Genomic DNA, 119,203 nt, shown 5'->3' on the forward strand with positions numbered 1-119,203 from the left:
CTTAAGTCTTTTTTTGTGAGGCACCTTCAGGGGCAAGATTCTAGCCCCAGAAGGGAGAGCTTGGGTCAGAAAAACGCCAACTCCACTCCCAAGATCATAGTACAGACTTGAACTTGGGAACATTATTTTCAGGGTGATGAGGAGAGATCATCAAGCTCAATGACCCCTGGACTGATGGAGTGAGGCACTTGGTCCCAGAGAGGGGCAGGGAATTGTCCAAAGGCTCATAGCAAGGCAGCAGCAGCTCTTACTTCCCCAAGCCAGGGCTCATGAAGGAATTACAAGTGAGGTTAGCTTGGGCAGAGCTCCATAAGAGGGAACAAGAAACAATCTGATTATGGTGAAGGGCACAGCTTGGAGGAGAAGAAAACATTAGGGCTATTGTGAAGCCGAAACCACAAGGAGGAGCATGTTGGGAAACCGGCATGTCAAGTGTTAACATGGAGCCTTGGACAGAGGAGAAAGTGGAATGAACTTTGTGTTCTGCGCTCCAAGCCACAGAGTGGGTGAGGAGAAAGGGTGGTTGGAGGTGTGTTCCAGGAAGATCTCCCCCTCCGTGTGTGTGCAGTGGCTCTGAGCCGGCCTGGCGTGGAAGGGGCCTGGAGCCCGGGTGGGCAATCAGGAGGAGGAAGTCAGAGGGAGGACCAGCAGGGTGGATGTTGATGACGGCCTTAGAGGTGCTGCATACCTCCTCCTGCTAGAAGCACGACCCAGCACTCATGGTCTATTTGTCACACACCCTGCTGTCCACTCCCTGGCTGAAATCTGGCAGCCGTCCACACTTCTAGAGCCCAAGAGAGGTCACCATGTTGCCAGAATCAGAGACTGGACAGCAGTCAGTTCCCAAGCCCTACTCCTACCCGCTACCCCTCGGGTTACCTTGGCAGTGTGATTCTTGGAAGACAAAATGTGCCCCCGTGGAGCTCCCACTGGCTCTGTCCTCAAGAGCCCAGTAGAAAATGTCAACTGTAAAGAAAAGCTTGGAGATGACCCTCTATCCAATAGTATGTGTGTTAAGGGGATGGAGACATTGAGCCTCTGCCTTTATCCAAATGTTTTCCAATAGCTCTTCTCCTCCAGAAAGCCTTCCTCCACTTCAGAAACACAAATGAGAGCCAGTCTTCTAACTGAGTCTGCAGCTCTTCTTGGATTTGTTCCCTTTTTCCCTTGCAGCAGTTGTCTTGTTTTATCAAGAATGCTTGCCTTAGCCTCAGATCTACCCATTCTGCTGCAAGCCAGAGACTGAGCTAGTCTTTTCCCTGGTTTGCATGGCTGAGCAGAGGCAGACAGGACACAAGCGCTCAGTGAACCCACGCTCAGGTGGATGAGTGAAAGGACGGATACCCTGAAGGGTTCTGCAGGCGCCGAGTTTCGCTGGAGTTAGGAGAATGTGGGCAACGTGCACCCACCTCACCGCCCCACTCTTACCCATAGCTCTGTAAATCTTCAAGGGAGGCTCTGTATCAGGGTTCTCTCCTCTTCCCCAGCACCCAGCATACAGTAGGCACGTAATAAATAATTGTTTGTTGAATGGACTTTGAAGGGATTGGCTATTATTGTAGGGGATGTGGGGAAGAGAAAGGGGGAAAAGGTTGATTGACCAAAGGCAAAATACATTGGAAATGCCATACAGGTGCCCCTCTAGACAGTGAATTTGGCCCCTCTTGTGGCTGGGTCCCAGTGGCCGCTGCCTAGTGGGGAGCCCAGAGCTCACCCCATCCTCAGCCTGACACTTACCTCAGTTTTCCGAGGATGTCAGGCAAATAGAGTGAGTGGTAAGTGTGAATTCGTGATAGGGGAGAGGAGGGATCAGATTACGTTCATGGGAAGAAAAGTTGTCTCTAGAACCATAGTTCTCCATCTTGGCTGCACACTGGAATCACCGAGAAAGTTTCAGAAACATCTGATGTCCTCAACGCATCCTTTCCTCTGAGCTTGCCCACCTCTGTCTCCTGTTCACATGGCCTTCGTCATGGGGTGGTGGTAGGGTTCCTGAGAGCATGGCAATGCTCTGTGCACGTTGCCGGTTTTCACGGCTACTCACTTTGGGCTACAGTCAGTGCCCAAAGTGAGTTGGGGGACTCAGGGGAGATGGCTCCTCACCCTGGCATCCGGGGCTTCCTGATCTTTGTCAGCCCCGCTCCTTCCACCTGCGCTGTATTTGCTCACGGGCCATCCCATCCTGCTTTGGCTGAGTACCTTGGTCCTGAAAGTGTGAGAACTAGGGGAAGGAAGTATGGAGTGTGTAAATGGTGAGGCAGGGGAATGTGAAGGGGCTAGGCTGGACTGAAGCTGGTTATTCTGCAGGCTCTGACCAGAGAGAGGAGGGGTCTTCTTCCAAGGTGTTCTGATCCACCCTAAGGATGGCTTTGCCACAGGGACAGCTAAGGATGCAGCATAATGGAGGAGGACTTGTCTTAGAATCCCTGATCTTCCAAGGACGCCAGACCCCAGCCCTTCCACCTGGGATGGTGTGGTACTTTAGGTTCTGGGTAAAACAGCGAGCTGTGTAACACTCTGAAAGAAATGAGTAAGAGACGCATCCCTGGGAAATATGGGAATAGTCTTGGCAAATGGGAGGAGAAAAAGAGGTGAGGGAGCAGAACAGATAAAACCCAGCAGACCTAAGTTACATACAAAAAGTGAACAAAGATCTGTCAGTGCCTGAGAAGATAAACATCAAAGAGGAGATCTGTGTACAAGAGAAGAGGAGCCAGCAGTGGTGCCAATTTTCTCCTATCAGTCATCAAACCGATTCATTCATTCACCAACATGTATGTATTGAGCACCTACTATGTGCCAGATGTTTCACTGGGTACTTGAAATAAAATGATAAACAAGACAGACAAGGAGCTCACATTCTAACATTGTTCTGCCCCCCCACCAAAAAAAAGACTTCTCTCAGTATTCCCAGGAGCCTGGATCCAGAGCTCAGGCACCCCTGCCTACCAGGTGACCCTGTTCCTGGGAAGATCACCTCTGTGTAAGCCCAGTAGACTGAAGACCCTTGGGTGAGAGTCAGGAAATGTGGGTTCTGGTTTCAATTCTGTGGTTCACTCAGATGAAACCCTGCTGCCCTTGGTGCCTCCGTTTGTCCTCTGTCAGTGAATCAGATGGTGTCACGGGGCTTTGGTGAGGATCCTGAGATCATGGCAATGCTCTGTGCTCTCCAGGGGGCAAATGATGGTACCTCTGCTCCAGCAGCATTTATGCCCCATCTCACTGCCTCTCTGCTCGCCTTTGTGCTCTGACCGTTTCTACAGCAGCCAGTTGCACACAGGTGTAGCCTGTTGGCACCTCACCTCTCTCATATCTCTCAGTTTTCTGCCCTAGGACGTCCCTGCAGCTGCCATGTGGGGCACCCGGAGGGGTCTGCACAGCCATGCCAGCACAGGTGCACACACCTGGTTGGACCAGACAGTTGACACCTCTGAGGCAACATTTGACTGTCGGCGAAGGGGAATTTCCCCCCCTACCCATCTTGAGTTCTTGTGGCCAGACTAATAATAAAATTGATGCAAGACAGATTAACAAGAGAAAAAGAAACAAATATGATTCGTGCGTGCATACAGAGGTCTGATAGAAATAGGGCCTGGGAAGTGGCCAAAGCAAGACAAAGATTTTATGCTTTTTAGACAAAGAGACAGTGAATTTGAGAGGAATTGACAGGACAAAGAAACTTAGGTTTGGGTGCTCTATTAAAGCTCTATTAAAGCTCTATTAGGTTTGCTCCTTAAAGCAAAGGCTTTAAGCCAGGTTTGGGCTTGGGTAGCAAATCAGTAAAGAGGTGAACTCTCAGCCCTGAATTCCCTATCTCTGGGGAAAAGGGCATCCTTCTGCCTCCTCGTACAGGGAGGGCAAGTTTCACATGGGAGATTTATTTCCCGCTCTCAGGGAGACAGAGAGGAGAGACAAAGTGTCCTCCTTACATACGGACTGTTTCTTAAATAACTTCAATTCAAAATAATCAGTATGCCACTGAGGCATGTTCTGGGGTGGGCTGCCCTGGACCCCAACATGATCAATGAAGAAAAGGAGCTAGTGGATAAACAAATACCCTCCCCTCCCATGCCCCAGGCAAGCAATACTGTGGTGTAAACAGTCCCTCAGCGGTCCGGTGCGGCAGGGCTGAGCCCTTTGCCCCCAGGGGTAACCAGCTCCGATTGGCTTTGCCTCCTCCCCTGGTCACTCTTCCCAGCCACCCACCACTCCTATTTTCTGGGGTGAGTCATCTGCTCTGCATTCTGGGGAGACCCAAGCTAAGACCTAGGGCTCTGTGCCTCCTGGTTATGTAATTGAGTGCGTGGGCAGGGCTGAGATGACACGGGTCAGAAGGCAGGGGGTGGGGCCTACATGTTAATTCTACATCTCTGGTGGCGCAGTGGTTAAGAATCCGCCTGCCGGAGAGTGGTGGGGGCGTTCGTAGCCCTCCTTCCTCCACCTCCGCCAACCCCCGCCCCACAGAGAGAGTCGAGCTCACGCCATCTTGTCCCCCCCGGACGCGCCCAGCCACCACCCTTTCCCTTTAGACACGCTCAGCGCCTCCCCCCACCCCGCGCCGCTTTCCAAGCGTGTCCCCGGCCGCCGCCACCGCCGCCAAAACCGAACCATCTCTAACCCCACATTCTCCACGCGCGACGCGCAGCCGGGTCTACAAGCGTTCCTAGAACAGAGATGAGCTATCTGGAATAAGGCCAGCAAGTGACCTGTCCATTTAAGCCACAGACGAATAATACTGCAGCCAGCCCAATATCTACTGCCACTTCAAGTAGTGGAAGAACAGGGAAGTCTATCAGCTTTGCAGCAGAATTGCAGAGTATGATGCAAGACAGAGGCTGTCCATTGCCACTGCATTTGGATGAATCTAGCTGTGGTTGGAGAAAGTGCATCTTGCCAAAATATATGGGTTTTCTTTAGGTGATTCTAGGAGGCCTCTCCGTGAAACAGCAGTTTTGGTAGAAGATGTAGTACACACTCAGTTAATCAACCTGTTACAGCACTCTGCTGAAGTTTCTCAACTTCGGGGAGCAAGGGTAATCTCTGCTGAAGATCTTCTGTTTTTGATGCACAAAGATAAGAAAAAACTTAGAAGACTGCTAAAGGACATGTTTTTCCGAGACTACAAATCAAAGCTTGTCAAAGGCATCAACAAGAATGATCTTCTGGAAGACAAATTGAGTGGCAGTAATAATGTGAGCAAAAGATAAAAAGCTCAAGACTTTCTCAACTCTATTGACCAAACAGGAGAATTCTTGGCAATGTTTGAAGATGATGAAATTGATGAAGTTAAACAAGAAAGAATGGAGAGAGCAGAAAGACAAACTCGAATTATGGATTCAGCTCAATATGCAGAATTCTGTGAAAGTAGACAATTAAGTTTCTCCAGAAAAGCCTCCAAATTTCGAGACTGGTTGGACTGCAGCAGTATGGAGATAAAGCCCAATGTTGTCGCTATGGAAATTTTAGCATATTTAGCGTATGAAACTGTGGCACAGTTAGTGGACCTGGCTCTTCTCATGAGGCAGGACGTGGTAACCAAGGCAGGAGACCCATTCAGCCATGCCATTTCTGCCACCTTCATTCAGTATCACAGCTCTGCTGAGGGATCTTGCCTGAGGTCCTACCCAGACTCTCCTGAGAACACACCTCCTCCTACACCAAGCGCTCCATCATCTGGATCACAGCTCTCAGGGAGAACCACATCAGGATCCCTAGGGAATGGGAGTGCTAGACAAGACTCAGCTAAAACCAAACGAAGGAAAAGAAAAAAGAGCACCGCGGCCTGTGGTGTTGAGGCTCACATCAATGCCATCCAGCCCTGACACATCAGAGAGGCCGTTCAACGCTACGGCCACAAGACTGGCCCCCTTTCCACGTTCACAAGTGCCTACCGCAGGAATGGGATGGCTTTTCTGGCCTGCTGATGTGACTGTGACCGCGACAACAGGAAAGGCAATGTTATATTAAGGTGATTTCTGTTCCCCTCCTTGGGCAAAATAAAATACAAGTTTACCTTCTCTGCAAAAAAAAAAAAAAAGAATCTGCCTGCCAATGCAGGGGACATGGGTTCAAGCCCTGGTCAGGGAAGATCCCACATGCCGCGGAGCAACTAAGCCCGTGCACCACAAGTACTGAGCCTGCGCTCTAGGGCCTGCGAGCCACAACTACTGAAGCCCGTGTGCCATAGCTACTGAGGCCCACGTGCCTAGAGCCCATGCTCCACAGCAAGAGAAGCCACTGCAAGGAGAAGCCCATGCACAGCAAGGAAGAGTAGCCTCTGCTCGCTGCAACTAGAGAAAGCCCACGCACAGCAACGAAGACCCAACACAGCCAATAAATAAATAATAAATGTATGTGCTACTCCCATTTTATTGCCCTGATTAGTTCAGTGGACCCTGAGTCAATGGTCAGCTCTACCAGCCTGGTCCTGGGGAGTCAGAAAAATTGGGAATCCTGTGTAAATACCTAGTTTCCCAGGTACCAAGAAAAGAGATATGAGTATTTCTCAATTGCTTTAGAACACATAGTGGGGAGGGGTGTGTTTGGCACATCAGAGAAAACTCCTTCTGACATTCCAAAAAGACCAATTTACTTGTCTCTCACCCTCTCTCCTTCCTCTCTTCTTTCCTACTTTTCCCTTCCCTCTCCTACTAGGGATAATGACTCAGCGCTTTCCCTCAGCTAGACCCAATGGCAGTGTGACCTCAGGTAAACAGGGCTTCTGTTCCCCTCTGGAGGAACCCAGGTAGGAGGGCATGTTTCCGCATGAGGGTGGACTCTTATAGCCCTCCCCCCAGACCCTGTCCAGCTCCACCCCTCTTGGCATTTTCCAGATGTAAGTTCCCAATACTTTCTGCCCTCAGGGGTCTGGCTGAGAAGGGCAAGCCCTCACCTGGTGTTCAAGCCACACACCGACCAAGCCTTGCCTGGCCCCCACTACCTCCTCATCAGACATACTAGCTGCCTGGGGCAGCCAAAAACTCCAATTAAGAGCATCATCTTGGGGCTTCCCTGGTGGCGCAGTGGTTGAGAGTCCGCCTGCCGATGCAGGGGACACGGGTTCGTGCCCCGGTCCGGGAAGATCCCACGTGCCGCGGAGTGGCTGGGCCCATGAGCCATGGCTGCTGACTGAGCCTGCGCGTCCGGAGCCTGTGCTCCACAACAGGAGAGGCCACAACAGTGAGAGGCCCGCGTACCGCAAAAAAAAAAATCAGCATAGATGGATTGAAAAGTGAATCCCTCCACAAATAGTAGTTTGTCTAATAGTAAAGCAAATCAGAACTTATGTAATGCAAACATGGCTGTGAGTGGGAGAGGACAAGACAAGGGCAGAAAATGTGAATCAGGTTCTGCTAAAAAGCAGGCACCTGCTGGCTCCACGTGCCTCTGAGGACCTGCCCTCAGGGAAGATGTCGGGGTTCCTGTTATTAAATCATTCATCCCCTTCCCTGCAAAAAGTGCCAAAGAGGAGTTACTTCTCCTTGCCCCTTCACCGAGAAGATGGAAGCCCTAGAACATGAAGGTATGACTCACCCTCTCCACCTCCACTCTCTCCTATCTCCAACCCCACCTGCTCCCTCACCCTCTCTCCTGACCATTGACAACAGAGGGTGAGTAAAGCCAGGAGGCAACAGGGGATGCCAGGAGCTGCACATTTTATAGACTCTCGGCAGACTTTTGGAGAGGGAAGTGGTTGGGAGAGAAGGAAGGAGGGAATGTGCCTCAAGGCTTATGCCAAGGCAGAACTCCAAGGCAGGATCTCCCTCTGGCCATGGCGGGATATGGTGGGGGATGCTTACTCAATGTGGAAGGGTGTCCAGAGGCAGAGGGAGCCTGACCAGCAGGGACATTGAAGCCAGCTCTTTCTTCATACAACTTTGCCCAGTTTTCCCATAACTTCAGAGGAGATTGCAGCAGCTGGAGCCTGAAGCCGCAGGCCTGAGCAGTAAAGCCATCATGCTTTCAACAGACACCCACTAAGCTACTACCATGTGCTGGGCCCCGTACTGAGTGCTGGGGACACAGAACTATCTCAGACATGGAGGAACTCACAGAGGAGTGGGAGAGAAAAACACAGAACGAGTTAGGGCAGGGAAGTGCTTCCCATTACTGGAACCACAGGGAAGGGAGTGGAGGAGGAATTTGTTCCAGCTGGGGTGGAAAGAGAGGTCATGGAAGCATGCCCAGAAGAGAGTCACTAGAATTGAGTCTGGAACGATAAGCAAGCCTTCCCTAGCGGAGAAAATAATGTGGATGGCCACGGCCACAGAGGCAGGGGACAGCCAGCCAGTTGTTGAGTCATGCCGGGGCACTGGGCATGAGGATGGGGCAGACTGAGGGAAGAGGCTGGAGAGGAAGGCCAGACCCAGATCACACCAAGCCTTGCAGGCCAGGCTGAGGAGCTGGGGCTCTACCCTAGAGGCCATGGGGAGGGCTGAAAGATTTGAAGAGAACTGAGGCATTAGCCACTCTGGCTAATGTGGGGATTAGTGTGGAGAGGTGGAAAGGCCTAGAGGGTAGGAGAGCAGTGAGGAGGGCTGACAAGAGAAGGTAGAGGCTTATACTAGGGCAGTGGCCACTGAGGAGCACCTGGGTGTAAGACTAGTAGCAGCAAGACCAGAGGTCAGAGGTCAGCAGTCCATTCCAGTGTCCCAGACTCTAGCCCCAAGCTCCTGTTTCCTGTCCCAGCTTTGGATGGAAAAGAAGCATTGGAGGCAGCTTCAGAAAGGAAGAAGAAAAAGACATTATGGGAGACTTTGGGCAGTGACAGAATCAGGAGGTAGAAGGCAGGGAGCAGGGTGATTTCCTCCTCAAGCTGGAGATCTGCACTCAGCTCTGTGTGGTGTCAACCCCAAGAAGTAGGATGGCTTGGAGGACTAGCGTGTCTGGGAGGGAGGGGGACCCTGCCTTGACTCCATTCAACAAGTTTGTTCAACAGACATTTGTCCTGAACTTGCTAAGGGAGACACACCAATCCTTTGGAACCGGCAGACCTGGTTCACCTCCCAGGTATACCATTTACCAGTTCCACGGCCACAGAAAAGTGACTTAATTTCTGAGCCAGTTTCCCCATCCGGAAAATGAAGACTGTCTTCCCTTCCACGTGCAGTTGTTTTAAAGATTAAAAATAATACATATGGGCTTCCCTGGTGGCGCAGTGGTTGAGAGTCCGCCTGCCGATGCAGGGGACATGGGTTCGTGCCCCGGTCCGGGAGGATCCCACATGCCGCGGAGCAGCTGGGCCCGTGAGCCATGGCCACTGAGCCTGCGCGTCCGGAGCCTGTGCTCCGCAACGGGAGGGGCCACAACAGTGAGAGGCCCACGTACCACAAAAATAATAATAATAATAATATATATGATAATAATTGTGGCACATAGTAGGCGTTCAGTAAACGGCAGTCATTATTACTTGCCTAGAACTCTACCGAGGCTCTGACCGTGGAAAGGGAGGGTGAACCCAAAGCAGTACTGGGCTTTAGAAAGTTCTGCGTTTCAGTGCTTCCCTCTGCTGGCCAAAAGGAACAGACACCACCGGGGAAAGAATCACAGGAGGCTGAAACCAGACAGAGCTCCCTATCACCCCAACCACAGTAGGAATCTCCCTACATTGAGCATTCCCCAGTGGGAGGACACCAGCCTCCCTGCAGATGTGGATCCCTCCAGAGGCAGCAGATGTGAAGCAGCGTATAGACTGCCAGCCACTTAGCAGCAGTGTGAAACTGGATGTATCGCTTACCTCTCTGCACCTCTATTTACTTGGCTATAAAATGGGTGATGATCCCTACCATGTTTCAAAGAATTGTCGTGACTTTTGGGAAAAGAGATTATGCCTGGATAATGTCTGTGGACAGACATGATCTGAGCTACCCCACAAATGTTAATGATCAAGCATTTTCTGATGTCCCTTCCCCAACGTCCTGGGTGCTAGGGACCACAGGAAGATATAAGAAGTTGGCCCTGCCCTCGAGGAGCTCCAATCTGGTGGGAGAGGCAGCCATGCTTCAGGCAGGTATTGATGGGGTGGGATGAGGACTGTGCATGACTGGAGGAGTCAAAGAAAGACCTGCTGTTGTGCCAGCCTGTCCCAAGGACCCAGTTGTTCAGCCCTAAAACAACAGAGGATAGAGCCAAGCCCAGGATGACCTACAGGTCTCCAATCACAGCATCTCTTGGCATAATCCTTTCTGCTCCTCAATCCCCTTTCCCCCAAAGCAGTGAACAGGGAAAAGTGGTAGGAGGTCAACAGAGTCAACCAGCTAAAGCCACAGCTGTCTCTGAGCATAAGGTAAGACTCTCAAGACCTTGCCACACATTGTAATACCTTCTCACTGGAATTCCTGGACCAGCTCCTGAAGGAGTTGCCCTCACCTTCAAAGCTTTGTTTTAACTTCACCCCACTAATCTTGTTAGACTCCACAGGTGGGTTTCCACCAGAGAAATGTATCCTGGTTCCCACAACCTATAGAAATTTCTTAGGACATGGATATTGACAAAGACTCACAGGGACAGAAAGAAGTTAAGACAACAGACAGGGACCAACTGGCAGGGAAACACACATATTTGGTCCTTCCTTAGAATTTAGGTTCAGAAGAGAAAAATTTTTGCATGACACGGAAGCACTGGGGCTGAGAGCACAAAGGAGAAACTTCAACCCTAATAAATGAAAAAGACATTCAGGCATAAATGACTGGAAGGGGAGAAATAAAGCTGTCATTAAATACAGATAATATGATTGTCCACATAAAATGAAACAAAACAAAAAAATCCACAAATTATTAGAATTATTAGGAGAGCAAGGCAATTGGACATAAAGGCAATATACAAAGGTCATTGCATTTCTATACACCAGCAACCAACAATTGCCATAGAAAACAATATTTAAAAGGTTCTAACTATAATAGCAACAAAATTATAAAGTACTTAGGCATAATAGTAACTAAAAGTTGTGTAAGATCTACATGTAAATAATTACAATAAATTACTGAGAGATACTTCCTCAGCCAAATGATCAAATCTAACTTCACCAGTAATTACACAGATGACACTGTACCCTCAAATGTGATACACTGAGATGGACATCACGGTGTTATAGTATTCCTGCCACAAATGTTTAAGCTGAATCTAACCTTGAGGAATTCCTGCCAAAAATGTTTTACCTGAATCTAACCTTGAGGAAACAATCATACAACACTTCCTGGTGGGCGTGTATATTTGACAACCATTTGGAATCTAAATTGAAGGACATTTTTGCAAAACAACTGGCCTGTACTTTCAAAAATATCACAAAAGACAAAAATTCACACAGATTAATGACAGGTGGGGAACTGCTCTAGATTAAAGGAGAAAAAAGACAAAGCAATTAAATATGGTGTGAGGTCTTTGATTTGATCCTGATGCTTTTTAAATCAGCTATGAAGGACATTAAAGGAGCAATTAAAGACTTTTTGTTAAGAACTTTATATTAGAAAATAATAATGCATCAGTGTCAAATTTCCTGAATATGATCATTACACTGTGCTCATGCAGAAGAACATCTATGTACTTGGGAGTTATATGCAGAAATATTTGGGAGTACAATTTCATAGCTTGAGAGTAAGTTACCCTCAAATTGTTCAGAACAAAAGAATACATTAATACTTATATAAACATAGAGAGCTAAAGCAAACACTTCAAGGGTGCGCAGGTATTGATTTACTACTCTTGTGGATATATAGAGTCCTGATTATTGTTCCCAAATTAAAAGCTGGGGGGAAAACCTTACTGAAAGATATGAAAGATTTAAATAAATAGAGACATATCTATCCCATGTCTCCATATAGAAATATTTAATACGGTTAATTTTAGATTCAATTCAACCTCAATCAAAATCTCCATAGAGCTTTTTTAAAATTCAACCTAACAAACTGATTGTAAACTAATATGGAAGAGGAAAGGGCCAAGAATATCCTAGATATTTCTGAAGAAGAAAAGGGAGGAAAGACTTGCCCTGCCAGTTATCAGAATATATTATGAAATCACGGTAATTAAGACAGTATGATGATAGAAACTGGCCAATATGAATTAGAATAGACAATCCCCAAGCAGACCTATCATGTAATATGACAGAAATGAAAAATGTGAAACTGGATCCATATTTTGCCCTATACACAAAAAATCCATTCAAGATGAACTAAGGACCAAAATGGAAAATATAAGACTTGGAAGCATTCAGTACAAAATACAGGTTAATATTTTTATAACTTTGACGTGGGAAGTAATTTCTTAAACAATTTACAATAAAAGAGCTAATCATAAAACAAAAAGAATAATGAGCTATATTAAAATAATTACTTCTGTCCATTAAAAGACATTTTAAAGAAAGATAAGCAATAATTTTCAAACTGGAAAAAATACAATTGTAACAGAAAACCAACAAAGGACATATAAAGAATGTATAAAATGCCTCAAGTCATTCATAGAAGGAAAAACAATAGAAAAATGAACTAAAGTCACAATTAGGCATTTCACAGAAAAGGAAACCAAATCTTTAATAAACATTTGCTGAACCTCATTAGTAATCAGGTAAAGGAAAACAAAGGCTACAATGAAATCCCAATGACCCCATTCAATTTACAAAGATTAAGAAGTCTGAGAGCATAGCACAGGGAACTATATTCAATATCTTGTAATAACCTATAATGGAAAAGAATCTGAAAAAGAATATATTTATGTATATATGGAGAGAGATATAGATATATAGAGATAGAACTGAATCACTTTGCTGTACACCTGAAACTAACACAACATTGTAAATTAACTATACTTCAATTAAAATGGTTAAAAATAAAAAATAAATAAAGAAGTCTGACAATAGCAAATGTTATAAAGAATGTTGGTCAACTATTCTACTATACACTGTGCGTGGGAGTGTAAATTTACACAACCATTTTGATTAAAAATTTAGTATTATCTTATAAGTTTAAATTTTCAGATACTCTACAACCCAGAAATTCCACTTCAAGGTATGTATGTGTGTGTATGTAAGTGTGGGTGTGTATGAAGAGAGATGCACCAGGATACACGTGCAATAATATTTTTAGCAGTACTGTTTGTAATAGCAAAATAATAGAGACAACTCCATTACTATCCATTGACAGGAAATCGGTAAATTATGATATATTTTCAGAAAAGGATATTTTATATGCAGCAGCAAAATTGAATGAACTATAGCCCACATTACAATTTGGTTGAATATTGGTAATATTTATATTAAAAGAAAAAAGCAAGTCTCAGAAGATTGTATACAGCATGATATTCTTTTGTAAATTTCAAAAAAAAGCTAGAACTACAAAAAGTGTGTATGTGTGTTTGTTTTGAAAATCAAAGAAATGACAAATAGAAATTTCAGGATGGTGTTTACATGGGATGGGGAAAGGGGATGGACACTTAAATGTAATTATTGTTTTTGTTTTTGTATTTTGCTATTCTTTTGTGAATTTTATTTTATTATTTTTTATACAGCATGTTCTTATCAGTTATCCATTTTATACATATTAGTGTATACGTGTCAATCCCAATCACCCAATTTATCCCACCACCCCCACCCCCACCCCTGCTTTCCCCACTTGGTGTCCATACATTTGTTATCTACATCTGTGCCTCTAGTTCTGCCTTGCAAACTGGTTCATCTGTACCATTTTCTAGATTCCACATATATGTGTTAAAATACGATATTTATTTTTCTCTTTCTGACTTACTTCATTCTGTATGACAGTCTCTAGGTCCATCCATGTCTCTACAAATGATCCAATTTCATTCTTTTTTATGGCTGAGTAATATTCCATTTTATATATGTACCACATCTTCTTTATCCATTGGTCTATCATTGGGCATTTAGGTTGATTCCATGACCTGGCTATTGTAAACAGTGCTGCAATGAACATTGGGGTACATGTGTCTTTTTGAATTATGTTTTTCTCTGAGTATATGCCCAGTAGTGGGATTGCTGGGTCATATGGTAATTCCATTCTTAGTTTTTTAAGGAACCTCCATACTGTTCTCCATAGTGGCTGTATCAATTTACATTCCCACCAACAGTGCAAGAGGGTTCCCTTTTCTCCACACCCTCTCCAGCATTTGTTGTTTATCGATTTTCTGATGATGCCCATTCTGACCAGTGTGAGTTGTAGTTTTGATTTACATTTCTCTAATAATTAGTGATGTTGAGCAGCTTTTCATGTGCTTCTTGGTCATCTGTATATCTTCTTTGGAGAAATGTCTATTTAGGTCTTCTGCCCATTTTTGGATTGGGTTTTTTGTTTTTTTAATATTGAGCTACATGAGCTGTTTATATATTTTGGAGATTAATCCTTTGTCCATTGATTTGTTTGCAAATATTTTCTCCCATTCTGAGGGTTCTCTTTTATCTTTTTTATAGTTTGCTTGGCTGTGCAAAAGCTTTTAAGTTTCATTAGGTCCCATTTGTTTATTTTTATTTCTATTACTCTAGGAGGTGAGTCAAAAAAGATCTTGCTGTGATTTATGTCAAAGAGTGTTCTTCCTATGTTTTCCTCTAAGAGTTTTAGAGTGTCCAGTCTTACATTTAAGTCCTTAATCCATTTTGAGTTTATGTTCGTGTATGGTGTTAAGGAGTGTTCTAATTTCATTCTTTTACATGGAGCTGTCCAGTTTTCCCAGCACAACTTATTGAAGAGGCTGTCTTTTCTCCATTTTATATCCTTGCCTCCTTTGTCATAGATTAGGTGACCATAGGTACCTGTGTTTGTCTCTGGGCTTTTTATCCTGTTCCATTGATCTATATTTCTGTTTTTGCATCAGTACCATATTCTCTTGATTACTGTAGCTTTGTAGTATAGTCTGAAGTCAGGGAGTCTGATTCCTCCAGCTCTGTTTTTTTCCCTCAAGATTGCTTTTGCTATTCGGGGTCTTTTGTGTCTCCATAAAAATTTTAAATTTTGTTCTAGTTCTGTAAAAAATGCCATTGGTAATTTGATAGGGGTTGCATTGAATCTGTAGATTGCTTTGGGTAGTATAGTCATTTTCACAATATTGATTCTTCCAATCCAAGAACATGGTATATCTCTCCATCTGTTTGTGTCATCTTTGATTTCTTTCTTCAGTGTCTTATGGTTTTCTTAGTACAGGTCTTTTGCCTCCTTAGGTAGGTTTATTCCTAGGTATTTTATTCTTTTGGTTGCAATGGTGACTGAGATTATTTCCTTAATTTCTCCTTCTGATCTTTCATTGTTAGTGTATAGGAATGCAAGAGATTTCTGTTCATTCATTTTGTATCCTGCTACTTTACCAAATTCACTGATTAGCTCTAGTAGTTTTCTGCTGGCATCTTTAGGATTATCTATGTATAGTATCATGTAATTTGCAAACAGTGACAATTTTATTTCTTCTTTTCCAATTTGTATTCATTTTATTTTTTTTTCTTCTCTGATTGCCGTGGTTGAGACTTCCAGAATTATGTTGAAAAATAGTGACAAGAGTGGACATCCTTGTCTTGTTTCTGATCTTAGAGGAAATGCTTTCAGTTTTTCACCACTGAGAATGATGTTTGCTGTGGGTTTGTCATATATGGCCTTTATTATGTTGAGGTAGGTTTCCTCTATGCCCACTTTCTGGAGAATTTTTATCAAAATGGGTGTTGCATTTTGTCAAAAGCTTTTTCTGCATCTATTAAGAGGCTCATATGGTTTTTACTCTTCAATTTGTTAATATGGTGTATCACATTGATTGATTTGTGTATACTGAAGAATCCTTGCATCCCTGATAAATCCCACTTGATCATGGTGTATGATCCTTTTAATGTGTTGTTGGATTCTGTTTGCTAGTATTGTGTTGAGGTTTTTTGCATCTATATTCATCAGTGATATTGGTCTGTAATTTTCTTTTTTTGTAGTATCTTTATCTGGTTTTGGTATCAGGGTGATGGTGGCCTCGTAGAATGAATTTGGGGTGTTCCTTCCTCTGCAATTTTTGGGAGAGTTTGAGGAGGATGGGTGTTAGCTCTTCTCTAAATGCTTGATAGAATTCACCTGTGAAGCCATCTGGTCCTGGACTTTTGTTCGTTGGAAGATTTTTAATCACAGTTTCAATTTCATTACTTGTGATTGGTCTGTTCATATTTTCTATTTCTTCCTGGTTCAGTCTTGGAAGGTTATACCTTTCTAAGAATTTGTCCATTTCTTCCAGGTTGTCCATTTTATTGGCATAGAATTGCTTGTAGTAGTCTGTTATGATGCTTTGTATTTCTACAGTGTCCATTGTAACTTCTCCTTTTTCATTGCTAATTTTATTGATTTGAGTCCTCACCCTCTGTTTCTTGATGAGTCTGGCTAAAGGTTTTTCAATTTTGTTTATCTTCTCAAAGAATCAGCTTTTAGTTTTATTGATCTTTGCTGTTGTTTTCTTTGTTTCTGTTTCATTTATTTCTGCTCTGATCTTTATGATTTCTTTCCTTCTACTAACTTTGGGTTTTGTTTGTTCTTTCTCTAGTTGCTTTAGGTGTAAGGTTAGGTTGTTTATTTGAGACTTTTCTTGTTTCTTGAGGTAGGATTCTGCTGCTATAAACTTCCTTCTTAGAACTGCTTTTGCTGCATCCCACAGGTTTTGGATTGTCATGTTTTCATTGTCATTTGTCTCTAGGTATTTTTTGATTTCCTCTTTGATTTCTTCAGTGATATCTTGGTTATTTAGTAATGTATTGTTTAGCCTCCATGTGTTTGTGTTTTTTATGTTTTTTTCTTCGTAATTTATTTCTAATCTCATAGTGTTGTGGTCAGAAAAGATACTTGATATGATTTCAATTTTCTTAAATTTACCGAGGCTCATTTGTGACCCAAGATGTGATCTATCCTGGAGAATATTCCATGTGCACTTGCAAGAAAGTGTAATCTGCTGTTTACAGATAGAATGTCCTATAAATATCAATTAAGTCTGTCTGGTCTATTGTGTCATTTAAAGCTTGTGTTTCCTTATTAATTTTCTGTCTGGACGATCTGTCCATTGGTGTAAGTGAGGTGTTAAAGTCCCCCATTATTATTGTGTTACTGTCGATTTCCTCTTTTAGAGCTGTTAGCATTTGCCTTACATATTGAGGTGCTCCTATGTTGGGTGTATATACATTTATAATTGTTATATCTTCTTCTTGGATTGATCCCTTGATCATTATGTAGTGTCCTTCCTTGTTTCTTGTAACATTCCTTATTTCCTTATTTTAAAGTCTATTTTATCTGATATGAGTATTGCTACTCCAGCTTTCTTTTGATTTCCATTTGCATGGAATATCTTTTTCCATACCTGCAGTTTCAGTCCGTATGTGTCCCTAGGTCTGAAGTGGGTCTCTTGTAGACAACATATATGTGGGTCTTGTTTTTCCATTCAGCGAGCCTGTGTCTTTTGGTTGGAGCATTTAATCCATTCACATTTAAGGTAATTATCGATATGTATGTTCCTATTACCATTTTCTTAATTGTTTTGGGTTTGTTTTTGTAGGTCCTTTTCTCTTGTGTTTCCCACTTAGAGAAGTTCCTTTAACATTTGTTGTAGAGCTGGTTTGGTGGTGCTGAATTCTCTTAGCTTTTGCTTGTCTGTAACGCTTTTGATTTCTCTGCTGAATCTAAATGAGATCCTTGCTGGCTAGGGTAATCTTGGTTGTAGGTTCTTCCCTTTCATCACTTTAAATATATTGTGCCACTCCCTTCTGGCTTGTAGAGTTTCTGCTGAGAAATCTCCTGTTAACCTTATGGACGTTCACTTGTATGTTATTGGTCGTTTTTCCTCGTTGCTTTTAATAATTTTTCTTTGTCTTAAATTTTTGTCAGTTTGATTACTCTGTGTCTCAGTGTGTTTCTCCTTGGGTTTATCTTGCCTGGGACTCGCTGCACTTCCTGGACTTGGGTGGCTATTTCCTTTCCCATGTTAGGGAAGTTTTCAACAATTATCTCTTCAAATATTTTCTCAGGTCTTTTCGCTCTACCTACTCCTTCTGGGACCCCTATAATGTGAATGTTGGTGTGTTTAATGTTGTCCCAGAGGTCTCTTAGGCTGTTTTCATTTCTTTTCATTCTTTTTTCTTTTTTCTCTTCCACAGCCGTGAATTCCACCATTCTGTCTTCCAGGTCACTTATCCGTTCTTCTGCCTCAGTTATTCTGCTATTGATTCCTTCTAGTGTACTTTTCATTTCAGTTATTGTATTGTTCATCTCTGTTTGTTTGCTCTTTAATTCTTCTAGGTGTTTGTTGTTTAATTCTTCTAGGTCTTTGTTAAACATTTCTTGCATCTTCTCGATCTTTGCCTCCATTCTTTTTCCGAGGTCCCGGATCATCTTCACTATCATTATTCTGAATTCTTTTTCTGGAAAGTTGCCCATCTCTACTTCATTTAGTTGTTTCTCTGGGATTTTATCTTGTTCCTTCATCTGGTACATAGTCCTCTGCCTTTTCATTTTGCCTGTCTTTCTGTGAATGTAGTTTTCGTTCCACAAGCTGCAAGACTGTAGTTCTTCTCACTTCTGCTGTCTGCTCTCTGGTGGATGAGGCTATCTAAGAGACTTGTGCAAGTTTCCTGATGGGAGGGACTGGTGGTAGGTAGAGCTGGGTGTTGCTCTGGTGGGCAGGGCTCAGTAACTTTAATCCGCTTGTCTGCTGATGGGTGGGGCTGAGTTCCTTCCCTGTTGGTTGTTTGGCCTGCGGTGACCCAGCACTGGAGCCTAGAGGCTCTGTGGTGGAGCTAATGGTGGACTCCGGGAGGGCTCACACCAAGGAGTACTTCCCAGAACTCCTGCTGCCAGTGTCCTTGTCCCCTTGGTGAGCCATGGCCACTTCTCTGCTTCTACAGGAGACCTTCCAACACTAGCAGGTAGGTCTGGTTCAGTTTCCTATGGGGTCACTGCTCCTTCCTCCTGGGTCCTAATGCGCACACTACTTTGTATGTGCCCTCCAAGTGTGGAGTCTCTGTTTCCCCCAGTCCTGTCAAAGTCCTGCAATCAAATCCCAGTAGCCTTAAAAGTCTGATTCTCTGGGAATTCCTCCTCCCATTGCCGGACCCCCAGGTTGGGAAGCCTGACGTTGGGCTCAGAACCTTCACTCCAATGGGTGGACTTCTGTGGTATAATTGTTCTCCAGTTTGTGTCACCCACCCTTCTACTCCGCCATCTTGAACCAATCTCTATAATTATTGTTGATGTTACTTGTTGGGTTGGGTTGTGAGCTTCTGTATCTGTGTGTGTGTGTGTGTGTGTGTGTGTGTTTGTGTGTGTGTGTGTGTGTGTGTGTGAGAGAGAGAGAGAGAGAGAGGGAGAGGGAGGAATGGAGGGAGGAGGGAGAGGGAGAAAGAAAGGAAAGAGGGAGAAAGGGAGAAAGGAAGGAAGGAGGGAAGAGGAGGGAAGGAGGGAGGAAAATAGGTCTATGCAAAGACTAATAATGGCAGTGTCATGAGCCAAGATTACAGATAAGCCAATTTTGTGCAACCGGTGTCAATTAAGAAGAAGAGGAGGAGTAGGAGAAGAAAGAGACACCTAAGCAACCTGGATATCAGAGAAGGCTTTCTGGAATAAGGTACCCCTAATCTGAGCATTGAAGAGCACCTAGGATTGATTCCGATGAAGAAGGCATAAAAAGGCTTTTCAGGAAAAGTCAACATGCAAATATAAAAGGCCAGAAAGTTTGGGCTTGGATTGTTAAGGATAATTGCTGAGCAGAATGGGAAATAGGCTAAGGAACTGTCCCTATAAAAAAAAAGTCTAAGGAACTATGCAGGTCCAACAACCTCAAACACAGAGGTGGGGCGGGGTCTAGAAAAGTGACTGGGTCAGTGCCCTCCATTCCCTAGGTATGAGGCCTTTCTCAATCTGTCTGGCCAGCAAGACTCTATCAAAGCAACAATGCCCTGGGAGATCTGAAAAGGGGTGGAGCCAGACACACAAAAACATCTTTTACCACATCCCAAGGATCTGAGCCTCTGGCTGTATGCAGAGTGATGCTGGGCTGGTTGATTCTGTGCCAGTTCTGAAAGCTGAGATAGGAACACAGAAGTGTCTTCAAGAGGTGGAGAGAGGACCTTACAAATCAGCACCACGGACAGAGGCCCCGACTATTCATTTCTTCTCAGGGTTCAGGTCAAGCCAGGAACACCCAGCTGGAATCTTTGGCAGACAAATCCCTGGGCTCCAGGAGCTCAAGGACAGGGAAATCCCAGATCAGGAGATCATCAATCCTGATTTGGCCTGATTGGATGACCTCATGATTGCTTTTGCCTCTTCCCTGGTCTTCCTGCCTACAGCCTCACACCTTCCTAACCTCCATTCCAGCCCCACAGTGCTACCAGAACAATCTTTCTATGTCTTGAATCTGATCATGATTCTGTCTTTTTAGAAACCCTTCAATGATATCCCTATCCTGGCATTCAAGGCCCTTCATGACTTCCGCTGCCCATATGTCTATTATCAGTCTCTTCTCTTCCTAACATCTTTGCTCCTAGCAAAGCTTTCCCTTCTACTTCTCTGATGAACCCCTCTACCCCTCCAAGTGCTAAATATTGGAGGATCCACAAGTCTCAGTCTTTGGAACTTTTCTTCTATTTCCACTCATCCCATTAGTCATCCTATCCAATCCCATGGCTTTAAATCCATCTCTAACCTAGACTTCTACCCTAGACTTCAGATTCATATATCTATCTACTTGATAGCCCCATTCGGGTAACCAATAGATATCTCAGATTTACGTCTCTAATAAAATTGTTGGGAGGAGGGATATGGAATAATATCCTCTGAATTGAGAAGGAAATTTAAGATTGAAAAACACAGCAGGCAACTCCATAAAGTGCAATAATGAAGTTTACTGTGGGTAACTTACATACAGGCAAGACTGGGCAGACTATGATCCAGAGGCATTTGTAGCGGTGCTGCACACTGGACTGTGGAAGGGGTACAGGAGGATTTAAAGGGGCCAAAGCTAAATGTAGAACCTGACTACCAAGTGAGAAGCACATCAGCACCATATGGAACTGGGCGTTTTTCCTCTCCCCCAGGGGTCTCATGACCATTAACCATCTGTGTCAGGAAAAAGCATTCTTCCAGTTTTCATATGAATTGAGGCAAGGGTAAAAGTTGATAGAGAACTTGTCTGGCTTGGGCACATTCCTTGTGAGTAGATTAAAGCTCAGTCATGCAGAAAGGGGAGGGGGTAGGACTTCAGGTGTAAGATGAAGCTGACAAGATGGAGTCAGTGTGGTTCAGCCACACAAAACCCTTGGTCTCATCCTCCTACCAGCTTCCCCATCTCAGTAATCAGCAGTTCTGTTGTCCAGTTGCCCAGGCCTTAACTTCTCTTTTTCTTTCTTTCATATCCTATATCCATTTCATCAGGAAATTCAGTCAGCTCTGCCTTTGAAAATGTGTCCATAAACCAACCACTTCTTACCACTTGGTCTAAATCACCATCACCTCTGTATTATTGCAGTAGCCTCTAAACTGATTTTCTGCTTCTGCTCTTTTGCCTTTCATTCTGTTCTGAACATGGCAGCCAAAGTGATCCTATTAAAACATTAAGTGGGATCATATAATCCCTCTTATCAAAATCCTCTAATAGCTCCCTAACTCACTTAGAATGAAATCCATTATCTCTTTGCATCAATCATTCTGCTACAGCCATACCGGTATCCTCACTGTTCCTCAAACGTGCAAACATGCTCCCATCTTGGGGCTAGTCTTAGAATCAAATATTGTAAATCTTCCAACTTTGCTCTTCTTTCTCAAATTTTTTTTACTATTATAGGTTTTGGGCATTTTTATATATATTTTAGTATCAGCGTGTCAATTTTTATCCAAAAAAAAAAAAAACCTGCTGGTTTTTTGCTTAAGGCTGCATTGAATCTATAGATCAACTTAGGAATAACTGACATCATAACAATATTGTCTTCCAATCCATGAACATTGTATACATGTCTTCATTTATTTAGGTCTTACTTTAGTCTCTCAGCAATATTTTGTAGGTTTTTTTTTTTTTTTGCTGTACGCGGGCCTCTCACTGTTGTGGCCTCTCCCACTGCGGAGCACAGGCTCCCGGACGTGCAGGCTCGGTGGCCATGGCTCACGGGCCCAGCCGCTCCACGGCATGTGGGATCTTCCCGGACCGGGGCATGAACCCGTGTCCCCTGCATCAGTAGGTGGACTCTCAACCACTGCGCCACCGGGGAAGCCCCCTATTTTGTAGTTTTAGTGTACCGATTTTACACATAATTTGCTAAACTTATCCATAAATATTTCATGTTTTTAAGTCATTGTAAATGGTACTTTAAAAATTTTATTTTCCAGTTGTTCATTTCTAGTATATAAAAACACAATTAACTTTTGTACATTGACCTTTTATCTTGTGACTTTGCTAAACTAATATATTAGTTCTAATAGCTCTTTTGTAGATTCCTTAGGATTTTTTATTTACAGTATATGATCATATCATCTCATCTGTAAATAAAGACAGTTTACTTCTTCATATCTAACTATGTGTTTTTTTGTTTTTTGGGGTTTTTTTGGCTATGGCAATGAATAGGACCTCAGTACAATGTTGAACAGAAATAGTGAGAGCAGACATCCTTGTTTTGTTCCTAATCTAAGAGTAAGTAAGTAAGTATTCTCTTTCAGCACTACATATGATATTAGCTGTAGGATTTTCATAGATGCTTTTTATCGCATTCTACTCTTTATTTTCTTAGAGCTTTTCTTATAAATAGTTGGTGAATGTTATCAATGCTCTTTTTTTTTGCATGTATTGTGATAAATTTTGTTTTTCACCTTTATTTTATAACATGGTGATTTTCAAATGTTAAACTAATCCTGCATTTCTAAGATGAACCCAACTTAGTCATGATATATGCTTTGTATTTGTAGTTGGTTACAGTTTGGTAACAATTGTTAAATGTTTTTGTACCTATTTTCATAAGAGAAAATTAGTAATTTTCTTTGTAATATCTTTGTTTGGTTTTAATATCAGGATAATGTTCATCTCAAAAAATAAATTGGAGAAATTTCCCTCTTCCCATGTTTTTTAATGTGTTTGTGTTGAATTAGTATTATTTCTTCCTCAACTGTTTAATAAAACTTACCAGAGAAGCTATTTAGTCCTGGATTTTCTTCTCCTTTATTATTTTTGGGGGGAAGTGGGGAGAGATTTTAATTACAAATTTAATTTCTTTAATAGATATAGGGCTATTCCATACAGAATTTTTTTTTCTCTAGTAAGTTTTGGCAGTTTGTACTTTTCAAGGGATTTGTCCATTTCATCTAAGTTGTCAGATTTATTGGCATAAAGTTTTTCAAAATATTACCTTATCATCCTTTTCACATCTAAAGGATATGTAGTGATGTTCTCTCTTCTATTTCTGTTATTGATAATTCACAGCTTCTCTCTTTTCTCTTAATCAGTCTGACTAGAGATATACCAGTTTTATTGATATTTTCAAAGAACCCAGCTTTGGTTTAATTTTTTTCTCTTGTTTGTTTTCTACTTAATTGATTTCCACTCATATCTTCATTATTTCCTTCCTTCTGCAGTTGGCCCTTGAACAACGTTAGTTTGAACTGCATGGACCCACTTACAAGCGGATATTCTTTAATAATAAATACCACAGATCTACATCGTTGATTGAATCTGTGGATGCAGAGAAACCATGGGTCCAGAGGGCCACTCTAAGTTATACACAGATTAACCCTCACATTGTTCAAGGGTCAACCATATTTGTTTTTAACTTAATTTGCTCCTACTTTTTCCTATTACGTTTTTAAAAATTATTTCTTATGCTTTTTTTTTTAAGGAAAGCCTTTTATTTATTTATTTATTTTTGGCTGCGTTGGATCTTCATTGCTATGCTCAAGCTTCCTCTAGTTGCGGAGAGCGGGGACTGCTCTTTGTTGTGGTGCGCGGGCTTCTCATTGCGGTGGCTTCTCTTGTTGCGGAGCACAGGCTCTAGGCACAGGGACTTCAGTAGTTGTGGCACGTGGGCTCAGTAGTTGTGGCTAGCGGACTCCAGAGCGCAGGCTCAGTAGTTGTGGTGCAGGGGCTTAGTTGCTCCACAGTATGTGAGATCTTCCTGGACCAAGGCTCGAACCCATGTCCCCTGCATTGGCAGGCAGATTCTTAGCCACTGCGCCATCAGGGAAGTCCCTCTTATTATGTTAAGGTAAACTTTTATATAATTACTTTTCAACCTTTGTTTCTTTCTAATGCAAGAATTTAAAATTACAGATTTCATTTTAAGTAATTTTAGTCACTACCCTCAAATTTTGATGTACTTTTTTATTTTCCTGCCTTCTTTTGGATAGAGGGGTTTTTGTTTGTTTATTTGTTTGTTTTACTATTTTGTTTACACCATTGGCTTATCAGTCATGCATCTTTTATTTTCTCTAAGGTTTAAAATATGCATCTGTAACTTATCACACTCTACCTTCAAACAATATTATACCACTTCACACATATTGAAGGAAATAATAATATGCTTCCATTTCTCCTTCCTATCCTTTTTTGTCATACATTTTACTTCTACATATGTGAAAAACACCACAGTACCTTGTTATTATTTTGCATTAAATAGTTAATTTAAATTTTTTTAAACTGAGATGAAAGGACTCTGTATTTAACATTCCCTGTGCTTGTCATTTCTTTGTATAGATCCAAATTTTCATTTGGTATCACCTTACTTCAGCTTGTAGAATTTCCTTTAGCATTTCTTTTAGTGCAAAGTAGTTTCTGTAAATTCTCTCAGCTTTTGTTTGTCTAAAAATGTCTTTATTTTCACTTGATTTTGAAGAGCATTTTAACTGGTGTATAATTCTAGTTTGATCTCTCTCTCTTCTCTCTCCCTCTCTCTCTCCCTCTCTCTCTCTCTCATCTCTTTAAAGAGGTTATTCCATTGTGTTTTGCCTTGCATTGTTCCTAGTGAGAAATCAGTGATGCTTCTTTTTTTATTTCCCTGTATATAATACATATCTTCTTTTCAGTCTGCCTCTAATATTTCCTATTTATCACTAGTTTTTTAGTAAATTGGTTATGATGTGCTTTGGTGTTTTTTGTTTTTTTTTTTTTTGGTACGCGGGCCTCTCACTGTTGTGGCCTCTCCCGTTGCGGAGCACAGGTTCCAGACGCACAGGCTCAGCGGCCATGGCTCACGGTCCTAGCCGCTCCGTGGCATGTGGGATCTTCCCAGACCAGGGCACGAACCTGTGTCCCCTGCATCGGCAGGAAGGCTCTCAACTACTGCGCCACCAGGGAAGCCTGGTATGTTTTTTTTTATGTGTTTATCCTTTTAGGGTTTGTTGAGTTTCTTGGGTCTGTTGTTTATAGTCTTCAAGTTTGGAAAAATGGGGCTATTATTTCTTCAAATGTTTTTCACTCCTACCCTTCCTGGGACCCCAGTTACAAGTATGTTAGATTACTTGTAGTGCTCATAGGTACTGAGGCTCTATTCATTTTTTTAAGTCTGTTTTCTTTCTGTGCTACAGTTTGGATATTTTCTATTGCTGTGTTTTCAAATTCACTGATATTTTCTTCTTTAGTATCTAATCTGCTATAAAGACATACAATGTATTCTTTAGTTCAGATATCGTACTTTTAAACTCTTGAGGTTCCATTTGGTAACTTCAACTTCTTTACTCATTATGTTCATGTTTCCATTCAAATCTCTTAATGTATATTTAGAATTGTTGCTTCAAAGTCTATGTCTGCTAATCCCATCATCTCTGTCATTTCTGGATCTATTTCTATGAATTAAGATTTCTTCTGGTTATGGATCATATTTTCCTGCTTCTGTTCATGTCTAATCATTTTATTGGATGTTGGACATTGTAAATGTTTCATTGTTGAGAGTCTGAGTTTTGTTTCCTTTCTTTAAAGAATGTTGAAGTGTGTTTTGTTTGGGCAGGCAATTAAGTTACTTGTGGATCAGTTCCATCCTTTTTCAAGCTTTATTAAGGTATCTCTAGAGTAGTCTTTAAGGCTACTTTAGCCCTACTATTATGATTCTTTTGAAGTCTCTACTGAATGTCCCTGGTTCAACAAGTTCTCTCCACTCTATACAGATGGAACATGAATGTCTCCCAGTCCAGTCTGAATTCTGGAAAGTATAACTCCCCAGTAGTTTTTTACCCACACTTATGGAGTTTCATCCTGTGCATGCACAACTTAGCATTTAGACAAAAACTCAAGTGAGACCCCCTATATATATTTCTTGAGCTCATTTCTGAGTAGCTGCTTCCCCTCTGGTACTCTTACCCTGCAAATTCTAATGTGTCAGCCTTTCCAAACTCCAATATCCCTCTCATCAACACAAAAATACCCCTGTGGTCTACTTGGGTTTTCTCTCCCTGCTCTGCCAGAAAGTGCCTCAGGCATAAATATAGGGTGATCATCAGAATCATCTTATTTGTTTTCCTTCTCTCAAGGATCATAGTTCTGTGCTAACAGGTGTCCAATGACTGAAAAGTTTTTTCATATATTTGTCCAGTTTTCTAGTTATTTACGCAGGACAGAAAGTCCAGTACAACTTAATCATGTTCAGAAGCTAAAATCCCTCTCACTTGGGTCTTTTTATTCAAATTTCACTTCAAAAGTTGTAATCACTCCAACAATACTCTCTGTCCTCCTTTCTTGCTTCATTTTTCTCCTTAGTACTCATCATCCAACACTGTATATATTTACCATCTTATTTATGAATTCTTTCCTTTCATTAGAATGTAGGTTCCATGCAGGCAAGGATATCTGTATATTTTGTTATCTGTTATAGCTCTAGCACAAAGATTAGGGCTTAGAATACATTAAGTGCTCAATAAATATATGATGAATAGATGGATGGATGGATGAAAGCTTACCTCCTTTCAAAATCTTTCCCTAATGCCATCTCTACCCATTCTGCATCTTGTATCATGGTGCTGATCACATCTTTATTGTTCATGTGTCTGTTTCTCTCTGTTTCTGTCTCTGTCTCTGTCTCTCTCTCTCTCTCACACACACACACACACACACACACACACATGCACACACACACCCCAGAAGTTCTTACACAGGATCACAACAGGAGTGTGATCATGTCTATCTGTGTGTCCCCATCTCCCTACACAGGGCTGGACACAGGAGAGTTATCATTTGTGTTAAATGGAAATTGTCCCCATCCAAGAGGTGCAGTTGTGCAGGAAACCAGCAGAGGGCAGCACAAGGTCATGCATGTCTATTGTCTTCTAGTGCCAGTCTTCTCAGGTAAGTAGGGACTGGTCTCAGATGGAGCTGGACTGTAGTCTCAGGCTGACTTAGACACGCAGAGCCAGTGCTATTCCCTCAGTAAAGGACTCAGGAGGGCCCAGGTAGCTTCTCCTGGTTACCCCCACCCCTTGCTGATTCAGCATCTCCTGCCATTTACTCCTTCATCCACACCCAGCATTGATGGAGGGAGCGCGCACACACACACACACACACACACACACACACACACAGCCCTTCCTCAATTAGAAGAGCCTTCCCTTCACAATCCCACCACCTTCTCTCCCAGCCTGTGCTGTTTAAGTTCCCTGCTCCAAATAGGATTTCTCAGAGGTCTGTTTCCTGGCCTCCCTATCCACTCAATGCACTTAGCAATTCCCTTGAAGTCCTTTAATGCCCACCATTTAAATCTAATCCTACCACAGGCACTGCCAGGAGGTGTGCATTGTTAGTTCCAATTTACAGATGAGAAAACAGACTCAGAGAGGAAAAGGAACTCACCAAAGATCACACAGTTTAGTGGGTGAAGAGGCTGAGACTCAACACCAGACTGTACTGGTCCAGGGCTCCTTCTGGTCCACCTGCAACCCCCTCTCCAGCCCAAGCCCCCAGGGAAGAGGGCAGGAGCAGGTGGTCTGGAGGCCATAGTGTACATACTTTCCTTCCAGGATTATTGTTCTCATCCTAAAATAAACCCAGTCACTCCAGAATTTCTTTTTTTTCCTCCCAATATAAACCCTGGGGACCACTGCCTGCTTCCTGGGAACTCTTACAGAACAGAGCCTGGATATTACTGGTGTATTCCAGGGCCACACACAGGGCTTCGCACATGGTAGGGCCTTCCTTAAGGCAGGATTGTCGGATGGATGGATGGATGGAGTCACCAAGATGAAGGACAATGCCTGGAAACTCTTTAGAGTCTCCTCTGCTCTGCCAATAATTTAATTCAGCAAACAGTCCCTGAGGTCCCTCCAACACTGGACCTGTTCTGGGTGCTAAGGCACAGTCAGTATATGGGGAAACTGAGGCTTGCAGCAACAAAAGCTTGCAGCAACTCGAAGGAGACTGTGCCTGGAATAGAAGAAGAAACCCGGCGGGGGCAGCCCTCACCCCTGCCCACAATAATACTGGGAACCAGTGCTGCTTCCTGCTGCCTGGGACCCACTGGGAGAAAAACCATTGTTTAGCTTGGAGCTTGGCCCCTTTCCTACCACCCAATCCTTCCCCTTCCCATTGTCTTTAGCCCTCCCATCAGGGTACAGGAAGCAGCTGCCGACACAGCAGCAAAAAGAATGGGGAAGGGGCTGGGGGGAGCAGATGAGGCCATCCCAGGAGAGGTAAGACGCTTCAGCTGGTTGTCCCTTCCTAGATGAGCTGCAGACAAAGGCCCAGGCAGCAGACTCCGCCAGTATGGAGCTGGGCACCGGGTGCAGGACTCAGGCTTCAGAGGCTCAGATCCAGATTCAAGCCCCAGTATCTGCCACTGATGTGCTGTGTGTCCCTGAGCAAGCCTCTTACAATCTCTGAGCATCTATTTTCTTCTCAGTTAGAGCAAGGATAAGATGCTTGTCTAGTGAGGATTAGCTTATTGCAGTCACAATTAACACGAAAATGCCTAATACCTGCGTATTTTTAAATGTTCATTTCTGTTCCTTCCCCCGACTTTAACCATAGAAAAACACCAAGAAAGATGATGGCAAAGAGGGTTCTTGTAGCAGATGGAAGCAGCGTTTTCTATTAGGTAAATGAAGATGTATTACCACAACTGGGTCATCATCAAAATCACACTTAATAAATCTGTAATAAATCACATTTAATAAATTTAATAATCACATTAATGGAAGAGGTACATTTATTGAGCATTTACTATGAGTCAGGCACATTACTTCTGCACAGCTATTCTGTGAGTTAGGTATTGTCAGGGCCAGCTTCACGGGTATGTGACCAGTGCAGTTGCACAGAACCCATAACTCAGAAGTTGGCCCCACAATTGGGGTTTAATGCTCTGTGGTCGCCATCTTGAAATTCTTAATCATTTTATTTTTGAATTTGTTTTGGAAGTGAAGTCTGATGGAACATGGAGCATACACTGGGGACTTGGAAGCTTCACTCGTACATAGTCCTGCCTCTCCTAACCTCCCTCTCCCCCTCCCCAGGATGGGTTCTAAGCTGCCTGTCCCCCTGCCCCGCCTCATCCTAGACAGGGGCCTGCGTGCAGGCACAAAGAGGGCTGGGTTGGCGGTGCATGCCAAGTCATAAGGAAGGGCCCCCACCCCGCCCCGTGAGGGTCCCCATACCCAAGGGAACACGACGTTAACTAGTGAGCAATAAACAGCGTGGCGTGCTGAGCAAGAAATCATGAGAGAACAGTAAAAAGCTTTTTTCCTGATTTTTGAACAAGGGGCCTTGCATTTTCCTTTGCACTGGGCCCCACAAATTATGTGGCTGGTCCTGGTTACTCTTATTACCACCATTTCTCAAAAGTGGAGGCTCAGAGAGGCTCAGCCATTTGCCCAAGGTCACACAGCTGCCAAGTGGCAGGGTTCAGATGTGGACTTCGACCCCAGAGAGGAGAGGATTCTGAGATCTTAAAGAGCTTCAGCCCAGGAATCAGAAGTCCTGGATCCCATTTCTGATCATGGCCCTAGGCAAGTTTGCCCCCACTCTCTGCCTCAGTTTTCCCAAGTGAAAGTGCTCTGTGGAGTCTTCTAAGAGAGCACAGCATCTCAAGAGGCTTTGCCACTCACACAGGATGGAATTTTGAGCACAGAGAAGTCATCCTTGCTCGCTCTCCCCACAGAGCTGTTAGGAGGATTCAGCAGGCATCACCCACCCTACAGGACACTTCACAGCATATAAACACTTTCATGCTGCTCCCTCCCCCAAAGAGCACAGAGCAGAAGGCTGGGCAGGGAATATTCTTATTCTCATTTTACAGACAGGAAAATTGGAGTACCAGAGCTGCAAAGTGACTTACCCAAGATCACATTGTGTTTCAGGCAAGTTTTGAACGGGTAACAAGCCTCCCTAGACACAAGATCATAATATGAACCTCCCCAAATGAAAAGATGGGTTACAACCTTGAGGAGTCCTGGTGTAGGAGGGCAGTGCAGGAGCCCTCGCTCTGAGACGGTTGGATTAATCTAATCGTTGGCCTTGAAGGTCCCAGGTATGAGGGAGGAGGCTAGGGAGGTACCAAGAGCTCCTGAGATAAAAAAAAACATCTGGCCATCAGTTTTCAAAGGATAACTCAGCATCTCATGGGATGTTTACCCAACACAGAAGGGTGTGTTATCTATAGACCAATAGACGAACAGTCAGACAGAGGGACTGAATGGTAGATCCAGCAGAAGCATCCCATTAGCTCTCAAATACCCTCCTCCAGCCTCCCCACCCATGACCAGTCCATTGCATGAAAGGTCAGGGCCTGGCTGACCAGATGTCACTGTAACTAGGCGATACATCCTTGGCTCCGCCTTACTCCCTTGGGTTCCTCAGCCCCTGGTTCCCTTGGTGAACATGCAAGATCTACAGCACAGGAAGGCCATGGGAAGGGCCTGTGTCTTCTTATGAACATAGGGTTTGTTTGTGAAATGGTTCTTGAAGTCAAGACCTTTTCTTGTCCATCCCCAGACCTTCAGGGAAGTGCTACTGCAGAGTTGTCCAATAAAACTTTCTATAATGATGGAAATGTACTGTTCTGTGCTGCCCAATAGCCACTAGCCGCATATGGTTGTGGAGCACAGTGGCCAGTGAGACTGGGGAACTAATTTAAACTTTTAATTTAATTTTAATTAAGCTAAATGTAAATTTAAATTGCCACATGTGGCTAATGACTACTTACTATATTGGGCAGTGCAGCTCTAGAAACAAAATGAGACAAAAAAAAAGAAAACCCAAAGTAACTGTCCATGTTTGGGGGCTTCAAAAGCACTTTCACAAGCATCTTCTCATTGGTCTGTCCTGTGAAATAGATATTAATCCTCATTTTGCAGAGAGGAAAACTGAAGCTCAGAATTTATATGGCTTCCATGCTGACAGAGTTAGCAAATATTCAAAGCATGATTTCACTGCAGATCTCTTGATTCCAAAACTCCACTCATACCTCTGTATAACTCTGCCCACTCATGTAGGCATCACATATATATTGGATCATCTACCTCTGGTCTAGACACATAAAAATAAATAAGAGACAGACCCAGACTTTGGGTGGGTATCCCTAGACAAAGACAGTGTGATTGCCACAATAAGAATGTGGGTATAAAAATCACTTTAAGTGACTTTTTTCCAAGTAGTTCAAAGCACTTTGCTTTAAATACCATCTACATTTGATGACTTTCAGATTTACATTTCAGGCCCCAACCTCTGCCCAGAACTCCAAATAGATATACCAAATAGTCCATCTGAATACTGAATTGACTTCTCAAGTTTGCCCCGAATCTGTTCTTTCCCATCTCAGTAAACAGCAATTCCTTTCTTCCAGCTGTTCCACCCTAAGACCCTGGAGTCATCTATTACTCCTCTTTTTTTGCTCACCTTCTTTGTAAACCATCAGCAAATATTGTTAGCTCTGTGGTCAAGAAGCATCCAGAATGCTCACCATCTCCACAACTGCCATCATCTTTATTTGTCCCTCACTGGTCCCTGATTCTCTTTTCCACACAGTGGCTTAGATCTTTTAAAAATCTAAGCCAGAGCTTAAAGCACCAAGGGTTTTCCAAAGTCCTCACAGTGGCCCATAAGGCCTTGCAAGATCTGCCCCTGGGGCTTCCCTGGTGGCGCAGTGGTTGAGAATCTGCCTACCAATGCAGAGGACACGGGTTTGAGCCCCGGTCTGGGAAAATCCCACATGCCGCGGAGCAACTGGGCCCGTGAGCCACAATTACTGAGCCTGCGCATCTGGAGCCTGTGCTCCGCAACAAGAGAGGCCACAATAGTGAGAGGCCCACGCACAGCGATGAAGAGTGGCCCCCACTTGCCACAACTAGAGAAAGCCCTCGCACAGAAACGAAGACCCAACACAACCATAAATAAATAAAATTTAAAAAAAAAAAAAAAAGATCTGCCCCTGATGCTTGTCTGACCTCATTTTCTACCGCTCTCCTCTTGCTCTTCAGGTCCAGCCACAGCAGGTCTTCCAGGTCACTCCTTCCGCTTGGCCACTTGCACAGCTCACTCCCTCACTGCCTCCCAATCTCTAACCAAAGGTCCCCTTATCACAGAGGCACTCCCTGTCCCCTTATCATGTTTCAGTTTTCCTCATAATATTTATCATCTCCTGACATTTTATATGTTATTGTTGTCCTCCCACTCGAGTATAAGCTGCAGGAAAACAGTTGGCAGATAAAACACAGGACACCCAGTTAAAAGTAATTTCAGGTAAAATAGAATTAACTTTTAAAAGTATGAAGATGTCCCAGACGTTGCATGGGATATACTTATACCAAAAAGATATTCGTTGTTTACCTGAAATTCAAACGTTACTGAGTGTCCTGTATTTTTATTTGCTAAATTGGGCAACCCTATGCAGGAAGGCAGGGATAGTGGTTATCTTGTTTATCGCTCAATCCTCAGCGGTAGAACTGCTCCTGGCATATGGTAATTTCTCAGTAAATATTTACGGAATGAATGAATGAACGTGTTCAACCGGGTCATTAATCTGTAACAGGCCTAAACCTTTAATAAACAGCAGGAGAGTCAGAGGGTTGGAGCTTCTAGGCTGGGTTAGTCACAACTGGGGGGGCCCGGGCGGCTGATGAACTTCCCAAGCAGGTCGAGCAGCTGGATGCTTTGCCTGGCCCAACCCTGCTCCTCAAGAAACGAAACTCGCCCTTGTCAGGTGAGCTACAGGTCCCAGACCCTCCTGGGGGCGGGGCCTCCTCGACTGGCAGGTGGGACCTGCCCTCGCTTGAGCCTGCATCCTTTAACACCCCGCCTCCCCATCGCCCCCTCGCATGACGTTACCAGACGGGCGGCCAATGGGAGCGCGCCTTACTGGCAGGCGGTGTCGGCGGTCGCTGCCAAAGGGAAGTGAGTTGGGGCTGGAGCGATGGCCCGGGTCTGGAGCCCGCGGCCGCCGCCGCCGCCGCCGCCGCCACCAGCGAGTCGGGAGCAGGGGCGGCCGCAGCCGGAGCGGGGGCCGGAGTCGCGGCTGCAGTGGAGGCGGCGCGTGTGAGTTGCCGAGAGTCGCCCGTGCCGGAACACCTCGAACTCTGGGTGGGAGCGCTTCAGGTGGGCTGAGCCGCCGTCGCCCCTCCTCACCGCGCCCCCAGGCCCAGACAGCAGGGCTGGGGTCTCCCGAGGCGCGGGACTGGCTCCTCTCAGGCCAAGCCCTCCAGGCCGGGCTCTGGGTCTTCCTCGGCCTCTGGCTTCCTTCAGACTCAGGCCGGAGGCCGGAGGACGGTGATCATCTCAGACTCAGGCATTTTCTCTGTCGGGGTTGTAGCGGCTGGGAGCCCCCTCCTGCTGCCTTCTAGGGAGGGAACAGCGCCTTCCCAGCGTCTCGCTCTGCATCTCCCCCTCTCCTCCCATTGAAGAACAAGTTTCTTTTTTTTCTCTGCATTGGAAATTCTACCCCGGAAGTCCAAAACACCCATCTGTGTCCTTCCCCAGCTCCTGGAGCACCCTTAGAAATACTATATACTGACCAGGTCTGAAAGTCTCTTGACTTGACTTTTTATTCTCTTTGGGAGACAAAGGTTCCCCCCTCCTCCACGTCCAACACCCCCTTCGGTAACTGACAGTGCATGCCTAGGGCTTTATCCATTTGGATCACCAGCTCCCTGGCCATCTTTATGTGACTTCCCCCACCCATCTGAGTTACGGTTTCCTCTGGGCTCCAATCTCCAGCCCCCAGCGGATCTGGTCAGTCCCACTCCTGGGTGGGACTGACCAGAGGGGCTCTGGCCCAGGATTCCTCACCCTGGAAGGCGGCTCCAAGGCCTCGAGAGAACTGGGCGTCGGGTACGAACCTGGCAGCTCAGGAGTGGGTGCTCCACTTACCCCACACAAGAAGATGAAAAAGCGCAAAGAGCTCAATGCACTGATCGGCTTGGCTGGGGACAGCCGGAGAAAGAAGCCCAAGAAAGGCTCAGGCCACCGCCTGCTTCGCACCGAGCCTCCTGACTCAGACTCTGAGTCCAGCTCAGAGGAGGAAGAGGAATTTGGTGTAGCTGGAAATCGCTCTCGCTTTGTCAAGTGAGTAATGCAGTACTCAGGGGTGGGATGGGGAAAAGGCATCTCCTTGTACTACCAAGGAGGCAAATTAAAGGGAAGGAGAAGGGAGTTCTTAGGAAGAAAAAAGTGTGTAGACCTTGGAAGGCACAGAGGGAGGAAGAATGTTAGGGAGAAGGTGAGTTCAGTTTCTGAATGAAGGATAAATTAGAGATCTATCTCTGAGTATACAAAGAAGAGCTCTGAATCTAGGGTGGAAAGGGGGACTTGGGGAATGTGCTAAGAGCCCAGAGAGACCAAGGCGGGAGTAGCAAAGAAGCTAAGAATAGGGAACAAAGAACAGAGAAATTTGGGGGACTAGACCTTTTGTTAAGTATAGGAGAGACAGGGACCTTAGGACTGCAGGTTTTTTTGTTAGGTTGGTTGGATTTTTTTGGTTGTTGTTTTCGGAGGGGGGGTCGTTGTTGAGGGTTTTTTTGTTTCTGTTTTTTTTTGCACTCTTGATGGGTCTGAATCTTGATGATGGGGGAATATGGTGAGGGACATTCTGTAAAAAGCATGGGTCTTGAGAGAAATGACGGGTGGGAAGCAAAAAGAAGAAGCAGGTTTTCTCAAACCACTTTCAGATGGAGCAGTCACTAGACAAATCCAGTGGTGAGCGCAAAGACATTGCGAATTGGGGTACGGTAGGAAAGGGCTGAAGGGAACCTTGGAGGTGCCCTTGGGCTCTCTTAAGGAGCACGTTAAAAGAAGAGTGTGCTGCTGAGGTTGTGGAAGCAAGAGCTAGGCAGAAGGTTGGGATGCTAAAGAAAAGAGATTGAATCCTTTGAGGTTTGTTTAGAATGTCTGTGTCCTTTTATGTTAAAGGAAGAGATTAGTTTCTTTGCCAGGTGGGGTAGTTCAGGGTAATCCTGGGTTTGGGCTGTGAAGATCTGATGAAGTGGAATAGTTAACTGGAATAGTTACCCTGTTGGGTTAGTTTAGACCTTGAGTGCTGGTTGAAGTTTGGTGTGAAATCTGACCCCTTTCTGTTTCCCTTCTTTCTGAACCAATAAGCTGGAGTGTACCAGGTGTCCACTTAAACCTACTGTCTACTTTTTTTCTTTCCATTTGGAGTAAAACTCACTCAAAAGTTTATAAAGTTTCAGTAAACTGAAACGAGGTCCTCTGGAGTATGTATTTAAGAGAGAGAAATAGATAAGTGAATTACAGTACAGTGATGGAATGTCAGAGAAGCTCTGGTCTTTACGCTTCCCTAACCTGAGCCAGTTTCCAAAGAAACTGATGATGAACTGAAGATGGCAGTGAGCTGCAGTGCCCACAGGTGCTTCCTGTAGCTCACAGGAACTCCCTCTGTTTCATGTGAGGTTTGAAACCTTTGTCCCCTATAGATGAACTCTTTATACGTCATATTATTTAGACATATTCAACCTGCTGTTCAGATTAAGTGTGTTACCCCCGTGTTCCCTGGTGAATTAACTGGTATTCATTAGAGATGATAATTGCATGGCGAAACGTGCTATTTTGAGTAAAGCTGTATTCCAGTCTCTTCTGTACTCCTGGTTGAATTTGTTCTTACGTTCAGGGGAGACTATTTGCGATGCTGCAGGATCTGTTACCGCCTCTGCGCTTTCGTCATCCTTGCCGCCTGCGTCGTGGCCTGTGTTGGCTTGGTGTGGATGCAAGTTGCTCTGAAGGAGGATCTGGATGCCCTCAAGGAAAAATTTAGAACAAGTAAGTGGTCACCCTTTACAGAGTATAATTTTGGACTCTTTTTCCAGGTTCTAGGACAAAGTGAACCACACTGAATTAAGATTTTTGCTCACTCTGATGAAGCAATTATATGTTCCTGTCAGCATTTTTTTTTTTTTTTTTTTTTTTGCGGTACGCGGGCCTCTCACTGTCGCGGCCTCTCTTGTTGCGGAGCACAAGCTGCAGACGCACAGGCTCAGCGGCCGTGGCTCACAGGCCTATCCGCTCCGCGGCATGTGGGATCTTCGCAGACCAGGGGCACGAACCGGTGTCCCCTGCATCAGCAGGCAGACTCTCAACCACTGTGCCGCCAGGGAAGCCCCTGTCAGCATTTTTAAACTCTTTCTTAGCTGTCAGCGTGAAGGCAGTAACAGTTACTCATTTCTAAATCCACAAACAAAAAACAGTGCTTATGCACCACTAGGACAAATAGCATCTGAAATAATGGTATTGCAGTCAACACTTACAGTGCAGAAGGCAAGGGCTAAGATCCAGAAGTCTAGAATCTTGGTTAATCTCCACCTGTTGCCACTTCATATTCCCCAACTATAAAGTGGCAATAGCAACACTAGGCTGTTTCCTTCCTCCTCACAGGGACATTTGAGAAAGCATGTGGGAGTGTCTGTCAGACAGTTTCCTCCTTAATAAAAACCTATAGAAACATAGGACTGAGCAGTAATAATGATAGCCAGCACGTGTGGAGTGCTTACTGTATGCCAACTCAGAAATAAATATTTGTCTCATGAGTGTTTTAAAGTTTAAGAAACTTGAAGTTGAAGAGTTTTATGTATTCAAAATTATCAAGTTATATTTTGCACATCCAAAGTACTTTTTCTGAAAGGTGTGTTTGCATGGTAGCTTCAACCTGTTTTAACCTAAAGATCTTCCTTTAGCAACACTGAGATATTTAGTTCTAGGTTTCAAGGGTTAATTTTCTAAAACTAGTAAAAATTTTTAAAAAACAACAATAAAAACAATGTACAAAAAAAAAGAAAGTAAATTTATGCCCAAAAGATGCTTTACTCAGTCTTTGTTTTAACTAACAATTAGTGCATAGCTACAATTACAATTTGAATTTATTATAAATAATAAAATTAATTTTTAAAAAAAGTTTCTAAGCTAAGGAAGCAGTTTCAGGTTAATCAAAAATACCCTAACTTTAGCAGCTTTAACACACCAGGAAACTGACCACCAGGCTTTCTCAAAGCCATAAAGAAATCTGGCCCCAGAACTAGAATTAGAGTTGTTTCCTTACTTCCTCTCTTAAGCCATAGGAGATCACAACATCCTAGCTTTCCTTCACCCCAGCTTCTCTTTGCTGCCTGCAGTTAGTTAAGTTCCAAACCTGACCTAGGGACAGCTAATCCTTAGTGAGTATGTTAATGACGTTCCTAGTGATGTTGCTTGAAAAAAATATATTGAAATACTAACTTTGGTTTTCTTCTGAGCTTCTGATTCAGGGAATGGGATTGGGTAGGCCACAGTTCTCTACCAGGATCATCCTGACCTATATGTTTTATCAATTGGTGGGATCAGAGTACAGTGTAAGAATGAGATTTGTATTTGTATTCTCCTGAATGTTGTCCTTAGCAGTATTTACAAGGTGTTTTTAAGGCCAGTGTTTTCTTGGTAAGTAGTAATCATAACTTGGAAATGAGGTTCTGAGAAGCAGTGTTTTAACTGTAAATAACCACTGATGACACCTGTCTGTGCCATCATCTCTCCGTAACTAGTTGGGCCTCCTCCGTTTGTACTACAGCTTGTTTTGGTTACATATAGCAATTGTTTATTTATACATTTCAAAACATTGCTCAGTTCTGCCTTCCAGGGATTCATTTCTCTGATTGCTCTGTGCCTGTGTTTTTAGAACACCAGTGTAATTTGTACCTTAGCTGAGCTTTTCATTTCCAGGAAATTTCTTTGTTTAGAAATGCATATTTGGGCTTCCCTGGTGGCGCAGTGATTGAGAGTCCGCCTGCCGATGCAGGGGACACGGGTTCATGCCCCGGTCCAGGAGGATCCCACGTGCCGCGGAGCAGCTGGGCCCGTGGGCCATGGCCGCTGGGCCTGCGCGTCCGGAGCCTGTGCTCCGCAACAGGAGAGGCCGCGGCGGTGAGAGGCCCGCGTACCGAAAAAAAAAAAAATGCGTATTTGAAATGTATACATGTAATAGACCTGACAATCAATCAGGCAACAGATATTTATTGAGCACATGTTAATACAAATATTTATTGAGCACATGTTAATACCTGGAAATACTCTATTCAGGAGATGCCAGGAGTTGTACCCTGGACTGTGAGACCTACTTTCTATCACTGAGCAGCCTTCCCCTGGGACCCTGACTCCATTTGTCAGCCAGTTGAATGAAGCAGATTTGGAATTGTCAGTCCAGCTGCTATGTGGGCTTTGGTTTGCTGCAATAGATACACCAGCACCTATACAGTCTAAAGCAGGACTTCCTGAAGGAGGATGGGGTAGGGCCTGGGGCATAAATCAATCCGCAGGCTGAACCATTGTGGACTACTTGGCAAGAGTTTTTTTTGTGAAAACCATTTTCTTGGCTAAATGAGGTTAATCTTGTTAAACTTAAATAGTCTTCCTTTGAATTATGCTTCTACTTTCAATGTATTTCAATAAGTTTATTTTTATTTCTTGTTTTTCAAGAGGACAGTGGAAATAAGACCACCTGCTGACCTGGTTTAAATACCTTTTTGAAAAATTCAGAGCCCCTTGTCCTTTATCTCATTATCTTCCAAGACACTTGTGAGGAAAGGAGGCAGGATTGCTGAAATATCTGGAACAGAAAGCAAAGCAGATAGGCTTGGTATTTTTCCCTTGAGGCCAAGGAGTAACTTGATCCTTAAGCTTAAAGTGCTGGCTGGCCTGAAACTCTCAGCTTAGTATTCTTCTTCTAGAAGCAGGTACTCCAGAAGACCGCCACAGTTATTATAAAGAAGATCCTATTCCCAAGCAATCTTCCCTATCGCTCAAGGCTAAAGTGAGGGGAAAGAATTGGGAAGAAAAGGACAGTATTGATAAATCAGACATCTTCATTGCTGGTCATACAGGGAGAGTAGCACTTTGGTCATTCAGTGCAGAACTTAAAAATGGTCTTGTTAGGCTATAAGCATCTGTGACAGCTGAAGTATACTAGAAAGAGTATTGGTCTTAGAAGCACAAGGTTTGACTGTCGCATCCTGACTTGCTCATCACTAGCTATGAAACATAGGCAAGTCACTTATTCCTTCTGAGCCTCATTTTCCCATCCATAACATGTAAAGATGTATTTGTTTTACGAAAGCACTTTGGGCATTCCTCTGTCATAACAGCTGTCACACTGTGTAGTAATTCTGGGGCGACGCCTTGCTCCCCACTAGACTGAGAGCTTCAGGGTCTTTTGTGTGCACTAGTGGCAAGTACAGGGCCGGGCACATAGTAGGGGCTTGATCACAAGATGAGAAATTACATAAAAGTTTATTGCAAATTATAAAGATGTATAATTATAAAGTATTGTTGTTGGCATTATATGTTGTATCTAAAGGGTGTAGGCAAAAATCTCCATTTCCTGATCAGGAAAAGAGCTAAGTAAGTTCTTTTGAGTATGACTATACTAAATTTTAAATAAGTTGCTTTCCATGTTGAAAGACCATGAATTAGTAATCATAAGTTGTTTGTTTACTATACGTCATTCCATTGATGTAATCAGAGTGCCTTTACTTGTCTTATCTCTCCTAAAAAACCCCAAATCAGATCATGAATATAATCCCCTCTTAGCTCATACAATCCTCAGGATCCAGAGTGTTTTCAGTGCTTGTCAGACTCACATGTTTATTAGTTAATAATTTTAATCCAAGTTATTTATGTGTTTGTCCTACTTCCTCCTCTACTTAATTCATACAGACTGCAGGAAAAAAAGAGACTCTCCCCCAGCCTTAGGATGTTTTACCACCGGAGAATGGCAGACGTGCGTGGGATAAGTTTTTCTTTATAACCTAACTGGATATGTATACGAAATTCAGTTGGGTGCTATAAGTGCTACATTAATTTCGACTGGTAAAATATTCCTACCATATGAGATGAATGTATTCCTGCAAACTGTGTGTAAATCAAATGTTACATTAAAAGCACTTAGCCAAGTCTACTACTTTTAAAGAAATCCTTCACATATTTTTGAAAAGTGAATAAAAATATCTAATTTCTTTTAATAGTTCTGAATTTTCAGGTAGTGGGTTTGCTTACAGTGAGGATACCACCGCCACCCCCTGATTTTTGGGGGGATTTTTTTGTTGTCGAATTTATTTATTTGTTGAGTTTTCTTTGTTTAACTTAATAGGATAACATTAACTCCATTTCATACCATACAGTCATTTCACTGGATAGGCATTTGCATGCTTCTGCGTACGTGGGACTGTGCTGGGCCCTGGGAATACAGGACCCAATAAGACCTGTCCTCAGGCAGCTCTCTGTCAGTCTGATGGAGGGGACAGACAAGTAAATAAGTGTAGCACAGTGTGTTCAGTGCTCAGTAGAGTTTGGAGTGGTAAAGAGGTAACGGTGGTCCAAGGTGGGGGCCAGCTCTTTGTGCTGAATCTTGAAAGGAATTAACTAGGCTAAGGTGGCAGAAATGAAGAAGGGGCAAGCCAAGGGCATCTAGGCAGAGAGAATAGTGTGTGCAGTCACTGAGGCTTAAAGAGGTTGGTGTGTCAGGAAAATCAGCTTGGCTAGAAAGTAGATTGAAGTGGTAGCTAAAGTGATGAGAAATATGGTTGGGAGGTAAGCAAAGGCCAGATTTATTTAGTCTCTAATACTTACTGAGTGCCTGAAGTGTGCCAGGTATATTCTAAATGCCAACTATACAGAAATGAACAAAAAAAGTCTGGGAATTTACATTTTAGTAAATTATTTTTTATCTGTCCATTATGCCAATTTTTGGTTTTTAAGAATGCATATGACAACTAATCAGGCAGTCTGTGGCTTTAAAAGAAAGACATAGGTTTTATTCTAGAGGACCAACCACTATCAATCAGTATTTTATTTTCCATGAAAAGGAAAGGATACTCTAAAGAAAGAAGAGAAAGCACTCTTTCAGGCCTCTACCTGCAGGCTGGCAAATCTCTAAACCATCCATGAGATGTTGTTTCCCAAAAGAAAGGCCAGATAATACCCTATACTTCACCTAACATTTTCCTTTATCTTCTGTTTCACTTTGAGCTTTTGGGTTGATTTAAGAAAACACTATTTGCTGTTTATGAAAAAGATTTAAAATCTTCGCTCTCATAACAGTACTTGAAAGGTGGCAAGAATCTATCTTGCGTTTGACCAATTTGAGATAGAAAAAAAAATAGATTTAAACATTTAGAGATATAACTTAGGATGTCACCTTGAGCATTAATGGAGTAAGGTTTATAAATCTTCATTGACCAGTCAGAAAGCTTCTTAATTGAGCAGGTCAGTACTTAACATTTATTTATCACGTATTGTATGCCTGGCCAGCTGTGTGTAGTGCTTTGCAGCCATTCTTTCACTTAAAATATACTTCACAGGATGGTTAGAATTATCACTGTATTACAGGTGAAGAAACTAAGCTCAAAAACTTTGAGTAGTTTGCTCAAAATCCCAGTAAGTTACAGAGTTGAAATTCAAATCTAACTCTCTGCTGACGTTGTTGGTTATCATTTTTAGCCACCTGACTTTAAAAAGTTGTATTGCCAGTAGTGAAATAGCCCCAGTTAAATGGAGCTTTAGGGCTTCCCTGGTGGCGCAGTGCTTGAGAGTCCGCCTGCCGATGCAGGGGACACGGGTTCGTGCCCCGGTCCGGGAGGATTCCACGTGCCGCGGGGCGGCTGGGACCATGAGCCATGGCCGCTGAGCCTGCGCGTCCGGAGCCTGTGCTCTGCAACGGGAGAGGCCACGGCAGTGAGAGGCCTGCGTACCGCAAAAAAAAAAAAAAAAAAAAATGGAGCTTTAGTGTTAAAGATATACATTTACGTAAATAAAAGAATAGTGGAGTTGATAGATACGAATTGTCATTATCCTCCCAGAATTAACTTTCACTAATCTATCTTCTTTCCTGCTGTAGGATCATTTTTTCATCTTGGAGCCATGAGGGAACTTTATGGCTATTTATTATTGTTCTTATTTTTGCTTTCAGTGGAATCTAATCAGAAAAGCTCATTCCAAGAAATTCCCAAACTTAACGAAGAACTACTCAGCAAACAAAAACAACTTGAGAAGATTGAATCTGGAGAGCTGGGATTGAACAAAGTCTGGATAAACATCACAGAAATGAATAAGCAGGTAGCAAAAGTGTGATTCTATTTCTGTGTAAGCTATGAATATTTCATTTTGTCTGTTCAGTATGTATCTGTAAGTATAGGGAACTCACTTCAGATTGTTTTACTTTTTGAAATGGTGCTTTGCATAATGTGATCCCAACACATTAAAGTCAGGTAAAATAGGTAATAGTTATGCATTTACCCAATATTTAAAATGTTAACCCTTTCTGCAGAGGAACAGAGTTTTACCAAGTAGAACAGTTTAGAGGAAGTTAGAAATTCTTGAATCAACTTTTCCTAAGGAACAGTGTAGGTATTAAATTTAAGAACAGTGTCGTTGGGCTTCCCTGGTGGCGCAGTGCTTGAGAGTCCGCCTGCCGATGCAGGGGACACGGGTTCGTGCCCCAGTCCGGGAGGATCCCACATGCCGCGGAGCGGCTGGGCCCGTGAGCCATGGCTGCTGAGCCTGCATGTCCGGAGCCTGTGCTCTGCAACGGGAGAGGCCACGACAGTGAGAGGCCCGCGTACCGCAAAAAAAAAAAAAAAAAAAGAAAAAAAAAAACAGTGTTGTCTAACGCCCAAGAAAATTGTTTTTATTAGATAATGAGAGCTTATTTTGTTTAATATAGTTTACAAACTTACAGCCTTGGGGTGTAGTGCTATATGCTGTACTAAAAACTTAGCAGCAGCTAATGGTAAGTGTTATTCTAGAATAGCATTGGAGGAAATGGCAGAGTTGGTTAAATACCTTGACCAGGCAAGAAGGACTAGAGCCAAAACTTTTCCAGTCCCTAAATTGGCCAGATCTCACATTCATTCCGAAAGAGAGACTCTGCCAGAGGAAAAGAGCATATTCAGGAGATGTTGATGCAGCGTTGTCAGGATTCAACAGTCAAACCTTGTGCTTATACGAATAAGGTGCTGCAGTTGCCACTTGGTAACTATAGCCCCTGTTCTCAGTTTCTGTGGCTTAGTTAAGAAAGACGTGTGCGTCGAGAAGAAAACTCAAGTGCCAAGTGAATGGTACACCCACAAAGTGCTTAAAAATAGTTTTGTCATCCCTGTCGGGGCTAAGAGGATATTCTATTCTCAGAGTGGAGTCACAAAGTTCAGAGTCAGCCAGGGCAGAGAGCACCGCACTAGAATAAAGTGCTTGCCATTGTTTTTGAAGCTACCCCCTCCTTTCAGCAGTAGTTTGGGAGTGGGGCGGTTCAGCACTTGCGACCAGAGATCAGTGGCCTGGGGCAGAAGCTTTCAAACTTTTTCCTGGAACCCACAGTAAGAAATATTTTCCATCATTACCCGGTAAACACATGCATACATGTATATAACTGAAATAAAAGTTTCTGAAAACAGTCACTTGTCCTTAATATTATGCTGCCTTATGATATTTTATTATTTTTTATTCAGTTCTCTTTCATTTTTAAAAAGTATTCGTGAAATAATTGACGGGTTGCAGCACCTAGTATTTACTAGTTATCATTTAGCCTTGGACTCTGAGTTATAGGGAAAAGCAGGTATTCACTCCGTTTTTATAAGAAAAATAGGATAAACTGTGGTCTTGCTTGTATTCACAGAGCAAATGAGCAGTTTGTCCAGAGAGTACCTCAGGTGAAAGTAAACCATCATGAAGCACTGAGAGACAATTAGCATCTCTCTCTGGGGCAAACTGTGGGCTCTTTATAGTAGCCAGTCATGGAGTTTACCGTTCTGAGGCATCTAATTACACCAGAAGGTTGTATATTGTGTTCTGAGCTTTGAGCACAGTACTGATGATGATGGTAACTGCCACTCATTAAATGCCTTCTTTATGCAGGCCCCTATTAGATGTACTACATATGAGATCTCCTTTCTCCTTTTTCGCTTCTATAACTCTGTGAAGTAGGAGGTGCTATCTCCATTTTATAGATTAAAAAACTAAGGCTCAATGAGGTTAAGTAGTTTGCCCAAGGTCAACAGCTGTGTAGCAGTTCTAACAAAATATTCAAGTTGTAGGAACCTGTTTTCTTTCCAGTTTTCTACTCTGCCTTCCATCTTTATAACCTCTAAAGGACACAGTAGGTGCTTAGTAGATAAAGCTGAAAGGATGTGAAGTCGAGTCCCTGTCAGGGCTCATAATCATTCATCATTGATGATTGTCTGTTTTAGTAACTTTTTTACTTACTATTTAAAGAGCACTTAATTTTAACCCCAAAGCAGCATTTCAGGCTTTATAGTGTAAAATGGTCTAATAAAATGGTCTACAGTAGCTATTTTTAATTTCACTAATGAAAAGTCATGTAATATGCATGAAAGTCATGACTCATCTTTTGGCTGGAATGTGGGGAATTTTTCCTTAATGGTTTGTACCTAATTCAACTTTTTAGACTCTTTGAATTGCAATGTGTGACTTTAGAGATAAGTTCTATAACACTTGAATCCATTCTGACATGCTATGCTAGAATGTGTCTATCAGAGACCAAAGCAGTCCCAGATATCAATAATGGGAGAGTGCCCCTTGTCTCTCTATTCTAGTTAAACATGTAGCTTTGCTGTAGTTTTCCACAGATTTGGGCATTATTCCACCCAAGAGAGGAATGCTGAAAAATGGAATCCAGCTTTGCAGTTTCTGGGACTGTAGCTGGGTCCTGCTGACAGTGTGTGGTCCAGGTCTTATAAGTGAGTAAGAAGTCCTAAGTGTTGCCTGGTAATTGGAGCACTAGTGGTCAGCTCTCCAGAGCATACTCTTTCTGTGAGGCAGCTGATACCCTAGGCCTAGAGCGTTTGGGGCATGGGGAGAAGTGGAACAGCACCTCACCTTACATTGCCTCGGTTTTCAGGCTGCTCCTCTGGTTTTGGGTGAAATGATAGCTGTCAGCCACACTGGCCATTCGTGAAGCCATTACCATTCTTGAGGTACCTGTGACTAGCATCTGGCTCTGCCACAGCCTCAGGATAGAGCCGTACCTGGGAGAGTAGTTTCTACCCAGATTGTTCCACCTAGAACACAGCTTGTTGTCCCTGTAAGCTCTGGCCAGTTGTCAGTGAAAGGAGTTGTTCCCTCAGGTGAAAAAAAGGGAACCACACAATTGATAGGTCATTTGGAATAATCATATCCTTGCCCATCAAGTTGGTATAGAGCCAGTTGTGTACATGATTTGGGGCTGAGTAAAACACACATGGGGGAGACCCCTTCCAAGTACTTTATGATTGAGCATGTTAAGATAGTCTTCAAAGGCCCAGTGGAGGGCATGGGGAAAGGGCCAGCCAAGGAAATCTGTCACACCCCTTGTAAAGCTTTGTGATGTGTTTTCCTATGTGTATATTTCTTTCCCACCTTTTGTCTTTAAAATTTCATGAGTAATATGTGAATGTATTCTTATATAAGATTTAATAGTAAAATACACATAGAACTCTTAGGAAAACTCCCCTTCAACCCCATCTCTGTATGTACCCCCATCACACACAGATACACACACATAACACACATTCCCTGTCCCCATAGTTCTTCGCTGTCAATAGTCTGGGCTACATTCTTACAGTCCCCTTTATATGCATTTACAGAATTGTAATAGCTTTTAATGTGAATTAGCTTTTAGGTTAGCGTGTGCACATGCACACGCGTGTGTGTAACTAAATGGAGCCATTAGGTATATATTCTACGGCTTTCTCTGTTTACTCAATATATCTACACCCTTAGTGTTAGACATTTAGATGTTTCTAGAGTTTTGCTGTTACAAATAAGAAAGCAGTGAATAGTCTTAAGTGTACATCTCTATGCTGGTGAGCATAAAGTAATCTTTTTTTAATTTGTTTTCTTTCAGTTTTATTGAGATATAATTGATATACAGCACTGTATAAGTTTAAGGTGTATAGTATAATGATTTGACTTACATACATCATAAAATGATTATCACAGTACATTTACTGAACATCCATCATCTCATATAGATACAGAATTAAAGAAGTAGAAAATATATATATATTTGTCCTTGTGATGAGAACTCTTAGGATTTACTCTCTTAACTTTCATATATAACGTACAGCAGTGTTAATTAAGTTTATAATGTTGTACATCACATCCCTAGTACTTATTTATCTTATAACAAGAAGTCTGTACCTTTTGACCACCTTCCTCCCACTCCCCCTCCCCTCACAATTCCCCCCCACCCCACCTCTGGTAACCAATGACAAATTTGGTCTCTTTTTATGAGTCTGTTTGTTTTTGAACTATAATTGACCTATAATACTGTTAGTTTCTGTTATACAACATAGTGATTTGATATTTATATACATTTCAAAATGATCACCACAATAAGTCTGGTTACTTATGCTACCATATAAAGATAATACATAGTTATTAACTGCATTCCCAACACTGTGCATTTCATGCCTGTGACTCATTTATTTTTCACCTGGAAGTTTGTACCTCATAATCTCCCTCACTTAGTTCTTTCCTTCCCCCACGCCTCCTCCCCTCTGGCAAACACCTGTTTGTTCTCTGTATCTGTAACTGTTTCCGATTTGTTATGTTTGTTCATTTGTTTCTTAGATTCCACATATACGTGATATCATACAGTATTTGTCTTTCTCTGTCTGACTTATTTTACATAGCATAACATCTTTTGGGTCCATCCATGTTGTCACAGATGGCAAGATTTTATTCTTTTTTATGGCTGAGTAATATTCCATTGTGTGTGTGTGTGTGTGTGTGTGTGTGTGTGTGTGTGTGTGTGTCATACACACCACAACTTCTTTATCCATTTATCTATTGATGGGCACTCAGGTTGCTTCCATATCTTTTCTATAGTAAATAATGCTACAATGAACATAAAGGTGTATATATCTTTTCTAATTAGTGTTTTCATTTTCTTTGGATAAATACCCAGGAATGGAACTGCTGAATCATATGGTAGTTCTGTTCTTTATTTTTTTGAGAAATCTCCCTACTGTTTTCCATAGCGGCTGCACCAATTTACATTCCCAGTGCAAGAGGGTTCCCTTTTCTCTACATCCTTGCCAATACTTGTTATTTGTTGTCTTTTTGATAGTAGCCATTCTGACAGGTATGCGGCAATATCTCATTGTGGTTTTCATTTGCATTTCCCTGATGATTAGTGATGTTGAACATCTTTTTATGTGCCTGTCTTCTTTGGAAAAAAGTCTGTTCGGATCCTCTGCCCATTTTTTAATTGGGTTGTTTGTTTTTTAGATGTTGTTGTATGAGCTCTTTGTATATTTTTGAGTATTTACCCCTCGTCAGATATATCATTTGCAAATATCTTCTCCCATTCAGTGGGATCCCTTTTTGTTTGGTTGACAGTTTCCTTCACTGTGTAAAAGCACTTTAGTTTGATGAAATCCCATTTGTTTATTTTTGCTTTTGTTTCTCTTGCCTAAGGAGACATATTCAAAAAAGTATTAATAAGGCCAGTGTCAAAGAGCTTACTACCTGTGTTTTCTTGTAGAAGTCTTATGGTTTCAGGTCTTTACATTTGAGTCTTTAATCCATTTTGAATTTATTTTTGTTCATGGTATGAGAGAGTAGTCCAGTTCAATTCTTTTTCACGTAGCTGTCCAGTTTTCCCAGCTCCATTTATCAAAGAGGCTGTCTTTTCCCCATTGTATGGTCTTGCCTTATTTGTTGTAGATTAATTGCCCAGATAAGTGTGGGTTCATTTCTGGGCTCTCTATTCTGTTCCATTGATCTATATGTCTGTTTTTGTGCCAGTCCCATACTGTTTTGATTACTGTAGCTTTATAGTATAGTTTGAAATCAGGGCGCATGATACCTGTAGTTTTGTTCTTTCTCAAGATTGTTTTAGCCATTTAGAGTCTTCTGTGTTTCCATACAAATTTTAGAATTATTTGTTCTAGTTCTGTGAAAAATGCCATTGGTATTTTGATATGGATTGCATTGAATCTGTAGATTACCTTGGGCAGTATGGTCTCATTTTAAGAATAATTTTTCCAATCCATGAACACGATCTATCTTTCCATCTGTTTGTGTCGTCTTCAGTTTCTTTCATCAGGGTCTTACAGTTTTCCAAGTACAGGTCTTTTACCTCCTTAGTTAGATTTATTCCTAAGTATTTTATTCTTTTTGATTTAACAAGTAACCTTTAGGATAGATTTCTAGAAATGAAATTGCTGAATTAAAGGGTGTAAATGTTTCAAATTGTGACAGATAATCCTAGATAACCATCTAACAAGTCTTCTCCAATTTACATTTCCATTAACAGTGCATGAGAATACCTATTTCCGTATGTGCTTTTCAGACCTCAGTGTTATTCATATCTTTTTAAGGGCATGTGTTAAAACCTCCTTGATGTAGCTGCTCCTCTTAAGAGGTATATAGTTTGCTGAGAGTATCTCTCTGGAGCTGAAGTTTCTCACCCATTTTATTTTTAAATGGATAGAGTTGGAATGTTGAAGATTAGTCTGAGTATTTTGGAGCACTTATGGAGAATTGCATGTTTAAGTGCTTATTAAATTTCATTATTAAAGAGCTAACACTTACTTGGTATTTTGTTTGTATCAGGTACCGTGCTGAGAGCTCTAGATATGTATCTCATTTAAGCCTCATAGCCTGTATTAGTCATCTGTTGCTGTGTTACGTTTGTCCCAAAGCTTAATGACTTAAAACAACAAACATGTATTATCTCACAGGTTTTCTGGGTCAGAAATTTGGAAGCAGCTTAGTTGAGTTGTTCTGGCTAGGATCTCTCTAAGGTTGCAGCTAAGATATACGGCCAGGGCTGCATATCTGAAGGCTTGACTGGGACTGAAGCATCCTCACTCATATGGCTGTTGGCAGGAGGTCTCAGTTTGTCCCACCATGGCTTCTCCATGGGGCTGCTTGAGTGTTATCACAACATGGCAGCCGGCTTATCCAGAGTGAGTGATCCAAAAGAGAGCAAAAAGGAAGACAGTGCTTTTTTATGACCTAGTTTTCAAAGTTGCCCATTGTCACTTGCACTTTATTCTGTGGGCCAAAAGTGAGACACTCAGTGCAGGCCACGCTCAAAGGAAAGGGAGTTTGTGTCCACCTCTTGAAGGGAGGACTATCAAAGATTTTGTGGACATATTTTAAAACCATCACATGTCCCTATGAGATGGTTGTTGTTATACCATGCTACCAGTGAGGAAAATGAGTTCACACTTATGTAGCCTTATCTCCTGCTTCCTAGACTCTACCCTCTACTCTGCTTGGTCTACCCTTCTCAGCGTCCATCCCAGACACAGAGTGTTCATTCTTAGCCGTTCATTCATTTGGTAGATGCTTATTGAATGCCTGTCTTTGTGTCAGGCGTATTATGGAAAATAAAACAGACATGGTCCTTGATGACATGGAGCTTACAGTCTAGTAGTGGAGGAGAGAAACCTTAATTTAAAATCACACACATAAATAAATCATTGTCGCTCTGAGAAATGCTATGAAGGAAAAGTATTCCTGGGCCTATTCTTGCTACTGCTCCCTACCTCTTCCCTGATGCCACACTCACCCTTCTAACCTAGAAAGGATAGCTGATTTATTTCTATATATAAAACTCTTACTTCTCTCTCAGAGTCTGATTTGAGTCCTGCTTCAGTGAAGCCTGTCCCTTTCAACCTGCACTAATATTTTCTTAGACTGTATTCAGTATCACATTTAGTACTTGTTTCTTTAATGTTACCTATCTACTTCTACCTCTCCCTCTCCCTCCCTCCCTCTCCCTTCTCCTCTCTCTTCCCCTCCCCCTCTCCCTCTCCTTTTCTCACTCATATTTTGCTCCTGCCCCCCAGGCCTTCTTTCTATTCTTCAAATATGCCAAGCTCTTCCCCACACTGGGACCTTTGCCCTAGCAATTCCCTCTGCCCTGAAATGTACTTCTTTTTATCTCTCTCTCTGGTTAATTCCTATTATTTAGATCTCAGTTTAAATTTCATCTTCTAATAGAGGCCCTCTCTGGCAGTCCAATCTAAAGTAGCTACCCAGTCACTCATCGTCACCTTATTTTTTTTTCACATCTTTATTGGCGTATAAATGCTTTACAATGTTGTGTTAGTTTCTACTGTACAATAAAGTGAATCAGCTGTATGTATACTTATATCCCCATATCCCCTCCTTCTTGAGCCTCCCTCCCACCCCTGCATCCCATCCCTCTGGGTCGTCACAAAGCAGCAAGCTGATCTCCCTGTGCTGTGCAGCAGCTTCCCACTAACCATCCATTTTACATTTGGTAGGGTATGTATGTCAATGCTACTCTCTCACTTCATACCAGTTTCCCCTTCCTCCCCATGCCCTCAAGTCCGTTTTCTACCTCTGCGTCTTTATTCCTGCCCTGCCACTAGGTTCATCAGTACCGCTTTTTAAAATTCCTTATATATGCGTTAGCATACAGTATTTGTTTTTGTCTTTCTGACTTACTTCACTCTGTATGACAGTCTCTAGGTCCATCCACCTCACTACAAATAACTCAGTTTCGTTCCTTTTTATGGCTGAGTAATATTCCATTGTATATATGTGCCACATCTTCTTTATCCATTCATCTGTTGATGGACATTTAGGTTGCTTCCATGTCCTGGCTGTTGTAAACAGAAGTCACCTTATTTTCATTTTCCTCCAATGTATCCCGCTATCTAATTTTTCTTATATCAAATTGTCTGTCTCTTTGTACTAAAATGTAAACTCCAAAGATCACTGACATCTGTGTTGTTCACCACTGGAATAAAATAGGGCTTAATAGATATTTGTTGCAGGAATGAATGAATGAGTGGGTGAATGAAAGGAAAATGGTCTGACGCCCCTGAACACATCCCTCCTAAAAGGAAAGAGGGAGAAGAGTTCCAAGGCTCCTCACTGCACTCCGTTGTTCAGAACACACTGGGGCTCACTCCAGGAGCTCTCCTTAAATACTGTACACAGTACTTATTACTATCTAATACTTTGCTTCTTTGTTCTTCTGTCACCTGCTACCAGGATGTAAGCTCCATGAAAGCAAAACCTCACGGTCTTATTTGCCACTTTCTCCACAGTTCTGGGCACAGAGAAGGTGCCAGACATTTGTTGAAGAAAAGAATAAGGGGTCAGGTTTACTTTGTCTTGTATCCATCTGATGCCTACCACAGGGTTAGGCATGTCACAAGTGCCCGGAAACTTTCATGGTTACTCTGTGAGGCCATTCTGAATATAATTGCTATTGGTAGATCTGTGTCCTCATCCTAGAACTTGGGACAGGAAAGCAGTGTGGAACCAAGTTTTGAGCCACATTGCAAGGTTTTTAGAATATGATCTCTGCAACCTGAAACAGTATTACACAGGTTCCACCAGTCCTCATTCTAGAGAGAAGTCCAGCTATTTAGAATTTTACCCATAAATAGCAGAAGGGAAGATACTTTTTATTTTGATTCAATTCCTATTTTAATACATTCAGTCAACCAGCAGGTCAGTGGGTATTTATTGAGCCCCTTCAGGATACAAAGTAGTGCTTTGGTTGAGCTATTGAGTTTGAAATGTTAATCACATTGTTAAACCAAAACTAAATCCCCAGGCAGTTGAAAGTGCCATTCAAGTTGTCAGGGTTCAGTTGCTGTCAACTGTATATTGTGATGTTGGGCTTTTACTTTATATGTTCCCACTTGGGCAGAAACAAAAGTTCAGCAAATAACTGAGGTGGTATTTTTTACCAAAATAAAATCTTTCAGAGGTCCTTGATCATTAGCTTTCTTCCTGTCCAGTTGTTGAAGGATTGTGTTGTAATTACTACATCTTTTGGGTAATTTAAGATTTTTGCATCTTGTAGCTGCCAGGAGTGGGGTAAAGAATAATGCCTGCCTTTCCCTCCTTGGCGCTGGTATTTAAACTGGGCAGGGAGAGAAGGGGTGTTACTGCTTCCTCCCACATCTCAAGTCTATCCAAGGTACTCTGCAGAGTTCTTCTACTCCTGTGACCTGACCGGGCAGAACGTCTGGATCACAGAATCACATGATGCCCAAAGGTGCTTGACATCACCATCAGCTGTAGAGTGTGTGAAGGGAGCATTGTTCTACAAGTTCTGTTTTCATTGTTTATTACTTATTTCCTTTCAGATTTCTCTGCTGACTTCTGCAGTAAACCACCTCAAAGCCAATGTCAAGTCAGCTGCAGACTTAATTAGCCTGCCTGCCACTGTAGAGGGACTTCAGAAGGTAAGTGCTGTGTATGGGCACTGAAATTAACCTACTGTAATTCTGTCTTCTTACAAATTCTCTTTGAAAGGCTGGCGTTTGAAATCAGCTACTCCAAGGACAGTAATAGAGTTCAAGACATCTCTGCTTTGGTCTGGTTGGTTGGGCCTTTAATTTGCAGCAGGTGGTTTTAGCTATGGTTTATATAGATTCACACGTTTTTATTTGGCTTTCCAAGTCCCAGGATTGCTTTGCTGGGACTCTTGTGTTAACATGTGTGGGTTTGCTTTTCATTACTTGCCTGTTTCAGTTCATCATCCACAATGTCTTTATGAAAGCAGAGCAATTGTACATGAGAGTTGCTCTAAGTTGCTATTATTTTCCATGATTGAGAAAGAGAGGGGATTTTTTTTGTTTGTTTTCATTGGTTTTGTTTTTTAAAGATAATTTGGGGAAGTGCAAAATAAAAATTCAGGATGTGATAAATACTGGCAAGGATGTGGATAGAGGGAAACTTCCAAACACTCCTGCTGGGAGTATAAATTGGTAAGAAGCATTTTGGAAAACAATATATATTATTTTATAAAGGTAGAGAGACACACCCTCTAAGCAAACCACTCTTAGGTGTATGCCCTAGACTCTAGGGCCTAGGCAAACATTACTTTAGAATTTCTATTTACTTGATCCCTAGGATTCAGCCTAGAGCAGGAGGCAGTAACCAACCAGTTGAAGAATATGTTGGGATCTTTAGAGCTGGGTGGGGAGAGTGGGTAGGGAATGGAAGGAAAAGAGTGCTTAATGGGCACACAAGCAACATGAGGGTTAGGCATCTTGTAGCTGCCAGGAGTGGAAGCAGGATGTATGTATATATATGTAAAAACTTACCAAGTTATACATTTTAAATACGTGCAGTTTATTGTTTCTCAGTTATATCTTAATATATATTCCTGTAGCAGTAAGTGGAAGAAGGATTCTGGAGCAGGGAACCCCAAACAATGGGTATCAAATCTAGAATCTTTGGCTTTTAAAAGTCAGGGTGTGCTGAGTTTGATTTGATTATATACCAGGCTCTATAAACAAATTGTTTCCTCAAAGGAGTGAGAAATTCCTAAGCCAGAAACAAAACTTGTTATTTTATAGCCACACCACCTGTGTGTGCTCAGTCTCTGTAGTCTGCTGTTTGTCCAATATGGTCATCTGCTTACAACTTAAAAAAAAAAAGTAGGGACAACTTTGATGAGACCAGACTGTTTTTGCCATTATTCCCAAGGGTCAAGTGGGGAAAAAGGTAGGCCTCTGTAGCCTTTAATACAGAAGCAACTCTGGCAGTCTTGCATTCAAAAAGGAAATTGGTTTATTCTTGCATTCGTTAATTCAACAAACATTTGTGGGGCTTCCTCCAGTATGTGCCAGGCACTTTGCAGTTGGTGAGAATACTAGTTTCAGGGTTTTGCTCTAGAGTTCACATGGCTCTGTCAGCTGCTTCCTTAAAAAAAAAAATCTTAAACAAGAGCTTACTATCTTCTTGCGTCCTGATGGGCTCATGCATCCAGCCAGTGAAGATTCTCTAACAGTGGATGTCTTTGAATGCTTGTAGCTGCTGTAACAACAGACCTTACATAGACAAAATCCCAGCTTAGAGACTTCTACCCAGTATGTTGTCTCTTTGCAAATCTGTGCATTTATCATGTCAGGCACTACTTTTATTACAGGTGGCTCGGTTTTGAAGTGGTAGGTCATCTCAAAAAACCTAACTCCAGTGTATCTCATGTAATTTTTTTTTTTAATGTTGAAAATGTCATTTCTTTTTCTCTTGGATTCTTGGCTATCAGTATAATAAACACACTTGGTTAAAAATACTAATGGGACACTATAAAATTATCAGTATATCTTAATGAAAGACCAAAACCTATCAAATTAGTAACACTCTTTTAGATGTTCCTGTAGGACAAGGCTGTTTTAAAAGATCATTTCTGAATTATATTCCTAAGTCCGCAATCCACTTGGGCTCCTTGGACCTAATGAAAGCAAGTAAGCTACTAGCCGTATCTAACTCTACTCAGTAGTTACTGATGGGATTCTAAAGCAGAACACATGCTGCCAAATGGAATTTTCCCTTCATCTCTACAATGCTGGGTTTTCCAAGGCCAAAAATGGTTCCACCCATTTTCACTCAAAAGTCATCATTTGCTCCTGAGAGTGGCAATCTACAATGATAGCTCTGACCATCTGCCTGCAGGGCTTCATAGAGGCAGTTTGTGGGAGAACTTTACCTACAGATCCCAGATTTATAAGCTAGTTTTTTGGGGGGTTTTTTGTTCTGTTTGTTTTGTTTTGTTTTTAAGGAAAGATCTGGCTTTCGTCTATGAAAATTATGTGTGTGTGTATGTGTACTTTCTGGTTAATTGTGTCAGTATAAACTACATGGAGTTCATAGTTCGAAGGTATTTGAAATAATCCTCCATTAGGTCAGTGGTTAAGTAAAATCACAATGCTATACCACTACACTCCCACTAGAATGGCTAACATGGAACAGATTGAGGATACCAGTATTGATGAGGAGATGGAGTACAAAAGTTAAGCCTACGTCTACCATGTGATCAGCCACTCACCTCCTAGGAATTGTGATAACAAGAAAGCTTATGATGAAGAGAAATGAAAGCATATGCCCACATGAGGGCTTGTACGTTAATGTTCATAGCAGCTTTATTTGTAATAGTCAAATGTTGAAAACAACCTAAAATCTAAAACACCATCAACAGGTCAAGGTGATGTATCTGTAGAATGGAATGCTACTCCACAACATGCTGAGTAGCTACAACACGCATAAATCTCAGAATAATTATGCTGCATGAAAGAAGCCGTACCAAAAAAAAGTACATGCTCACTCACTGTTCTATTCATGTAAAATTCTAGGAAATGCAAACTGAGATATATAAGTGTATGGATAGATAGATAGATAGTGACACATATATATATAGTGATAGAAAGTGGATCAGTGGTTGCCTGGGAACAGGGAGGGAAGAATTACAAGGAGGCATGAGGGAACTTGGGGGTGATGGATGTTTATTATCTTGATTGTGGTAATGGTTTCACAGGTGTGTGTATATATATATATATATGTATGTATATATATGTAAAAACTTATCAAGTTATACATTTTAAATACGTGCAGTTTATTGTTTCTCAGTTATATCTTAATCAAGTTATTAAAAAATTTTAAAAAGGAAAAAACACTGACCCTACTACATGTTTCTGTTCAGAGTGTTGCTTCCATTGGCAATACTTTAAACAGCGTCCATCTTGCTGTGGAGGCAATACAGAAGACTGTGGACGAACACAAGAAAACCATGGAGTCACTGCAGAGTGATATGGTACGGAAATCTACAAATGCTACAGAAAGTTAGCATACTCCTGCCTACCCTTTTCTGTGTAATCTTGTGATACCAACTTTCCATTTACCTAAACAGGCTCCACAGGCACCTTTTTAAAAGATAAAATAAGCAGTGTTGATTGATTTTACTACAATCTATAAATTGAGGTAGATAGGATTAAAAGCTGAGTCTTTTGCAAACGTGGTAGAGGAGTTACAGCACTAAGACACTGTCCTTAGAGTTGAATGGGTAGGAAGGAAAACGGAAAAGAAGGAAAGGGGAGTGGGGAAGTGTCTTATTTATTGCTACATAACAAATCACCCTAAGACTTAGTGGCTTAAGACAACAGTTTATTATTTCTCACTGTTCTGTGGATCAGGAGTTTGGGCAGGGCTGTTAGACTGGGAATGATTAGAGGCAAAGCAAAGAGGAGCTCCAGAGGATGAAAGGCCATCTTGGGTGTTCCAGCTTCAGCCTGTCTCGCAGTCGAATACAGCCACATGTGTGACCTCATCCTATACCACGGGGAACAGGAAGCCACCCCACCCCCACTGAGCCCAGTCAACCCACAGAATCATGAGAAATAATAAACTTGTTTTAAGCCACAAAGTTTGGGGATGATTCTTTTTTTTTTTAAGATTTTTTTTTTTTGCTGTGGACTGTTTTAAAAGTCTTTATTGAATTTGTTACAGTATTGCTTCTGTTTTATGCCATGGTTTTTGGACGGCAAGGCATGTGGGATCCTAGCTCCCCAACCAGGGATCAAACCCTCACCCCCTACACTGGAAGGCGAAGTCTTAACCACTGGACTGCCAGGGAAGTCCCTGGGGATGATTTATTATACAGCAACAGATAACTGAGACAGAAGCAAACCCCTGCAGTGCTTGGGAATTGTTTTCAAACATTGCTTAATGCTGTGCAGATGTAAGCTGTCTGCAGTCATTCAGAGGCCTTAATTAATCTCCTAACGGATACTCAGCTCCATGAAAGATTTATGAAGGGTGAAAAAGGATGGCACAGCCCTCGCTGTCCTGCTGGAGAGATGAGTTATACATGTATGAAATCAGGACAGTTCGAGGCACACAAAAGTTCCCTAGCTTCTCCCCTAATTTCTAGATCTGCCCTACATGCTCTTTTCAAGCTTTGGAGTTTCAAGTTTAAACTGGGCAGTTTGTGCCAAGGGGACCTGGGCTGTATTAGAGCTCTAGAAAGGAGGGTTTTTCATTTTCTTCAGAACAAATACTCCTCACTTTTATTTAGTGGGGCTGACCCAGAGGAAAAAGCCTTGATCTAGGTATCCAGACACCCTGGATTCTAATTCCAACTCTGCCACTGAGTAACTGTGTGATCCATAATAATAAAGACTTCTCTAACTCAACAGTTCTTTTATTATTATTATTATTTTAATAGCTTGAGCATTTTCTCAAAGTAATTATTTTCTAAAATACTTTTTACTAACTCAAAAATTCATACTTTATAGAACCATGGGGTTTTTTCTTTTTTTTTCTCATCCTCTCCTCCTTTTCTCTTTGTTGTTACCATTTGTCTCCTGTAAAAGCAGAGTTGACAAATGTCTAGGATTTCAGATTTCAAGGAAAACAGTTTATTTTTACCAGTTGCATCCTGTTATCATTAAATATGTATCTTTTAAACTTCCATGGTTTCCAGTGGTAATCCTCCTACTGAATAAGCCATACAAAGTTTTTCCATTAGAGGGAAAAGTGTATATAAGCATGTTATACTTCAGTCGCCGCCAGGAGAGACTTGAGCAGTGGGAAGGGGATGAGAAAGGAAGGGTAACCCTCATAACTCTTGGCATGTGCTGTACAAACTGAGAAGCTAATAATGTGCACGGTTGGTTACTGTGCTCAGTGCCCAAAGCCAGTGGTTCCTTGACTGGCTGTTCTTTGAATGTATAAAGCTCTTTAGTCCTGGGGAAACAATGACACTAACCTGGTTCAGACTGAGTTGGTCCTGGGAGATACAGTGGTTGTATAGTTTCTCTGGGAGTACAGGTGACAGGGAGAGGAGGCCTGGTTTCTAGGGAGTTCATTCCATTCAGAGACTGAGAAACAGAGGACCTCAGTTCCCTGACGCAGTCTGGGTGCTGCTGATCCAGTCCAGGCTTTAGGCTGGGGATCCCAGAAGTACCTGGTGCCCTCAGGCCTAGCACAGGATTGGTCATACCAAGGCTCCTGGGAAATAGTTGTTGATTAATCTGTGGATGCCACCTGTGAGAAGCTGGAATGTTCCAGGACCGCCCCTGATGGATAAGCAAACTTAGTTATTACTTATTGCCTGTACCAACCTTCATTCCTGTTCACAGAATCAGCACGCCTTAAAGGAAACCAGTGGAAGCAACCAGATCATTCCATCACCGTCAGCTACATCTGAACTTGACAGTAAAACCCACAGTGAGAATTTGAAACAGGTACTTTTGTCTCTGGCTTAACTCCCTATGACCATTGAACTCTGGAGGCGGCCTGAGTAGCGTAGGCTCCATGTTGCGATCCCTGAGCAGGCATCTCGTGCCCACATTTGCCTGCCTGAGAGCTGAGCAGAGTTGGGGGGGGTGTGGCTCTGTCAGGGAGCCAGCGTGCTGCCTGTGTCTTCCTTGGCAGTCTGCTTTTTCTCCCTGCATGTCGATCAGTGGAGTAAATTCCTTTTCACATCTTGAAAGTCATAAAGTGACCAGATTATCCTGAAACTGTTTTTGAACAGTTTTTGAATAGCAATCTGGGCAAGTTAAAGATGGATGGATAGCAGATTAATTCAAAGTGATGGCTGTTTGGGGTCACAGTAAGTACTAAGAACATTAGAAAGCATATCCTGGAAAATCAAGATCTTCTAAAGACCAGAGGAGGGAAAAGGATGAGTTCAGAATCACACTAAAAAGAATAAAAGAAATCTTCACTGCGAAGAATTCCTGTCCTGAATTTAATGCCCTTTAAAGCCTATAATCATCATTCCTTTCTAAATAATCAGTACTGGAGAATGTCAAAAATAATTGAATCTTGTACTAAATAATGCACTACCTGTTATGGTTTTGCTACATGAGCCAATTCAGTAATTGGTATTGTTTCTACGGTAGTTTTGTTCTGACAAATTAGGTTACTGAGCGTTTCAGTCAATAACCCAGCAGGCTTTCTCGCCAGCAGGTGAGGTAAACATTGGGAAATCAATTCTCAAGCTCTCAGCTTTCTGGGACCAGAGAGTGAATCATGTTGGTAGTCTCTTCCCTCTTTCCCCCTCCTGTCTAACTGAGGTCAGACAATTCCAGAGGGAGTAAACTGGGAGCAGTTCAGAGTGGAGGGACAAAACAGAGACTGACAATCAATGGTCAAGAGCAGGAAAAGGAGTTTACTTCAATAAGTTGACATAATAATGGTTGTTCAGTGCTGCTGGCCTGCTTGTCTAGTACATGTCTTTAGCTGGATTCCACAACTTGATTTATTTCCACTCCAGGATATCCTGTACCTCCACAACTTTTTAGAGGAGGTAAACAGTGCCCTAGTGGGGTACCAGAGAGAGAATGATCTTAAACTCAAGGGGATGAATGAGACAGTCAGTAATCTTACCCAGAGAGTCAACTTGATAGAAAGAGATCTGATTGCTATGAGCAAGGTAGAAAAGCGAGCGAACCTGTCCTTCAGCATGGTAAGCCTCTTCACGTCTTTTGTGACATGTTCTGTGTTGCAGTGTGTTTTGTCTGTACATGGATGACATTCCACAACCTTTTCAGACCACGACTTCTAGGATACTTGAGAGGCTCCACGTTTGTGTTATGCTTAATCCTTGTCTCCTTTAATCCTTACACTAGCTGTGTGATGTGAATGGCACAGACAATGTCAGTCCTGATTTGGGAGGGAGATGTAGAGAGGTTCAGTTGCTTGCCAAGGCCTCACCACAAGTAGTTGGCAGAGACGACAAGCTTCCTTTTATGTTGCCAGTGACTCATCTGGTAGGGAAGCTCTGGCACATATTTCCAAGGGAGGTCTTCTTGATCTTTACTTTTTTAATTTATTAAGGATGGGAACAATGACAGTGACAATAACTAGAGAATCTTTTGTCATTTCCTTAAGCCCAGACTCGGCTTTCAGACTTGTCCTGTTTCATGGGCATATGAGGGGGATCCCCTTGCAGATAATGTCAGGAAAGCTATTTAAGACAAATCAGTCAGACCAGCTCCTCCCCTTAAGAGATCATTGAGTCTGCCCTCTCATTTTACATAAGAGGAACCTGAATGACGTACTAAGTCACTGATGCTGACAGACCGTATGGTTTACTGGTTTTCATGTTATTGCAAATAAGATGTGGTGGTTGTTTCTTTTAATCACCTTTCACATATGCATTGTTCTAGAATCCACGTGGGTCATTTTTTAATAGCTGCGAGCCCCACTCTTAAAGATTTCCCACAGCCAAGACATAGGCATATAGAAATGGAAACCAAATACAGGAGATTGTATAAATTGTATAAGTCAAGTAACTGTATAAATTGTGTAAATCAAGTAACTGCCAAAGCTAGAAGCAAGCAAGCCTACAAGTAAAGTCAAGCCCTGGCACATAGGAAGCAGCCTTTGAACTGGCTCTGCTACAGTGGAGCCCTGGCAAGTGGCCCGGCCTTGGCTTTGAGGGTAGAGTAGGAGGACCTGCTCCTCTTCCTCCTTTACAGGGGTGTGTGATTTACTACAAAGCTGTGAAGATCAAAGGAGCCTCCTCATTTTTAAAAGCCTTTTTGAACTTAGCTAAACTGAGTACAGTAGAGGCTAGGAATTTTGGATGATTTGATGAGTATTAGGTCTTGAAGGTTGGTTTTCAAGGCTTATAGTGAAAACTCACCAGCCCCAAAGCTCTCCATACTGTCCCTCCCCTCCTCACCCTATTTTTTTTCCAGAAGAGGAAATTGCTAATAGTGCCATCTGTCCTACTGTTTCTTCCAGCAGCATCATACCCAGCATGGTTTTGGGTAGAAGTCCTCTCGCCTTTTATACTTCAAAGTTTTAAAGTTTGTGACAGAAACTAGAAGCACCAGTTTCAGCTTTGTCTCTCTGAGGCCTTTCTCCCTCTCTCCTCTCATTCTCCTGCTGGTTTTCTGTTGAAAGTGTTCTGAGACCCTTCATTTATTTATTGTTTTAAAATTTTTATTGGAATATAGTTGATTTACAACGTTGTGTTAGTTTCAGGTGTACAGCATAGTGAATCAGTTGTATATCGAGACCCTTTAAATAAGTTTGGCCAGTTTGTTTTTCAAATGCTGGATGTTGTTTAAGTTTTAATGTTTTCCTTTAATCTTCTCTTGTTTTGTTCCTTTTACCCTTTAAGATGAATGATAGAGCTGCCACTCTGAAGAGAGAGTCTTTGCATCAAGTGACCAACAGAACAGAGTCAGTAAAATCCCAGAGCATAAAGGTAAATAATAGGAGGCTTTCTCTGCAGTAAGAATAAATGCATGAGCACCTGCTTCTTTCTCAAAGGGAGCACTTTGGTCTTTTTTTGAAACTTCAAGGCAAAGTAATTAGTAAATTAGTATATTGGTAAATAAGCAAGTACTTTATCAGGAACCTGCCCCTTGCCCAGCTCTTTGCTACGAGCTGGTGTGACCACAGTGAGCAGTGTAGACACGTGACACCTGTTCTGGTGGAGCTCGAAGTCCATCAGCCAGAAGATCATTAACACATAATTGAGCAGATAATCACGAGTATGATAAGTGCTACAAAGGAAAGGTATAGGGTATAACAGTGCTAACAGAGAACAGGAAGGCTTCCCTAAGGAAGTGACTTTTAAGCTAAGACAGTAAGTTATCTGTACTAATGATGAGAGGCATAGATAATCTAAAAATGGTGTCTAAACTAAAAATTATTTCTTATTTTTAAAATTACAGACTCTTGGGGGGTGGAAGGGGGAAAAGAAAGATTGCAGTCTCAGTACATACATAGTCCCTTTAAGCTTCAGCCTGTTCCCTTCACCTTGTACCTTCCCTTTTTTTGTTCTTCCCAGACATATTGTCAAGATAAGACAAGTAGTCTGTGATGTTGCTTTGTTATCCCAGGAAAGGAAGTTTGTTTTCAGCATTCTCTGTGATTAGAGTACTGTTTAATATTATAAGATCTTGGCTAAAATAAAGGAAAAGCCAGAAAGATTGTGACTGAGTGACTAAAATATCATTTCAGATGCACATTGCATTCAATGAGCTCAAGGATGGGGTTCACAGGAAATGAACTTGGAAATGAACCACATATGTCAGGCAGTTTTCAATGTAATGCTTTGCATCTAGACTTGTTCTTCCTTAACAGTTTTGTATTGTCTGGATAAAAATCACATATATTAAGATTTTAGTGCTTTATACGCTAGGCTTTTGTTGAGTTTTCTAACTGCTGCTACCCAAAAAAAATTTTATCTTCACCTAGAGAATGACAAGAAAAATTTAAGATCCAGATAAAAATGTTCAAGCACAAAAAAAGTAATGGGTGGTTACTATTGGAAAATAATAGTGATTTCAGGAACAGTTCAGATTTTGACAGTAAATATCAGAATAAAATAGAGCTAGTACACATTTTTGCCTGAATTTTTTGGCTTTACTTTCTGACACTTTGTGTTTTTAACTCTTACCCCAATGTATTAGTCCCTTTGTCCTACCTCATCTAAGTGTCCAAAAGAAATGTAATTTCTCCTTGCCATAAATTATTCAAGCATTTAGTACCTAGTTTTAGCTATATACATCCATATTTTAGCTCCCTAAATAAACTAAGTGTGATCTACTGTACAGTAACTGTTAGGGTAGAATAAGGATAGGAGAGAAATAAGTAAATAAATATTGAATAAAAGAAATGTGTAATGGTCGATATTCTAACTAAACATGGGCTCAGGACCTTTCACACTAGCCTACGCAGTTAGAAACTGACCTCACAGAAACCAGACTTCTCTCTTTTTATAATTAATTGTATTTTTTATATGCTACTATATCATCTGGGAATGAGGCAGGGTAGGGGAAAGAAAATTTTTTAAAGATACAAGTAAGGCCTCGAATTAGAAATATTATAGCTCCCTGATCAGCTTGGTGCTTTGTGACCACCTAGAGGGGTGGGATAGGGAGGGTGGGAAGGAGGGAGACACAAGAGGGAAAAGATATGGGGATATATGTATATGTATAACGGATTCCCTTTGTTATAAAGCAGAAACTAACACACCATTGTAAAGCACTTATACTCCAATAAAGATGTTAAAAAATAAACAAATAAATGAATGAAGAACAGGGAAAAAAATATTGTAGCTCCCTTATGTTCCTAACAGTTCCTGCCACCAGTTGAATCATTACCATGGTGGCAGAGAAGGAAGATCAGGGGGAATACTTGTGGTTTGGTTGCTTTTTTTTTTTTTTTTAAGATGGTAAGAGCATAAAACTGCCTAAACTGATCTAGTCACAAGGTGAAGTAAGCTATTCAGGAAAATTATTTAGTTAGTGTGAAATAGTACCTAGAAAACAATATCCTACCCATTTAGGAAATGGGTATCACAACAGCACCTGAGCAAGTATATGTTTCCTTTACTGCTGACACATGCTTGCCTTCCCCGTCCGCCAAATGCACACAGTGAATCAGATCATCTGTAGCATAATGTTCCCTTGATGGTCTAGGCTCAAATCCAGCCAGGCCCTAATCAACACTGAGTACTGAAGGTATCTCTAGTAATTGTTGATTCATTCCTTCATTGCCTTCAGAGGAAGCCTACTTGGGGTCAAGCACTACAGGCTAAATAGGCTTTGGGTATATCATGAAGAATCAGTTGAGGTCTTCCTTCCGCCTTAAACCTGTGATCTTTGTTTTGGACAGGAAGAAGATAGTTCAGATTCTCAGGTATCCAAGCTCAGAGAGAAACTGCAGCTGATCAGTGCTCTCACAAACAAACCTGAGAGCAGCAGGCCTCCAGAGACTGCCGATGAAGGTGAGATATTCAGGGTTGGCTTCTGAATATTTCACGCAGGCTTGGGCAGCTCGCCTCCCACACAGAGAGTGGGGAAAGGTGTTCCAGCAGGACTGATGGCACTGAGTGAATGATGCCTGAGCGCACTGAGATGAAGCTGCTACACTTTGCTTTCATTTAGAAAAAGCCCATTTTGCACATGATTTGTACTCCAGTCTATTAAGGGAAAAATGAGTAGTGTTTAGCTGGAAATAGACTTCTCCATGCTGTCTGCATCCAATTATAGGCAAAAACATTACTGCCGTAGCATGTATTAAACCAGCCCTAAATGTTGTTTACGGGAGTCTTCATTTCTGTAAATGCATAAAAATTTACTTAAAAGTAAATATTAGTCCTTGTAAAAAACCATTAACAAATAACAATGGGATCATTGGGTTGGAAGGGCCTTTGGCTTTAGTCAGGGACATAACCTAATCAGTATTAGCAGGTGCGTCAACCTCTGCTGGTACTGCTCTATGAAGATGTAACCACGGCATTATATTATGTTGGTTTTGACCCCTACCCTCCCACAAGTATTTTTCATTTTGGGGAAAGCAATACAACTTCTCTTATTCTCTTTTAAGTGAGAGACAAAGTACAGTGGGAGGCCTTGCCCTAACACTGTGCTACATAATCGTATGTTAGCACTCCTTCAGCACCAGCTGGTCTGGTGGCAGATACCCCCAGATCGGGCTCATAGCACAGCTCCTAGGATGTCAAATACCCAATGCTTTTCTCACGTGCGGCTTGAACTCTTAACCTCTAAACATGTGGAATGCTAACTTGTACTATAAGAGCAACCAGTGGGACCACGGCTTCAAGCCTTAATGTTACATAATATTGATTGATCTTCATTTATCCACAGAACATCTCAATTTGTATCTTTAACTCCATGTAGTCACTATGCTACTTAATTCTCAGCTGTTTCTCTTAAATTAAGTAATATGAATTTGCCCTGAAAGGTTAGGACCTTCAATACTGGTTTAATTTGGTGTCGCATTAGTAATCTAAAACTGTATTGTTTGTTACAGAGCAAGTTCAGAGTTTCACATCAAAGCCATCGGCATTGCCAAAATTCCCACGGTCTCTTGGAGGCCGGACTGAGAAAGCTGCCCAGCTAAGGCCTGTCTCCCTACCAGGAATTTCTAGCATCGAAGGTAAATTTTTATATTATGGAGTGATAGAGAAAATGCTCAAAGTTATAACTTTCTGACTTTTTAAACTTGTAAGATAAAGAATGATAGCTAACATTGATTGAGCACTTCCTATAGGCCAGATACTTGATATGCATTATATCATATCATCCTGATAACAATCCTGGGACCATCAATATTCATGTATTATACCCATTTTACTGATAGGGAAACTACCTAAGTCCACATAGCAAACGATTGAGGCAAAATTCACACCAAGGCAGTTTGACGCTGAAGTTTGCACTCTTAACCACATTGCACTATATTATCTCTCTGTGAATGTTTTTTAGAGTCTTCTTCATTCATTCGATGAGTGCCTGGTTAGACCCAGTGTAAGCAGTAAGAATACAGTGTAAGAATCATTCTCACTTTCTTCATGGATATAACAGTCTAGTGGAGAAGACAAGCAAGCAAACACAATACTGTGAGATTAGCAAAATAAAGTAAAAGTTGACCCTGTTTGTCAGAGCCCTCCAAAAATGAGGGGTCCTTTGGCTGAAAATCAGCAAGAAAAACTTTAGTAGGAAGGATATGATTCACAGAGAAATGTGCTTGCCTTGCTTCCAACAGTGTGTGTTCCATCCCTCTTCGTGGTGTTTGGTCTCCTGTTTTTGCACTTGCTAACTGCCTGAAAATTCACCCATTCCTGTCACCCTATCTCTGCCTGGCTCTTCACCTCAGTTTAGATACCTTTCCACCAGGAAACATTTTCTTACCTCCCAGGACTGGATTAGGCTTCTCCTGTGTATGCACTCATAATATCTTACATTTGCACGTGTCACTCCATTGTAATTTCCTGGGGACCTATAACATTTAACTTCAGTCCCAGCCCCTAGCCTAGTGCCTGGTACATGTGAATATTTGTTAAGTGAATGAGTTGTCTACAGGCTACAATTAATGCTTTTAAAGCATAGAGGCTTAAATTTATATTGTCATTTAAATGCAATTACTTTTTTCCCTGTCCCCAATTTTTCTTTTCTGTTTTCTGGAGAGACAAGAGAGTGTTAAGTTGTGTTTATTGGCAACATAAGTTGCCTCCTCCTACTCTTCATTATTACATCAAGAATTGATGAGAATAAAAAGAGGAAAGACTGTTAGAGCAGATTAAGAAATAGCCAATTTAACATTTGTACTTTAATCCCTAACGGAGACCTTACACACTTTTGAATGACTACATTTTATAAATGACCTGAGGCACCAATGAGATTTTTATTTGAATACTGCTATAGAGTACACAGCATGCTCTAAAACTCATGCCCCATGTACACACACACAAACATTTTCCAGCTAGCCACTTGGTGGCAGGCATTGGGAACAAGTGTCTCACTGCTTTTCTGGCTTTTCGGAGAGCTTTTGAGACTTCAGCTGCTTTGTTGGAGCTGTCTTAGGACTAAAAGTAGGGACTTACCCAAAAGCTTGTCTACAAAATTGCTTGACAGTACTGTCCTCTGGTATTAGAGACTGAATCCACTAAGTCATTCAGTGGGGACACATCCAAGCCCTCTTTAGACGTGTAAACAAGCAGCCCTCCTAGGTATTTATCATAGGGCCCTCTCTCGGGTCGGGGAGGGGGTCAGTCTCCAAGAGAGAACAGTTACACCCTGTTATCCCCCTGCCCCCACCCCTGGCAACCACTAATCTCTCAACCACTGTCTCTTTGGATTTGCCTGTTCTGGGTGTTTCATATAAGTGGAATCATAATACGTGGTCTTATGTACGCTTCTTTCTTTCAATATGCTCCTTTCACTTAGCATAATGTTTTCAAGGTTGGCATGCAGCAATATTTCATTCCTTTTTATGACTGAATAATATTCTATCCTACGGATATACTGCATTTTGTTAAGCCTTTCATTAGTTGATGGACATTTATTTGGGTTGTTTCCACTTTTTGACTATTAGGAACAATGAAGCTATGAACATACGTATACAACTTTTTGTGTAGACAACATGTTTTCATTTCTCTTGAGTATATACCCTAGGAATGGAATTGCTGGGTTATATAGTAACTGTTGAACTGACAATATGCCATACGTAGTCTGTTTTATAGGCTATCAGAGCTCCTATCAGTTAGCTCTTAAGGCTTCTACAGTCCTTTCCACCCCTTCAACGTAAGAATAAAATCTGGAAAATCTAAAAGAAAGGCCCTGAACAGAGAGAAAGCCAGTCCATTCACTTCTCCTGTGATTATCTGTCACTGATTCTATTTTGGGACGATAGTACCCTACAGTGTTCCTCTCATTCTTAAAGGATCAAGAATTAGTCTTTCAGATTTAGTGAGATCTTAAACTTTACCTTTTGGGAACAAAGTCTGCAAAGTAGCTTTTCTTTCAGTGCTTAAAATTCTGTTGAGACTACTTTTTAAACTGTTAACTAAATTTAGTTATATGTATAGACATATACATTTTTTTGTAATTCCTTTTTAACAGATCTTCAGGATTTATTCCATAAGACTGGGCAGGATGTGGATGGGAAGCTGACCTACCAGGAAATCTGGGACTCCTTACATTCTGCTGTGCCAGAACCAGAGCGTTTGAGGGAGTTTGATTCTGATGGAGACGGAAGATACTCATTCCTGGAGCTAAGAGCAGCTTTAGGTGTCTAGCCTCATCAGGCTTATTTTAAAAATGGATGTATGCCCTGGACTACCTAATATCTACTCAGCTAACAAAAACAACCCTTCTACCTACCCATCAATCCTCCAGTCCTCCAAACTACAGTAGCAGACACATTGCCACCTTTTAACTTGTTTGAAAAAGCTATGTAAAAGTTATTTTTTTAAAAAAGACCATTTTACTTATAATATGATATTCAGAAATCTATGATTTCCTTAAACCAGTAGGATCTTAATTTTAAAATTGCCAGAAGAAAAGTCAAGCCCTCTTTTTTTCTCTTTCCTTTTTTTTTGAGGGGAGGAGAGCTTATCTTTTAAAACTGGAAAATGTGTATATAGAGAGAATAAGCCACCTTTTATATTTCGCATAAATTTGCCTTAAATTAGCTGCACTTTATACAGACTCAGAAAATGTCTTTGCTTTAACAGACAGACCTTTTCTGTTTGTAAATATTTAAAATGAAAGAAAGAGTTGTGCATATTTTGTGGGAAGTAGGAAGAATGGTTTGAAACAGGACGTGAACAAATGACTTGCTGTTAAAAATTGCTAATCTGATCTGGTAGCAGCTTGAAGCTGTGTCCCCATCTCCTTAAGACATCCTCTTTGGGTGCTGCCATGGGGTTTGGCCTGGTGCTGGGGGAGTAGATTTAGGGAGTGGACACTGGGGACGGTGCTGCCTCCAGGCTCAGGATTCTGGCTCTTTGGTCTGTCCTCTCAGCTCCTCCCAACCTGTGAACCAGAGAAGTCTTGTTGGGGATTTTCTCTCTTTTAATCCTGTTTCAGGATTTATGAGCATAAAAAGTTATCCAGTGGGAGCTACATTTCCTCCCTGAGTGAACTAGATTATTTTCCCCCACGTACCCACTCAAGTCTACCTTTAAGCCGTAGCTGACTTTCACTTCTGATACTGTCTCCATTCTGAATGGCAGGGCTGCAGTCCTTCGGCCACTGTCTCAGCCTGGCTACTCAGGAACTATAGAGGAAAGCTCTGCCTCTAATTTTGATCCAGGAAACTTCTTGAGATTTTACCTGGGGCCTAACCAAGAACCTACTATGTTCTTCTGTGGGCTAAGGCCAAAAAGGTTGTGAAATGAAACACCTGAAATCATATTAGGTTTCCTGACAATTACAGCTCAGAAATAGCTAGAGGCTTTCTGTCCAGAGGATGCCAAACATGGCAGGCAGGCTTAGGGCGGGGGGCTTCACGTTATGGCAGCAAATCTAATACAAGCAAGTGCAGTACTTCTCCCATTAAATGCTTCTGTAGCCCTGCTACTAAAGGTCCCTGAACTGGAAGGAATTATTCCTCCATGTCACCTCTGTGTGTGCTGTGTTGATCTTAGAAGCAATCTTCAGGCAACACAAAAGGAAACCTGCAAAACTTAACTGTGCTGTAGGCCAAGTCAGGGAGAAACTGGAGAAGCTTTCAGACTTCTCTAGTAAAGCTTGTTTCCATTTTAACTTTGTCCAAGTTGCCCCGTTAGCCATGGATGCGGTGGAGCACCCTTAAATATTTAAGGGCTGTTTTTTTTCTTTATATGATGTTCAGGTCGGTGTTGGCTAACCTTGGGTTTTTTTTCTAGAAATATTAAAATTTAGTTGAAGTAGGATGAAGTCTTTTCCCATGAATGTGTCTGCTTACCTCATTATGGCTTACGCTTCTCGCTCTATTTCTCTCAAACAATTCCTTTGCCTACCTATGCTATTTTACTTTCTTGGAAAGGTTTAAATATAGTATAAAATTAGCCTGGCACTTTAGGTAACTTGAAGATAACTTACTCTTCTGGCTGCCTTTCATGCCCCCCCCCTTTTTAATATATATACCCTTGCAGATTTTGTAACAACCAAATAAAATTCTAGCAATAAATTGAATTATACTGCTATATTTATATGTACTGTACCATAAATAGTATGTCTGTACCTGGAAGGTATTTTTTTGAGAACTGATTTATATGAAGTATACTTGAGGGTAATGTAGCTTGTCCTTTTTAGTTTCAAATTCTTATTCATAGGCAAATACTTGGAGGACACCTTAACTCTTCGTATATACTTTTCTTTTGCATCAGCTGTGCTTTTTAGTTTAGCCTCCAGTCTTCCCACCTGAAGCTTGTCCGCCACCTACCATCATCCCTGAGCCAGCTGGATGGTTCCATCCTCTCCCCACCAGATTTGGCAGAGGTGTTCCTGCTGCACCCTCAGACCTGCGAGTACCCTTGCCACACCGCCTGGGAAGGTGCCATATCTCCCAGGCAGAACTAGGACATCTTGAACTCCTTTGTTCTAAGTTGAGCATATTCATTGGCTTAAAAAAAGAATTCTCATAAGCCTTTATCATTATTAATTTGGGATTTTTATTTGAAAGTTGTCTTAACTTATCCAGCCTATGATTTGTGTCGATCTCTAATCAAGCCTCACCTACCACACCTCAGCCCTGAGAGGAAGGCTAGGTAGTAGTAGTGAGTTTGGTTTTGGTTTTCGTTTCAAATGCTTTTACCTTTGCACTCCGGCAGCTCCTCCTGCTGCTTTCCTGAGTTACCCAAAGCATGTCTTCTTGGTCCTGTTTTTCTTTCGCCTTTTATCTGGTATAATGTTTACCTAGAGAGCCTCCCCCATAAATCAGAGAGGCAATGTATTATAGGAAGAGAAGAACCAAAAGAAGAGAGAACCTGGCTTAGGGATGACTGTAGTGTCGTCTTAAAGGCCGAAAAGGGCCTGGCTCTTAGGATTGTGTCTGATACAGCACAGCTGAAGAGTGGACACCCTTCACCTGCTGCTGGTTTCTTTCCCTTCCTTTGGCGTTCCCCCTCACGTTATATCTCTGTCCGTAACCACATCTGCACGCCCCCACGCCCCCCATGTTGGTCCTGCCGGTCACAGTTGAAGATTTTGACTGTGATGGGCTCATACTCATATGGCCTGCTGTTGAGTTGTTTTTAGTAACAGCTTTTGTTTGCTACACCTCATTGGCTTGCTTACCAACGCCAGTTTGATATGGTCCCCTCTTTCATATCCAAACCAGAAAACATTTGGGTATTCCTGAGACTTTATAGAGCGTGTACTGTTTGTTATACGAACCTAACCTACCTTGTTGTTTTCTCATATTAAGAAATGTAAATCTACTTTGCTTAAGTGGAGCTATTTTGGTAATGTTTAAGCAATTTTGGTTCTGTTTAGGGAGGGAATTCAAGATTTCCATCACTTGATTTGGGCTTTGCTAATTTAATATCAGTAATAAAACAATTTTAATTTAAATAAAACATTTCTTTTTTCTCTCACTGTGTCTATGATTAAAGGCTTGCCCCTCCATCCTCCCAATTACTAAGAAAAAAATCTGCTTTGATCCCTATTTTTTTGGACTCCTTCCTCCTTTTGAATGCAAAGCCTAACAGATGGTGGACAGAAAGTAACGTTGAAGAATCTGCCTGAAGAGCCGCCCAATTTGGCCTGAAGAAATGAAGGCTGTTTTGGCATGTGCAGGGTGGGAAGGGAGCAGGATGAGGGAAGAGTGAGCCCCTGCCTCTGTATCAACCAGAGAAGTTCCACTTACGCCTGTTTTCTATTTTGAGATTCAATATAAGAGCATGTTTACAAGAAATATTCCAATGTCTTTGGAAAAAAAGAAGGAAAAAGGCTTGAAATCCATTTCAAGATAAGGGGTCATATAGGGAGGAGCTGGGCATTTTTCACACACAGGAAAAAAAAATTTTTAATAGCTCTACATGACCGCTAGATTCTGGGATTGCACACACACACAATCTGGGTGGCCTTTCCTCTCAGGAGGAAAAAAGCTTAGCTCATTTACAAATATGGTAAGATGATTTTCTCATTTCCAAAGTGAAAGGGAAAATTTTATATCCTGGAGCAGAGCTGGGTCTTCTTATCTTTGAACTGGGACCAAATAGCCAGTATTATCTTTGTCTCTCCTTTTAGAATAGTTTCCAGAAGGTACAAAAATTAATATTTGTACACAGTGGATCTTAACTTTGGGAGAGGCCATGAATCCCCTTGAGAAAGATTTAAAAAAAAAAATACATTTTTTAGGAGGTTCATTGGCCAGCCCTTCCCCCAAGCCAATCCTTGAACCAAGTTAATTACACACACAATAAATCATTTTCCAAGTGGCTTCAAACAAGACTTCATTAGGGAATGGACACCACGGTATATGGTGGGAAGATCAGGAAATTTGATGCTAGACAGACATAAATTTGAGACCTTGCTCTGTAACATAAAAATGATACTGCAGGGCTTCCCTGGTGGCGCAGTGGTTGAGAGTCCGCCTCTCAATGCAGGGGACACGGGTTTGTGGCCCGGTCCGGGAGGATCCCACATGCCGCGGAGCGGCTGGGCCCGTGAGCCATGGCCGCTGAGCCTGCGCATCCGGAGCCTGTGCTCCGCAACAGGAGAGGCCACAACAGTGAGAGGCCCGCGTACCACAAAAAAAAAAAAAAAATGATACGGCAAATGCCCTTGGAAACTTCATCTGTAAGAAGAGGATTGTGATATCTGTTTGGCAGTGTTCTTGTATTAGAAATAATGTAGACAACCACACAAGAACGCAATACATCTTAGATGTTAACAAAGAATGCAATTCCAGCAGCAGTGCAGTGTGGCTCATGGGTTTCATACTGACTTGTTTTGGCCACTACCAATCACCATCGTTCATGCATCCTCAGTGGCTGCCACTCTTGTCGCAACTGTGCTTAATGTCCCACAGAATGTCATTCCCTTTGGGTACCTAGCCCAGGGTCTGACATATGGTTTTGTTCTTAAATACTGTCTAGAGGGATGTTGAGCCCATCACAACTACTGGTTCAGCGTGTCTCCCCGCAGCCAGCCCTCAGCTCCCATTGGTATTGGTGAGACTCTGACCTTCAGCTTGGTTTGTGAAGTGCCCCCCTCAGACATTTTCCCTCCTAACAGCAAATGAGACACAAGGGAGTCTTGGACTTTTTTAAATCTTTCATTATGTGACATCTAGATGGGCCCTGGCCTCTGTGTCAGTACCACCTCCCTGAGGTCAGCTCCATTTCCTGCACTGCCCCAATACCTCCAGCTCCCATCCTCAGTGAGAGGAGGCTACACTTCTGAAGCAGACAGCTTGGCATTTAAGCAGTGGTCCCCCTGGGCCAGTGTGGGGAGGGAATGGAAGTGGATGTTCCTTTCAGGACAGGTGGCCAAAGGGTAGGAGACTGAGTGGTTCAGCATCGGGGGTAGGTTACACAGCGAGAGGGCAAAGGGCACCTCCTGAAAAATGGGAATCGGGGGTCGGGAGCTGGCCTGGGGCCGCAGCACCGGGGAAGGTAGGGGCTGCTGTGGGATCAGCTGCACTGCAGGTTGCAGGGGGCTGGGGGCCTCCACCTTGGGGCTGCTGTCTTGAGTAGCATAGCTCCTGCTCTCGGGGACGTCCAACTCCCACGGGTGATCTGAATTCTGGGTGTCAGTCTCGGTCTTGGTGGCATCAGGGGGAGGGCCCAGGTTGATGGCTGCGTTCATGCCATAGCGCCGTCGCTTGTTAATCCAGTACAACAGCGGGCTGTAGGTAAATGCGGCTGCTCGCATCACCTCCATCCACTCCCGGGCACGCCTTTCCCGCCGCAGGTTCTTCCTCCAGTGCAGAAAGAGAATGCAGCCGCCGGTTATCACAGAACACAGCCCCAGGAATCCAAAGTACAGTGGCACCCACACTAAGGAAGGCAATAAGAAATAAAGCAAGCTGGCTGATAGCTGTAGCTTGGGGTCTCAGCTGTTTCTCATTCCTCTGCTTAGCCCTTTCACCAATCGTTCCCTCCACTTAACCACTCTCTCCATTCCTTCCTTTTCTCATTGACTGGCCTCATCATTCTTTTATTCAGTCAAAGCAGGATTTCCAGGGAGTTTAAGAGGCCACCTTTCGCTCTTCACAGATAAGAAAAGCTAGGTCAAGAGGGGCACGACCTGCCCAGGCTTACTCAAGCCTCTGGTTCCCAACCCTGGCCCCGTCTGATCCATCAGAATGAGAAGCCTCACTAAAGGCAAAGCCCATCAAGAAAGTAAAAGTTTACCAGTCGACGGGACACCAATGTCCCATCCCATTCCACCATACCGCTAACCATTCAGCTGTGATATCCTGGGGTATTTGTGGTACCCCCTCTGGGCTGTCAGAGAGACATGGTCTGTGCCCTCAAGAAATCCATAGTTTTCTAGAGGAAACCCTGTCCTAACTCTTAGCATGCTTCCACATAGGCAGCCATCACCCCCATCCATGCAAAAGGTCTTCCCTGAGTGCCCCCAAGCCTAGGGCATAAAGCAAGGGGCAGGGATTTGGGGAGGGAGCACACTTACCACCAGGGAGGCTGAGGTCCTCCCTTTGGGAATTCATAATGTCAAACCTTGGTACCTAGCTGGCCGATGGCTCTGGGGAGAGGGAGTTCACCTACCCATCTGTCTAGCCAATAGGAGTCCCCAGAATTCCCAGACCCCATTGTTCCCTAGAGGTGGTTCACAGAGTTCTGAACACTGAGCATCCAAGGGCGATGCTTGTGAAGTCTAATGGGAGGAACAGACTCCACCAGTGGGGTTTCCTAGGCCTAGTGCGTCTCTACTGCTTCTACCAGGGACTGACCCACCCTCTGAATTGTCGGCCCCCTACCTCTGATCTACAGAGCAGCCCCCAGGAAAGGGCCCTAGATTCCTCGGGGGCTTATTTTGTCCCTAGGCTTTAAGGAACAGTTGATGGATCCCTGGGCAGGGAGCACCCAGAGCAGTGGGCAGCCCTGCCGTCAAGTCTGCTATGACTGACTTGTCAGGAGACAACTCACTCAAGGGAGCTATGTGGTCAACACCTCCTTTCTTGGCTCTTACAATTTCTCTTTTGTTTCATTACCTTCCTTCAATGAGTATTGGCAAGTGCTTCCGGGGCATCAGGCCGTATGGGAGCTCCCCACCATCTGGCCCTACATCTCTTTTCAGCTTCACCTTCCTCCCCATCCTTCACACACCTTTCCCTTCTGACCAGACCCTGCTTAACAGACCCTGCTTATTCACATCTCTGGAGCATTGCTCACACTGCTCCTCCACCTAGGAGTGCCCCTCCCCACTCTCCCCACCACTGAACACCTGCTTATCCTTCAAGGCTCAGCTCAACACCCCCTACTCTGTGACAAAGTTCTTTCAGTTGGCTTCCCAGAATCACACCGTCTCCAGTTTGAAGACACTTTGAGAGTTGTGTAGTCCAACTCCCAGCACATGATTGAGCCCTAGAGGCAGATCTCCCCTACCCAGCACTAATACGTGGGGAATTGCTTGGGTCAGGGACTTGCCCACACCTCCTGAAGCAGCTTCATCCATTTATGGGCAGCTCAGTTAGAAAGCCCTCCCCTAACTAAACCCACGTCAGCCTGCCTGAAGGTTGCACCACTAGGCCTAGCTCAGCTTCTGGGCACCATCTAAGTACTTCCCTCTTTAAATCCCCAGCGTGGGACTTCGGGCACTAATGAGCACAGATTTCTCTCCAGGTTCCACTTACTCTGGGCTCTACCTCACTGGCTTCTGCTTTTCAGTCTCCTTTGCTAGTTTCTCCTCTTTTCCCTGATCTCTAAATGTCAGGTGCCCGAGGGCTCAGTCCTCAGCCCTCTGTCCACATTCATTCCCTCAGTGATCTCACCCAGACTCATGGCTTTAAATAGCATATCTACCATATATACACTGTCAACTCTCAACGTTGTACCTCCAGCCCAGACCATTCCTCAGGACTTGAGACTCATACTCCCAAAAGCCTGGCTGACATCCCTCCTTGCCAGTCTGTTATCTCAAACTACCATGTCCAAAACCAAACTCCTGATGGTCCATCTCCAAAACCTGCTCCAGCCTCCTCCTCTCTGTAAGTGGCAACTCTCTCCCTCCAGTTGTTCAGGCCAAAAACCTGACAGTCACCCCTGACGCCCTTCATTCTTTCACACCCACGTTCACTCCAGTAGCAAAATCTTTAGGCTTTGCCTTCAAAACATACCCAGAATCTGACCATTTTTCTATCATCATCACTTTAATACAAGTACTACCCTCTCTCACCTGGTCTCCCTTTAGGGTGATCAACCATCCCTGTTTGCCTGGGACTGAGGCAGTTTCCAGGACATAGGACTTTTGATGCTAAAATCAGGAAAATCCCAGGTAAACTAGGACAAACTAATCACCCTTGGGAGAGCTTGCATCCTTGTCCCCCACGCCCTATATTCCACCAGCAGTCAGAATGAGCCTTTTTAATTTTTTTTATTATAAATTATTTTTATTTCTTTATTTATTTTTGGCTGTGTTGGGTCTTCGTTGCTATGTGCAGGCTTTCTCTAGTTGCTGCAAGTGGGGGCTACTCTTCGTTGCAGTGCGTGGGCTTCTCATTGAAGTGGCTTCTCTTGTTGCGGAGCACGGGCTTTAGGCGCGGTCTTCAGTAGCTGTGGCTCATGGGCTCTAGACACAGGCTCAGTAGTTGTGGCACACAGGCTTAGTCACTCCACGACATGTGGGATCTTCCCGGACCAGGGATCGAACCCGTGTCCCCTGCATTGGCAGGCAGATTCTTAACCACTGCACTACCAAGGAGGACCCTCACTCAGATTTAAAACCAAAGTCCTTAACCAAAGCCTACAAAGCCCTGAACGATCAAACTACCCCTCCCCATGCCTCCTTCGCACAATAACCTTCTTGCTGTTCCACAAGCAGGGCAAGCGTGCTCCTGCATCAAGACCTTTGCACTTGCTATTCCATCTGGAAGGCTCTTCCCCCAGGTATCCACACAGACCATGCCTTCAGGTCTCTGCTCAGCTGGCCCCTTAGCTCTGTCTCTCCTAGCCTGCTTTGTTTCTTCATAACGTGTATTATCACCTAACATTATTTATGTACGTATGTAGGTATGTATACATATTGTGTCTCACCCCACTAGAATGTAAGCTCCATGAATTAATGTAAACAAGGAAATAAATACGTAAGAATTTCAGGTAGCCTTAACTGCTCTGAAGAAAATAAGGTAGTGGGATAAAGAATATAAAGTGATGGGGGTGCATCAAGAAAAGTCCCTTTGAGGTGCTGACTTGTGAAATGAGCCCTAGATGATGAGGAGATAGCCACGTGCAAAGGGAGCAGCCAGTGCAAGGATGCTAAGGCAGGTACAGGCTGGCGCACTTAAAGGACTTGCTAATCTCAGGGTTTACCACACTACTCCCAGCACAGGCCAGGGCCCAAGGCCCATCTCCGAAAGTGCAGGCTGGACTGAGCAGAGTTGAAGGCACTGTCCCTGACCCTAAGAGGTCCATCATTCAAGAGGGGTTTTTATCAGGTAAGACCCGACAGGAGGACTTTCATGAGGGCAGACTGATCAATGCCATCACAGGGGGCCTGCTCCAGGCCTGGCCCTGTGCTGGGCGCAGGTGAGACCAGGTGTTGATGTCACTGGTCTTGACCCCAGGAGTTCACTCACACCTGGTTCAGGGGGTGAAGAAGATGGTGGCATTGGGTGGAGAGACAGCATTCCAGGTATAAAGACTTGTCAAGGACAAATCCAGGTGTCTTTGGGGAGAAGCGTAGTTCAGTTTGGCTGGAGTTCAAGGTGGGTGTCAGGAAGCAGAGGAAGAAAAGGCTTCGGAGGCATCTTTAAAAGAATTCAGCCCTTGGACAAGTCTTGGACAAGTCTCTTAATGATTCTCAGCTTCAGTTTCCTCGTCTATAAAATGGGGATAAAACCTGCCTCACACAGTATGAAGCAAATAGTGTCCTGCACATAGAAACGCTCAATAAAGAGAAGCTGCTACTGTGATTACAGCTGATGAAAGGGCCTTCGATGCTGAAGGATGACTACTCCAGTACGTGCCTAAAGAATTTAAAAGGGAGCAAGCTCGGTGAGGACCAGTAGGTCCGAGCAGCTTTCAAGAGGAGACTTAACCCGCAAGGGCTGCTGGTCGCAGGCTCGGCGAGAAGGCTGGGCGGGGTCGCTAAAACTGCAGAGCACGCGGGGCGCGGGCGGGGCCCGGGGCAGGAGCGGCGAACCCCCTGCCTCCCACCGCGCCCTTCACCGGCTCCCGGAACCTTGCGTGCGCGGAACCTCGCTGCTGGAGCGCGGGCGCGGCGGACCCGGAGGGCAATGGAGCGGGCGCGCGGGCCGCGGCCGAGGCCGAGGCCGACGTGTCCGGGGAGGAGGAGGAGGAGGAGGAGGCGGGGGCAGCCATGGCTGCCGTGGTGGCGGCAGCGGGTGGCGCGGGCCCGGCCGTCCTGCAGGTGGCCGGCCTCTACCGTGGCCTGTGCGCGGTGCGCAGCCGCGCCCTGGGCCTGGGGCTCGTGTCACCCGCGCAACTGCGCGTGTTCCCGGTGCGCCGCGGCTCGGGCCGGCCTGCGGGGGGCGTCGAAGGCAGCGGGGTCGGGAAAGAGATCGAGGCTAACCCCTTCTACGACCGCTACCGCGACAAGATCCAGCAGCTGCGCAGGTGCGGGCCCGGCCGGCGGCGGGCGGCGGGCAGGGAGGAGGGGCGGCGCTCGGCCCGCGCTCCTGGTGTATCTGTATCTGGCGCTCTCAGCCCTTCCAGCAGCCCTGCTAGAGGATCACTGGCACTGCCCCCACTCTACAGATGGTTATCTAGGCTCAGAGAGGCTTGGTCACTTGCCTAAGATCACACAGCTAGTGTGAGAGCCGGGAGTCGCTGCGAAGCCCCAGTTGTCTTTCTGTCTGCTTTAGTTCTCAAAACGCTGAGGTCGACTCTTACGACAGCCCTTAAGAGGCAGGCAACTCCGAGAGACCTGTACTCATTATCGAAATGGGAAAAATGGAGCCTTCCAGAGAAGGGACTTGCCTTGCTCAAGGTCACCTATTGAGGCAGCTGAGCCTTGTCCTAGGACTCGGGTTCCCAGGCTTCTAGCTGAGGACCCTGACTGTAAGGAAAGGAGATTGGGTGGGGGCAGGGCATCAAAGATTAATAGTGTTACAGTTGGCTCTCAGTTGAACTCTCTCATTAAGATGAGAAAACTGAGGATCAGAGAGAGTTAAGAGGCCTGCCAAAGGTCACACAGCTGGTTGGGATTTCTCTGACTTGGAATCCGGGGTTCCTAACACTACCCTTCACCTTCCAGAGAGAAGGACCTGGAGATTAGAGGAGGTTGAGGTGGGTATAAGGGGGCCTTGGAGGGTCCAAAGAGTTGAACTGGGAAGAGCTGAAAGAGATCAAAAGTGAAAATCGAAGGGACTTGGGAGAGAAGCTGGCAGGGTGGGCACAGTTGTCTTAGGAAAGGAAACCTAAGACTGATGCTGTAACTTCTTTGAGTTCTAGCTCATCTCTACTTCCACAGCCTTAATTTACTCTATCATCTTCACCCAGAATATTGCAGTCATCCTCTAACTCAGCGGTCCCCAACCATTTTGGCACCAGGGGCTGGTTTTGTGGAAGACAATTTTTCCACAGACTGCCGTGGTGGGGGGCGGGTTACGGTTTCGGGATGGTTCAAGTACATTACATTTTATGTGCACTTTATTTCTGTTATTGTTACATTGTAATATATAGTGAAATAATTATACAACTCACCATAATGCAGAACCAGTGGGAGCCCTGAGCTTGTTTTCACTTGCCACTCACTGATAGGGTTTTTTTGTTTTGGTTTGGTTTGGTTTGGTTTTTTTTGCAATACGCGGGCCTCTCACTGTTGTGGCCTCTCCCTTTGCGGAGCACAGGCTCCGGACGCGCAGGTTCAGCGGCCATGGCTCACGGGCCCAGCCGCTCCGCGGCATGTGGGATCTTCCCGGACCGGGGCACGAACCCGTGTCCCCTGCATCGGCAGGCGGACTCTCAACCACTGCGCCACCAGGGAAGCCCCAAGACATTTATTTATTTATTTATTTGGTCACACTGTGCAGCATGTGGGACCTTAGTTCCCTAACCAGGGATTGAACCTGTGCCCCCTGCATTGGGAGCGTGGAGTCTTAGCCACTGGACCGCCAGGGAAGTCCCTACTGATAGGGTTTTGACAGGAGTCTGCAAGCAATTGATTTATTATGGTCTCTGTGCAGTCAAACCTCTCTGCTAATGATACTCTGTATTTGCAGCCACTCCCCAGCGCTAGCATCAGCGCCTCACCTCCACCTCAGATTATCAGGCATTAGATTCTCATAAGGAACGCACAACCTAGATCCCTCACGTGCGCAGTTCACAGTAGGGTTTGCGCTCCTATGAGACTGATGCTGCCGCTGATCTGACAGGAGGCGGAGCTCAGGCAGTAATGCGAGGGATGGAGAGTGGCTGTAAATACAGAATGAAACTTCGCTCGCTTGCCCGCTGCTTGCCTCCTGCTGTGTGGCCCAGTTCCTAACAGGCCACGGAATGGTACCGGTCCGTGGCCCGGGGCTTGGGGACCCCTGCTCTAACTAGTCTTCCTCACTTCTGGTCTTAGACCCATCTACCTCCAGTCCATGTCACTGCTACTATAATGATCTTTCTTTGAAAGAATGACAGAATAAATGAATGAGGATTTTTGCTCTCCTTCAACAGCATTCAGATATACTCAAGTATTTGTCATCTTAAAAACCTTTTCTTGACCTACATTCCCCTTCAGCCTTTCCTCACTGATCCCTTTCACAGACAGGCATCTCAGAAGAGTGGTCTACTAATATTCTGAATACTTCACAGCTCCTGTTCATTCCTATTCATGAACAAATGAATGACTGGTTTTACTTTCCTTCCCCACTAGATCATTCCTGTGTCAGTGTTTACACATACTACTGCTGTCTCCTAAAGAGTGGCTTTCCAAGGCCACTCCATATCCTTAGTGTTCCATGCAAGGCCCTTGTGCTCTAGTACCTGCCAGTCTCCCTAGCTTTATCTAATACCAAAACTTCCTTTTAGCTCTATGGCCCAGCGCAAAGGAATAAAGGACTGACGTTGGGGGCAGGTGTTCCAGGTATGGGGAGCAACAGAGCCTGAAACGACCTTAGCCATTTGGGAATATCTGAGCAAATTTTCATCTTAATACCTGTAGCACTCTCATGTACTTATTTACATGTCCTTCTGTCCTACTAGATAGTAAGCTCCTTGAGGTAGGGACTCTTTCTTATTTATTTCTGTATCTCTGAAGCCCAGCAAGTCAACCACCAGGCGAGAGACAACAAGTCAAGTTTGTTGAATGAGTGAAAGGGAGAGAGGAAGGAATAAGTTCTAGAAGAAGTTGAGTGAGATGGGAGGGAAAAGAAGTTGAGTGAGATGGGAGTTCTAGAAGAAGTTGAGTGAGATGGGAATAAGTTCTAGAAGAAGTTGAGTGAGATGGGAGGGAAAAAAAAGAGAGGAAGGAATAAGTTCTAGAAGAAGTTGAGTGAGATGGGAGGGAAAACTTCTAGAATAAGTTCTAGAAGAAGTTGAGTGAGACGGCTACAAAAGGGAAAAGAACATGAGGTAGAGGAAAAGGGAGGTATGCAGTGAAAGCAGGGCCAAGAAAGGATCAGTAGAACCTGGGCCAAGTCATCGAGGAAAGAGGCAAGACAGAGCTTCACCGTGAGGCCCAAGACCAACAGGTGGGCTATCGTGAGATATTTTAAAAGGAATTATAGTCCTGATTGGTTAGTGCTGTAGCATACTCACTAAAACCTGGGCTCTTGGAGCACTTATAACCCCAGTTCAGTGTGAGCCAACAGCAAGACAAGGCTGTGTGTCCTGCTGACCCCACTCCAGTCCAGTACCTGGGTTTTTGCGTCACACTCTACACTGGTGAGAGCTTTAGGCCCACTGTATCTAGAGTGTGCATAAACGAACATGCCCAGAGAGCAGGTCCACAGTAAGGAATGATTTACAAATCATGTATATGAAGAGAGGCTGAAAAACCTGAAGAAATTCAACCTAGAGAAACTTAGGAGGTGACATAAGAGCAATTTTCAGGTACTCATAAAAAGAACTAGACATTTTCTCTTGTTCCTGGGGGAGTGAAAGATACAGAGAGGTAGACTTAGACTCAAAATGTTTTAGTAATGAAAGATGTCCAGGGTGAGAGTACACAGGGCTCCACTGCCTGGGCCACCCCTCACCATCTCCATCTGCTCACTGGCAACACTAACCTAGGCCCTGGTACTCGCAGCCCTGGCCAGGCAGGTGCCACACCCTACCAGGTGAGGCCCTTGGTGCAGCTCTTCATCGAGGAGGAGCTGGCCTTCTCCGGAAGGAAGGACGATCTATCCAAGTACATGGCAGTGAAGGGAGTGGTGTTCGACATCACCTCCAGAAAGAGTTACATGGAGGACGAGCGCCCTCCATTGCCTTGACCAAGAAGGACCAGAGGGGTAACCAGGATGCCCTTGGAGCCTGCAGACGTCACCCATGACACTACAGGTCTCATGGCCTGGGAGCTGGAGCCCCTGGATGACATCTTCACCAAAGTGTACACAGCCAGATATTGTCAGCTACACAGCCTGAAGCATTCTTAACAGATGGCAGCCCCAACCCGGACTTGACGCCTGAAGACCAGCCCCATTGTGACATAAGGACAAATTCTGATGATCCATCAACTGGAGCAGGTTCTTTGGAGAGAGGGTCAGGGAGAACTCAGGTGCTAAATCTGCAAAATAGGCTGCCTGAAGCCTCTGAGTTGCTGGGATCTGAATAAATAGAGATTTGCCCTAGTCGGGGAGGGAAGGGACATGTCTGAGAATTAGATGCGTTCCAGTAAGAGCTGGACACCTGGGATTCCTGCCTGAGGATTCTTGCATCTAACCCAGCAAGATGACCACAAAGTACCTTTCCTATCTTAAGGATTTAAATTCCAAATACCCAGAGTGTAAGTACCTGAGGGAGCAAGCCCTGTGTCACCCTAGGGAATATCCTGCAGGAGAAAAATGTTACACAGGCCCCTTGAGGAGTAATAACAGTTGAATAAGTGGATTTCTCTTTCCACTTTCTTGATTTGTAGGCCTGTGCTCAGGCCTAACTAAATTAAGACAAATCCTTCAGTCTCTGACTGTGTCCTCTCTCTGTGAAAGTGGAACATGGTGCTTTGTTATTTCAAAATCCAGAAAAGCGGGCTTCCCTGGTGGCGCAGTGGTTAAGAATCCGTCTGCCAGTGCAGGGGACACGGGTTCAAGCCCTGGTCCAGGAAGATCCCACATGCTGTGAAGCAGCTAAGCCCGTGCGCCACAGCTACTGAACCTGCACTCTAGAGCCCATGAGCCGCAACTACTGAGCCCGCGTGCCAAAACTACTGAAGCCCGCGCACCTAGAGCCCGTGCTCTGCAGCAAGAGAAGCCACTGCAATGAGAAGCCCACGCACCACAACGAAGAGTAGCCCCTGCTCTCCACAGCTAGAGACAAGCCCGCGTGCAGCAACGAAGACCCAACGCAGCCAAAAATAAATAAATAAATTTATTTAAGAAAGAAAGGCCCAGGTTGTTTATCCTTTGGTTTACCTTTGATCAGGTCTGACCCAACTGCTTTTGAGTCCCGACTGGAGAAATGCAGTGAGTTTCGGAAGCAGCCAGTGGGGCACTCCAAGCAAGGTGACTTTATCAAATGTGTGGAACAGAAGGTAAGACCTACCCCTTTGGGTGTTGTTGGCTCACCAGTGCTCTACATCCCCACCCCGGACCCTTATCCTGGGAGTGGGCTCATTGAGGGGATCAGCTCCATCCATAAATGGTATACTGCTCTTTCTGGCAAGGTACTGTAGTCATGGTGGAGATATAAGGGGATGAAAAGGGTAATCTCTGCTCCCAGGGGGTATAGTCGAGTGGTCAAGGCAAGGCACACATGTAGGGATCAGGGAGGAAAAAAGTGCTTAATACATGTTAGCTCTTATTACCCTTAAACAAGAATCAGAGCTGGGGAAAAGCATGTTGAAAGCTGTGTATAGTCAGCCCTCCCTATCTGCAGGTTCTGCATCCACAGATTTTGCATCTGTGGATCCAGCCAACAGCTGATAGAAAGTATTCAGGGGAAAAAAAAACTGTAGAAAGTTCCAAAAAGCAACACTTGAGTTTGCCACTTACAGGTAGCTATTTACATAGCATTTATTGTATTTACAACTATTTACATAGAATTTACATTGTATTAGGTATTATAAGTAGTCTAGAGATGATTTAAAGTGTATGGGAAGATATGCGTAGGTTATATGCAAATACTACACCATTTTATATAAGAGACTTGAGCCCCTACAGATTCTGGTGTCTTCAGGTGTCCTGGAACCAATCCCTGACTGATACCAGGGGACAATTGTATAGGAAGATTAATGCAGTGCTTCTCAAACTTTTTGACCATAACCCACGGTAAGAAATATATTTTACATTGCAATTCATTACACATATATGTATATAATTATAACTGAAACAAATGCTTACTTTTACTATTGAGACATGCAATGCACTCTTATTATTATTTTCATCTTTTAAAAAACTTTGGCCACAGTCCACTAAATTGATTTCACAACCTATGATTTGAAAAATACTAATCTAAGGTGGTGTACAGAACAAACTGGAGGGGGGAGAGGCAAAGCCAGGGAGAATATATCCAGGCGTGGGCTGCATGGGCCTGAAATAAGGTAGTTACAGTGGAAAATTGGGGTTCTACATTGTAAAAGGAGAGATGTTTATTTTACTTGGAAAATAACTTTTTTTGCCTTGGGTATCCTAAATTTTAAGAGAATCCACTCAGTCTTTTAATAACTGGTTGAGTTAATTAGAATAAGAATAGTTAATGGGTTAATCATTACAAGGTTGGGGAGAAATTCAACCTGTGATAAACGTAGTTTACAATTTTATATGAACAAATAACTTTCTACTACAAATATTTTATCAAATGTAATTTCCTTTAGCAAACATAGTGTCAAGATTACAAATAAATAGCTATGGGAAATATTACTGTATTATAAACTTTCAATATTATCTGGGAAGGCTTTTTGAAACAAGACTTAGAAATTCAGCTTTACGATGACAAGAGCAGAATAAGTAAAGACTTAATTTAAATTACGGCAACTCTTAGGTAAATATTCACTTACTGTCTTTCTTATCTAGCTAGAGGAAGGCTAATAGCTAATGGCTACATTTCTAAAGCCTTTTCTTTACTTTGAGTCATTGGTTCCCTACCACGTGATACCCAACATCCCCTTTTTATAATAAATTGTATTTAATTCTCTCTAATTCTACCCTGAAATGAAATGTAGACAATATAACCCACCTACACACATAATTTCAGGGGGAAAAATAAATATAATGCCTTAACTGTAATAAAGGGAAGTATTTTTTAAATAAAATACGGATTTCAGCATGTAAGTTCTTGGGCACAACTATGCTGTGAGACCTAGTACAGTCATCAGGTTCTTTCACCTCTGTATGGAATCACCATGAACACGTAAGCAACAAATGCAAACTGGTACGGGATGTTGGTAATTATAAAAACTCCCAAACCATAAGCAGTGTTGTTATCAGTGACCCTCATGAGATTCCACAATGTACAGTCTTCTCTTAAGTTACATAGTAGTTGCATTTCTGAAAAATTCAGTATTGAATAAAACTGTTTAAAAAAGGAGAAAGAAGGAGAAAGGAAAGGAAGGAGGGAGGGAGGAAGGAGGGAGGGAGGAAGGAGGGAAGGTCTGGCTAGAATTGGAAAGTTGTGTGGGATGAGGGAAAATTCATTATGTAGAACTCATCTGCAAAATTGCAGCTCATTTAGCGCCACTGCCTCTCCCATAAATGCAGGTGAAACCATCCAGTCAATTATTGTGATAACAAAAAAACAGGTCCCCATAGGTTTCCAAAGCATCTGTAGTAGACATGCTTTAAATGTTTCATTAATTGCTCTTGAGACTTTGGGCACATAGGGTTATCCAGTAGGTTTTTCTACAGCACGCTTTTGTCTAATTTGTGGGTACTGGTTCTACCGACATCATTTATGAAAGGTTTGGATTCATTAAAGCACAGAGTAATGAAAAACAGGGTTTAATGCAGAAAGTATGTTTCAGCTTCAGAATCCCAGGTGTGGATTGCACTCCTCTCTGAAAGGCACAGGAATTGAATGGAAAACTCAGAACAACACATCCCTACTGTCAGAAACAACTCAAAATTGTATTTCCTGGCCATCACCTTTATCTGAGAGTGGGCTAGGAGAGAAAATCACTTTCAGTTGTTCCTGGCCTTTTTTGAGGGGGAGTCTAATTTGAGGGAGGGAATACTAAGATGGAGTACTAGAAAAGACTCAATAGTCTGCTGAGGTTGCCTGACTTCAGAAATGCTGTCACAGATAAGAAGCAGCTTGGAAAATACATCATTCCATTCTTACCTCCTCTGTGGCTCACTGGGAAAGAGAGCACAGGAAACCCAAGTAGGCTTGTTCTGGGAAGGATTCCCTCATCCATGGTGGCAGGGATATAATGGACTCTCAGTACCAGTAGATGGTGTTTACTAACAAAGAACTCCTTTCTCATCTCTGTATCTCAGAATCAGTCAAAGAAAAGTTGTCTCACAAACAGTAACTCTTAAAACAGTATGTACAGTTACTGTATAGGGTGGAGAGAAGTGGGTTCTGGGGTGCAACATTACTAAATGAGTTATTGGGCACCTCACCTAGGGAGGGTGGTCTTCTTCTTAAAAGTATAGATTAATATCCTGTCCCACTGTATATTTCAGACAGACACATTGGGGAAACAGCATATGAGCAGAGGATTCACCAAGGACAAGGTAGGTTTTTAATTAAATATCCAAGCGTAAATTCATATGGAACATCTATAACAAGAGGCTGCAAGTTTGAACATATTTCCTGTGGTTCAGTGATTTTGTGATTTTCTAACTGTGGAGATGAGAGATATTTCTACGAATTTTTGTCATGACCTTGATATGACTCCTAGTATAGTGTGGGTCCTGGGGGTGCTAGAGGAAACGTGAAGGAAATGTAGTGTACTACTTACTACTTTCTATAGGGAGTAGATTTTTTTTTTTTGGCCATGCTGAGCAGCATGCGGGATCTTAGTTCTCCAACCAGGGATTGAACCCGTGCCCCCTGCGGTGGAAATGTGGAGTCATAACTACTGGACCACCAGGGAAGTCCCAGGAAGTAGTTTTAAAAAATCAAATAAAAACATGTTTACTCTGTCATTTAACTTGCAAATAAGGAGCCACTTCTGGCAGAATAGCAGTTAAAGGTAACAACCGAACTTTCTCCTCTTAGGAGCTACAAAGTGCTGCAACACTTATTAGTGAGCGTGAAACATTTGGGAAGTACCAGTAGATATCCCCTGAAAATAGAACTGTGAAACCTGCCCTGGGGGCTCCCTTTTCTGAGCATGTGGGTTTTCTTATACTCATTCTCCACTTATTGAAGATCTGCTGTACTGTCCTCCCATGTTGCTACCCACAAGGCTTACAGATAGAGTTAAACTGTTTTATTTTTTTAATTGTGGGTGTTAATTGCCTTTTATTTTCTCTTTCAGACCCTCAGTTCAATCTTTAACATTGAGATGGTGAAAGACAAAACTGCAGAAGAAATAAAACAGGTAATGAATGAAAACGAATTGTCATACTTTATGAAAATGTGTGCTCTGTGAACCAAATCTGAAAGTAGAAAGGAGCATACATTTCCTGACACCTCTTTCTAGCCAAAATGAAAGGCAATCATTGAAAACAAAAGTGATGAATTACATGAAAAATAGTGCATACAAAAACTTGGTCTCACTCCTATATATCTAATCAACTGACATTTCCCCTTTCTTTTTCATTCCTGTTGTCCACATCTTATTTAAAATCATCACTACTCTATGCCTGGATGACTACCTTTCTAAATAGGTTTCCCTGCTCTTATTTCTCCCACCCCCTCTCCCCCTATCATATCCTCACCGGTTCAATCCTCCTAAAGTTCTACTTCGCATAGTGTATTGGTTAAGAACATAGACTCTAGGACCAAGCTGCCAGTTTTAAGTCCTAGCTCTGCCACTTACTAGCGGAATGACTTTGATAAGTTAGTTAACTTTTGGGGGCCTCAGATTCCCTATCTGTAAAGTGGACATAATAATAGTACTTAGCTCATGGAGTTATTTGGGGAATTAAATGAGTTAATATTTATAAAGTACTTGGAACAGTGCCTGACACAGAATAAGTGCTATATTTGTGTTTTTAAATAAATAAATAAAAATAAATATTATGTTAGTAACCTGCTCTCAAATATTCAGTGACTTCCCATATTCCTTTGCTTGACATTCAGAGTCCTCCACTATTTTAGGACCTTCTGCAGGAAGCTTCCTGGACACCTTCAAACCACGTGTGATCTATTCCGCTTGTTTGGTCATTCCATATACCAGGCATTCCATATTGCTTGAATTAGCATTTGTAAATGCTATTTACATTTTCACATCTGATTCTTTTCTCTTTAATTAGAATATAATAAGCTATTTATTGGCATTCCTTATAGTTCCATGAATTATATTTTAGGTATATTGAGAGAATCAAAATAATAATAAAAGCAGTGTACTACGTGTCAGGTACTGTACTTAGGGCTTTATATACACTATTTCATTGTATTGTCATGACCCCCTTATAAAGTAGGTGCTATTATTCCCAATTTACAGCTGAGGAAACTGTAACTTAAAGACATGAAGCAACTTAGTGGCAGAGCTAGGACTCAAACCCTTGTCTGTTTAACTCTACATCATATTCCCTTACGGGAAGCTGTGCCAATTGCTGGGGGTGTCCTTAAACGCTGTGTCATTGATTTCAGCAGACAGTTATTAAATGTCAGCCTCTGTGCCAGGCATAGAAATAAATGAGAGAATCCCCAGCTCTCAAGGGGTTTCAGCCTAGTGGAAAGACAGAAAAACAAAAAGAAAACAGCGCAGAGTTCTAACTTCTATTAATAGAGGCTTAATGCAAAGTCTCCAGGAGACCTCAAACTGCCTTTGGGAAGAAGTGCCAATAGAAGTGGACACCAGGCATGTCCTTTAGGGGGGAGAGAAGCCAGGCCCAGGAGGCCTGATAATCATATGACAAATATCACTTAGACCTATATTTTTAGATACGAATTTGTGTTCATTAATATAATTTTGAGTAACCAAGGTCAACTATGTTAGGGAACGTCTGTCAGTCTCATAAATTCAGTGTGGATTCATAAACTATCTTCTAATACAAATTAAATAAAAATAAGCTGGATATGCTGTCCTTAAAATGAGGAGACAGGGCTTCCCTGGTGGCGCAGTGGTTGAGAGTCCGCCTGCCGATGCAGCGGACACGGGTTTGTGCCCCGGTCTGGGAAGATCCCACATGCCGCAGAGCGGCTGGGCCCGTGAGCCATGGCCGCTGAGCCTGCGCGTCCGGAGCCTGTGCTCCACAATGGGAGAGGCCACAACAGTGAGAGGCCCGTGTACCGCCAAAAAAAAATGAGACAGTGTTTTGACATGCAAAAGGAAAAAAAGAAAAGCAACCTTACTGCATTGATAGAGTAAGGTCCTAGGAGGTAATAGTCCTTCTGTGCTTTGTGTTGGTGAGATCACACTTTGATTAGTATCTTCAGTTGCCCCCCTCCCCCCCCCATTTTCATGGGAATGTTGACAAAGCAGAGCAGCTCTAAAGGAAGGTGACCCAGTCTTCAACACCAGCTCCCTCAGGTGTCACCTTGGCTATGATGCCTTCCCCAACCTCTATGCCTTTGCTACTGCTTGTCATTCTCTGCTTAGAATGTGTCTCTTATCTTCTCTCCTACCTGTTTTTCTTCCCAGACTCCCTGTTCACCTGGCTAACTCCTGATCATTCTTCAGGATACAGCTCAAGTGTCCCTTCCTCTGCCACTTGTTCCCTAACTTGGATTAAGTGCCTCTTTTTTGCCCTCGGAGCACCTTGGCTTTGGTTTGCATTGTAATTCTGTTGTGCTAAGCACAAACATTATTTCAGTAGTCTTCACAGTAATCCTCTAAGGTTAATATTACTATTTTATTGATGAGTATATTGATATAATTTAGTGATTTCCAGTAGTTTTCCCAAAGTAGCAGAGCCAGCAAATGATAAGAGCTGGGATTTGCGTCCAGATCTGCCTGACTTCAGACCCTGGGTTCCGAATGACTGATCCTGGCTCTCTGAGAGGGCCCACAGTTGGCCGGACAGTGCGGGTTTGGGGAGAGAAGAGAGAACATATGATAAAAAAAAAGCTTGTCTATTACACACAAGGCACACCTTGGGAGAAGTGATTAACAAGGTCTCAGAATCCGTTTCTCTGATAGGAATTTGTTATTAAGAGTTACAGTTTAATCATCTAGAAGAGTAGGTTGTATTAAATCTTTTTTGTAATCATGTACTAGTAATAAAAGTATTACGTTGGGTTTTCCTCCCTGTTATCAAATAGCATATTACTCTGAGCAATGAAAGCTGTCACCACTTCTTGGTACAGGTTGAAAAGGTTACTGATGGTCACAGACACTCTCTCTTTTTTGTACAGATTTGGCAGCAGTATTTTGCAGCAAAAGATACAGTCTACGCAGTTATTCCTGTAAGTAGTTTGGAGGGGAAAATGAGAGTGTCATAACATGAAGGTCAGGGCTCTAACCTTAGCAGGCCAGTTGCTTCTACTTTTCCTATGTTTATTGCCTCTTGAGAACTTACATTTATAGCTCTGAGGGTTTTTATTATACCCTGAGCACCAAAGATTGGGAGCTCCATATGGTATATTTATGGCTTTTGTTTGTCATCTTTCTGGTTTAGAAATGTCTCTTTGAGTCAAGTCTCTGACAAGGGAGCATGGTGTAAGTTTATGTTGCTGAGCAATTTCCAAGTGTCTTTTATTTCTTTTTGGTGTTTTCCAGCCAAGCTGTTGGAATTTAGGACAGGGCCTCTGGCCTAGCTTTCTTCCCTTCCTGTCTATGAGTGACCTGTACCTGAGCTGACTTGGAGCTTCCTCCTAGTCTTTTTCTGGCATTTCCCCTTAGCAAGTGGCTTTTTTTTTTTTTTCCTTTCTCAAAATTGCTTTCTTGGAGATAGTAACGGGCCACTGCTTGACCATTAAAATCTGTGACTGGGAAGGAAGGCTGCCGACTTCTTCTGGTTTATGTCCTGCTGCCTTCTACCAGAAGAAAACATTTAATGTACTGGGTTATCAGCTAGTTCTTTAATTGTTCTTCTCTGAAGAGGAAGTAGCTTTAGGTTAAGTATATATCAAGCACCCAAATATATACTGAGCTTACACGTGTAAGTTTAAGGAGGAAAACTTACAGATGGAAAAATAAAGCCAGGCCTTTTGGTTGTTGTGAGAGTATTGCTATCTTTTATTTTCTTTTAAGAAAATAAAAAGATCTTTTACATATATACCCTTTCCTTTCATGAGTGCAACATTCAGAAGGCTCGGCACTTTTCATGATATTTTAGGTCTCCAATGCTGACTCATTGTTTGAACAGGCCTTCTTAGCTCTCCCTGGACAAACTCAGTGACCTGTTGTCTCTGACACTGGGCAGAGTCCCCTGAAGAGTTAGAGCATTTGCAGTATCCACTCTTGACACAGAATTCTGATATTGAACAGGTACGCTTGTACCTCTACTTTTTCCTCTTTGTTGTAAGAGGGATTTGTAGATGATGGAACTTGTGGTTGTTTTAGTTGTATTTTAGTTCTAGAGTTCAGTCTTGGTGAATTTAAATGTGATTGTGGCCTTTTATGTTTTCTTGTTTTTGAATTTTATTCTTTTCTAACCTACAGAAAGAGAAGTTTGATTTGATCTGGAACCGAGCTCAGTCCTGTCCAACAGTAAGTGTCCAGTGACCATATGAGGATTGCTTATCAGTGCTGCCAGACAAGGATGTTTCCTAACCAATCTCTTCATGCGCCATACCATCTCACATGTTATAGTTATTTAACAAAGATGCTCACATATTGATTGTACTGATAAGTAAGATTTTTAGCCTTATGAAATCATGTGGGTTTGGCCCAATGAGCCTGTGGCTGTTCAGCTCTCTGAAACGTCTCAGCCCTTTCTGATGTGGATCTTTAGTTATTAATAGAAGTGAATGTTGGAAGCAATACCTGAGACCTTAATCTTTTCAGCCTCCTTTAAGTTTCTCTTTTATTGGCGGTTTCTTTTCAGCTTTGGCCGTGCTATTTTGATTATATATACCTAAAAGGAATTAAGAAATTGTTGCTGGGGTATTGAGCTGCCAGAAGACCTAAGAGAAAGGGAATAGGTGAGATGGGTCAGCTGACTTGGTGTCTATACTAATTTCTAAGATTCTCAAAAAATGCTTCTAAACATTGCTGAGAGAAAATAAAAAACATCTAAGTAAATGGAGAGATATACTGTGTTGGATGACTCAATATTGTTGTCATTTCTCTCCAAAGTGATCTCTAGATAAAATATAATACCAATCAAAATCCTAATAGGCTTTTTTTTTCTTTTTTTTTTAATTGACAAGCCAATTTTAAAAACTTATTTGGATATCCAAAGGACCTAGAATAACAAAACAATTTTGAAAAAGAAGAACAAATTTAGAGAACTTACATTACTTGATTTCAAGACTATGTTTTCATAAAGCTACAGTAGTGAAGACAGTGTGGTACCAGCATAAAGACAGACAAATAGATCAATGGAACAAAATAGAGAATTCAGAAGTAAACCAGTGTATGCGTGGTCAATTGTTTTTCAGCAAAGGTGCCAAGGTAATTAAATAGAGAAAGGATAATCTTTTCAACACATGTCCAACAAATTGTGCAAAACAATTTGAGTATCCGTACGCAAAAAAATGAACCTCTACTCTTACCTCACACAGTATCCAAAAATTAACTCAAGATCTAGAAAAAGGGCTTCCCTTGTGGCGCAGTGGTTGAGAGTCCGCCTGCCGATGTAGGGGACACGGGTTCATGCCCCGGTCCGGGAAGATCTCACATGCCGCAGAGAGGCTGGGCCCGTGAGCCATGGCCGCTGAGCCTGCGCGTCTGGAGCCTGTGCTCCGCAACAGGAGAGGCCACAACAGTGAGAGGCCCACGTACCGCCAAAAAAAAAAAATGATCTAGAAAAAAAAATCTTAGATTGAATCTTAGTGACCTGGGCTTGGCAGAGATTTAAGTATCGATACCTCACAAAAAGCACAAAACCATAAAAGAAAAAATCAATAAATGAGATTTCATCACAATTAAAATTTTCTCTTTGTATACCCATGTTCATAACAGCATTAGTCACAGTAGCCAAAGGGTAGAAGCAACACAAGTGTCCACTGATAGATGAATGGTTAAATAAAATGTGATACATACATGCAGTAGAACATTATTCAGCCTTATAAAGGAAGGAAATTCTGACACATGCTGCAACATTCATGAACCTTAAAGACATTATGCTAAGTGAAATAAGCCAGTCACAAAAGGACAAATACTGTATGATTCCACTTATATGAGGTACCTAGAATAAATTCATATACAGAAAGAAGGACAGTGTTGCCAGGGGATGAGTGGAAAGCAGGGTGGGGAGTTACTGTTTAACGGATATGGAGTTTCAGTTTGGGAAGATGAAGAAAGTTCTGGAGATGGATGGTGGTGAAGGTTTCACAGCATTGTGAATGAACTTAATGCCACTGAATTGTGCACTTTAAATGGTTAAAATGGTAACTGTTATGTCTATTTTACCACAATAAAAAAAATTTTAAATTTCTACTTTTCAAAAGACATTGTTGTGAAAATGAAAAGGTAAGCCACGGACTGGGAGAAAATAGTTGCAAACATATATTGACAAGTGACTTGTATATAGAATATACTAAAAACTCTTACAACTTTATAAGAGGACAAGCAACCCAATTTAAAAATGAGCAAAAGAGTCAGACAATTCACCAATGAAAGTTATAAGATGTTCAACATCATTTGTCATAATGGGAATGCAAATTAAAACCACAGTGAGATACCACTAAGATGACTAAAATTAAAAAGATTGACCATCCCAAGTGTTGGTGAGGATATGGGGCAGCTGGAACTCTAATATATTGCTGGTAATAATGTAAAATGGTACAATCACTTTAGAAAAGAGTCTGACAGTTTCTTTAAAAGTTAAGCATATACCTGCCATAAGACCCAGCCATTCTACTCCTAGATATTTTCCCAAGGGAACTGAAAGCATATGTCCGTTCAATGACTTGTATACAAGTGTTCATAGCAACTTTATTTGTAATAACCAAATACTGAAGATACCCAACTCTATCACAGGTGAAAGAATAAAGAAATTGTGTGTGTGTGTACATATACATCATATACAATACATATATAATGGAGTAAGATTCAGCAATAAGAAGGAATGAACTATTGATATATGCACCAACATGGATAGATCACAAAACAATTGTGCTGAGTGAAAGAAGCCAGACCAAAATGAAGTATAGATTCTGTGGTTTCATTTATACGAAATTCTAGAAAGTGAAGACTGACCAGTAGTGACAGAAACCAAGTCAGTAGCTGCTTAAGAGCAGTGGGAGAGAGGGAGATATGAATTACAAAGGAATTTTTAGAGGTGATAGATATGTTCATTGCGTTGGTTGTGGTAATGGTTTCACTGTATACATATGTCACAACGATTCTAATTGTACGCTTTAAATATATGCAACTTATAGTTCAAGTATTCCTTAATAAAGCTTTAAAAAAATGTTTACCCATTAGGCACTGAGGTTATCTCATGTAATAATAATAAAACAGAGCCTTGGTGGTTAGCAGTAAGGAGACAATTCCATGACTAATGCATATCGGACTGATTATACTTTGTTTTGTTCTGGCACCATTCTCTTCACCACTCCTCCCCAATTCATCTTGAGCATAAAACTAATTATTTCTTGGTGTTTAGAGACATGCTTCAGTATCAGCCTCAGATAGTAGAACATGAAGTGATTACAATAATTGTGACAAAAATTAATGCAGCAGCATTAGAAAGTTTAGAAATTGAAAAAGACCCAAAAGTTCATCAAAAGAAGGATAGATAAAATTGTGGTAAATTTCTGTAGTCAAATTCCATATAACAGTGAAAATAATGAATTAGAAGTTATACTTCTCAACGTGAGTAAATCTCAGAAGTATGATGTGAAGTAAAAAAAAGCGAGTTGCAAAAGTATACATATAACCATTGTAAAGCAATTATGCTCCAATAAAGATGTTAAAAAAAGTATACATATAGTTTGATACGATTTAAGTTTTTAAACATGCAAACAGTACTATTTCTTGTTTATGGATGTATACCTATACATTAAAAGTATAAAAACCTGAAAGGGAATGACAGACACCAAATGCAGTTTACCTGTTATACTGGAATGGAATTAGAATGGGTTTACAGAGAGAGCTTCAATTGGATCTCTAATGCTTTCTTTCTTAGGTGGGTTGGGTAGTGTATGAGTGTTTGTTACTTTATCACATACATATGAATTTCATAATTTAAAAAAAGTTTTAAAACCCAAACTTTGAAGAAATGGAGTGAATGACACAGGTGGTTGGACATAGAGCAAATGATTTTATTTATTCATCTGTCTCCTCATGTATTTGTTTCCCACAGTTTCTTTGTGCACTGCCAAGAAGGGAAGGTTATGAGTTCTTTGTCGGGCAGTGGACAGGTACTGAACTCCATTTCACTGCACTTATAAATATTCAGGTAGGTGGCCTGTGCTCAGCCCCTAGATGAAGGAGGCCTACCCCTTTGTGTTATTATGAGCCCTTGCTGAGGCTTGAGGACACATAATATGTACTAACTACCAGCAGGATTTGCTGTAGCACTGATGAATTGTCATACTTTGTTGGGCTAGCTTTTTAGGCCCCGCTCACTACCTAGAAATTGAAAAGATCCCAAAACACGTTCTCTGACTATTTCTGGCTCTCTGCTCTCTTCCCCATACGTCTATAACATTTACTGCGTGTACCTCACTTACCAAACATGGGTGAGTGGTGATGGTTATCTTCATAACCTTAAGGTAGGCTCTGTGTCTTACATGTGTTTTATTAACCAGGCCGGCACTTTCTACGGTGCTAGACGCATAGTCTTCATTTCACAGATGTCGTTTCGTTTGCTTCCCTCCTTCCTTTTTCTTTGTTTTACTCCCAAGTATTAGATTAAGAAGTTTGATCCAAAGCATTTGAAGCTTTTAAAATAAAAGTATTTTAAATAAGATCATCACTAGGATTGACATTCTATATTTGGAGGCTGAATCTGGCAAAAACAAGAATGTATTATAGTGGCTTTGAAGTTGGGGTAAAGGGAGCACAAAACAGAATGAGAATTTGCTCATGACTGTAGCCCGTGTGATTATATCCAAAAATTATATTGTGTTTGTTTTTTTTAAAAACAAAAAGTAGAAAGAAAAGAAAAAAAAAATAGTGGGCTCAGAGAAGTTAGTTCACAGTGCTGGTAAGTGGTAGAGCTGGGTTTGCTTGACTCCAGGTTATGGACTCCAAAGTCTATGAACTTAACCATTATGCTGTTGTGTTGGAAACTACGCTAGGACTGCCTTCGTGAAGCTCATATACAAGTATAGGAAAAAGATCCAGAAACATAATTATGACCAAAATGATGTGTATTTGAAGTACGTTCGAGAGAACTGAGGCTGAACTATTATTAAGAGTACCCTAGCAATAATTAGGTATTGATAATTAAAAGGACTTTTGCTGAAATTTTAAAGATGAAACCCAGAGATCTTTTGAATGTATAGTTGTTTCCTTTTGTACTATATGAGGGCTTAGGCTTTGAACCTAGCCTCTCTTCCTAGTCCGGAGTGAGGTCTAGTCACCACTGCCCTGTCCCTTCTTCATGAAATTATGATGTTCCCATTCTTCTTTCCCCCCTTCCTCCCACCCAGATTATATTTTAAAACTGCACATTACAAGTCTGGCCCATGTGCAAACTCTCCAGCTGTTTGCTACAGCTTAAAAGAGCTCAGTCCTCAGAGCCAGCCAAGGGGAGTAGATTTCAACTGTGAAATGCACTAGTCCATAAAGGCGGCAATTACACAGGCATATTGCTTTATTTAGGACTTGATCTGGTAGCTGCTTGTGCCGTTTTGTTTTTAAATATATGGCCGTGATGAAGGATTCACTGCCTACTGTAAACATTTTCCGGGAGAAAAGCCAAACCTTTTTCAACTGAAGACACAAATAACACTGTGCAAGCTGTCAGTTTCGATGTGCCTTGGCAGACCTGGCCACCGCCACGTGCCAGTCCTCCGACTCACCAGCCACCCAAGGGGCTGTTAAGAGCCAGAATTCCCTCCAGACTCTCTGTTGCTGTGAAGTCGCAGTTTTGTTGTGGTGGCACCTTACTGAGCCTTGATTAAGTGTTCCTCCTTACAGACCCGAGGGGAAGCTGCAGCCAGCCAGCTGATTTTGTATCACTACCCTGAACTTAAGGAAGAAAAGGGCATAGTGCTGATGACAGCAGAAATGGATTCCACGTTTCTGGTAAGAATCAACTTTTACCTTTTTGGATTTACCTGGTGACCCTGAAGGTATTCAGATACAGTTATATGGTATCTGCACTTGTTACCTTTCTAAAATCCAGTAATTCTGCCTCCAAGACACATCTGGCCCTAGGGGTTTCAGGCAAGAGACTATGGACAAGTAAATTGGCTTCTTAAATGTAGGGAAGAGTTCAAAGTCTAGAATAGTTCTTAATCTTTTATCTTCCTCCACACTGTTCACATGTACAGCATTCATCATACATAGTGAATTTCCTTCCTCCTTTTCCCGTTTCCTGGGATAGAGCATTGACCATATGCCCGTAGGTAATGATGTCTGTTGTGTTTGTTCTTTACATATCCAGGGCCAGGAGCAGTTTTATGATTACTGTTCAGCCTGTTCGTCTAGTCCTTGCTCATTTCAGTCTCATTTATCTGGCAGGGTTTAAGTTCAGGATGTCCTCAAGATAGTGGGCACGTTAGTGCCTCTTCCTCCTGAGGTTCTTTATTACAACACCCACTTATTTTTCCTCTGTCTCTTAATCAGCTGCATACAAGAAAGGGAAAAGTTATGCTACTCAGCTAGTATCTCATAGTAGCAGTAAGTCCCAAGTCTAGGACATAATTGAGACTCTCCTTCCTTGTCTGTTATTCCTGTAACTGTTCAGTCCCATTTCTCCCATTCTTCCTTCTACCCATCACACTCAACTGGAAGTCACCCAAAATCCTACCCAGAAGAATGGAGTTGCCATTAACTGAGACAGACAAGACTGTAGGCGGAAGAGGTTTGGGAGGAAGATCAGGAGCTCAGTTTTCAACACGTTAAATCTGAGACGCCTGTTAGATATCCAAGTAGTAGGCAGTTAGATACATGAGCTTGGAGTTCAGGGTAGAGGTCCAAGCTAGAGAGAGAAAAATGAGAGTAGTCAGCATACAGGTTGTTATTTAAAGCCATGAAACTGAATGAAATCACCAAGGAAGTTAATTAAGGTAGAAAAGAGAAGAGGTCTAAGAACTGAGCCCTGGAGAGATGAGGAAGCATCAGCAAAGAAGATTAAAAAGGAAGAGTCAGTGAGACAGGAGGAAAACTAAGATGGTAGAAGCCCCTGGAAGCTAAGATAAAATGTTTCAAGGAACAAGGGTGCTCAACTAGCCAAATCTCACTTGCTGGTAGGGCAAATGAGATGAGGACTGAGAATTTACTAGATTTCACAACATGGAAGTCATTGGGGACCTTTATAAGGGCAGTTTCAAAGGAGTGGTAGGACAGAAGCATGATTGGAGTACATTTAAGAAAGAATGGGAAGAGAAAGAGTAAGCATAAACACGTCTTTCAAGGGATGTTTTTGAGAAGGGAAGGAGACAATGGGGTGTAAGAAGTGGGGATGAGAGTGTTTTTTTGGTTTTGTTTTAAATGAGAGAAATAGTGGGAGGGAGGGAGACGCAAGAGGGAAGACATATGGGAACATATGTTTATGTATGACTGATTCACTTTGTTATAAAGCAGAAACTAACACACCATTGTAAAGCAATTATACCCCAATAAAGATGTTAAAAAAAAAAAAAGATTACAACTTGTTGAAGGCTCAGATGATGGTTAGCACTCTTTGGCAATAAAATATTTTTAAAATAAAAAAAAAAATGAGAGAAATAACATTATATGTATAGGCTGATGGAAAGATCCAGTAGAGAGGGAAATATTGATAATGGACAAGAAGGAGGCTGGAGAGTTGTTAAAGTGGTGTTTTTGAGTGGGGTGAGTCTTGGGAATGAGGGGTTGATCTTTGCCAGAAACGTAACAACAGGAGAGAAGCCAGGATATAATGACACAAATACAGTTAAATGAATAGAGGTGGTGGTAGCTTGTAAGAAGTTCTCTTCAGATTGCTTAGTGAAAAGAAAGATTGTCAGCTGAGAGTGAGGATGGAAGAATAGGTGTTGGACTTTTGGGTGGAAAAGAGGAAGTGTGAAATTGTTGTCTAGGACAGGCCCATGAGTTGAGAATGTGTTCTACATCTTTAAGTAGTTGAGGAAACAAACAACTAAAAAAGAATAATATTTCATGGCCTGTGAAAAGTATATGAAATTCAAATTTCAGTGTCTGTAGATAAAATTTTATTGGAACACAGCCATGTTTATCATTTACATGTTATCTATGGCTGCTTTACCTCTACAACAGAGTTGAGTAGCTGCAACAGAGACTGTAGGGCCATAGAGCCTAAAATATTAACAGTGTCTCCCTTTCCAGAAAGTGTTTGTTGACGTGTGATCTAGGAAAATGGAAGAGAGAATGGGTGTGCACAGAGAGGGAGGACCGAGAGTTGGATTTAACTAGGGTTATGGTTTAGCCAAGTGATGTAATGAAGCAAGATAGGGACCAGGAATTTAAAAGTGAATGCAAAGGAATGATTGTAATTATTGACAATGGAGTGCAAGTTGGATAAAGAGGTAAGTGGAAACATGAGAAAGGTTAGAGACAGAACTGCGAGTCCCACTTGAGTTAAAGGATTTTTTAATTTGGGAGTGAGTTTTAAATATAGGAAATAGTAGACAAAGTACGGATGTTTCAAATTGAGATTTGGAGGGGATATAGTTATCAATAATGATAAAGTTTAAAATTTGACCACAGGAGTGAGTGACATAGAGATTATACTGCATTTTCTGATCTTCAGCAAAGCATAATATCTAACTGTATTAGAAGTGGACTCTAGAGGTCAGAGGAGACCCTTTCTGTTTTAGCATTTATACCACCTCACCCTAGTGGTCTCAGACCCATAATTATTAAAACTTGCTTCCTAGCCTTATAACATTTAACATCATACCAGACAACATACCTTTGCCTTGTATAAGTCAACTTGACTGTGAGTTTCTAATGTAGTACAGAATTAGGCATGTTAGAATTTAGTGTAGAGATACACGGTTCAGAGATGGGAAACCTAGAAATATAATATAAATATATGATCCCCTGCACACTCATGCATGAGTTTGCAGTTTAGGCATAGTGTTTCCAAATACAGTAAAGCAAATGAATAGAAATACCTGGAAACTAGAGGTTTCTTCTGAACTGATTAACTTTAATGATGAAAATTTAGTATAGTATTAGAAAGCCTTATTTGTGTCCACATGTGTGTCAACAGATGATTTCATTGGAATGTAGTAAGTGCTAGGAGAGAGACATGCACAGCATTGGGGGAGGGGGCAGGGGGAGCGTTCCTGGCCCAGAAGGAGGAAGAAGCCTTCCTAGAGATGACACCTGAGCTGAACCTCAAAGATTAGCAGGAGTTTAGCAGGGTAAAGTGGGGAGGGGGAGGGGAATGTTCCAGGTGGTGGAAATAGAATACATAAATGCTAGGAGGCATAAAATGACTTGGGGTATTACAAACAGTTTGCTGTCACTGGTATATTAAAAAAGGAGGTTTGGTGGGTTGTGTTTAAAGGATCAGCTTTATCCTGTGGGCACAAAAAGATCATTAAAGGGTTTTGAATGGAGGTTGACCCATGAAGAGTTGGATTTTAAGACCATTAACCTTAAGTATTTGCTTCCTAAATATTTTTTAGTTCTAGCCTGGTCAGTGTGATCATTTAAAATGCAGTTGCAATAGTCTGGGCAAGAAGTAGTAAAGACCTAAACTAGAGCAGTGGTAGTAGGGATGGAGGAGAGAGAATGTCTCCAGAAATATATAGGGAATAAAATGGGCAAGACTTGGTAATTTGATTGTAGCTATTAAGATTGAAAGAGAGGGAGGAATCAGGTTTGTTAATAAACCTCCTTGTTGAGCAACATAGGGAATTAATATGTTTATCTTCTTGGGTCTTGGAAAGGGAAGAGACTACTGTTTCATGTTGAGAGAATAAAAGGCAGGGGGTGAATAAGTGGGCAGGGGTTGGGGTGCGGGGGAGCTTTCCATAATCCTCCATGAGAGACATTTGCACATATCTCCATATCTTAACTCTCTACCCACCATTCTAATGGTCTTCAAACTAGTGGTCAGAGCCCTTTATCCACACAGAATCTCATTATGTAAACCCCAGGATATAACAGCTGAAAGAGAGGTGAAGGGACCAGAGGCACCTCCACCTAGGACTCTGCAGTTTGAGCAGCACTGTTCTAGAATGTACACAACTGAAATTACCCTTAGCTCCACCATCCTAAGCCTCAAATAAAAGTTGACTCACAGGCCCTACAGTTTAGGGCCTCAGAGAGTGGTGGTATCTGCCTCAGATTATGCACTTGCTTTAGAGATGGTTTGTTCTTGAGGCATGTTTGCATATAAGAAAGGTAAAAATGATGAAGTAGAGTTATCGACCTTGATCAGTCTTAATTATTTGCCCCACCAGAAATACTATCAGGGTGAAGTGGAGGGAGTACCAGCCTGGGAGTCCAGAGGTCTGGTCCTTGGTCTGCCACTTGTTAGCCATATGACCTTGGGTCTATCCCTGACCCTCATCTGCTTTGGTTTCCTGGTCCATTAAATGAGGACTGGGTGATCTCTAAGGCCCCTTCCAGCTCTAAAATTCTATTAATTTGAAATAGCCAGCATTTTGGAAAATGGCTTTTGATTGAAGATCCAGTCTCAGAGATCAGTGCCTGCTTATGAGAAATGACCTGCAAGGCCCATAGGAGGGAATGGAGGTGAAGCAGGCTGTGGTATTTATAAACCTCTTTTCATCACTGTAGCTACGCATAGCACACTTTTGACAGTTTTAGTAGGAATTTTCCATTATCGCTTGGGGTTGGGTTTTGGCTGTGTGAACATTGTAATCATGAATAAGTGCCTCTGATCAGCTGGCACCAGAGAATGTATAGGAAACAAAAGTAAGAGTTTTTGAAGTAACTCTCTTGTAAGGTTTCAAGAGTGTAGCCTGCGTCCTGATCCCACTTCTGTTACACAGAGTGGTCTGGTCACCATTTCCCTGCTACTGAGCTTTAGAGAAGGTGGCCCCTTCTTTTCCCTGGGGCTTTGCGGGTGGATTAGTTAGAAATGACTGCATAACAAATTACTACTCCAAAACTTAGTGGCTTAAAACAACAAATATCTATCGCCTCACAGTTTCTGTGTGTCAGGAGTTCAGGAGCAGCATGTCTGGGCGGCTCTGGCTCAGAGTCTCTCATGAAGTTGCTGTCAAGATGTTGGCAAGGACGACAGTCATTTGAAGGCTGATTGGGCTTGACGATCCACCTCTGACCCCACTTGCATGGCTGTTGGCAGGAGGCCTCATTTCCTTGCCACACTGGCTTCTCCGTAGGCTACTTGAATGTCCTCATGATATGGCAACTGACTTTCCCCAAAGCAAGTGATTCAAGAGAGATAGCAAGACAGAACCTGCAATGTCTTCTGTGACTGAATAGCAGAAGTCATTTTTCATCATTCCACTTTAGTCCATTCGTTAGAAGCAAGTCACTACGTATAGCCAACACTCAAGGAAAGAGAAACGAGGCTCCATCACAGGGAAGAAAGAGTGTCATAGAGAATCCCCTGGCAGTCCAGTTGTTAGGACTCCGCACTTTCACTGCCGAGGGCCTGGGTTCAGTCCCTGGTCAGGGAACTAAGATCCCACAAGCCACGCAGCACAGTCAAAAAGAAAAAAGAAAAAAACATTGTGTCATAGACTTTATGGACGAATTGTAAAACTACAGCTGGCTTTGGCACTACTTTTTTGACTGAGGTGGTATGAGGAACAGGTTTTATTCAAAGTATGTCTGGTTAGTCAAGAACTTAGTAGTAACTCACAAACTGGTTCTTGGAGCTGGGTAACTATTGCTATTTTTTTCCCCCTTGAGATAAACTTAACAGTTACTAAAGAACTGACTGAAGAGGGAAATTTTTAACATATGCATTAATTTATTAGCAAACATTCACCAGATTTCACTGGGTACAGGATGTAAAAGAAGCACATACTTTGAGAAATTCACACAAAGGAAGACAGACAAAAAAGAAAAAGGAAAAAAAGGACAGATACAATACAGTATGATGCATACTATGTTAGAGGGACGTGTAGGGTAATTTGAATACACAGAAAAGGGGCACCTCACCAAGATTTGGGATGTCAGGGAAGCTTTCTGCAAGCAGTGACTCCTGGATGAGGGCCCCCAGCTGCCATAGGACTTAGACACAGAGCTTCATGGCCCTGTGCTGGAAAGGACCTGACTGTTCTTTTTGCCTTTCAGAATGTTGCTGAGGCACAGTGCATTGCCAACCAAGTTCAGCTCTTCTATGCCACTGATCGAAAAGAGACCTACGGGTTAGTGGAGACCTTTAACTTCAGACCAAACGAGTTCAAATATATGTCTGTCATCGCTGAATTGGAACAAAGCGGACTTGGAGCAGAACTGAAATGTTCTCAGAACCAGGATAAGACTTAGAGCTGTAAGGCTGGTTTACAGAGTTTGCTCAGCCCTGGATAGTCCTGAGCCTACCCACCCCCTGAGCTCTCAGGAGCTTAGCATCGATAATGAGCAGTCTCTAAGGAGTTGCCCTGTATGCTTATTGCAAGAAGTAACATGGCGGTGAGCCCTGTTACTTGATAGTCAGGAACCAAGGTACCCAAGTGTTCTGATCATTATCTCCCAGCATACTTGAGGTTTCCTTTTTAAGTGTTTGAGGTCATAACCAGAGACAGCCAAGGATCCACAAGATGGCTGACTTGATTTTACACACTGTAATAGTATATTTGTTTTCTGGACATTTTGACTGCACAGCTCCCAAATGATTAGTTCCTCATCTTTATAAACTGTGACAGGATAATAAGCTTGAAGACCTGCTGTAGTTAGATGTGGGCTCTACGTACTCTTCCCACTTGGCTGGCCAAAGGCATAACCCAGGTATCCTGTTAGACTCTAGAACAACCAGATATTGCCATCAGGATTAAGACTCCGTCTAGATGCCCCCAGAGATGGCTTTAGTGTAGCTGGTTTGAAGTATCAGCAGATTTCAGTTATAGTTAAACGGGTACAGTGCCTGCTGCCTGCATATTTTTAAACTATGGTTTGTGGTGCCTGCTTCTCTAACTCTGCCTGTTGGAAGCTGTGTATTTGGAGGGGCTGAATCAAGTGCAGTATAAATAAATCAACACTTTTGTAAAGAGAGGATGAATCCAGACTGGCTTTTTTTTTTTTTTTTAACAACTCTAAACCATGCCAGTATTATAGAAAAGGTAGGTGGAAGCAAATGTACCCATAATGGGTGTGGGGAAAATGTAGCAATAAAATAAAGTCTGGCTTATAATCTTTGTTACACTAAATAGTGAAATCTAAGCTGTGTTCTATCCATAGCGTCAGTACTGTGGGCTGATTTTATCAAAACTCATCTTTGGACTCAGCAGTTGCTTGAAATGCCAGAAATAAGAAAGAAGCTCTCCAGCACAGGAAACTCAGGTTTGGTTAGTAGTGCCACTGTTGTGGCTCCAAGCTCAGCGGTAGAAGCCGGTGGCGGTTACACACCTGCCTTCTGAACTCGAGGCCCCGGAGCGTGTCCCCGCCCCCAGTATTGTTGTCAGCTGCCTCTATTATAACACCTTTCCTTTTCTTCGTCTAACATGCTCCACTTTGCTGCTCCTGCCTATGGTCTGGCGAATGGCACAATGTAGTACGTGGGAATGTAACCAGGATTTGCAGTTTGTGTGTGTGTTTTCTCTATTACAGGAGACTTTTTATAAGTTGGGCTTGTCCCCAAGTCCTTTAAATGGGGTTGGACTTCCCATTATTTTCTGAGCTGTGTTTATTTTGCTGTACTTCTGAGTCTGTGTGTAGAAAGAGATAGTGTTTGTTTAACCTGGAAAAGTTGCTGGTCTTTCACAGTTTCTCTTAAGGTTGAGCTGTTTCCTAATGCAAGTTCATGTCTCTGTTCCTGACAGTTAACTTTTTTGAGAAACTTGAGTCTGGATGTTTGGAGTCCCAGGAATCTCTGATATCAGGTGGAGTTACTTTCATGGATATGTTTCCTTTTCCCTCCAGATGGACCCAGGCTTTAGCCATAGTACCTTTCATAACACCTCCACCAGAAGGTGAGAAAATGATGGGGAAAGAAGCCAGAACTGGCTGCTCATTTTATTGTTCCTCCCAGCTTTGCCCTGAGTCCCCCACTCGCCAGAGAAGTATGTATCCATGGCCAGTCACTTCGGACATGATCAGAGTACCATCTGGCTGTTCTTTATATTTACCTAGCAAGATCTGGCAAAGAACTAAAAGAAAATTGTTACATTAATCAGTCCCCTGGTACAACATGGTGTTACAGAAAGTGGACAGACTTTACAGTTAAGTGAATCTAGGTTCAGTGTTGGGATTCATTAGCTCCAAATGTTGAACAAATTATTTAAGCTCTCTAATTCTGTTTCTTTATCTGTAAAATGAGAGTAATAATATCTACCTCACAGGATTATTGTGAGAATTAAATTAACTTATATAGAGACTATATAGAGCTTAATAAATGTCATCTCCCCTCTTCCTCCCTTCTTGCCCTGCCTCTCACCAAAGGCCAACACAAATGAGCATTTCAGATGTGCAGATCATTCTTCATTCCAGTTTTATAAGCAAACGGGTTCTCAAACTTTAGTTTGCAGTGGAATTACCTAGAGCACTTTAGAATGCAGACTCCCAGGTCCCAAAGCCCAACCTGCTGAAGTGCTGGGAATCTGCATTTTAATATGTGCTCCAGATGATTCTGATGTAGATAATTAGCCAGCCACACTCTGAGGACCACTACCTTATCTGTTCTTAACAAAAAATACCCGTTAGCCAGGTCTCTCGTTCCTGTGGACATGAACCGTAGAATCCGGTCCCTCTGCTCTTTGCCTCCTGTAGGGGTCCCCTCGGCATACGCTACATTATATTTACTCATGTACGTATCTTTCCCCCAGATGTGAGCTCCTTGAGGGCCAGGGTTTATCTCCATTCTCAGCACCAAGGACATGGTCTGGAACAGAGAAGATACTCAGGTTTTTGTTAAATAAATAAATGACATGGATTTTAGCCAAAACATTATGTTGTTCTGTATATGCTTATATTTAAATAGTTTGAAATTAAGAGGCTCTCTTGACACACACAGGTCGAAAACTTAACTGAGTAGGAAGATAGCAAGTTAAACACAGATTCTCTGTATCTCAGCTAACCTCCTGCACTTCTTTGGTGGGCTGTCTGCTCAGTGCAATTCGGTAGTCGCTCACAGAGCACTTCCTCTACAACCTCTGAGTTAGGTGCTGACATAGTGGAGTGAGTACGATGGTCCCTGCACTCAAGCTGTGTTCCAGCCACCAACTGTGTCTCTTGCCTCTGATTCCGTGCCTCACATCTAGCGCCTGGTAAGAGTTTGCCTTGTCTTGTTCTGATGATGTTTATACTGCTGTTTCTTTCTTCCCCAAGCAGTTGGGAAGCAGGAGCCACATGCTCTGTTTTTTGCGATCTCTGCAATACTGACCTGTTGTTTAGTCTTGGAGAAGAGGTACAAAGGCCCACTCCCCCAGCCATTTAATTTAGAATCAATTCAGCATTCATTAATATTTATGGAGCACCTATTATATGCCAAGCACAATTATAGGAAACTGGGGAATACAGCAATGAAGGGACAACTAAGGCCCCTGTTCTCATGGAGCTTATATTCTTGTGGAGAAGACAAATGAATAAACCAACAAGATTATTTCAAATACTGAAAATTTTAAAATATGATAGAATGTGGAGTGAAGGCAGTAACTTAATGGTCAGGAGCACCATCTCTGCAGAGGTGACAGCTGATGCTGGAGCTGGGGAAGTACCAGGTAAGGAGATCAGCAAGTGCTGAGGCCTTGAAGCAGGGCCAAGCTAAGCATGCTTGTCTCTGGGCACAGATTTAAAGGTTCAGTCCAGCGTTGATGAGCTCAGAGTTCAGTGAGGCAAGACACTGACATGAATACTAACTACAATACAAGGCAAACTGACCAGTGCCATCTCAGAAGAGGGGCAAGGAGGGTTAGAGAACACTACTGGGTACGGTGGGGAATGCATGTCTTGCTAGACCATGGTACCTGCCCTGAAGCACCCATGGCTTAACAGGGAATAAAGGGTAGATGATATTAAAATCTCAAAGAATATATATTCCATCCAAGAGACAGGAGGCGCTCTGAGTTCAGAGTTGGTCTCAAAATATATACACGTTAACAATACCACTAACATCTATTACTGGGGGCTCACCATGAGCCAGGCATGGCGCTGAGCCCTTTACTCGGATTGTCTCAGTCCTTCTAACAACCCAATGAGATCAGCAGAAACCTGCTGGTTGGTGGGATGTGCTGCTGCTCTCCTTGCACCCCCTGCCTTCCCCCACCTCCAGCTCAGAAAAGAGGGCAGCTTCCCAATCACCCCAAACCCGTTCCAATAGCCAACTCAGGCCTTAAGAAGTCATGGGTGTCTCTTGAACAAGCCCTTGCTCTGAGAAACAGGTGTGCCAGTTATCCTGCCAACAACTTAAGAACAGAATGCACTCATTATACATTTGTGATTCATCCAAACTTTCTTTCAAGAGCCATCATGTTTTACCTAAAGGAGGACCTTTTTGTGCTCTGTTTCATACCACGTGGAACATTTTGGTCTTGGCAATTCTTTTAATGTGGCAGGGTGGTGGCAGCATTTTTATCCCTATTCTGCTAAAGGAGGGACTTGGTGCACGAAAAGGCAAGAGATGACTTGAAGGTCACTGCATCAGGAACCAAGCCAGGAATAGAAGGCCGTGCTGCAGACTTAATGGTATCATTGGTAACGCCCACTGAGCAGGCTCATCCCTCAGATTCACAGGGCTACTGCTGAGCCCTCTGGGCCTCGGGAACTGGAAGAGCCACAACAAAAGTCAGTTCATACAACTTACTAATCCTTCCAAGCTGCCTAGAGCTTTCAGAACAAAGTCCCTTTGGATCAGCTCACAAGAGCTTTAAGAACTGGGCTCTGGTGACTTCTCCAGGCGCATCTATTGCTAGGCCCCTCTGACTCCCTTAGCTCCAGCCAGTCCGGATGACGGGCAGTTCCCCAAATACACTGTGCTGTTCTTCCCTCTGCTCTGATCTTAGCATAGACTTTGCCAGCTTTTCCCCCTTCATCAAGTTAATTCTTACTTGTCTTTCAAAGCTCCACTGAAACATCTCTACCAGAGCCTTCCCTGGCACTTAACCCCCTCTACGCTGTCCCCACCTGGTGTGTACTCCCCTGAGCGTCCCCAGCATTTTGTGCTCTGCCTTTACAAGGCTGTCTCCCCCAGAGACCGGACACTCCTCAGAGACACAGATCATATCTTACTGGACATTGTATTCCCAGGGTCCAGCATGAAGCCCAGCACAGAGAGAGAAGATACCAGTGACTGTTGAATAAATTCCTCTTGGATGACTGCTCAGCTCAGACCACCTGTGTCCGCAAACATCCCTCGTACAATGAGACCCAGCCTTGGCAAACCCATCGCGATTATGCCCCAGGCCAGCCCCAGGCAGTGGCCATTTCGCTTGTTCTTACCGCAGAGGCTGCATGTGAAAACAAAGCCAAGGAGACGTCAGAGGAGGCAGCTGGTCCAGGGTTTGTAAGCAAAAGGAACTGAGACAGTGAACAAACTTGGGGAGCAAAACAATTATTTTTACCAGCCTGGCACGTTCAAGCTCCTGTCTTGGCTTACCAGGGCTTAGCATTAAAAAGATCTCATACGCTATCTAGTAACTAGTTTTCAACTGTACTTCAAGAACATCCCAACAGTTCCTAGAGGTGGGGATCCTGGTAGCCTGGTCCTTATCCCCAGCTCACCCAGAGAGAAGCAAGGTTTTTGTTTTTGTTTTTGTTTTTGTACTGGGCTTCCCATAAGCTGTCATTTGGAGAAACCGTTTCCAAGAAAGACCGAAGAAAACCTGGTCAAGTTTAACCTCCCACCCACCACAGCAGCCCTGCCTACAGCATCTCCAAGCCGTTGGGCAACTGTTCAAAAACTTCCAGTGACTGTAAGCTCTCTACCCTGCTAGCTGACCTGGGCCCTGCAGAGACAGCTCTGAGTGATTGCGAGTTTGTCCCCACCATGCACTGAAATCTAACCATCTCTCCCTCCCCTCACTGGGCTTTGTTCTGCCCCACATAACTGGAGCCTCCCAGAAAAGTCTGTTGGCTTTTCTACCCCACAGCATCTCCTGCTGATGTGTGAAGATAGCTCTCAAGTCGCCGTGGAGTCTTTTCAGCAAATGGAGCAACCTTCTGTCTTTCCTTATATGACCCAAAACCCCAGCCCATGCTTCTGGACAAACTCACCAGAGTCTGCTTCACCGTTGGGGCCTGGAGTTAAGCCAAAGATAATCCTGTGGGGTGACCAGAGTGGATTTAGGATGGAAGTCCTTTGGAAGTTGGCCTGGCCCACTCTGAAGTCACCTCTCCTCTTTGCCTCTCCACCGTGCCCTCCCCTCAACCTCGTCCCCACTTCCACCCTCAGCTGTCTTCCCAGGATCTGCTGTCAAACATGGCTTTTCCTACCTGGAACTCTTGACTTTTGGGTCTCTACACTTATGCCTATATCATTTCATCTGACTGGTTTCAGCCCAGCATTCCCATCACATCTTGACTTGAACCTTGCCTGTTGCCGGGAACCCATGTCCCTCCCTACAGATGTGATACTCGCTTTTCCTTGGTGCTCTTCTACACCTGCCATGGCAGTAATCAGAGGTAATCAGAGGTGTCCCCTCAAGTGTTTCACTTACTCCCCCCCTCCCCCCCCCCACACACAAAAATCCTTGCCTTGGTTTGAAGCATCACTACTGGGTTATGTTTGACTTTTGGTCCATTGTGATCCCCAGATCACTTTTTTTTTTTTTTTTTTTTTTGGGCGGTACACGGGCCTCTCACTGTTGTGGCCTCTCCCGTTGTGGAGCACAGGCTCCGGACGCGCAGGCTCAGCGGCCGTGGCTCACGGGCCCAGCCGCTCCGTGGCATGTGGGATCTTCCCGGACCTGGGCACGAACCCGTGTCCCCTGCACCGGCAGGCAGACTCTCAACCACTGCGCCACCAGGGAAGCCCCCCAGATCACTTTTGTTGTTATTGTTCCGACATTCATGATTTGGCATGAATCCTCACCTTGCATTCTTACTTCTTCAATCTACATTTATTTTCGCATTTTGGCTCTGCCTCTGGTCAGGTGGGAAGAAGCTGACAGATCTTATATTTTGACACTGATTTCGCAGGGGAGAAGAGGAAGCGCAGAGGTGTTTTCCTGAGTCTCACTTGGTGTATGATTTCCAAAAGACTGAGGTATTTGCTTCCACTACCTAAGTTTCTTCCATTTGATGTTTTTCAACAATACTCTGAGGATAACATTACTCCCATCTTACAAATGAGAAAACTGGGGAGACAGCATCGTAGATGTTAAGAGTAAGGACTAAATTAGAATCTCAGCTCTGCCTTTGGACAAATTACTCAATCTCTCTGAGCCTTTTTTTAAAAAATAAATTTATTTATTTATTGGCTGTGTTTGGTCTTCATTGCTGCGTGCGGGCTTTCTCTAGTTGTGGAGAGCGGGGACTACTCTTTGTTGCAATGCAGGGGCTTCTCGTTGCAGTGGCTTCTCTTGTTGCAGAGCATGGGCTCTAGGCGCATGGGCTTCAGTAGTTGTGGCACACGGGCTCTAGAGTGCAGGCTCAGCAGTTGTGGCGCACGGGCTTAGTTGCTCTGAGGCATGTGGGATCTTCCCAGACCAGGGCTCAAACCCGTGTCCCCTGCATTGGCAGGCGGATTCTTAACCACTGTGCCACCAGGGAAGTCTTCTCTGAGCCTTTGTATTCTCACCTGTAAATTTAAAAATTAATGTTCCTATCTCAAAAGTTAAGAAAATAATTAAATGATACATGTAGAGTACTTAGCTCTATACTTCACACATAATACAAGTACAGAGTAGTAGCTGTTAGATTAAGTTCTTTACCTTTTCAAGGCACACGTCTCCTATATAGACGAGGTGGGAACTTCTGCTTCTGGAACATAGATCTTCTACTTCTAGAACACAAGTTTCTGTTGTGCTATTTTTCCTGCACTGTATTTGCCATTTTCAGAAATTCTCTTCCAAGAATTTAAAGAGGCTTGAGCAATAGTAATCATGCCAGAGAGCATGACATTAGGAATTGGGGAATCTCAAGGCTGGATTCACAAGCTGGCGGGCGGGAGCAAGGAGGGGAAGGCTGGGTTAAGCCCAGACCAGAGCATACAGGTTGGAGTGAATCCTTAACCACCAGCTGGCTGGACCCAGTGCCCATACCTGGACAAAGAAAGGGAGGCGTGGATGCAGGACTGAGAGCCCGGGAGCTGACATCTGGGTCAGGAGCCAGGTGGCACTTGAAGTTCCAGGCCAAGGTGCAGGGCCTGCCAGATTATTTGGCTTATCAGACCAAGTTACTCCTGATTACAGACCGCTACTTACTTAATTCCTTGTCGACTCACCGCACATAACAGTTTACAGCTTAGAGAGACCAAAGCCTGTAATTTACCCACCTGGTTGGGCATCAGAAACACCTGAAGAACTTGCCAAAGATGTTGATTCTTGGGCCCCACCACTGAAATATGGATTCTTTTGGTCTGGAAAACAATTTTTTAAAAAATCTCTAGGTAATTCTGAGGCTCAGCCTGGTTTGGGAACCCCTGCAAAAATTAGTGATTTTATAGCTCAGGAAAAAGACCCCAAACCAGGTGAAATGACTTCCCCTACATCACACAGGGTATTGGTAGCAACATTCCTTCTATCCTTTTGTTGCAAATTTTCTCTGCACTTTCGTCCCAGGCAACACAAGTGGAAGATATCTGAAAAATAAGGATTTGATTATTGTCTGCTTCTAGGGACAATTTCTGGGGAGACGCTAGCTGTTCCTAGCATGTCTTGGGTGAGGACCTTGAGGGACGACAGAGGAAAGCAGAGGCCTTCTGACCCTTGAAGTCCAGATCGCTTCCTCGTTCAGTTGTGAGAGCTGAGAATTCCCCAGGCCCATGACCCCTGGAGCCCAATGCTGGATTATCTGTTGCACTGGGTTATTGTGCCTGGCCCCTGTAGCTGCATGGAGAATTGTGTGTTGCCTGTGTAGGCTGAAGCTCTCCATCCATCGTATGTGCATTTGCTCTCGCCTGTGGTGAGGGAGCAGAGGCGGATGATGTACGGAGAGCTAAGCAGGCAGCAATGATGGAGAATGGATGGAAACTCAGCTACTAAGCTCAGCTGGGAGACTCACACCCCACTGGAGCTGGGATTGATTGGCTGGAACTTTCTCGCCCTTCTCACTTTTTCTCAGAGACAGCAGCCTGCACTGTGTCCTCTGGGTGCCCCGGTGGAGAAGGAATTGCTCTCACGGTCAGGGAAGCTCTGGGTATCTCAGAGGTGATCTACCACGTGCCTTATTCCCAGAGGCAGGCGACCCTCCACCCTAGAAGCCAAGTGACCCTCCAGTAGCCTTCTGTTTCCTGAACCCCTTCTCTCTGTACTTGGTCTCCTCCCTATCTCCTTCTCCTTTTCTACCCTCGGCTCACACTAAGTGACGTACTTTCTTGGGTGCTATCTGTATGGAGTATGACCTGTCCCAGCAGATTTTGCCAGGGTATCAAAGAGTAAGCAAGAAATCTAAGGTGGTGTCAAGGTTACTGAGGATGGTTGGTGATCTTAATGCTGTTAATTGCATTAACACGGATCCAGGTACAAATGTCTGCATTCATCTACTATCCCAGAACACTTTTAGAAAAGTGCCTACCCCCTTTCAAATTTGTTCTCCTTTCCCTAACCTACAGGGTGGGTCATGTGACTACATCTGCTAAGCGCTCAGGCAATGTTGAGCAAGGGGGTGGACCATGAATGGAGTTGGGAGGCGTGGGTTTGAGTCCCAGCTCTGCCACTTTCAGGCTGTACCCCTTGGCCAAGTCATTTCACCTTTTGCTGCCAATACTCACCTCCCATGGTTGCTGCAGGACTCAAAAACGTCTGGAGTGATGAAAGCACTTTGTGAACCAGAAAATCCCATACAACAGTTAGTTATTGCTACAGTGTTCCAGGGGAGAAGGTAAAAGAAATAAGAACCCACTTTTAAGGGTTTACAATCCAAAGGGAAGACAATAATCTCATGGGCTTAAGCAAGGAGCATTTCTGCAAAGCACTAAGAACTTTCTGTGCCAAGGGCTTCCCCCTGAGGAGGGTTGGTTCCAGGCAGCTGGCATAAGGCAGGAAGACTTCCTGGAAGAGAAAAGCACACGCCCTTAGTTCTCTTAGCCTTGGGCAATGCTGTGCTCCTACAGATGCTTCTTGAAAAAGGCCCAAATGCAGCCCATGACCAGCTGGATAACAACTTCAGGAAGTCACAGGCTGTACTTGCCATGGAATCCAGACTCCACGGAGTGCAGTGTGGGTCTCCACCAAGAAGTAGTTCCTGCCCACTGCCTGAATTGCTGCTTCCTGGATGTGGGGGACACAGTTTTCCCATTTCCAGGAAATGAAGCCACAATGGCACCTAGGGGTTCTCCCAAAGAGAACTGCAGGGCAGAGTTTGGGGTGTCATCCTAACATGTCCAAGGCGTTCTTCCCCCTTAAGGGGATTGTCTTTCTCTCTTTCATGCCCCTCCATCCCTCCCTCCGGAGGGAAGGACAACTTAACAGCTACAGAAAGACAAATCTCCCTCCTTCCCAGGGTTGATGAGAGGAAGAAAAGACAAAATGCATCTCCAGCACATGTGTAGAGACGGTTCAGAGAATGTCTGTCATCATCAGTATTTATCTGTGGGCTGATCCCTTTTGCTCCCTGCTCCTCAGTTTTCTCATGTACTCTGTTGAGATTAGACTGAGTGATAGCCAAGGACCCTTCCCCTTTAAGAACCACCCCCTCTCTGACCTGCTGCTTACTTAGCATCTTCTGCAGCCTCAGTCTTATGAGCTATGAAGTGGGACACCTGGGCCTAGAGAAAGTTCCTCAGAAGACTGAGGCTTTGTCATCACCTACAAAGCAAGGGCAATATCTGCACCTGGCCCCAGAACAGTGCCTGCCATCTAATGAGCCCTCAGTAAATACTTATGGAATAAATGAATGAATGAACAAATGAATGAAATAGATATACTGTTTCCACCCCACCATGCTGCCTCTGTAAGATGTTAAAACTATACTAATTTACCACTTTTATTATTAGAAGACATCACCCTAGCCCTCTTGGAAGTCTCCCATTTTTACCCCACCCCACAAGTACCAATAGTATATGGGGAACGGGAAGAGGTTATCTTAGTCTATCAGGCTGCTATAACAGCATACCGTAGATGTGGTGGCTTATAAACAGCGGAAATTTATTTTTCATAGTTCTGGAGGCTGGGGAGTCCAAGATGAAGGCATCCACAGATTCAGTGTCTGGTGAGGACCTCCTTCCTGGTTCATAAACAGCTGTCATCTCACTGTGTCCTCACATGGTGGAAGGGGGAAGGGAATTCCCAGTCTCTTTTATATGGGCACTAATCCCATTCCTGAGGGCTCTACCCTCATAGCCTGATCACCTCCCAGAGGCTTCATCTCCAAATACCATCACAGTGGGGGTTAGGTTTCAACATATGAATCTGGGGGGACACAAGCATTCAGTCCATAATAGAGGTTCTCAAACCTTAGTCTTCTATATAAACACCACTGGGGAGCTTGCTAAACGGCAGATTCATGGGCTCACCCCAGAGACACTGAAACGAAATCTTTACGAGAAGAGGCCCAGAAATCTGCCCTTAGTGTAGTTCCTTTTTTAAACATTTTATTGTTGAAATGTTCAAACACTGAGCCAATAATAGCATGAAACCAGGTCCCTATGATCCAACATTTAAAAATTTCAACACATGACAATCTGGTTTCATTTATATCCCCACCCACTTTTCCTCCAAATCCTGGATATCATATTGTTTCATCCATATATACTTCCATTTATATTTCTAAAAGACAAGTACTTTTTAAAAATTCCTAATATAAATAACAATAATTCCTTAATACTATCAAAAATGCAGTCATATTCAAATTTCCCCAATTGTCTCATAACTTTTTTTAACATGATAGGAATTTTTATTGAAATCAGATTAAATTTATTCATTAATTTAGGGGAAAATCAACATCTTTTTTTTAATTAATTAATTTTTTTGGCCGCGTTGGGTCTTCGTTACTGTGAGTGGGCTTTCTCTAGTTGCGAGCGGGAGCTACTCTTCCTTGCAGTGCACGGGCTTCTCATTGTGGTGGCTTCTCTTGTTGCAGAGCACGGGCTCCAGGCACGTGGACTTCAGTAGTTGTGGAGCTTGGGCTCTAGAGTGCAGGCTCCATAGTTGTGACGCACAGGCTGAGTTGCTCGCAGCATGTGGGATCTTCCTGGACCAGGGCTCGAACCAGTGCCCCCTGAATTGGCAGGCGGCCTCTTTACTGCGCCACAAGGGAAGTCCCAACATCTTTAATAATGACAGTGTTTCTATCTGAGAATGCGTATCTTTCCATTTGCTCAGCTTATTTTGTATCCATCAGTGTTAAAGTTTTTTCATATAGGTTTGCATCTCTTGTTAGATTTATTATTAGTTATTTCATCATTTTTTGTTGCCATTGTAAGTGGGACTTTCCTTTTCCATTATATTTTCTAGCTAGCTGTAGTTTGAATATATGAAAGCTATTAATTTATGTATATTTTTGTACTCTGCTACCTTACTGAGTTCTCTTATTGTTTATAGTAAATTTTTAGTTGACTTCCTGTGTTTTCTAGGGAGACAACCGTACTGTCTGCAAATAATAGCATTTTCCTTCTTTTCCATTTTTACAGTTCTGATGTCTTTCTCTTACCTAATTGCATTGGCTATTACCTCCAATATAATGTTAAATAATAGACGTGGGCATCCTCATCTTGTTTGTGACTTTAGTAGAAATGATTCTTGAATTACCGCTTAACAATTAGCAGTTCTGAAAAAAATAAATATTAGTACCATAACTACTCCATTTGGCTCTGAAAAACATATATTTTATCACATTAGGAAAAATGCCCTTGATTTCTATCTTATAGAGTTACTTTTAAAAATCAAGTGTTGATTTTGTCAAATGTTTTTCCAGTACATATGGAGATAATTTGATTTTCACCCTAGATCTATAAATGATGAATTTTATTAATAGTGTTCCTAATTTTTGGTGGTTTTTAAAAAAAATTTAAGTATAGTTGATTTACCATGCTGTGCTAGTTTCTGATGTACAGCAAAATGATTGAGATATATATATATATGTATTTTTTTCAGTTTCTTTTCCATTAGAGGTTATTAGAAGACATTGAATGAATATAGTTCCCTGTGCTATACAGTAGGTCCCTGCTGTTTATGTATTTTACATATAGTAGCGTGTATCTGTTAGTCCTATAACTTTTCTTTTTACAGTTGGTTTGTTCAAATCAGGATCCAAATAAGATCCATACCTTGAAACTGGATAGTCTTTTAAGTCAGTTTTTTAAAATTCATTTTTTAACAATTTTTGACTCACATAAAAGTTGCAAAAATGATACAGAATTCCTGTGTACCCTTTACCCAGCCTCCTCCAATGATAGCCTTACATAACCATCGTGGAATTATCAAAACCAGGAAATTGGCATCAGTACAATACTATTTTTTTTTTTAATTTATCGCCTCACTAGTGAGTGACCTCTGCTCAATTTCCTTAGGCTTCTCTGACTTGCCTTATTCACGAGGCACTCTTTTTATTTCTTTCTTTATTTCTTTCTTTATTTTTGGCTGTGTTGGGTCTTCGTTTCTGTGCGAGGGCTTTCTCTAGTTGCGGTGAGGGGGGGCCACTCTTCATCGCGGTGCGCGGGCCTCTCACTGTCGCGGCCTCTCTAGAGCACAGGCTCTAGATGCACAGGCTCAGTAGTTGTGGCTCACGGGCCCAGTTGCTCCACGGCATGTGGGATCCTCTCGGACCAGGGCTCGAACCCATGTCCCCTGCATTGGCAGGTGGATTCTCAACCACTGCGCCACCAGGGAAGCCCAGTACAATACTATTAAAACTACAGACTTTATTTGGATTTTACCAGTTTTTGTATGTACTCATTTTTCATTTTTCTCCTTTTGTATATAAGTCTATGAAATTTTATCACATGCATAGGTTTGTCAGGATACAGAACTGTCAGGATACAGAACTGTCACCCACAAAGTCCTCTGTGCGATCTTTTTTTTAAAATTCATTTTATTGAAGTATAGTTGATTTACAATGTTGTGTTAATTTCTACTGTACAGCAAAGTGATCCACATATATATATACATATATATATATGTATATATGTTCTTTTTCATAGTCTTTTCCATTATGGTTTATGTGCTATGTCTTTATAGTCGCATGCACCTTGCCAACTCTAACTTCTGGCAACCACTGAGCTGCTCTCCATCACTATCATTTTGTTATTTTGAGAATTTATATAAATGAAATCATATAGTATATTACCTATTAAGGTTGAATTTTTTCACTCAGCATAATGCCCTTGAAACCATCCAAGTTGTTACAAATATCAATAGTTGATTTGTTTTTATTGCTGAGTAATATTCCATATTGTCACTTTTAACTAATAGGTGTCCCCTCATCTCTTTTGTTTTCTTGCTGTTTATTTATTGAGAATCTAACCTATAGAATTTTCCTCATTCTGGATTTTGCTAATTTCATCCCCAGTGTCATTTCACTTGTTCCTCTATTCCCAGTCCTTCATATAACTGATAGTTAGATTTCCAGGCCTAGTCAGAATCAGATGGTTCTCTGTAAAGAACCTCCATCCCCACTGGCAACTCTGAGGCATATGTTACTGAACACACTTGGAGAAAGGATACTGCGGAGGAAGGAAGAAAATGCCATAGGGACTGGAGCAGTCTGAAGAGGCTTGCCTGTAGGAGAAGGGCTATGAACTGGGGTGGTGCTCCAGGCAGGCAGCTTCAGAGGCTGAATGTGAGGCACCACTGTGGCAGAGGAGGGGTTAGGGTTGGACAGAACGTCCTGTGCAGGCTTCGTGGTGGGTTCTATGGAAGTCTGAGCCTGGGACACTGGTGAACCTCCCCCCACCTGACTATCACCTCCACTCCTGGGACACTTCTGAGCTGAGAACAAACCCAAGTGATTGGAGGGCGTGCACCTGGGGGAGGGGGAAGTGCCTAGCAGGGCCATGTTGGGGGTCAGGTCGGGGGGCTGTGAAATTGTCCTAAGGCCCTTATGCACCCCAGGTTTCCACCACAGCCTCTAGAGGTCTCCTTGCCTCCAACTCGAGAGGTGGATGGGGAGCTGAGAGGGAGGAGGACCTTGGAGCATGGGCAAGGTTCTCAAGGTCAAGAGGGCACTCCTGCTCTTCAGAGGGACTGAAACCCTCTGAAGCCCATGTCACAGGGGGCTGTGCCATTTTCGCTTGCACACTTCCCTCCGGAGAAGTGAGTGTAGCCATCCAGGCTGCATGGTTGGAGAGCTCTGATGTGCCAAGTGTCTCCTCGTGTTATCCTGGTCTCTGCCCCATGCCCTCCAGGACCAGAGAAATAAGTGCAGTCCCTCTTCTACACAAAAGCCTGCAGGGTGCTTGAAGGCAGCACCCCTAGAAAGACTGGCTGCAGACTTCTGCTGCTTATGAGGACTAGCACATCTGATCCTCACAGCTCTTCCATGGGAGGCTTATTATTACTATTGTTGTTGTTGTTTCTTTGTTTTGTTTTGTTTTGTTTTGCCATGCCACTCGGCATGTGGGATCTTAGTTCCCCGACCAGGGATCGAACCCATGCCCCCTGCAGTGGACACGTGGAGTCTTAACCACTAGACCCCCAGGGAAGTCCCAGTTGTTGTTGTTTCTGTATTACAGAAGCGGAAATAGGCTCAGAGAGGTCCCACAGAATTTTGATGTACATACTTCTCAACCCTGTCTTCCCCTGTCACATTCCCTTGAAACTTGTCTTCTTCAAGCTAAAGGAAGTCCAACCTTAATTCCTCTTACTGCCATGAGGGTGTCCTTTGCTTTTCCTCAGTGTGCCAGGATGGAAGACCCAGGATAGGAGATCCTACCTTCTGCTTAGGAAGGAGCAGAAACTGAAATAGAAACCTTTTCTTGGGAGAGTGAGGAGAAGGTGGGCCCCATCAGACTACAGGAGAAGCCTGTAGTCTGGTGGGGTGAGCTGGGACTACTGTTGCTCATTCTGGGAGAAGTTTGGGATTGGGGG

At 42.9% G+C, this 119,203-nt stretch overlaps 3 protein-coding genes and 1 pseudogene across 6 annotated transcripts; 3 read left to right on the forward strand and 1 right to left on the reverse strand.

The window, feature by feature from the left end:
• Positions 1–5,063: 5,063 nt before the first annotated feature.
• LOC309957533 (transcription initiation protein SPT3 homolog) lies at positions 5,064–5,924 on the forward strand (annotated as a pseudogene). Its single transcript has 2 exons — positions 5,064–5,605; positions 5,774–5,924. The product of its transcript is annotated as a transcription initiation protein SPT3 homolog (transcript).
• Positions 5,925–32,974: 27,050 nt separating this feature from the next.
• EFCAB14 (EF-hand calcium binding domain 14) lies at positions 32,975–70,969 on the forward strand. Of its 3 annotated transcripts, none has more exons than XM_082834115.1 (12): positions 32,975–33,091; positions 33,220–34,449; positions 36,011–36,159; positions 42,329–42,474; positions 52,503–52,601; positions 55,844–55,954; positions 58,281–58,385; positions 59,420–59,611; positions 61,277–61,363; positions 63,784–63,895; positions 64,945–65,070; positions 67,533–70,969. In XM_082834115.1, exons 2-12 carry the CDS (start codon positions 34,268–34,270, stop codon positions 67,706–67,708), a joined length of 1,485 nt encoding a protein of 494 aa, XP_082690241.1. In that variant the 5' UTR covers positions 32,975–33,091; positions 33,220–34,267; the 3' UTR covers positions 67,709–70,969. The 3 variants fall into 3 exon arrangements, with proteins under 3 accessions (XP_082690241.1, XP_082690242.1, XP_082690243.1); XM_082834117.1 differs by having other exon boundaries at positions 32,979–33,091; positions 34,164–34,449; XM_082834116.1 differs by lacking the exon at positions 59,420–59,611 and having other exon boundaries at positions 32,978–33,091.
• Positions 70,970–72,794: 1,825 nt separating this feature from the next.
• Positions 72,795–74,076, reverse strand: TEX38 (testis expressed 38; the record flags this gene model as incomplete). Its single annotated transcript, XM_082859495.1, has 2 exons — positions 72,795–73,402; positions 74,040–74,076. 2 exons carry the CDS (start codon positions 74,074–74,076, stop codon positions 72,795–72,797), a joined length of 645 nt encoding a protein of 214 aa, XP_082715621.1.
• A 3,747-nt stretch (positions 74,077–77,823) lies between these two features.
• Positions 77,824–104,170, forward strand: ATPAF1 (ATP synthase mitochondrial F1 complex assembly factor 1; the record flags this gene model as incomplete). The annotated part of the gene is given in 10 exon segments (XM_082832744.1): positions 77,824–77,842; positions 77,845–78,163; positions 83,117–83,225; positions 86,317–86,367; positions 87,117–87,179; positions 90,104–90,154; positions 91,353–91,400; positions 95,164–95,259; positions 96,948–97,055; positions 103,221–104,170. Coding segments are annotated over 10 exon segments (1,059 nt in total). The 3' UTR covers positions 103,416–104,170.
• Between the last annotated feature and the right edge of the window lie 15,033 nt (positions 104,171–119,203).

The sequence above is a fragment of the Leucopleurus acutus genome, assembly GCF_964270905.1.
Source record: "Leucopleurus acutus genome assembly, chromosome: 2".
Taxonomy (NCBI): domain Eukaryota; kingdom Metazoa; phylum Chordata; class Mammalia; order Artiodactyla; family Delphinidae; genus Leucopleurus; species Leucopleurus acutus.

Bases quoted from the DNA above. Each gene is read 5' to 3' on its own strand.
- EFCAB14 (XM_082834115.1), top strand. From the start codon at position 34,268: ATGAAAAAGCGCAAAGAGCTCAATGCACTGATCGGCTTGGCTGGGGAC. The intron at 36,160-42,328 runs GTAAGTGGTCAC...TTTTGCTTTCAG, and splicing joins CAAGGAAAAATTTAGAACAA to TGGAATCTAATCAGAAAAGC. The intron at 61,364-63,783 runs GTAAATAATAGG...TGTTTTGGACAG, and splicing joins TAAAATCCCAGAGCATAAAG to GAAGAAGATAGTTCAGATTC.